At 34.1% G+C, this 144,179-nt stretch overlaps 5 protein-coding genes, 1 long non-coding RNA gene and 1 pseudogene across 7 annotated transcripts; all 7 read right to left on the reverse strand.

Annotated features, from left to right (window-relative positions):
- Nucleotides 1-32,003: 32,003 nt before the first annotated feature.
- On the reverse strand, nucleotides 32,004-51,516 carry LOC120154569 (pentatricopeptide repeat-containing protein At5g42450, mitochondrial-like). Its single transcript, XM_039166276.1, has 3 exons — nucleotides 50,849-51,516; nucleotides 32,267-32,677; nucleotides 32,004-32,142 (listed from the first exon to the last, which is right to left on the reverse strand). The coding sequence occupies exons 1-3, from the start codon at nucleotides 51,506-51,508 to the stop codon at nucleotides 32,050-32,052; spliced, it is 1,164 nt and encodes a 387-aa protein (XP_039022207.1). The 5' UTR covers nucleotides 51,509-51,516; the 3' UTR covers nucleotides 32,004-32,049.
- Nucleotides 51,517-64,420: 12,904 nt separating this feature from the next.
- On the reverse strand, nucleotides 64,421-64,993 carry LOC120154167. Its single transcript, XM_039165982.1, has one exon. The coding sequence runs from the start codon at nucleotides 64,991-64,993 to the stop codon at nucleotides 64,421-64,423; it is 573 nt and encodes a 190-aa protein (XP_039021913.1).
- A 3,440-nt stretch (nucleotides 64,994-68,433) lies between these two features.
- On the reverse strand, nucleotides 68,434-71,059 carry LOC120154579 (ras-related protein RABE1c-like). 2 transcript variants are annotated; one of them, XM_039166288.1, is made up of 9 exons: nucleotides 70,942-71,059; nucleotides 70,705-70,832; nucleotides 70,137-70,209; nucleotides 69,939-70,039; nucleotides 69,422-69,487; nucleotides 69,100-69,197; nucleotides 68,974-69,036; nucleotides 68,789-68,881; nucleotides 68,434-68,706 (listed from the first exon to the last, which is right to left on the reverse strand). In XM_039166288.1, the coding sequence occupies exons 2-9, from the start codon at nucleotides 70,775-70,777 to the stop codon at nucleotides 68,623-68,625; spliced, it is 651 nt and encodes a 216-aa protein (XP_039022219.1). In that variant the 5' UTR covers nucleotides 70,778-70,832; nucleotides 70,942-71,059; the 3' UTR covers nucleotides 68,434-68,622. The 2 variants fall into 2 exon arrangements, with proteins under 2 accessions (XP_039022219.1, XP_039022213.1); XM_039166282.1 differs by lacking the exon at nucleotides 70,942-71,059 and having other exon boundaries at nucleotides 70,705-70,909.
- A 927-nt stretch (nucleotides 71,060-71,986) lies between these two features.
- LOC120153015 (histone H2A-like) lies at nucleotides 71,987-73,698 on the reverse strand. Its single transcript, XM_039165048.1, has 2 exons — nucleotides 73,414-73,698; nucleotides 71,987-72,410 (listed from the first exon to the last, which is right to left on the reverse strand). The coding sequence occupies exons 1-2, from the start codon at nucleotides 73,621-73,623 to the stop codon at nucleotides 72,168-72,170; spliced, it is 453 nt and encodes a 150-aa protein (XP_039020979.1). The 5' UTR covers nucleotides 73,624-73,698; the 3' UTR covers nucleotides 71,987-72,167.
- Nucleotides 73,699-76,490: 2,792 nt separating this feature from the next.
- On the reverse strand, nucleotides 76,491-93,122 carry LOC120154177 (annotated as a pseudogene).
- A 23,811-nt stretch (nucleotides 93,123-116,933) lies between these two features.
- Nucleotides 116,934-119,162, reverse strand: LOC120153025 (organelle RRM domain-containing protein 2, mitochondrial-like). Its single transcript, XM_039165057.1, has 3 exons — nucleotides 118,973-119,162; nucleotides 117,369-117,437; nucleotides 116,934-117,293 (listed from the first exon to the last, which is right to left on the reverse strand). Exons 1-3 carry the CDS (start codon nucleotides 119,085-119,087, stop codon nucleotides 117,052-117,054), a joined length of 426 nt encoding a protein of 141 aa, XP_039020988.1. The 5' UTR covers nucleotides 119,088-119,162; the 3' UTR covers nucleotides 116,934-117,051.
- Nucleotides 119,163-123,161: 3,999 nt separating this feature from the next.
- Nucleotides 123,162-123,756, reverse strand: LOC120154089. The gene is made up of 3 exons (XR_005518851.1): nucleotides 123,715-123,756; nucleotides 123,312-123,362; nucleotides 123,162-123,221 (listed from the first exon to the last, which is right to left on the reverse strand). It is a non-coding gene; the product is annotated as an uncharacterized LOC120154089 (long non-coding RNA).
- Between the last annotated feature and the right edge of the window lie 20,423 nt (nucleotides 123,757-144,179).

Below are 144,179 nucleotides of genomic sequence, written 5' to 3' on the forward strand. Positions count from 1 at the left end.
GATGGTGATGTTCTAACTTGTCTACCTTAAAAATAAGGAGCAGGTTTCATTCGACTAAAAGGGATAGACGCTGGAGTTGGATAGACAACGACTATAGTTCATGCTGAGAGGTATTGCTACAACAACAGTCTGACAAACCAAGGGTTGTAGTTAACGTTGAGTGGTATTCCATAGCAACCGTTTAAGAATACTTAGTAATCCTGTCGGGCAGCTTAAGCATGTCATAATAATTCATTCTGGACTTAGAATAATCGTTGTCAATGCAAAAGATTAGCATAAGTTCACTGTGATAAGTCTGAGTATGCAAGGTTGTTTGAATTATATTTGAATCAATGTATGTCCTTGTTTTATTTTATTTCGATAGTTTACAGATTTATTTTGTCTCGACCAAACTTTTCTGCAGTTATACTTTATAGTATTTTCTTGTTTTATTAATAATAGCATTTTAGTTTGACAAGATAGTAGGAATTTGCTTATGACAACTAGTTCTGGTTGTGGTAAAGCTTAAAAACGTTCTACTAATCCCTGAGGAGACGATACTCACTTACCGTATATTACTTGATTTGATTATGTATACTTGCACAGAATTGCTTGCTTGAGCATATACATTTACTAGCGATCACTAAACTTTTGGTACCCAGAAGAGCACAACCACGTTTCAAAGCACCCGAACTCTTTGCAAAACCAAAGTTCACGATCATGTCTTTCAAATGAGACAATGATCCGGACAAGTACATCGATTGCGAAAGAAAAGTTGATCTCATGTTCGCATACCATGACTTCCCCCAAGCTAAACAAGTTTCCCTCATCACCATGATATTTGAAGGATATGCTCACACTTGGTGGATGAAAATAAGGAAAAAGATCGAGAACTTCCAAATTCAAGAATCACTTCTTGGACCGACCTCAAACAAACCATGAGAAACTGATTCCTAACGACACATTATAAATGAGAAGTTAAACTACAACTACACTGACTTCGATAAGGTAGAACTTCAGTTGAAGACTACTATAAGGAGTGCAGTCCTTACTCAATAGGGCTAACAAACCGAAGAAGAAAAGGACACCGTGTCAAGATTCGTCATCGACTTAAATTCAAACATCACTGATCTTCTTGACCTCTATGGGTTCAAAAACCTTGAAGATACACTAAAGAAGGCAATAACAATCGAAGCACAAATCCAAAGGAGATTCCGATTTAGAGAACATTACCAAGGTATTTCATCATCTTACCAAGGTAATCCTTCAAATCCTTCCTCATCTTCTACTCCACCTTCTCAAAAAAAGCCGAGAGATGACAAACCGAAAAAGGAGCAACAATTACCAATAAAGAATAACACACTTCCAGCCCCTAAAGATCAAATGAGAATTTGTGAGGAGGTAGGGAAAGTAAAAAAAGAGAAAGTTGAGAATGAGGAAAAAGCAAAAAAAGGTCATTAGTTGAAAAAGCCAAAAGAATAATGACCCATGGGAGGTGAATGAACCTAATTGTGAGAAGAAAAGAGTGATTCAAAATCTATGTGTGAGCACAAAAGAATTAAGAGAGAAATATTCTTTACAAACAACCTTGCATCTTTGTTCGCTTTAGGGAATCAATTGTTTCGATTTCTAACATTAACAAGGATTTGCCTAGTGTGTTTTCATCTATTTTACTGGATTTTCGAGAAGTTTTAGGTGATCCACCTGAAGGATTACCACTAGAAAGAGGAAAACAATACCAAACCAATCTAATTCAAGGTTCCATCATACCTCATCAAACATACAATCTCGAAGAAACCAAAGAGTTAGATTTGTTACAAAAATGCTACATCCAGGAAAGCCTTAGTCATGATGCCATCTTAATGACAAAACATGATTTGAACAACTCCACATGCTTTATAGTTTGTGCACAGGGAATCCATGTAAATGATGAAAAAGTGAAAGCAACACGGGATTGTCCCACACCATCTTTCATCACCAAGAGTTATCAACGGTTCTAGGTGACCCTTCTGACAGATTACCACCTGAAAGCCCTAATCACTATGCTATATCAATGAAGAGTCACAATTTATGTGATTCCAAAGACTGAGTTGACATGATTTTTCATTACTCATTCTCGCCACACACGAGTCAAACCATGGAGAGAATATCTGAAGTAATCATAAAGAAAGCCAACAGTAGCCGGCGCCATGTTCAATTTCAACCTAAAGATCATATTACAAGACTTATATGAAAAAGAGGATTTCAAGACTACAAGAAATCATTTCCTACAAAGAATAAACCTTGGCTAAAACGCAAAAAAACACATCAGATTGATCCTGGTAAATGTTTCACAAAATTTCCTTTCAATGCATTTAATTCTCTTTCTCTTGGATTTTTAGATTCGATGACAAATCTTTTTGAGGTGTGGAGTAATAATACATGCAAAAAATTCCACAATACATGCTTCTTTGGACTAATGTTTCTACTCGATCCTATTAGAAGAACAAAGTCTCAAAGATTCAAAGCATATCTATTCGGTAAACATAATGTAAATGAATCATTAAACGGTTCTAATGGTGCTCCCTTTAATGTTTCAGATTCGAGGTTGAATCTTTTTGAAGAAAGGGAGGATGATACATGCATCACAAAGCTCACATCAAAGGAAAAAGTAATAACTCTTCCAAATGATCCACTCGTCCAAGCCTTGGAAAAGAATACCAGAATAGCAGCATATTTACGACGGCTTTTTGAATAGTATCCTGATCTTATTTGGTCAACATGTCTTTTGGATATACATCCGTCTATCTCTTATATTTCGAATGGTTCTTGAATCGCATCAATCCGATATCAGGAACTCAAGATACATTCATTTTAGTGAAGACAACACATGCAGAAATTCCTATACGGGACTAATACGTGATTTTGTAAATATTACGAATTTTCAATATTTATATTGATTATTTGTAATATAATTTAATATAGGATGATGCATTATATTTTAGGATTAGATTTATTATTTTATTCATTAGTTATTTAGGACCTTTAGAACTCATCCCCTATATAAAGGAGGCTTCATTCAATTTTGTAAAACGGATTTCTTTGATTAATAATACAAAAAGAGTTCATTTTTGCAAGTGTTGATTGCCTTGTGCCTTCGAAGCTTATTCTCTTGGAGTTCTTTCAAGTTCTTTTGAGGGAGATTAATCTTCACACTCCAATTTGCCTTTTCAATTGCGACTAGAAAGGTTGGTTAGAGCCATATTATCGAGTTTGCCTTTTCATTGCGACTATGAGGGTTTGATAGGACACTTAGAGCCACCATATTATCGAGTTTATCTTTTCATTGAAACTAGGAGGGTTTGATAGGACATTTATCCATCTATTTTCTACAAATTCATCCTCACCATCATCATCTTTACCGTTCACCTTCATAAGTGAGCCACCTTATACTATTCATCCCCATTTGTTCTTCATTGGGTCTAGAGATTTCTAGGTTTGATTCTTCAACAAGAGCAACTTTCATTAACATGTCACTGTTTCCCCTATCAAATATGAGGGAAAAAAAGAAAAAGGTTGGTGTTGCTTTCAAGTTTACAAAAGAATAGAGTGACTCAAATGAAGATGACGAAGATGATGAAATAGCAATATTTGCCAAAAGATTCAATAGCCTCATAAGGTCCAACAAAGGAATGAGATTCCAAAGGAAATGAGGCTTCAAAAATGAATCCAAGAAAAAGTATCATATTATTTTGCTATGAGTTCAGAAAGCTCAAGCATGTCAAGTTTAAATACCCACAATTGAAGAAGAAATGATCGCCCAAGAAGAAACACAAGGCACATGTAGCTACATGAAGTGATGATGAGTCCTCCAATGATAAAGAATAACAAGTAGCCAACTTGTGTCTCGTGCCAATTGAGGATGATTCTAAGGTAACCTCTAATTCATCTATTTCAAATGATTATTAATTTGATGAATTACAAGAGGCTTATGATGAATTAGCCTTAGAATTTGAGAACATGATTTCAAGGCATAAGAAAAATATTTCAAAATTAAAAGATGAAAATGTTCTCCTTTCTAAGACTAACCTTGAACTTGAAAGTCGAGTCAAAGATATGCAAGTCAAACTTGAAAAGTTTGAAAAGAAAAATCAAGACTTGCATAACTTACTTTCAAAAGTTCATAATGATCATCAAAAGAAGCTTGATGATCTTAAAGCTTATTTTAACCATGTTGGGATAAAAATATTTGAAAACGTGAAAATTCAAAACCCAACTATGTTAAAAATAACTTTAATTATTACAAGCATAGAGATCCCAAAGAACCTCATATAGAAAGGATATTAGAAGCATATGGGTCCCCACAAAGGACTCATTGCTACTAATGATAAGGACATCCTTGAAAAATGGATATCAAAGGGGGCAAGATTATTGGAAACTAATGTTAATAGACACAAAAGAATTTGGGTACCAAAAATAAAAACTTAATCTATATTTTGTAGGCGGAGCATTCCTACAAGGCACAAAGCAAAAGTTAAAATTCATGGTACCTTGATAGTGGATGTTTAAGACACATGACCAGTGATAAGAGCTGGTTCTTTGACCTTAAAGCTAAAAGTTTAGGAGTAATAACCTTTGGTGACAACTCAAAAGGTAACATTTAAGGGATTGGTTATATTGGTAACAACTCTTTCATACTTATTTAAAATGTTTTGTATGTTAATGGGTTAAAGCATAATCTACTTAGTATTAGTCAATTATGTGATAAGGGGACACAATGTCTTATTTGAGTCTAATGGTTACAAAATTATTAACATTAAATCTAATATGATTATGCTTGTTGGTCATAGAAAAATAAATGTCGACATGGTGTATCTAGATAATATTGATATTTCTAATATATGCTTGGTTTCTAAAGATGAGCATGATTGTTAGTTATGGTATAGAAAACTTGGACATGCTAGCATGAGTGTTTTACAAAAACTTGTTCAAGGATATCCAGTAAGAGGTTTGCCTAAGATAAAGTTTGATCTTGATAAGATTTTTGATGCATGTGCTAAGGGAAAACACAAAAGATCTTCTCTTAAACCAATTAATGATGTATAATCTAGTAGAGTATTACAAGTGATCCATATAGATCTTTTGGGGCCTATTAGAACTACTAGCTTGGGTGGAAAATAATATGAATTTGTCTTGGTAGATGACTATTCTAGATTTACTTGGGTTCTTTTCTTAAGTACAAAAGATGAAGCTTTGGAAAATTTCATCACTTTCTCTAAAATAAACCAAAATGAAAAAGGTTACTTGATTTCAAGTGTTAGGAGTGACCATGGAACCGAATTTGAAAATCTTGGTTTTGTTGAATTTTTAATTCTAATTGAATTAGCCATAATTTTTCAGCCCTTAGAACCTCTCAACCAAATGGAATTGTTGAGAGGAAAAATAGAACTTTAGAAGAAATGGATAGGACCATGCTTTGTGAAAACAATTTGCAAAAGTATTTTTGGGTGGAAGCCACAAATATCGTTTATTATATAACCAATAGAGTAATGATTATGCATATTTTAAATAAAACTCCATATGAACTTTTCAAAAATAGAAAGCCTAACATTAGCTATTTTCATCTTTTTGGATGCAAGTGTTTTGTTTTAAATCATGGAAAAGATAATCTTGGAAAATTTGATGCAAAAAGTGATGAAGGAATTTTTCTTGTTTATTCTTTAAATTCTAAAGTTTATCGAGTTTTTAATAAATAACTCTTGTGGTAGAAGAATAAAAACATGTTTTCGATGATAATCCCCTTTTGAGGAAGGATTCTTGTGTTGATGATGATGCATATTTCTTAAATCCAAATGAAGATGGTGAATCATAATTGAAAGAAATAAAGAATGAAGATACTCAAGATTCCCTCAATAATCTAACTCTTAGAGGAAAGTGAGGTCTCATATCTAAGGAAGTACAACTGTAACACCCCTGATTTCGGGTTAGGAGGTTTGGGCTAACCTGAGTTGGGCCTTAAATTTATTTCCTTAATTTATGAGGAGTTTAACCCAGATTGAGATAGCTTTGGGTGAGCCAAACTCAATGAAGATTAAAAATGGTGTTTTTAGTTTACATTCAAAATCAGAGGGACCAAGGAAGCAATTTCACCATTAAAGATTTCAAAAGATAAATAGTTTTTAATTGTGGGAGATCTCATGTTGTCCCCTTCTCCCTTTTTTCTCAACTTTTCCTTGTCTTCCTCCTTTCTCATTCATCCTCTTGTTCTCGCTTTGGAAGCTGAAGCAAAGGTGGAAACTTTAGCTTAATTCCAACACCTCTTAGCAAGCCAAGGTAATGTTTGAACTCAACATCTTCAGAGCTTTAGATCGAGCCCTCAACTTTACTATTCCACCATGGGAACCAAGAACGGGTTTTTTGTAAGGTTTAAGAGATTTCAAGATTTCATCCCAATTTTTGATGTCTTTAACTTTAGGAAGTCTCTTTAAACCCTCTTTAATTCTTAAAACCAGTTAGTGACCGATGTTTTTATTCTCTTGTAGTGAGAGAAGTTGGAGAAGGCTCTCAAGCAAGAGGGAAGGAAAAGCTCACCTTGGGTTGAGCTATTTACTCTCTCAGAAGTATATACGCTCTAGGTAACTCACTCTTGACTCATTTATACCATTTTTAGCTCATTTAGATGAGATTTTTAAGTTGTATAGGCTTGAAGCATGTTCGTGGTAGAATATATCACTTGTATTTTTCAGTATGTTTAAGACCACTTTATGTCCCTTAATATAAAATAAAACACTTAAAATCTATTGGGGACCTCAATGGGATGTTTAGGGCAGAAATATAGGATTTTTCATGTCAAAACAAATCACCCAACAATAATGGTATCGACACTGTATGAACAATATCGATATTGTTCTTCAGTCTAGCTTAAATTTAGGCATTTTAAAAGGGGATTATCAATACTCATTCATAGAGTTTCGATAACGGGGTCTAGTTTCAATACCAATCAGGCTGGTATCGAGAGCAACATTTCATAACACAATTTTGGTATCGATACAGATATAGAGCATCAATACCAAGGTAAGGGTATTGATACTCTTAGTAGGGTATTGATATTAGGTAATTTTTAAAACATTAAACCTAAATTTGGTATCGATACTCGATCAAGTATCGATACCCCAGTACTAGAGTATCGATACTCAACCTAGAGTATCAATATTTCTTTAACTCAATAGCCACGTCAGACATGGGGTATTGATACCAACAAGTGGGTATCGATACTAAGGGTTCAGAATCAATACTGAAGGATTAGTATCGGTACCCACGAGTATAATTTGTAAATAATCCAGGAGTTAAGGGATCAAACTCGAGGTGCCCCAATTACACTTGAATAACAGAAAATAAACCTTCAAGCGATAACAATAATTAATATCATAACAGTAGAAACAATAACAACTAGGTTCACATAAAACTAGCCTCTTTTGATGCTTGGGAAATAGTCAGGACACTCAAGGTACTCTTAGTAGAAATACGGCAATCAGTAGATCCAAGTCAGTGCCACAACACTTCAGCTGCCTACTGGGCGCCAGATGCCCCAAGACTCAACGAAGTGGTTGACAGGTGTAATTTTCGATGACAGAATTCTAGATTCCCACCCAGTAGGCTAGAAGGGTATGAGCTCCAAGATGACAGAATCCTTTCGCTACACCATAATGTCTACCACATTTTAGCATACTAGGTCTTTGTTTCTTATGTCTTCGCATTTTTCAGACCTGTGCCGCTAGTCAACTCTTTAAATGAATGCAATATAGTATAGAACAGTTATCAATGAGGCAATGATCCCGTAAGCTCAGCGTTCAAAATGTGTTTTCGTGCGCAGATTTTAGGTGCAGGTCGTGGGGAGTTATCGTTAGCAGATATTCCTGTGTAGTAGACTAGACCAGCAGTGACTATCAGAGTACGTCTTGAGTCTTATTTAGAGGGTATTTACTATTTATGGACCCTTTTTGTATATTCAATCATAATTTTGATTTGTATTGGTACTGTATTTATTTTGGATATATTTTGGGTGCTCCCTAATATTTGTAAACTCATATTATTACTACGTTTGTTTTAATTTCATGGATGAACTATTTCATCGAACTAAAAACAATTTTTAAATAAAACAATTTGGGTCACTATTTTGGTAGTCCCGTGTAACATTGTAATCTACCGATCTTCGGGTCAAACTGGATTAGGGTGTTACAACAACTATGCCAAACTTGGTGAAATTTTAGGTTATTCATCTAAAGGGTAACCACTAGATCTTGTCTTAATAATTTTTTATATAATTATGTTGCATTTATCTCAGGCATAGAGCCTAAGAATGTCAAAGAAACATCAAATGATGAACATTGGATTATGGCTATGCAAAAAGAATTAAATCAATTCGAGAGAAGTAAAAGTATGGACATTGCCCAAAAATTTAAAAGGTCAAGGGAGTTTTACTATTCCTTGTTCTATTGGCAATCAAAAGATAGGTAGAGCTTTATGTGACTTAGGCTCCAGCATTAACTTAATGCCTTTGTCTATTTTCATGAAACTTGGCATTGGTAAAGCACAACCTACAATAATTACACTTACAACTTGTTGATCGGTCTGTTGCACAACCCGAAGGCATGGTTGATAATGTGCTTGTACGAGTGGACAAATTTGTCTATCCAAAGGATTTCATTGTCTTGGACTGTGAAGCCGACAAAAAGGTGCCCATAATACTATAAAGACCATTCCTTGCTACTAGACGAACATTGACTGATGTTGAAAAGGGAGAACTCACATTGAGCCTCAATGACCAACAAATTACATTTAATGTGTTCGACCCACTACAATGTGATGATGATGAAGAATGCCATATTGTTGACATTGACGAAGCAATAATACAAGAGCAATTAGATGAATGTGGGAGCATTGATGAGCTATTTAATGTTGTTATGGTCACAAATGACTTAGACGAGCCAGATCATAAAGAGACCAAGAAAAATGAGGGGAACAAAAGCTTCCACATTGTTCCTGGCATCAGCTGGAGCTCTACACTTTCAATGCCAACTACAAAGTAACAACATGAACACCTGACCAAACCTGCAAATGCTACCATGGTGTAGAAAAAACACTGCAATAACCAAGCATCTCTATGGTTTCAATGAAGAAGTGCACTTTATGAATGATTCCATCAAGCAAGAGTTTTTCTTCAAACAATGTTTTGATCCAATATGCGCAAAGGACCTGAAGTTGGAAGATTATGTCACAACACCCATTGACAAGCAAAAAGGGATATCATTTTCTTGGGACACAGTAGAAGTTACCACAAAATTTAATTTCACTATGTAAAATACTTTTTCTACATGCTTTCAATAAGTCATTTATGACATTAGGATATGTTTTGTTTTTTTATTAGTTTTATTTACTTCTTTTATGTTGAGTTATTCTTTTCAGGTAATGCCCCCACATTCATCACCTCATCACCCTCAGCTTCATACTGTTAATGCAACATTTCCTTCACAACATCAGCTATAGTTCCAAATAATCAGTGCTGCCCAAAATCTTTTTGGATTCTAGACTGCCACTGCTGCACAGTATGCCCAACTCATCAGGGGAGTATTGTTGTCCCCATTATATTCTTCATTTAAGTTCATATTTTTATTTTTATCTTCATGCATTGAGGGAAATGCACATCTCAGGTTTGGGGTGTGTTATACGTTTTTGGTGTTCATTGTTAAGTGTATTTTTCATGTTCATATTTTTGGTTGTTCATTCGAGCTTTCCATGAAATTTAGCTTGCCAGGACATTTAGATAAGTAAACAATTACCGAGATTTTCCATTCACCTATGAAGATATATTCGCCGATAGCATTTTAATGCCAAGACTCTTAGAATTTATAGATAACTTGAGGTTACCTTAATGATTCTTGTGATGCTATAAATTTTTACCAAATGTCATGATTAATAGACTTGTGGGTATGTTGGAGAATATTTAGTTATCTTGCATGTTAAAAAAAAGAAAAAAAATTAAGTTCTGTGTGAATTGCTAGAGGTGCCCAACTGGCTCTAGCTGAATAAATTGTTCAAAATAATCTTTTAGCTCTATAAAAGTTTGTTGCTAAGGTAAGCTCGATATTCTTAGTGAATTCTAAGTAGGAAAGATAGTCTCGAATAGCATGAGTGAATGAAAGTCTTCACGGGATAACTTTACCTAAAAGGCTAGGGGTTCGTCGTTGACAACATCTTACTACTCAAGTACTGGCAGGTAGCTGTGATGAGATGGAGCTCTAGTTAAGCTAAATAGTAATTTTTTTGACATATTTTACTTATTAAATTACTTTGATAATTATTATATTATCTACAAATACCCATGGTGGTAAACCTTCTCGACTAAGAGTACACACGTACACAAGCACCATAAGTTGATTTGAGTTGATTTCTTGTTGTCTTAAGGTTTAAAGGTGTTTGGCAGAAAATTGTTATGGTTCTAAGGTGACAAGTGCAAAGAAAGTGTAAGAGTTATGTTGTCTAATTGTTGAGGTAAGGTTGCTGTCATGTATTGCTTGAGGATAAGAAAACGCTTACGTTTGGGGTGTGATAACTCTCCAAAAGATATATTATTTATATCCTTTTCTACTTAGGTTTGAGCTTTTATTTAGCATATTATGATCATATTTAGAGTGGTTTTAATTCATTTTGCATTACATGCATTGTTGGGAGTGAGTTGGTAATTTTTGAATTAATTATGATATTTTGATATGTTATTGTTACCATGATGCTATGACATTCTCTAATGCTACATATATTGATATGAGCTGGTGTGAGATATGATTATTAGGTTGGTACTGAAGCAATCAATGCATGGGAAGAAAGCTGTTGATAGCTGGACAAAATCTCGTTATGGAAAAGATTGAAAAGTAGAAATAAATCTTATTGGAAAAGGAGTCTCAATTTAATACGGGCTTAAATTTTACTTTTTAGGGTTTTTAATTATTTTATAAAGGAGGCGGCTGCACTTAATTAAAGGAGAGCTTTTTAGGGTTTATTTTATTCTTTCTTGTCTCCATAATTAGCCATGGTTGCTTAGGTATATTTTTGGGAAATAGTAGCACCTGGACATGAAGGCAAAGTCAACATTGAGAGGTGGTGGCTGGTGATGGACGAGATCATCAACGAAAACAACGATAATATAATTCTGAGATAGGGTTTTATTTTTGTTTAGTTGAAATTCTCTTTAATTTATTTGAGATTTTTTAAACCTTGGATGCTATATTTTTAAATATATTTTGATTTTCATGTTAATTAATTTTGTTTATTGATTCGATTGGGGTTTGCTTAGTTTATTAAGGTATTTAGTATAGAAATATATATTTGCTTGGTTTAATTAATTTTGACCATTGATTCGATTGCAAGAGCAACATTTCAGTGATAACAAGTGCAAAGAAAGTGTAAGAGTTATGTTGTCTAATTACTGAGGGAAGGTCGTTGTCATGTATTGCTTAAGGAAAAGTAAACACTTATGTTTGGGGGTGTGATAACTCTCCAAAAGAGTTATTATTTATAGTCTTTGTACTTAGGTTTGAGCTTTTACTTTAGCATATTAGGATCATATTTAGAGTGGTTTTAGTTAATTTTGCATTACATGCATTGTTGGGAGTGAGTTGGTAATTTTTGAATTAATTATGATATTTTGATGTGTTTTTATTACCCTAATGTTGTGACATTCTCTGATGATACATAAATTGATGTGCACTGGTGTGAGATAGGATTATTGGGTTGGTGATGTAGCAATCAATGCATGGGTAGAAAGTTGTTGATAGCTGGACATAATCTTGTTATAGAAAGGACTGAAAAGTAGAAATAAATCTTAATGGAAAGAAGTCTCAATTTAATGTAGGCTTAAATTTTACTTTTTAGGGTTTTTAATTATTTTATAAAGGAAGTGGTTGCACTTAATAAAAGGAGAGTTTTTTAGGGTTTGTTTTATTCTTTTCTTTTCTCCACAATTAGCCATTATCGCTTAGGTATATTTTGGGGAAATAGTAGCACCTGGACATGAAGGCAAAGTCAACATCGAGAAGTGGTGGCTGGTGATCGACGAGAGCATCAACGACAGCAACGATAAAATAATTCTGAGATAGGGTTTTATTTTTGTTTAGTCGAAATACTCTTTAATTTGTTTGAGATTTTTTAAGCCTTGGATGCTATAATTGTTAAATATATTTTGAGTTTCATGTTAATTAATTTTGTCCATTGATTTGATTGGTGTTTGCTTAGTTTTATTAAGGTATTTAGTATATAAATATATATTTGCTTGGTTTAATTAATTTTGTCCATTGATTCGATTGCAAGAGAAACGTTTCAATGGTGGCAAGTGCAAAGAAAGTGTAAGAGATATGTTGTCTAATTACTAAGGGAAGGTTGCTGTCATGTATTGCTTAAGGACAAGCAAAAACTTATGTTTTGGGGTGTGATAACTCTCCAAAAGAGTTATTATTTATAGCCTTTGTACTTAGGTTTGAGCTTGTACTTTAGCATATTATGATCATATTTAGAGTGGTTGTAGTTAATTTTGCATTACATACATTGTTGGGATTGAGATGGTAATTGTTGGATTAATTATGATATTTTGTTGTGATATTGTTACTCTGATGTTGTGACATTCTCTGATACTATAAATATTATTGTGCGCTGGTGCGAGACAGGATTATTGGGTCGGTGCTGTAACAATCAATGTGTGGGTCGAAAGCTATTGACAGCTGGACAGAATCTCATTATGGAAAGTATTGAAAAGTAGAAAAAAATTATAATGGAAAAGGAGTCTCAATTTAATGTGGGCTTAAATTCTACTTTTTAGTTTTTTTTAATTATTATATAAAAGATGCGGCTGTACTTAATTAAAATAGAGTTTTTTAGGGTTTATTTTATTCTTTTCTTTTCACTACCATTAATAATGGCCGCTTTGGCAAATTTTGGAGAAAGAGTAGCAGTTAGACATGAAGGCAAAGTTAGCATCAAGAGTAGCACTTAATCGGCGAGAGCATCAATGACAACAATGATAAAATAATTCTGAGATGGGGTTTTATTTTTGTTTAGTTGAAACACTCTTTAATTTTTTTGGGATTTGTTAAACCTTGGATGGTATATTTTTAAATATATTTTGAGTTTCATTTTAATTAATTTTTTCCATTGATTCGATTGATGTTTTCTTGGATTTATTAAGGCATTTAGTATAGAAATATATGTTTTCTTGGTTTAATTAATTTTTTCCATTGATTCGATTGCAAGAGCAACGTTTCAGTATAAAGAGATCTAGCTGACTGATTTTCATCGTATCCATAGTAAATTTGATCAGTGGGTATAGAGATATAGCACTGTTGTGAGTTTCTGGGTGGAGCCATCGAGAGATAAAAACCTGTTAAGTTAATGCTTGGCGCATCAATCGTATTGTTGTGGCATCGTTAATTTCATGATTGAGTTTAACGATACCATAATCTATAGCTTGAGTCGATCCACTACTTTTATTTCCATTGTTGTGATTCTCTTCATCCCTTCATATCTTTATTCGTATATTTATTTTTTAGTTATTATATTTTTATTGCTTTGTTTACAGCATCACCTACACAATTTTATTATTTTACTTACTTAATATTATAACAATTCTTTGAGTAATACTAGTCTCTGTGGATACGATACTCGATGCATTAATTTGCATCCAGTTTATTACTTGATATGATAGTGTATGCTTGCACTGATTGTTGTTACATTATTCAAAGCATCACCCTTGATCAAAGGAAACATGAGTATCTTCATAAAAATATATTCTCAGATCAATACTATATTCATTATCCAAATAATCATGTAGAATTATTAAAAATACTAAGTATTTTCGGGTTTTGCGTCAAAATTTGGCGTAATGGACCAACAATGGACTTAGGAAGTCGAAAAACATCAAGATGGACATTTTTGAAAAAAATCAATGTTGATCAACAGTCAAATTCAACATCGGTCAACAGCCTATGACAACGATCAACGGTTAAAAAGATCAATTTGGTGCTGCATGATGCAGCTTGACTCGGCTTGGCACGATATGAATCATCTCAGTTGGATCAATTTGATATTATTCGATTGGACCAATTCGGTCTATTTCATTCCAATTCGACTAAACCGATTTAGTTAGGCCGATTTGGGTTTTCGGCCATACAGGTTTGGGCTGGATGGGTCAGGCAGATTGAATATGGGTCAGGTTAACCTTCTTCTAAAAGCTCCACTAGGCGGTGGAGAAGCCCCTCACGTAGTGATCGCTCGTGAGGACACGTGTGGCAGCCCTAGTGGCCGAAAAAATTTGCAAAAATATTTTAATTCATAAATTGGGGGTTTGAGTCACTTACCAAGCTTGGTTCATGATGGTGAACGATGGAGAACTTGATTTTGAAACTTCAAAAATTTATTTTCCTTCACCCCCTCACATTCCAACAACGACAATGACAAGGTAAACATCAGAGGACTTGCTATAACGGTAGGAATTCAATAGTATGAGAGGTGTAGCAAACGGAGCTATTTTTTGGTAGCAAAATTGAGGTGGGAACTTTCTTGGAGAAAAATTCCCAAAAAAGAAAGAGAGGGAAAAAGAGAAGTGAACTTTCCCAAAATGTAATGTTTCCATATTTGGAGTTTTGAAGTTTGTAAAAAGGCACCCAAGATCCCCAAACTTTAAAAAAAACAATATGGCCCTCATCTTTTTTTTGGGATCAATGTGGCTCTCCAAAGCTAAAAAAAACTCAATGTGGCCCTTTGACCAATGTTTTTCATCGTTAACCAATGAAACCATTACTTTAATACCCCAAATTTTGGTTAATAACCAAAATGTAAGTTTAGAAAGTTTAGTGGCCAAAGTATAAAATTAGGAAAAGTTTAGGCACCTAAGTGGTAATTTTCCTAAAAAATTATTCCATAAATTGATAGTTTAGTTTTGAGAGTGAGGTTTTATTGAAATCAAATTCTTGATTCATAATTTATGTTGAAAACTAGAAATGGTTAAAGTCTGGTAAGAAATCAATAAATCCCATCGAATAGAAATTTCGGGAAAATTTGAAGGATGATAAATTAGGCTTAAAAATATTATTTCCAAATTTTAAAATGATAGAAAATAATATGGATCATTGGATTTGAAGATTTATTTCCATGTTTAATTTGGACCTTTGGATCAAAGTGGCAAGAATTCAATTTTTGGAAAGTTGATTGGTTAAATTGGAAAAGGGTAAAATATTTTGTTCATCTTTGACTTTTGAAAGATGATAAGGTTATGTGGCTTAGTATTATTGTAAATATCAAGTTTCATTAATGGCAAAATGGACATTTCTCATTAAATGAATATTTTATTCATTTAAGCTTAAATAAAGGTTAAATTAAAATGAAATTCATTAGAAATTTCATGAAAAACTTAGCTATTTTTAGCCCCTTGGTTGTGAAGCCCCTAACAAGGTAAGATAAAATTTCTTTCTCATTTTTGAGCAATTTCCTTTGGATTCTGGATCATGTTGTGAAATAGAAAATTGTTATATTCAAAAAAACACTATCATTTGGTACCATTATTGCTTGCTAATTTGGTTTGTGTTCAAAGATCCCAAATTCTAAGGTTTATATTCACATTAGGGTTTATGAAATTGATGAAGGATTTTGATTTTTTGAGGTTGTAGAATCAATTTCAAGCATGATTTATGATTAAAATCAATTATACATGCCTATATAAGCTATGGGTAATTTCGACCTAACCTTAATTTTGGAGGAAGTTTATGTTATGATGAAATTTGATTAGGTCGTTTATTGTAGAGATTATATACGGTTGAGTCAAGGTTGATTTCATGCTTGAATCAAATCAAAATTACGTAAAATCATGAAAACCCTAGTATTGGGTACATAAACCATTCGACCTTGAGGAAGATGACGGGGGAAATTTTTTGAAAACTTTCTTATGGCTTAGAAATGATATTAGAAAGGTTCTACAAGACTTAGAAAACATTTTGGGCCAATATCTGTAATTTTATGAAAGTTGGGGGACCAAATCAACAATTATGAAAAAGTTGTGGGTTTTATATAATTGTTCAATAATTGTTATACTATGCTGAAAAATTCTATATGGGGGATTAAATTGAATTTAGAATGTTAAATTTAACCATTTTGGAAAGTTGACAAAGTTTGAGTGTTAAATGGTAAACATTGAGTGTTAAATGGTAAACATTGAGAAAGTGAATGGATTAAATGGTAAATATGGCATTGTTGAGGTATTTGGGCTGAAAGTTTAATGCTGAAAATTATTGAGCTTATTTGGGCCTTGAATTGAAGAATTAATGATAAAGCCCAATATGAATAAAAAGGAAAAATTAAGATGAATTTTAGAAGAATTAAAAAATAATAGTACTTTTGGAGTATTATTATTAAGTATGAAATGTTAGTAAGAATACTAACATGTATTTTATATTTGTATATGCTTTGTATGGATGCTCGTGTAGATCGTGATCGAACTCGTGATCCGAGCAAAGCGAAAGGCAAGGAAAAAGTTCAAGAATAATCGGATTTCGATAGTAAGGCATACTAGGTGAGTGCAATTATTATGTACTTATATAATATGAGGACGACTTGTGATGAGTCAACCTCGAATGTTTTTATAAAAACATGTTTTATCGTATTTTGAAATACTTTCATAAGGTTTATGAAAATGGTTTATGGTGATTTTAGGGTATGAACTGCCCTAAAATAGATGGATGAACTTTTATATTATTTTAACAGCTATTGATGTTTCATAATAAATGTTTAATCTGCGAATTTGATTTAAAGACATATTGTATGTGCATTGAGAGTCATAGGTGCATTTTGACATACTTGGAGTATGATGGTTATCGATCGATTTTGTTTAATGCATATGTTGCATTTTCTATCAGTATTTTTATATAATTTCGGCACTATGTGTGCATGCATGATATTCATAATGAGTTTGTGAATTACCATTTTCGATATGTTAGTATAGTGTCGTTGTTATTACAGTACATATACTTTCGTTTAACACTTATGTCCAAATCATATACCTTGCATTCTCATCTATCATACATTGGCCTGAAAATGGATATTTTGGATTATATTGTATGTTAAATATGTTGGCCATATGAGATAACGCTTCACATATTAATTGAAGGAAACTTGGCTTACCAAGTCAGTTTTATGTGTATTTTATACGATTAAATGTGTATTTTGATCTTTTATGAAATACTTATATTTTGTTACGCCTCATTTATTTTATTATGTCTCACTAAGTGAAAACTTAGCGTGTGATGATTTTCACGCGTAGGTTTAGTTTACAAATCGGAGTGAGGAGTGCAGCTGATATCATCTGTCAAGGGTGTCTCATCAGTAACAATATGATATCTCTATATGTTTATTTTGATATTACTAGTTGGCATGTACTTAGATATATTGTGATGCTCTGATAAGAACTTGATATTTGGTTGTAGTATTATACTACGTTTGAACTTAAACTATTGTTTAATGGATTTTAAACGTTATTTTATATATACAAATGTATTTGAAGAGCGTTTTATAAACTATAGTATTAAATTGTTTTATTTAAAGAAACAAAATTTTACTGATTTTCAAGTACGGAAATATTTTAAATGTCATGTGATATCAACGACTCATGTACGGGGGCGTATATAGGAAATGAGTGTTACAATTACTTTATGCTGATGTGGCACTCCAAACAATCCAACTCTTCTGTTTAATGTTGTTTAAATTGGGTAAATTAAACCATTTATCACTCAATTATTTCCTCTTTTCCGTTTTGGCCACTTAACTCTAAAAAATTCAAAGAAGAAAAAAAAGGAAAGAGAAGGAAAGCCAAGCTTTCATTTCAAAAAATCCAGCGTCTTTGTTGACTCTCTCTTACTCCACTCCCCCTGTAATTTGTCAATTTACGAGTAGAAATTTAGGCTATATATTTGTAAATACTGTAGTTCAATAATCCTTCTCTTCAAAACCAGTTTCTTTCCTTCCAATTCTTTGTTTTTCTCTTTGCTGTTTGTGTGAATGTATGTATGATAGTATACATATACGTCTAGAATCAAAGGGGTTTCTTTCGCTTTTTTAGTTCTTACTCTTGAGATTCCAATTGGGTCTCGTTTAACAAATTCATTGGCTTCTGTTTGTAGGGGAAACCCTTAAATTGTTGGGGTTTTTTAGTAAAAAATTATTGGATCCTGAGAAAATTTGTTGTTTCTTTGGAGGAAAAAATCTGGGTTTTGGCATTTAATTCATTTTAAAACCATTTATTTTGGGGATTTATCTTGGTTGTTCGTAATCCATGGCAGTTTCGACAATTGCTCTTTACGCTAGTCCACCGAGGAGCACGCCGAGCACCGTGTGCTCCGCGCCTATTCAGATCAACATTAACTCTCGAGCTTCTTACAATTTTGATTTGAATTTAAGATCCTCGTCAACTTCTTCAACGAGCACCGTAAAATCTTTTTTTTTTCTCATTCATTCGACAGAAAGAGACAATGGAGGGTCTTAATTACCTTAGTAGATCGTGTATCTCACCTGAATCATAGGTCTCCACCGTTAGGGCTTTCTTCTCCGAGGGTGTGAGGCCTCCTTATCGGAGTTGAGGAGTCGTCTTTTCTGAGCCACCGGGGTCGGGAATGTGAGCATTCTGGGTTGGTTTTGAGGGATATAGAAGCTGTTTAGGTCTTGGTTTTGGAGTTTAGGTTTATTTAGTGTTCGTTTTGGTGTGGCAACCACCATGGACGGTGGTCGGAAGGAGGAAATGTCGGCCTACGGCGAGCCAACGCTTCAACCTATCGGGTTTAGGGAAGAAAACATATGAAAAATGGGTAAATTGTTATTTTATCCCTTAATTATTTTGAATTTATAAAAAATCCATGATTATTAATTTATCCTTGAAACAAAAGTGATTATTTGTGTAGTTTACCCTTAAAATGAAATGGGTTAACTATATCCTTAGTCCCTAAAGTCTCTAAAGTTTCTGAAATTAAAAAGTTATAGAGTTTAGTGACTAAAATAGAAGAGAAAAATTAATTGAGTGATTAATGATGTAATTTACCTAATTTATAACAACAGGAATTAATGGATCATTAATCAATGGCGGAAAACATTAGTCAAATAGTAACATTATATTCTTTTTTTCAAATTAGAGGGCACATTGATCGGAAAAAAAGGATGGGGTCATATTAGTTTTATTTTTTAAGTTCAAAGGCTTCTGATGCCTTTTTGCCTTTAAAGTTAGACATATGTACAAAATGGTAAAATTATTTAATAGGTCCTCTATTTTTTGTTACTTTTTGAATTTGATCCAAAATTAATTAAAAATTCACTTTAGTCTCCAACTTTAACTAAAAATTCAATTTAATCCCAAAATTAATTTTAAGAAAAATTTAACCCCTAAATTGTGGTGTGATGTTAATGAGAAAGAAAAAAAATGCTTTAATATGATTGAAACCATTAATGTTTGCTTCTAGATTTTTTTTATGGTTCTAACATGTTATTGTATGCACAACATTTCGTCCCTTTATAATATATAGTATATTAAACATATATTGTATATATTATATATTATATTATTGTTTTTTTACATTAGTAGGCTCAATAAACTATTACAAAACATATGACCCAACTGTGACCATCACATGTGGCCCAGCAGTAACTCAAAGTGCAGCCCGAGAACCCAACTGCCAAACAAGCCCGCGAACTGGGTCCAACCTGAATCGGTTAGGGTTCCAGAACCCTAACCCCATCCTTTATTCCAACATCTCAACAGCACCGCAAGGGGTTAACAACCCATGTTCGAGTTTCACGGTAGCACACCACCAGTCTCGAATCGCTCGGTGCAAGGGAAGCAAGAAAAGCCAACACACACAAAATTGCTAGTTTTAGTGTAAATAGGAGTCTAAAAATAGGATAACTTTTTTACTATAAATAAATCAACATATTCGACACAAAGACTATGAATATTGCACGAAAATCACACAAAACACAAGAGCGTTGTAAAGGCATTCGAAGCATTTTTCGAAAAGAAATAAAAAAGTAAAGAATTTCTACCTTGTTCGCTTCATCATTCTTGCATATTTTCTTTGTCGCTTCCGATTTGAAATACCCGATGGCCGATGAACACAAGGGGAAAAACGAGATCTTTCCTTTTAGATCTACGTTACCCCCAGGCCTATTTCGAAGAACCACCTTTGTCTTCGGGTAGAAGAGAAAAAAAAGCTTTATAAAAAAATAATTTTTTCGTGTTTCGTCGTAGATGACCGGTGGCCGGCGCCGATCAACAGCAACCGACGAGGTTGTTATGGTGGTCGGATTCTGGAATTTAGTCGTGTTCTTCATATATAAAGAACATGCGAGAGAGAAGTATAAAAGGGGGAGGGGAGTTTTGTTTCAAATGAATCAAATGAAATTTTAAAACAAAATGTTGGCTTAAATATGAAACCCATGGAACCCCATCCGACCCGACCCGTACACGCGTGACCCACGTGTTTTCAAGCAACAATGGGTAAATCACTCATTTGGTCCCTTGCGTTTTTAAACCTTTGATTTAACCCTTTTAATATTTTTTTATTTGATTATTATTTTTTTATTTTATTTTTATTATTTTTATTGTTTACACGTTAATATATATATATATATATATATATATATATATATATATATATATATATTATCAACTTTTGAATTATCATCCCCTAAGACCCCTTTTCCATTTTTTCTTCATCTGTGACCAAGCTTTTCTTTGTTTTCATTGAATTGATATTAGTGGGTATATTGGTTGCTTTTTTTATTTTTTTATTTTTTTAGTATTTTATATGTATATATTTACTATTCTTTCATTATTATTATTTTTAAACACTATATATATATATATATTATTTTTATTATTTTTCTTTTATTTTTTTATTTTGTTGTTTTATTTTTATTTCTGTTTCTTTTCTATTTTTTCTTTTTTTATTTTTATTCTTATTTTTTCTTATTCAAATATTTTTGCTTTAGTTTATTTTTATTTATTGTAACATTTTATTTGTTTTACTTATATTATTTATTTTATTATTCTTTTTATCTTTTTCTTGTTTTGTTTATTATTTTTATATTTAGAATTATATATTTTAATCCAATTCGGCTTTTTAAATCTAACATTTAAGTCTTTTTAAGGGTCTTCGTTCAGTCAATCAGAGGTAAGTAATTCGGATCAATTTTTACTTTTTTAATTTAACTTGCAACTTTCTTAACTAAAGACAACTGGAAATTACGTAGTACCGAAAGGGTAGTTCAATGGTACTAACCCTTCCTTGACTGTAACCGACTCCCGAATCCGACATATCTTTGGTAAGATGCAGATCAGGTAATAAATAAAGGTGTCCGATCAACCCGTTTTATTCTTAAAATAAATGATCGTTGGCGACTCCAATTCATTTAATCTAAGTCGAAGTCCAATTCCAGGCCCAACCGAAAGACGGTCGCGACAGCTTTGTGACTCCGCTGGGGATAGGTAAGTGAGTCAGGCTAAGGTAATTTCCAGTTGTCTTTTTAATAAAAAGGGTAAGTTTAAATTTTAAGGTAATTTTTTTATCCTTATTACTTACTTTTGATTATGTTTTTTTCAAATAAATATTTATACTGACAGTCTCTTTTCAGTGATTTCAGTCTTATTTAAGTGGGGTGAAAGCGATGCCTTCATGTGAATTTATTCATCGTGCGGGCCTAGCAAGTAGCCTTCGGGATTCATATACCTTACTTCTTTGTGTGAATTTATTCACCGTGCGGGCATAAGGGAATGTATCCTCTCGAGTTTAACTTAATCCACACAAGCTTTAATGAGCTTAGGACTAAGGGTTTGGCAAGCCCAAGGAGGCACCGGCAAGGAGAACCCGGGTACCTTTTTTTAGAACCTAAACCATGAGACTATGGAGATTTAGAGCCTACCCCGAAACCTTATTTCAATCCCTATGCTATTTTGAGTTCATTCCATTCCTTATTTTATGTTCAAAGCATGTGAACTAGAAAATTATGTGGTTAGGACTTGTTCGAAATCAACTTGCGGGATAGAGATCATGTCTGGGTAGGAATACTAAGCATATTGGGTAGATATCATGTGGGGTAGGATCTTTTATTTTCATGATTGTTTTGATTATTATCTTTACCTCACTAACTCTTTTTCATTTTTGTTCTCTTTTTCTATTTTCATCATTTGCATCATTCAAAAGAGGTGTTGATCCACCAAAAACATGTTTGTTAAACGTAAATAATCTGCATTAATGGACAAAGGGGTTATAATACAAGAGATGAAAAGCTCAGAAGTCTAGCTATGGTAAAAAAAAGACTCAAAATGGATCGGGATTACACCAAGCACGTCAAACGTCAACTTATCCAAAACAGGATGGCAAAAGTTGCAGGGGCAAGACAAGAAAAATGTTACTGACTCGGAGAGTCCTTTCGAAGACTATGAGAACAAGATGGAGAAACCATAGCTGAGCTGGATGCCATTGCTGACGAACTCAAGAAGCAAGCAGACAAACTTCGGATAGTTCCTATCGATGGAGGACTCCAATGGCGGTTTCGTTAGGAATAGGCTTAGCAGAGAATGAAAGTCAGAGATGCAGTCATTCGAGACATTTTGGAGCAAGCAGCTCATCACTTGCACAGTTTAGCCAGAGAAACCGGAACGGTTCAACAGGTTATTCAATCGGTGACAAAAAAGGCGGAAGATGAATCAACCTGTTAGAAGCTGTTCGGGGTCTATACTGTTCAAATGTCTTTTGTCTCCTATGACGTAACATTTTTGTCCCCAATAAAGATTATTTATAATACATACACATTTTTAGACCAATGCCTCGAACATTTCATGCATCATACATTCTTGTATATTTCACATCTTTTTTATTTCATTTATATTAAATAACAAGAGTTGGACACACCTCATCCACATAACACTCGTTTAAATAGAAAAGAGCGGGAATTTTATGATGAAAGCAAGAACACTCCCGAAGCAGAAATTTGTGCATCTTAGGGTACATAAAAAAGAGCCCTGACAAGTGAAAATGTTGAAAATGGGGAGCAAGTGAAGATGAAGTCCCTAATCCTTGATATTCTGGAAATAGTGGGGCATCCTATTGAGGCTTTATTCCATTTTGCAGCATCCTGTTTGGACTTGTTTGTTTTAACTTTCTCATATTTCTTTTTGTGAGGATGTTTCAATGAATTTATGTTGAGCATTGAATCAAATTTACAACTTGAAATTCTTTGAATATCAGCTGAATTAAAAAACTCTATAATTGATTCAGAGTTACAGATCTTTGAAAAAGTAACACGATTAAAAGCCGATAAAACACAGGACTTTGACCTTACCCAGAAGATATGCTCGAAAACCATACCCTTTTCTTGCAAAAACCAATAAACAAGAGGCTTGGTATTTAGTATGCATATGAGTGGACAACATGGGGAATCTCTTGCATATGACATTATTATACTTTTGTTGAAGACGTTCAGTGATGATAATGATCTTCACAGATGGAATAGTCGAGTAGGTGAATCAAGTTTAGGTCAGTTGCTTGGAAATTGAACTCTAAAGATGAGATTCCTTGACTTTTAACAACACCTAGACTATAACAGGTTCTTCTTGACAAACTTAAGAAATTGGATCCGTATACCCAAATCATAATATTATACATATACAATAAAGCTTGAGTTATCCCTCTAGGGCAATTGGTTAAACCCCCGGCTTTATGGATAATATTCAGCTAGCCTGATAAAGGTTATTATAATATACAATAAAGCTTGAGTTGTCCCTCTAGAGCAATTGGTTAAATGCCTCGGCTTTATGGATAATATTCAGCTAGCCTGATAAAGGTGATTATAATATCTATATAATGATATTGAGTTGTCCCTCTAGAGCAATTGGTTAAACGCCCCGGCTTTATGGATCCAACTAGCCATACAATGGCAAATTAAATAAGGAGTTTCGGTAAAGATTGACTAAGGGAATTAAGGAACATCTGTTATAGTCAATCTCACTCAAGCACTCAGGAATTTCATTTTTAGACCGATATTTTTGCACTACCTTTGTTAGAGGAGCCTACGGAGCTTGAACAAATGGAAGATTTCAGAGAACCGAAATAGAAAGTCTAGTAATTGATTATGCTTGTTGCATCATTTTGTCCGCATCCGGTTAAAATACCAAGCCAATATGGGCATGCTGCAGTGTCTAAAAGAACAGACGAAAAATGACATTTTGGTGGCTGAAACCTTAGAAAATAGAAAGTTAACCTAAAACCAACTCATCAATTTTGGACATTTGTCAAAGAGCTATAACTCTGAAAGCGGTAAAGAGCAATTGATTCTGTTGATATTCTTTGAACTCATGTTTATGATTTGATTCGATTTTAAGCCTAGATTGAGGGGAAATGTTTTACATAATATTTACATTTTTATCTTTTTTTCTCCTAAAATAAGAGAATGGAGAAAAACATTCTCAAATAGGACAGTCTCGAATGTGAAAAGTCCTGGAAGTTGTTAAGGCTCATTCTGCCTCTATTGAAGAAAGAACGAATAATGCCAAATTTCAAGCATTTCTCATTTCTGAAAACAATCAATCCGAGAGACCAGATAACACTTGTGACAATACCAACAACCTAAGAAGAAAATGGGGCATGGTCGATCCCAAGGACAAGACCAGCTGACAAAACTGAGGCTTCATCCAAGAGAAAACAGAATTAATTCATGTTGCATGCATCTTAGATATACTTAAGAGCATCATATTTATCATTTTTAGCATACATAATTTTTTACAGCTTTTTGATTCAAGTTTCAACTTCAAGATGAAGGATACTCGATTCAAAAACACATTCAAAAGTTGATGGTGGTTGCTCGACTTCACAGCGAATAAGCGTCTGTCAACAAAAAACTTTCTAGTTTCATTCAGAGTTAATTTCAACTTCACAGCGAAGGATATTGGACTCGAAATGACACAATATTGGATTTCAACTTCACAACGAAGGATATCCAATTCAAAGCTCAACTTCACAGTGAAGGATATTGAACTCGAAGCGACACAATTTATTTGAGATTCAATTTCAACTTCACAACGAAGGATATCCAACTTAAACTCAATTTGGTGAAACAATACTTGGATTTCAACTTCACGACGAATGATATCCAATTCAAGGCTCAACTTCAAAATGAAGGGGCCATCCACGATTTCAACTTCACGATGAAAGATATTGTGCCACAACCAACCATCGTAAGATTGAATTTCAACTTCACGACGAAAGATATCTAATTTAAGGCTCAACTTCACGACGAAGGGGCCATCCACAATTTCAACTTCACGACGAAGGTATCGTGCTCACAAGTAGTATTGGATTTCAACTTCACAACAAAGGATATCCAATTCAAAGATCAACTTCACAGCGAAGGGGCTTTCCAGTTTCATTCAGAACCAATTTCAACTTCACAACGAAGGATATTGGACTCGAAACAATGCTACTTACACAAGATCGGATTTCAACTTCACGACGAAGGATATCCAATTCGAGGCTCAACTTCACAACGAATGGGCCATCCACGATTTCAACTTCACGAAGAAGGATATCGTGCTCACCAACAACATTCATCTTTAGATTGGATTTCAACTTCACGACGAAGGATATCCAATTCAAGGCTCAACTTCACGACGAAGGGGTCATCCACGATTTCAACTTCACAACAAAGGATATCGTGGCGAGAAGGGTTGTCTGCCAACTAAAGACCTTCGAGTTCGATTACATTCAGCTCAAAGACGCATCATTTGCAGCATAGCTCAAGGTGAGAAGGGTTATCTGTCAACAAAATACCTTCGAGTTCGATTACACTCAGCTCAAAGGCACATCATTTGCAGCATATCTTAAGACGAGAAGGGCTATCTGCCAAAAAAATACCTTCGAGTTCGATTACACTCAGCTCAAAGGCTTATCATTTGCAGCATAGCTCAAGGCGAGAAGGGTTATCTGCCAACAAAAGACATCCGAGTTCAATTACACTCAGTTCAAAGGCATATCAAATTTACAGCATAGCTCAAGGTGATAAGGGTTATCTGTCAACAAAAGACCTTCGAGTTCGATTGCATTCAGCTCAGAGGCATATCAAATTTACAGCATAGCTCAAGGCAAGAAGGGTTATCTGTCAAAACTGACGAGTTCGATTACATTCAACTCGATGACGCATCAACCGCAGAGTAGCAGCAAGGAACTACTTTCTGGTCAAATTCTCACACCAAAGTCTTTAAGTCAAGAAGAAGACCAAGGTCAAGATTGTCAATAAGCCATTTTCCCATGTACCTACGATTTGAACTTCACAACAAAGGATATCGTACCCAAAAGATTAACCCAACTTCACGACGAATGAGTCATCTGTAACGCGGCAACACCAAAGTCTTCAAGTCAAGTTTAAGCCTCATGACGAAATATCTTGAGCTAGAAGGCAATCCAGGAGCTACATGTCAGAGCATTGAGTTCAGTTTCAACTCCGCAACGAAGGATATCGTGCTCAGAATTTTCCAGTTCAACGCAACCTCACGGCGAGGGAGTCATTTCGTGATTCAATCCAAATTGACAAAACCATTCTTAACATTGGATTTCAACTCTGCGAGAGAGGACATCCGATATGGACGAAATTTTTGCCTTTTAGTCTTTGCTCTATTTTCGTTACACGATAATGAAAAAAGAGGGGCAACTGTAGACACAACATTTCGTCCCTTTATAATATATAGTATATTAAACATATATTGTAGATATTATATTATTGTTTTTTTACATTTGTAGGCCCAATAAACATTTACAAAACATATGGCCTAACTGTGACCTTCACATGTGGCCCAGCAGTGACCCAAAGTGCAGCCCGAGAACCCAGCTGCCAAACAAGCCCGCGAATCAGGTCTAACCCGAACCGGTTAGGCTTTCTGGAACCCTAACCTCATCCTTTGTTCCAGTATCTCAACAGCGCTGTAGGGTGTCAACAACCCATGTCCGAGTTTCACGACAGCACGCCACCAGTCCCGAATCGCTCGGCGCAAGGGAAGCAAGCAAAGCCAACACACACAAAAATGAGAGTTTTAGTGCAAATATGAGTCTAAAAATATGATTACTTTTGTACTATAAATAAATCAACATATTCGACACAAAGACTACGAATATTGCACGAAAATCACACAAAACACAAGAGCATTGTAAAGGCATTCGAAGCATTTTTCGAAAAGAAATAAAAAGGTAAAGAATTTCTACCTTGTTCGCTCCATCATTCTTGCATATTTTCTTTGTCGCTTCCAATTTGAAATAACTGATGGACGATGAACACAAGGGGAAAAAATGAGATCTTTCCTTTTAGATCTACGTTATCCCGAGGCCTATTTCGAAGAACCACCTTTGTTTTTGGGTAAAAGAGAAAAAAAGCTTTTTAAAAAATAATTTTTTTCGTGTTTCGCCGCCGATCAACGGTGCCCGGCGAGGTGGCTATGGTGGCCGGATTCTGGAATTTGATCGTGTTCTTTATATATGAAGAACATGCGAGAGATAAGTATAAAGGGGGGAGGGGAGCTTTTGTTTCAAATGAATCAAATGAAATTTTAAAACAAAATGTTGGCTTAAATATGAAACCCGTGGAACCCCATTCGACCCGACTCGTACACACGTGACCCGCGTGTTTTCAAGCAACAATGGGTAAATCACCCATTTGGTCCCATGCGTTTTTAAACCTTTGATTTAACCCTTTTATTATTATTTTTTTATTATTAATTTTTTATTTTATTTCTATTATTTTTATTTACACGTTAATATATATATATATATATATATATATATATATATTACCAACTTTTGACATTATCATCCCCTAGGGTCCCCTCTCCTTTTTTTCTTCATGTTTGACCAAACTTTTCTTTGTTTTCGGTGAATTGATATTAGTGGGTAGATTGGTTGCTTTTTTTATATGTATATATTTACTATTCTTTCATTATTATTATTTTTAAACACTATATTATATGTATATATTATTTTTATTATTTTGCTTTTATTTTTTTATTTTGTTGTTTTATTTTTATTTCTTTTCTATTTTTTTTTATCTTTTTTATTTTTATTCTTATTCATTTTTTTTGCTTTATTTTTATTTATTTATTTTAACATTTTATTTGTTTTACTTATATTATTTATTTTATTATTCTTTTTATCTTTTTCTTGTTTTGTTTATTATTTTTTATATTTAGTATTTTATATTTTAATACAATTCGGATTTTCAAATCTAACATTTAAGTCTTTTTAAGGGTCTTCGTTCAGTCAATCAGATGTAAGTAATTCGGATCAATTTTTACTTTTTTTTTAATTTAACTTGCAACTTTCTTAACTAAAGACAACTGAAAATTACGTAGTACTGAAAGGGTAGTTCAAGGGTGCTAACCCTTCATTGACTGTAACCGGCTCCGAAATTCGACTTATCTTTGGTAAGATGTCGATCAAGTAAGAAATAAAGGTATCCAATCAACCCGTTTTATTCTTAAAATAAATGATCGATGACGACTCCAATTCGTTTAATCCAAGTCGAAGCCCAATTTCGGGTCCACCTAAAAGATGGTCGCCACAGTTATATAACATGATGTTGTTGTGATTGCATGCATCTATATTTTCTATTTCTTGTAATAAAAGCACAATTGAATTTCAAATTGGACGTCTTGTTTGTTTCCACGCGTAATTACCGATCGAGAACTTCAAGATAAGATCGAGAAAATTGCATCACCTAAAAAGTCACCACCCAAAATATATAGAGTAATACTCAGTTTATTTATGTTAGTGTTTTTAGTGGTATGTATAATCATCTCTTCTGATTTATCTTTTATACCCAAGTTGTGTTAAATTCAGTTGTGTTCATTTGAGTCTTGGCATGCTTGATATGATACGATTTGTAGATTATAACGTAAGATTCATGATGATGAATTAATGTAATATAACGTGTGATATTTTGCTTCCATGTTTAGTAATTGATAAGGTATGAAACTTAAAAAATTGAGTAAAAGTGATAGTTGAAGACTATATAAAATAATATCATATAATCGGATCCAATAAAAAAACTCATATTACACGTCAACATTAAAGTTGGATATTAAAAGTGAAGGAAAAGGTAGATTATCGTCATTTTTTTAATCCTCGGTTACAAAATAAATAGTTTAATTTGAAAGGAAAGAAAGAATATGAATAAATGCAGAATATATATTTTTTAAAACATAATTTTATTTACTCTCATTTTTTAGCTCTATCAATCAATAAATAGAATACAATTTTTATTTTCTAAAAAAATTTATGTTTAAAACTTTTTATCCTTATTATCAAATATACCAATAAAAATTTTTATATTTATATTTTTCCATCTTTTATTTTTTTCCCCATCATTTTAATTCACTTGCTCATCTCCATCAAACCAAAATGACAACACCATTTTCGTGTATTTTGAATAAGTGTGACATCCTTCAGCATCGACTCTGCAGCAAAGAAGGTGAAAATTGTTGGAGATGTGACACCATTACAAGTGTTGGCCAGTGTTTCCAAGGTTAAGACTGCACAATTTTGAACATCGACTGTTGTCTCAAGCAATCAAATGATGACAAATTAGCATTGTCAACTACTAGTTTGAACAATAAATATAAGCAAATTAGACTATTTTTTATTCTGAAAATGGTAATTTAGTTTGTACATGCAACTTGGTATTGTTACCTGAACTCGGATTTTCTTTTGAATATTTATTTAAAGTATTCATATTTTACAATTATATTAAAAGGATATAATGTCGCCCCTCAAGTTTTTCCCCGGCATCCATGCCTGGTTTCTTGTTTTTCATTTACCAGAGATTTGTGCAGGCTATCTTCGAGTTCTGTTATGTTCCACTTTGGGATAATTTTTCTTGCAGTTTTTATCCATGGGTGTTGGTGCATCAATTGCTGATATATTTCCAGTAGCTTTGAATTGACCCTGTCGAACATCAGCCTCATTTCGGTCCTTGACCAAGAGTTTAGATTATGATATTTTTTCTCAATTTCTTCAAATATTATCATATCACAGGACATTCTGGAGAATGCCATGTGGCTGAGAAGGTTTCAAGGTCAGCTCCATTGATTCCTTTTGGCCATTGCTATCCCTTTTGCCCTTGACGTACCGAACAGATACTTGATCACCATCATCACTGGAAAGCAGCATTGTTCCCTCTTCATATGCCTCAGTTTCTAGTTTTAATACTTGAAGTTACATTCAAAGGCCTAAAAATATAAACATAACTAAAAGATTAAACAGAACAGATAGAATCACAAGCAATGCGAAATAAAAAATGGAATGTTTCATGAAGCATTATTCGATGAACATTTTATAAGAGTCATACATTATAACATAGCTGTAAACAATAAAGATCTAGAAAATTTAAAACGACTGTATCTGTTCTAATCCAAATGGATGCTAAAAGATAAAAGTAATGAAGCTAAAACAACCAATAAATTATCATGGAGGTCAGCACTAATACTGTCGAAGCATTCAGAACCAGTTGATAAATCATCAGTGAAAGGAGCTCCTATAACTGAAATTGAACTTATGTTGATCTCCCTCCTTAGAGCCTACAATATATCCTAGTTTCGATACAGGGCAATGCTACGGGGCTTTCTGATGTGGATGCCTTTATTGGAAAGCAATATCAGAGGGGGAAGGCAATAAATATATAGAGGGCAGCAAATTAGAGTTTTATTTGTTTCCTCTATTACAATAGATTTTTATTTCCTTTATAACTTCAGTCTTGCTAGTCAAGATCCTATATGTTACGGATCCTTAATTTATGTCTATTATGACTATTTACTTTGTCACTAAAGGCATATTAAAGGCTGTCAATACTGAATAAAGAAGACAAGCAATTACTCTATTATAAACGTTATTTGTAGAGGGGTTCAATCAGGGACAAATCTACCTCTCTCTGACTAACCATAGGTCAAAGCAGAAAATCTTTCACGTCTAGACCTGTGACTAGATCCTACAGCAAGGTTCATAACAGTATGTTTGTAGCTAAGAACAAGCAAATGATGCTTAATTGAACAAGGGGGTGAATCAAATATTGAATGTTGGATCCACTAATATTAAGATGGACAGCATGGAAAAAACAAACCTCAAGCCAAACAATAAAAGCAGACTGTGGGGCAAAATGTATGTGTATACATATGTATGTATCTGTACATATATGTATGCTTGTAGTTGGGAACGAGAAAACAAAAGCTTAATTGAACAAGGCAGGTGAACTGAAGTATGAATACCGAATCCACTAACATAACATGCACTGACGTACAGCATGGAAATAGAAAAAGTTCCTTTTCCAAGTTGAGTTAATTTCATTGGATTTTTGCTGCACCTTTCCTTTCATAGCAAGATTTTCTTTACTGCTTGAAAACCCAAATGGAGAAGAGCCTCTTTAAACTAGTCCAAGTATCTTCATTTCTTTAAAACGGTTCTTCTGTCAGGTGTGCAGTAATATTTCTTCTTCAAGCCTGCTTGCAGGGATATCGAATTTGAAACAACCAAAGGTTCGAATAAATTGGTACATGGTCTCATATTCCGTTAAATCTCTTGAATCTAATTCACCCAATCGGTCATTCTCAATATATGTTCGTTTTCGAATGAAGATTCAGAGGAAAAGAAGCTGTTACCTGAATCAACAAGGGCAGAGCAGAAGTCCAGTGCCATTTTTTTCCTACCGACTAGATGTTAAACTCAATCAAAACTTTGGCAGCTTCACTGTCCAGTGAATGTTGGATGCAAACTCTCAAGGCTCTATAGATTTCATCTATTTGGCAGTGTTTGCAATCCTTATTCAGGAAAACATGAACTTTGTTTCTTATTTCGATCCAACTGCAGCCTGGAATTCTTTTCAGCTGTTTCTCTTTAATCTCTCTCCTCACTGTCAATACAATTTCCCATCTGCCAGCGGCAGCATATGCATTGGACAGCATTATATATGATGAAACATCCCCAGGGATCAATGCCTTGATTTTCCTTGCTGCAAATTCGCCGAGTTCCCTATTTGAGTGAATTTGGCAGCCTCCAAGCAGTGCTTTCCAAAAACCAATACCTGGTTCAAAAGGCAATTGGTGAATAAACTCTTCAGCTTCCTTGAACCGTCCAGACCGAGATAACATATCCACCATACAAGCATAATGCTCTGGTTTAAGCAAGTTGGATTCCTTAAGCCTTACCTTGTTGAAATATGAATAACCCTCAGTAACAAGACCAGCATGATTACAAGCCCATAATAAACCAAGAATTGTAACATCAGTAGGCCTAAAGCCACTTACTAGCATCCTTTCGAATAATTCAATGGCTTCCTTCCCCCTTCCGTTCTGTGCATAACCACATATCAAAGCATTCCAAGAAACAACATTTCTTCCATGAAGTTTATCGAAAACCAAGAGACTATCATCCAGACTTCCACATTTGGCATAGAAACTAATAAGAGCATTGCCTATAAACACATTAAGTTGATCTCCCAAAGACTTAAAAGCATAAGCATGAAAACTCTTTCCCTTCCCAAGAGCAGCTATATTAGCTGCTGCAATAATAACACAAGAGAAAGTGGGTTCAGTAGGCATCACCCCTTCTCTCAACATCTGTGAAGATACTAATTTTTTACCCACATTACTATTATTATTATTATTATTATTATTATTATTATTATTATTATTATTATCATTATTATTATTATTATTAAATATATATTAAATAAATATATATAAATAAATAATTACAGGCCAATTACAAATAGACCGGCCCAGTTACAAACAAACCAGAACCGGTCCAGAACAAACCAGAAACCCTAAACATTTGGGGGTTTCAGTTAGGGTTTCCTAACCCTAATCTAGCCGGCTGCCTCATCACAGCCGTTGGATCTAAGAGATCCAACGGTCCAGATTGCCCCAGATGGAAACCCTAGGGTCTGATACCCTAGGGACACGCGGCCGCCGCTGCTATCTCGCCGCCTCCGCCGCTGTCACGTCCCAACCGAAGGCTCCAGAAGCTCCAACGCCAGCCGTCCACGCCATGGCTACGGGGTGAGTCACCACTGGTAGTCCGGTGACTCACCGAGACCCCATCTTCGGACCGGTCCGATGGCCACACCGGTGTTGGCTATAAAAGCCACCACCCCAACCTGAAAAACCCAGAAACGGAGACAGAAAAAAAAACGGAGAGACAGAGAACACAGAGAGACGGAGAGAAAAAAAACAGAGAAAAAAAAAGATATACTAAAAAATATACCAACGATCTCAGTCAACATCAACGCAGCAAGAAAAAAAAGGAGAGAAGAGAGGAAAGAAGCTTACTCTATCATCGGAGAACCCCAACCGTCGCCGGATACAACGAAAACCGAAGGTATTTTTGTAGATCTGCTCCGATTGGGAGCTTTTTAAGGAAAAAGAACACCGGAAACGGTTTTAGATCGTCCCGATCTATATTTTGGTGGATTTTTGTAATTTCCGGCCACCATTAACGGTGGCCGGCAGCGGTGGTCGGAGCCCGGTAGCGGTGGCTGACCGGGACGGCTTCTCTCAGTTTAGAGAGAAGCCAGAGAACTCTTCTTTCTCTGTTTGAGAGAGAAAGAAAAAAAAAGAAATGAGATAGCTGGCCCGAAGGGCCAGCCGGTTTGGGCATTAAATAGCCCTTCCCAAACGACGCCGTTTCGGGAGGGCTATTTGTGTAATTTTATAAATGTTAAACCCTTTCCGTAATCCCTATGTTTTATATGTTTTACATTTTAGTCATTAAATTGAATTTATAATATTTTTAATTCAGTCTTCGAATTTTAATTTCTTTTATTTTAGTCCTTTATATTAAAATAATATATTTAGGATAAATAACAGATTTAATCCCTTAATTTTAATAGATAATATTTTAATCCCTAGTTTATATTTTTAATTTATTTTAATCTTATATTCGAATTTTAAATAAGTTTATTTTAATCACTAAATTATTAAATAAGAAAATAGCCTGATTAATCCCTGTAATTCTGATTAATTATGAATTAGGTTTGTAAATTTTAATTTCACTATATTTTAGTCATTTATTTTAAGTATTTTTTTATTGCTTTTAAATATATATTTAGAATTGTATTCTTTTACTTGTTTATATTTTTAAATGTTGTTATAAGTATATAATAAATAAATATTTATTTTAAATAAATCATTTTAATATTTAGTTTTCAATATCAAAGAACAGTACAGTCTTAATACAACTGGATGTCCTGTTCTGATATTTTAAAAATTAAACAATACATTTTAAATTAATATTTATCAATATCAAAGAAAAGAATTGTCTTAAGGCACCTAGAAGTTCTTTTCTGATATTTTTAAATAAATAAATATTTTTTATATAATTTTAAAATAATAGGATTATAAATATATTTTTGAATTTTTAAATTTTAATAATCGAGACAATTTATAATTAAAAAGTACCAATTTTGGGCGTTGTAGGGGTGCTAATCCTTCCCTAAACGTAACCGACCACGAATCCTTTTTATTAATAAAAAAAACGAATTTTTGGTTATAGAACGCAGATCAGTTCATTTTTTTAATTGATGTTTTCTTAAAACTCTTTTAAAGAAAATAATTTTTAGGTATTCGACCTACCTGATCCAAAAGGCCGATGGCGACTCACAAATTATTTTTCAAAATTATTTATTCACATCAATTTTCCAGCCAAATTTAATATTTCGTGCCCGGACGAAAACCGGTTACGACAGCTTGGCGACTCTGCTGGGGAACTGGTCAAACTTTTAAAAATCAATTATAAATTGTCTCTATTAATTAAAAATTAAAAATTCATATATTTAATTTTTAATTCTTTCTTTTCGAATTTTTTATTTATTTATTATTTTTTTATATGTTTTATTTTATTTGCAAGTATTTTATTTCATTATTTATTTTTCTGTCAAAGGTTTGAACATTTCTCCTCACACACAACACTTGCATTGCATAACATAAAGCTCTATAATTGAGTTGTCCCTTTTAAGTGGGAGTGAAAGCGACGTCTTCGTGAGAATTTATTCTCCGTGTCAGACCTAGCAAGTAACTTTCGGGGTTCATATGTTTTATGTCTTCGTGAGAATTTATTCTCCGTGTCAGGCATAGAGAAATATATCCCCTCGAATTGAACTCGATCCACTTTAGTCTGTAATGGACTAGGGTTGAGGGTTAGCAACCCAAGGGGGCACTAACAAGGACAATTCGGGTACCTTTATTCTTAGATCTGAAACCGTGCATATAAAAAACCCTAGAAACTCTTCCGATCTGAAGTCATGCCGAAATTTTGTCCAAAATAGGTGTACACACAGGAGAAATGAATTCTGACTTTCTTGTTAATTTATTAATTAAATTACATGTTTGTTTAAATTTTTTAAATTTAGAAAAGCATGTTTAAATAAAGAATATTTATGTAAATGTTATTATTAAATTTCTTTATTATGTAAACTAATTTATTTTCTTTTTTTGTGTTCTTTATTTTTCTGTTTGCATTGCATCATACAGGATAAAAGACATTGATCCTTGTGTTAATTGTCTCATTGGAAAGCCTTCATCTATGGATAAAAAGTGTTCAAATCAAGTAATTCTAAACTCAGAAGTAAGACAGTGGGCTGAGGACTTACAAAGACGAGAAGGAGACAGCCTGCAGGATGATTATGTATCTGACTTGGCCAGTTATGCTCCAGTTTCACTAAAAAGAAATGATATGCAAGATTTGCGAAGCATTTGGGAAAGTTGGGATTCAAACAAAAAATTGCAGTTTTATCAGACTTACGGAGACATCCCATATTTGCTCTATGTAGAAGTTGATGATGAATTACTCCGAGCCCTAATTCAATTCTGGAATCCAGGGTACAATTGCTTCACTCTCAATAAAGAAGACTTGGTCCCTACTATTGAAGAATACACAACTTTGCTACATATAGATGGGGTTTTGGAGAATCGAATCTATTCAAAGTCAATTAAAACTCAACCCTTTCGAGTTAAATTAGCAAAGATTGCTGGGGTACGAGAAGAATGGGTGGCATCCCGTACAAAACAAAAAGGCGAAAGCGAAGGCATTGCTTGGACCAACATTAGAGAACTTATTCAGAGCCATCCAGATATTAAAGTACGATTCGATTTATTTGCTCTGGGTATATATAGTATGGTCATCTTCCCAAAAGTATTGGGATATGTTGAAGCTGCAGTGGTAGATTTGTTTGAACAGCTACCGAAAAAGATTAATCCTGCTTCTGCAATCCTAGCAGAGACCTTCAGATCGTTAAATGCTTGTAGAAGGTTAGGAGGTGGACGATTCTCAGGCTGTACCCAGTTGTTATATGTTTGGATCCGTAGTTATTTCTGGAGGACAGAAAAGGTTTCATACCGACGCTTTAATACGGATTACTCACCATTAAAAGAATTTCTGGAACAGGAATGGCCGAAAGAAATTAAGAAAGATATGTGGATTAATGCCTTTCGAAATCTGCAAAGCAATGACATTGTTTGGCGAGCCCCATGGAAAATACAAAGGGAATTCATTTACAAATGTGGAAATTACAACTGGATAATGTTGCTCGGATTATGGGGAGGAATTGGATATGCACCACTTCTGGTCATAAAACAGTATGAAGGTCGTCAATTTGTACCTGTCACTGCTGGATTACAGTCATCTGAATTCACATTCCACAGCAAAAATTATAAAAGAAGTATTATGGAAGCCGTTACAGCTTGGAAAACAACTTTTTGTATCCGAGCTAAAGCAGCAAAAGAAATGTTAACTCCTGATTATGAAGAATGGAGATCTGTCAGAAAAAACGAAAATATTCCTTTACCAGATCAAAATGAGGATATCTCTATGGAAGATCGCATTAAGGTGGTTCCGTCAGAGATTGAAATCTTGAGAGCTGAGTTTGAAGCAGAAAGAGAAGGCTGGTCGAAAGAATTAGAGCAAATGAGACAAGATAAAACTATGTTGGGAGTTGACATTGAATTTCATTCATCACAATGTGCAATGTTGAGAAAAGATAAAGAAAAAGGTGAGGATGAGTACAGAGCCTTACAGAAAAATTACCAGGAGTTATATAAATCCCGGAAAGCATCAGGATCAAGCCAAGCAACAATACAGATGAATAAAGAGTTGAACATCGAGAAAAGACGAGTTGAAGATCTGAAAGGAAAGAATAGCCGTCTACTCAAAAGCCTTGAGAAAGGAAAACAAAAAATGGAAGATTTTGAGGTCGACAGAAGAGAGCGAATTATAAAACACAAGGCTGAGCATCGCGAGATCATGAATGAAATGCAAAGAGAAAGAGATCGAGTCAAAGATGTAGAAGAAATGAAGAATGACATCTTTAATAAATTTGAAGGTGAGAAAAATATCATGTTCAAGGGCTTTGAATCTGAAATGAACCAGTTGATTGCTGAACTTGAAGTCAGAGGCCAAAAGATGGAAGAATCCAATGTTGAAAAAGAAAAATGGGAGCTGGAAAGAAAAAATTTCAACACCAGACTTGAGGTAGAGCAGGAAGTGGCTAGAAATTGGATGCGAAGATGCAGAAACAAAGATGTTCAGATCCAGAAGCTTAATCAAAGAACGCAAGAAGCACGAACAAAACTTGAAGAAGATCTGGATCAGTCTAGAAATAAAAACTCAGAGTTTAATGCTTACATTTTGCAACTTGAGGAATCGTTGTTTCAAGAAAAGGTTCGTCTAGGGCCTAATGACCTCAAAGAAGGTAATGAGGAAAATGCTTCACTGCGAAGACGCATTAGAGATCTTGAAAAAATTCTGCACAATTGTCAAGTCAGAATCACTGAATTAGAGCAGACTCTTGAAGAAATAAATGAACAGTGGCAAAAGTCAACTGAGTTTTATGTGGAAAGAAGTGAAGAAAGAAGCAATATGGTGTTCGAGGCCATGGTTCAAATGAGCGAAGTTGCTAGATATGTTGGGGAACTAGCTGTTGAAGCCAAAATAATTGAGCATCAAGTTGATCCAGTTTCTAAGTACGGAAAGAAGGTGTCATGGTTAATGAAAGAAATTATAGAGCTTAATAGGAAAGCTATGCCTTATCTGTAGTTATGAACTATTATAAAGAAACTTTTGTATGCCGATGAAAGTTGTTCTATGACAGTTAACTTTTTGGGATCAATACCTTTTTGCATACATACATTTTGCATACATTCATCATTCATTTCATAATTTTCTTTATGAATAATTTTATTATTTTATTTTATTAAGATAAAATTCATTAATTAAAATTTGAAAAAAAATAATATTAAAAGATTTTGCAATCGCAGTTATTCTAGCCAAAAGAGAAATACAACATCACTACGGTACTAGACAAGCTACTAAGAGAATTATGGAGGATAAAATACAGCGTATTGAGGAACAACATCATAAAGAACAAGAAGAAATGAGAATGAAGCTGGAAAAAATTGAAGCCAGTATTGCAAATTCACAAGACAGTATGATGAAGAAAATAGAGGACTTGTTTAAAAGGCAGGTTATCAGTGGAAAAATGCATGAAAATCCTGTATCTTTCGATCAAGAACCTATGTATCCTCTAGGTGTTCCACCAGAACCAATTTATCACTCTGGTACTACACCTATACAAATCAATGCTCGTACATCTGCATTACAAGAAGCCAAACCACATGAAGATCAACAAGTGAATCCTGCATCTTCAAGCAAAAATCCGCTTATATCCGATGAGAAAATAGGGGATCTTAATACTGAGCATTTGATCCCGGATTTGAATGAGCTGAATGAGAAACAAAAAGTAAATGAAGAACTGACCAGACAGATCAAGAACTTAGAAGAACGAATGAAATCCGTGGAAATAACTGAATCATTCTATGGGTTTGATGCTAGTGAGTTAAGTTTGGTTCCAGACCTAATCCTCCCCATCAAGTTCAAAGCTCCCGAATTTGATAAATATGACGGTACTATATGCCCTTCATCCCACATTACTATGTTTTGTCGAAGAATGGCAGGATATGTGAAGGACGAGAAATTGTTAATTCACTGCTTTCAGGATAGTTTGACAGGACCGGCTTTAAAATGGTATACTCAATTGACCAAAGCCAATATTAGATCCTGGAAAGATTTGGCTAAAGCATTTTTAGAGCAGTATCGCCATGTAACAGACATGGTCCCTGATAGATGGACTCTCCAAAATTTGGAGAAAAAGAATAACGAAACATTCAGACAGTATGCCCAGAGATGGCGTGACACTGCGGCCCAAGTTCAACCACCTTTGTCAGAAAAAGAGGCCACAGTAATATTTGTTCATACCTTGAAGGCTCCTTATTTAAATCATCTAATGGGGAATGCAACCAGAAATTTTGCATATTTGGTCATTTCTGGAGAACTCATTGAAAATGTCTTGAAAAGTGGCAAGATTGAATCAAATGATGGGTCTAGTTCCAAAAGACCTACGTACCGGAAAAAGGAGAATGAAGTCAATAATGCAAATTCTTACAGCAAGGATTCATCGAAAAGTGTTACAATAACCCAGCCAAGGGTTAAGAAAGAGGAAACAAACACTAATCGAACAGAGTCCAGAGGATCTCGAAAAGAAAATGAAAGGTTGTCTTTTACACCATTACCAGTACCATATGCGGAGATCTATGATTCACTGTTAAAAGCAGATGTCATAAGACCTTATCCTTTGGTTCCCATGCAACCACCATTTCCTCCTTGGTATGATACAAAGGCACACTGTGTTTACCATGAAGGAATTACAGGTCATTCTATTGAAAACTGTTTAGCATTCAAAAGGGTGGTTCAAAATTTGATCAACACTGGGAAGTTGGAATTCAATACACCATCTGCATCAAATCATCCATTGCCAAATCATGGAGATAAAAACGTAAATGCAATTCAGGAAGAGAACAGAAAGAAAGCAAAAACTGACATTTCTGAAATTAAATCTCCGTTTATTTGGATATTCCAACAACTCTCTGTAGCCGGTATAATTCCACAACAATTCAGGCCAAAGCAGAATGAAGGCAAGAATTATTGTGAATATCATCAGGAGAAAGGGCATAAAATTCAACTATGTCCTGAGTTTAGGAATTTGGTGCAAAAATTGATGAACAACAGAGAAATAGAATTCTTTGAAGAAGAACCAAGAAAAAAAGAAGATGATGTTTGCTCATCAGAGGATTCTAAACCAAGTCAAAGAATAAATGATCCTGTGATTATTAATGTGAAATCATCTACGGTGATTCCTGCACCAATAAAGCCGAAAGTAGTTATCACCACTCCTCTACCATTTCCATACAAAGATACCCGCAGGGTACCTTGGAATTATACTACCAATGTTTCAATGGTAGGAGGATCTGTTTCTCTAGAAAAAACAGAAAAGAAAAAACAAAGTTTGAGTACAACATCGAAGTCTGAAGCAGTGAGCGAAGTCGGTTTCTTTACGAGAAGTGAGAGATGTTACTCTCCCGAAACATCCAATGCTTCAGAACAAGTGAAAGCCAAAGGAAAAGCCATAGCAATACCTCAGAAAGTATTTGAGGATGAATCCCTTCCAGCATTCAATGAGCCTGTGACAGAAAAACAAGCTCAAGAATTTTTGAAATTCTTAAAACATAGTGAGTATAGTGTGGTTGAACAACTACACAAACAACAAGCGAGAATTTCTATTCTTGATCTATTGATGAATTCAGAAGCACATAGAAATGCTTTGATGAAAATTCTCAATCAAACATTCATCCCTGAAGATATATCCCTCAATAAACTTGACCGAATTGTGGGACATATAGCCGCTGACAATTACATAACGTTCACAGATGATGAAATACCGGAAGGCGGAATGGGGTCAGTAAAAGCTTTGAACATCACGACACATTGTCATGGTCATGTGTTGCCGGGAGTATTGATTGACAATGGATCCGCTCTCAACTTGATGCCTCTAGTCACACTTCAAAGAATGCCTCTGGATCAATCACACATGAAGAGTTATCAGAATGTAGTACGAGCATTTGATGGTACTCAAAAAGAAGTGCTTGGGAAAATGGAAATATCGTTGTTAATCGGCCCAGTCGTGTACAATATTGACTTTGTGGTGATGGACATCCACCCCACATATAATTGTCTATTAGGGAGGCCATGGATTCATTCAGCAGGAGCCGTTCCTTCTTCATTACATCAGAAATTGAAATTTGTTGTTGATAGACAACTAATATGCGTTAGTGCTGAAGAAGAAATCATTGCGTCTGTAACAAGCGATGTTCCATATATCGACACCAATGATGAGGCTCTTGAATGCTCTTTTCGAGCTCTTGAATTTGTAAATGCAACCTTTATTGCAGAAGGAAGCAAAATTCCATATCCCATATTGACTGATTGCACCAAGATGACAGTACAACAAACTTTAGGCATCGGAGCTAAAGCTGGGAAAGGTCTAGGAAAGAATCTTCAAGGGATTTCAGTTCCTATCAGTATAAAGATGAAAAAAGACCGTTTTGGGCTAGGGTTTAAGCCCAATCTTCAGCAAAAGAACAAAGAGATGAAAAGAATATGTGAAGACAGAAAGGCAAAATTGAAAGGGGGAGAAATCCTTTGGAAATACATGTCTTTCCCACAATTGAAGACCACATTCAGATCAGGGGGAACAATTAATGTAGAACAACAGCTTGTTGAAGCCTTTAAAGAAGAAAAGTTGATGAAAGATCAAGACATAGTCGAAGAAGCTATGAATGGATTATTTATCAACATGATCATGAATGACAACAAAACTGGCAAATACTTGGATAGGATTCGACCATGTCTTCCTGGAGAAACACTCACCAATTGGACTACTGAAGATCTTCCTATAGTTTTTAATATTAACGCAGAGTAATATTCAGAACTAATCTTTATGTTTAGCTCAAAAATAATGAAAACTTTTTGTTATCTTGTAAAAGAAATTATGTTAAATATAAGAAATTTTCTTTAAAATTTTCAGACGGCAATCATTCTTTACATTTTCTTACATTTTTACATTTATTTATTTCATAAATTTACTATATTCTTTCGGAAATATGTCCGACTTAAATTTGCAGGTGTCACCGTGTTAATAGCATGTGTATTCCTAAATTTAATCCATTGATAAATTTAGAGCAGCCTATATGTCCGGAAGAAATCAATGGTTGTGAGGATGAACTGGAATGTGATGTTCCTACTGAACTATTAAGATTGGTAGAAAAAGAAGACAAACAAATTCTACCCCACAAAGAAGAGATTGAGATTGTGAATTTGGGAACAGATGAATAAATAAAAGAGGTGAAAATTGGTACTACTCTGACAATCCAGATAAAACAAGAATTGATAAATCTCCTTCAAGAGTTCAAAGATATCTTTGCCTGGTCTTATCAAGATATGCCTGGTTTAAGCACAGATATAGTGATACATAAGCTTCCAATCAATCCAGAATATAAACCGGTCCAACAAAAGCTCAGAAGAATGAGGCCAGAAATGTTGTTGCAAATCAAAGAAGAAGTAATGAAACAGATCAATGCAGGTTTCCTACAGGCATCTAAATATCCAGAATGGGTAGCCAACATTGTGCCTGTACCAAAGAAGAATGGGAAGGTTTGAATGTGTGTGGATTACAGAGATCTCAATAAAGCTAGTCCAAAAGATAGTTTTCCATTACCCCACATAGACACATTGGTGGACAATACTGCCGGACACGCATGGTTTTCATTTATGGATGGATTTTCAGGATATAATCAGATAAAAATGAATCCTGAAGACATGGAAAAAACAACATTTATAACCATGTGGGGCACATTCTGTTATAAAGTGATGCCATTTGGATTGAAAAATGCAGGGGCAACGTATCAAAGAGCCATGGTAACTTTGTTTCATGACATGATGCACAAAGAGATTGAAGTATACGTGGATGACATGATTGCCAAATCCCGAACTGAAGAAGAACATATTCAAAATCTGAGAAAGCTTTTCCAGAGATTGAGGAAGTATCAATTAAAGCTCAACCCCGCAAAATGCACTTTTGGGGTAATTTCCGGAAAACTTTTGGGATTTGTGGTCAGCAAAAAAGGAATCGAGATTGATCCAGATAAAGTAAAAGCAATTCAAGATCTTCCACCACCCAATACAAAAAAATAAGTTCGAGGCTTTTTGGGAAGATTAAATTATATATCTCGGTTCATTTCTCAATTAACTGACAAATGTGATCCAGTGTTCAAATTACTTCGAAAGAACAATCCTGAAGTCTGGAATGAAGAATGTCAAGAAACTTTGGATATTATTAAGAAATATTTATCCAATGCCCCAATTTTAGTATCACCAATGCCTGATAGACCATTAATTCTCTACTTGACGGTCTTCAAAAATTCGATGGGATGTGTACTAGGACAGCATGATGAATCTGGAAGAAAAGAAAAAGCTATTTATTATCTGAGCAAGAAATTTACCGATTGTGAAATTCGATATCCACCAATACAAAAATTATGTTGTGCTTTGGTGTGGACTACTCGAAGACTCAGACAATATATGTTATACCATACTACTTGGTTGATATCAAAACTTGATCCTTTGAAATTCTTAATGGAATCACCAGCTTTGACAGGCAGAATGGCTAGATGGCAGATGTTATTATCTGAGTTTGATATTGTATATGTCAACCAAAAAGCAATAAAAGGAAGTGTCATAGCTGATTTTCTGGCCAGTCGTGTATCAAATGATTATCAGCCTTTGAACTTCAATTTTCCCGATGAAGATCTGTTGTGCATATCCATGAATGAAGAAGTCAGAACAAATGATGAATTTGCAACTTGGAAGCTTTACTTTGACGGAGCATCTAATGCTTTGGGACGAGGAATCGGGGCAGTGTTAATTTCTCCAGAAAATATTTATTATCCCTTTACAAGTAGACTGGAATTCTTTTGCACCAATAACATGGCGGAATACGAAGCTTGTGTCATGGGGTTGAAAGCAGCTATAGAAAGAAAAATCAAATTTCTCAAGATATATGGAGATTCATCCTTGGTGGTGTATCAATTGAGAGAAGAATGGGAAACAAAAGATCCCAAATTGTTGGAATACCGAAATTTTACCCTCGAATTAGTGAAAGAATTTGAGAGAGTTACCTTCAATTATCTCCCTCGAGAAGAAAATCAAATGGCAGATGCTTTGGCTACATTAGCTGCTATGTTTCAAGCAACCAAGAAAGTTGATATGATGCCAATCAAAATGCAAGTATATGAAATTCCTGCACATTGTTATAGTGTGGAAGAAGAAGTAGATGGTAAACCATGGTATCATGATATTCTGCAATATATCAAAAATCAAAGTTATCCACCAAATGCATCAGAAATTGATAAAAGAACTTTGCGAAGAATAGCTGCTGGATATTTTCTTGATGGCGAGATTATGTATAGAAGAAGCAATGATCAAATGTTATTGAGATGTTTAAATACCAGCGAAGCTCGAAACGTCATTGAAGAAGTACACAGTGGAATATGTGGAACACATGCAAATAGTCTTTCCATGGCCAGAAAAATAATGAGATATGGATACTATTGGGCTACTATGTACACAGATTGCATTGATTATGCAAGGAAATGTCATAAATGCCAGATATATGCAGACAAGATTCATGTACCCCCATCTCCTTTACATGTAATGACAGCACCCTGGCCATTTTCTATGTGGGGAATAGATGTTATTGGGGCAATCACACCAAAAGCATCGAATGGACATTGTTTCATCCTTGTGGCAATTGATTATTTTACCAAATGGGTTGAAGCTGCTTCATATACCAATATTAAGAGGTCCACAGTCTGCAAATTCATAAAGAAAGAGATAGTTTGCCGGTATGGCTTACCAGAAAGGATCATTACAGACAATGCTCTGAACCTGAACAACAAAATGATGACCGAACTTTGTGCACAGTTTAAGATCAAACATGCAAACTCAGTGGCATATCGTCCAAAGATGAATGGGGCAGTTGAAGCAGCAAATAAGAACATCAAGAGAATCATTACAAAGACCACTGGAACTTACAAAGATTGGCACGAGAAGTTACCTTTTGCTCTATACGCATACCGAACTACTGTTCGAACATCTACTGGGCCAACGCCTTTTTCTTTAGTCTACGGAATGGAAGCAGTCTTACCAATTGAAGTTGAGATTCCATCGCTTCGAATATTGAGAGAAACAAAATTGGATGAATCTGAATGGATCCAAGCTAGAGTTGATCAATTGAATCTTGTTGAGGAGAAAAGATTGAAAGCTATTTGCCATGGACAGATGTATCAGAAACGGATGATGAAGTCTCATGACAAAAAAGTACATCCAAGAGAATTCCAAGAGGGTGATCTAGTACTAAAAATTTTTTTGCCTATACATAAGGATTTCCGTGGGAAATGGATGCCTAATTGGGAAGGGCCATACGTTGTGAAAAAGGCCTTTTCCGGAGGAGCGTTGATTTTGGCAGAAATGGATGGAAAAATTCTGAGAAATCCAATAAACTCAGATTCTGTCAAGAAATATTATGCTTGAAGAAAAAAAAAGAAAAAAAATAAAAAATAAAATAAAAAAAAAAATAGAAAAAAGAAAAAAGAGAAAAAGAAGAAAAAGAAAGGGGGTCAAGGTGAAAACCCGCAAAGGGCATCTTGTAACCAAAAGAAGGATTTGAGTTGAAAACCTGAAAAGGCGGCTCAAATGCAGGTTGATATTAGGCATCTGGCAATTGAACTCTCTTAAGATTTTGATAGTTTGGAAGAAACTTCACATCTACAAGCATTTCAACAACGTTTGAGATCTTCCAGACAAAAGCTTACATCATCTCTAAATTGTGTCAACTTGATTAATTTAGAAATACTTATGCTTATAATTTGTTGAGACATTTGAATTTTTATCATTCTTATGTTTGCCATAACTTTGAATACAATTCTATTTATTTCAAGTTCAATTTATTTGAGATTCAATTTATTTTTGGAAATTCAATTTATTCTTCTATGATTTAACATAATTTTGAAATAAATTAAAGATTTCTGAATATCACTTTATGTTAATACTTTTAAATACATGGAATACAAAGTAAGCAAATCATCACCATCTTGAACAAGGTCGAATTTGACAATTCTACTCATCAATTGCTCCAATCGATCACCATTTAGGTCTTGCACATCTGTTTTCAAAAATATACTAAGACAGTAGAAGGCAACCTTTGTAGCTTTGATTCCAGTAAAAAGAAACAAGACATTGATATCACTGGGAAACATATCTCTATACAGATTCTTGTGTATGGTTTTTAAGGAAACCTAGAAGTATTTCCACCTCATCAGGTTCAAGTGGAGCAACTTTATTCCTTCCAACCCATACTAGATTCCATTTTCAGCACTCATTAAGAACATACTTCTGGACACTTGAAGGTGGCTCATTGTCATAAGCTTCAAGAACCTTATAGATCCTTTCTGTCAATTTGAGACGTCCTGTACATGTTTATAAACAGTTCAACTTTGTTCTTGGATCACATGAAAGCCATCATTTCTTTGTCAATGGAAAAGCATCAGCACATGGAGGAAGCAAAATAAGAGAAAATCTGTTCTTAATTGGCAGAATTATGAATATAGCCCTTTTCAGTGTAGTAGCATGGAAATACTTCGAATCTACAAATTCTGGCTCTACATCAAATAAGTATTGTGATATCCTAGTCCAAACATTAACTGAAAGATGAATTTGCCAATAGCATCTTCTGGAAGTGTTCTTTGAGTTATCTGATCTGGTTTAGCAGAACCAATCATTGAATTTAGAAGATGAATTTGTTAATAGCATCTTCTGGAAGTGTTCTTTGAGTTATCTGACCTGGTTTAGCAGAACCAATCATTGAATTGGGAAGATGAATATGCTCATAGCATCTTCTGGAAGTGTTCTTTGAGTTATCTGATCTGGTTTGGCAGAACCAATCATTGAATTTGGAAGATGAATGTGCTCATAGCATCTTCTGGAAGTGTTCTTTGAGTTATCTGATCTGGTTTGGTAAGAACTACAGAACCAATCATTAGAATTAAAAGATGAACTGCATGATCGTCTTCATTAAGAAGTTTCTTTTCAAGCTTCTTTTGCTTATTCCTTTCCCAAAAATCATAGCACAAGTTTCGCCTTTGCTTGTAACTGGGATCATCACATAATGGCTTCCCATCTTTTACCGGAAGAAAGCTATTTGAAGTTTCAGCCTCTGAGAATCACATTTTTGTCAAGTATAACAGTTTATTCTCTTCATCAGAATCAGAAGTCAAGATTTCTCGGTATTAGAAGAACTATCGATATCTGTGAAATCATCTTGAAAGGTCACTTCATAATCAGATGAATTGTTATCAGAATCAACATGTTGCCTGAATACAAGCTTTTCAAGAGCCTATACTATTGAGTTTTATTCTCAAGAGGTTTTGTGACATTATATCTACATCTATATTTGTCAAAGATGATAGATTCTTTGTTTTGAAGAAGAAAGATCTATTGGGTTTTTACAATTGAAGAAATACTCAATTCACCAATCTGAAATCAAACAACTTAACATTCATGCATCATATTTAGGCATTTGCAAAAATAGATGCATTTTCATTCATTTTTATTCTTGTTGAATTTTTAACAGGAATTTCAAAGATTTTAGCAAAGATTCAAATCTATCATTTGATGGATTGACATTTCAAGAGAAGGTTCATAATGAGAAGAACTCATCTAAAGAAGGAAGAAGAAATTCATAATGAGAAGAATTTGTTCAACCTTCTGCCTAATTCTATCACTTGATGGATCAGCTTTTCCAGAGAAGGTTCATAATGAGAAGAACTCATCTGAAGAAGGAAGAAGAAATTCATAATGAGAAGAATTTGTTCAACCTGTTACCTGAATTCATCACTTGATGGATTATCTTTTCCAAGAGAAGGTTCATAATGAGAAGAACTCATCTGCAGAAGAAATTCATAATGAGAAGAATTTGTTCAACCTTCTGCCTAATTCTATCACTTGATGGATCAGCTTTTCCAGAAAAGGTTCATAATGAGAAGAACTCATCTGAAGAAGGAAGAAGAAGTTCATAATGAGAAGAATTTGTTCAACCTTTTTCCTGAATTCATCAAATTGATGGATTATCTTTTCCAGAGAAGGTTCATAATGAGAAGAACTCATCTGAAGAAGGAAGAAGAAGTTCATAATGAGAAGAATTTGTTCAACCTTTTTTCTGAATTTATCAAATTGATGGATTATCTTTTCCAGAGAAGGGTCATAATGAGAAGAACTCATCTGAAGAAGGAAGAAAAAGTTCATAATGAGAAGAACTTGTTCAATCTTTTGCTTGAATTCATCATTTGATGGATCAACATTGCCAGGTAGAGTTCATAATGAGAAGAACTCGTCATCTGAAGAAGGAAGAAGAAGTTCATAATGAGAAGAACTTGTTCAATCTTTTGCTTGAATTCATCATTTGATGGATCATCATCCCCAGCAGAAAGTTCATAATGAGAAGAACTCATCTGAAGAAAGAGAAGAATTTATTCAATATCTCCATTATAATCAAGTGAAGCCAAATGGATAAAAAATTTTATTATCTTTTCATCTTTGCCCTATTCTTGTTAACACAAGAATGAGCAAAGAGGGGCAGCTGAAGATACTAATTTTTTACCCACATTATTATTATTATTATTATTATTATTATTATTATTATTATTATTATTATTATTATTATTATTATTATTATTATTATTATTATCATTATTATTATTATTAAATATATATTAAATAAATATATATAAATAAATAATTACAGGCCAATTACAAATGGACCGGCCCAGTTACAAACAAACCAGAACCGGTCTAGAACAAACCAGAAACCCTAAACATTTGGGGGTTTCAGTTAGGGTTTCCTAACCCTAATCTAGCCGGCCGCCTCATCACAGCCGTTGGATCTAAGAGATCCAACGGTCCAGATTGCCCCAGATGGAAACCCTAGGGTCTGATACCCTAGGGACACGCGGCCGCCGCTGCTATCTCGCCGCCTCCGCCACTGCCACGTCCCAACCGAAGGCTCCAGAAGCTCCAACGCCAGCTGTCCACGCCATGGCTACGGGGTGAGTCACCACTGGTAGTCCGGTGACTCACCGAGACCCCATCTTCGGACCGGTCCGATGGCCACACCGGTGTTGGCTATAAAAGCCACCACCCCAACCTGAAAAACCCAGAAACGACAGAAAAAAAAACGGAGAGACAGAGAACACAGAGAGACGGAGAGAAAAAAAAACAGAGAAAAAAAAAGATATACTAAAAAATATACCAACGATCTCAGTCAACATCAACGCAGCAAGAAAAAAAAGGAGAGAAGAGAGGAAAGAAGCTTACTCTGTCATCGGAGAACCCCAACCGTCGCCGGATACAACGAAAACCGAAGGTATTTTTGTAGATCTGCTCCGATTGGGAGCTTTTTAAGGAAAAAGAACACCGGAAACGGTTTTAGACCGTCCCGATCTATATTTTGGTGGATTTTTGTAATTTCCGGCCACCATTAACGGTGGCCGGCAGCGGTGGTCGGAGCCCGGTAGCGGTGGCTGACCGGGACGGCTTCTCTCAGTTTAGAGAGAAGCCAGAGAACTCTTCTCTCTCTGTTTGAGAGAGAAAGAAAAAAAAAGAAATGAGATAGCTGGCCCGAAGGGCCAGCCGGTTTGGGCATTAAATAGCCCTTCCCAAACGACGCCGTTTTGGGGAGGGCTATTTTTGTAATTTTATAAATGTTAAACCCTTTCCGTAATCCCTATGTTTTATATGTTTTACATTTTAGTCATTAAATTGAATTTATAATATTTTTAATTCAGTCTTCGAATTTTAATTTCTTTTATTTTAGTCCTTTATATTAAAATAATATATTTAGGATAAATAACAGATTTAATCCCTTAATTTTAATAGATAATATTTTAATCCCTAGTTTATATTTTTAATTTATTTTAATCTTATATTCGAATTTTAAATAAGTTTATTTTAATCACTAAATTATTAAATAAGAAAATAGCCTGATTAATCCCTGTAATTCTGATTAATTATGAATTAGGTTTGTCAATTTTAATTTCACTATATTTTAGTCATTTATTTTAAGTATTTTTTTTATTGCTTTTAAATATATATTTAGAATTGTATTCTTTTACTTGTTTATATTTTTAAATGTTGTTATAAGTATATAATAAATAAATATTTATTTTAAATAAATCATTTTAATATTTAGTTTTCAATATCAAAGAACAATACAGTCTTAATACAACTGGATGTCCTGTTCTGATATTTTAAAAATTAAACAATATATTTTAAATTAATATTTATCAATATCAAAGAAAAGAATTGTCTTAAGGCACCTAGAAGTTCTTTTCTGATATTTTTAAATAAATAAATATTTTTTATATAATTTTAAAATAATAGGATTATAAATATATTTTTGAATTTTTAAATTTTAATAATCGAGACAATTTATAATTAAAAAGTACCAATTTTGGGCGTTGTAGGGGTGCTAATCCTTCCCTAAACGTAACCGACCACGAATCCTTTTTATTAATAAAAAAAACAAATTTTTGGTTATAGAACGCAGATCAGTTCATTTTTTTAATTGATGTTTTCTTAAAACTCTTTTAAAGAAAATAATTTTTAGGTATTCGACCTACCTGATCCAAAAGGCCGATGGCCACTCACAAATTATTTTTCAAAATTATTTATTCACATCAATTTTCCAACCAAATTTAATATTTCGTGCCCGGACGAAAACCGGTTACGACAATCTGAATGAAAAGATTTACAGCCTCTTCATTAAAACCAGTTTGGCTAAACCCAGAAATCATTGCATTCCAAGAAACAACATTTCTCTCAGGCATCACTTTAAACAGCCATAAAGCATCCTCAAACCTCTCATTCTTCAAGTATCCAGATATCAAAGTTGTGTAAGATACAACATTGGGTTGACGGGTATCTTCGAAAACCCTGTTTGCCTCCTCTATTGTACTCAACTTTGAATAAAGATCTAAACTTGCACTACCCACAAAAACATTGGAATTAAGGCCCATTTTGATTGTACAGGCATGGAGTTGCTTCCCGATATTGAGGTCCTTTAACAAAGAGGAAGAGTGCATCACAGTCCCAAACGTGAACTCAGTGGGTCTAATATTGTTAGAAAGCATCCTGGTAAACAAATATATGGCTTCTTTATGTTGCTGTTTCTTAGAGAAGGTTCCAATTATGGAAGTGGCTGAAACTACACCTAAGTCATACATTTCGTCGAACAACTTACAAGCATCCGAAAACGAGCTCGATGATTCGGTAGACGAAGGAATGTGAGCATTTGTAGCCTTTTGGATGTAAAATAAAGGATTATAAGCTTCTCTGCTGAACATGGTTGCGGCAGCTGTTAAAGGCAACCTACAATTTGGACTCAACCGAGGCATTAATGGTTGTTTCTATTCTATGGTTAAATAAAGGCCAATAGAAAGGAGAGTCGAAAAATGACAAGTTGAAAGTAAATCAATTCAAGGGAAGTTCTGTTGTCACGCGATTAAAAAATGGAGCGTGATTGATTAAATAAATGACTGATTAAAAATATCGATTTTTTAAGGTTGCTAATAATGTAAACGTTAAAAAAATATATGTTACATATTACATTAAAATACCTATAGGTTTTTTTAAAGGTTGCTAATAATGTAAACGGTATAAAAAAAATAGGCACTACATATTACATTAAACTACCTACCGGTTTTTTTTAAGGTTGCTAATAATGTAAACGGTAAAAAAAATAGGCACTACCTATTACAATAAATTACCTACCGGTTTTTTTTAAGGTTGCTAATTATGTAAATGGTAAAAAAAAAATAGGTGTTACATATAACATTAAAATACCTACCGATTTTTTTAAGGTTACTAATAATGCAAACGGTAAAAAAAATAGGCTCTACCTATTACATTAAATTATCTACCGTTTTTTTGAAGGTTGCTAATAATGTAAACAGTAAAAAAAATCGGCACTACCTATTACGTTAAAATACCTACCGGTTTCATTATAACAGTAATAACACTTATAAAGTATCGATACTTTATAAAAATATATCGATACATAACAATATAACAAGTAAAAATATGACAAAACTAGTTTCATTATGACAAAACCGGTAAAGCGCTACCGGATATGTTGAAAGTATCGATTCCATTTAAATAAGTATCGACACTTTTGGAATTTAAAAGAAAAGTGTTGAAAACATTTTGATATTTCGATATAACAAATTAAGTTAAATGAATTTTAAGATTGTGCAATAAAGTTTTCTAAGTATATTCGATATAATTATTCGAATATCAAAACAGTACTCTAAATCTTTCAAAAATCATTTTTAATCCTTACTCAAGTGTAAAATTAAGTTTTAATCTTAAAACAATTTTAAAATAATTTTACAAAGTATTTTGAACCATTTCAAAGCCAAAAACTCCAGATTGCTCAGAGGGAACCAATTCCCCCCAAGGGGGTACCGATTCCCCCCTGAATGGTTTGGCTCAGAGAATTCCAGTATGCTCGGAGGGAATCGATTCCCCCCAGGGGTACCGATTCCCCCTGTGTAACGGTCGAAATATTTGAACTTTACACTTAGGGAACCGATTCCCCCCACGCTCCAAGCTGTTTTATTAATTGTTTTCACACTAAAACGACTATATTATATTCTCTAATCATCCCAACGTTTAGAAGTGATTCAAGGTGTATTTAAGCAAGCTTAGAAGCCATTGATCAATAATAAGAAAACATCAAGCAACTAGAATCAAGAGAGAATCAAAGAGAAAGTATCAAACCTCAAGTTTGAGCATTTCAAGCCTATTTTTCATTCAATATTCATTTTGCTTTCAAGAACACTTATTGTGCTCAATTGTATTCATTTTTTAGTGTTCTTTTCTTTGTTCTAGAATTGTGCAATAATCTACCTTGTGAGGATTTCCTTGTAAGTTTGCAAATTTGTATTGTTCTCTTTGGGAGAGAGTGTTCACAAGAATTTGAGGTATAATTCTTGAGGGTTTGTAAGGTTACTCTTTGTCCTCAAAAGAAAGACAAATTAGTGAATTTGTGGAAAATCCTTAGTGTGGATAGCTAAGGTAGTGGACGTAGACTTTGGTTGAGAAAGTCGAACCACTCTAAATCGCTGTGCAATTTCTTTCAATTTTCTACAAAAGCTCCCACCAAAATTTTTATTGCCAATTCACCCCCCTCTTGGCCAATTCTGTCAATCGATTAACTCAACAATTGGCATCAGAGCCTAACTCATTTGAAGGTTTAATCACCTCTTGAGTCGATTCGGGAAGAGTTATATCGATAATCAAAGTCATCAATGACATCTACTTCAAACTTCGACTCTGGTCTCGATTCGATGCCCGTCAACAAGCCTCCTTTCTTCAATGGGGATAACTATGCCTATTAGAAGAATAGAATGATGTACTTCATTCAAGCAAGTGACATGGGAGCATGGAATGTCGTAGAAGAAGGATACTTCAAGCCTCTCACTCATCCAAGATTATGGAGTGAAGGAGAGACAAAAATGTTCCAGCTCAACTCCAAAGCCATCCATATCATATTTTGTGCTCTTGGACCAGATGAATACGGAAGAGTTTCATCTTGTATAGCCGCCAAAGAAATATGGGACAAACTTCAAGTCACTCATGAAGGTACCGATGAGGTAAAGAAATCTAAAATTAGTATTCTAACGCATAGCTATGAAAATTTCAGGATGAAACCAAATGAAGATATTAAAGCTATGACGGATAGATTTTCAACGATTGTCAATGGTCTCAAATCATATGGAGAGATCATTTCAAATGAAAAGCTTGTGAGGAAGTTAGTCTACTCCCTCCCAAAATCGTGGCAATCAAAGAAGACGACAATCATCGAGTCTAAGGATCTAACATCCTTAACTCTTGAAGAGCTAATCGGTTCACTCCTCACTCATGAAATGATGCTTGAAGATGAGGTGGACCTTGATAAGATTGAAGAGACACCAAAGGAGAAAGAGAAGAAGAAAAACATTGGAGTTGCTCTCAAATCCACAAAAAATGAGAGTGATTCGGATGAAGATGACGATGACGAGGAAATGGCATTGTTTTCCAAACGGTTCAGAAAAATGATGAGACCTTACCGAGGAAGAAAATTCAAACGAAATGAAGGCCTTAAAAATGAACCAAAAGAAAAGGACTCGATTATTTGCTATGAATGCAAAAAGCCAAGGCATGTCAAATATGATTGCCCACAATTAAAGAGAAACGGTCAATCAAAGAATAAGCACAAGGCTCATGTGGCTACATGGAGCGATGAAGAAGGTTCCGATGAAGAGGAACAAGAAGTAGCAAACTTGTGCTTGATGGCATTCGGGAAAGATTCTAAGGTAACCTCTAACTCATCTGATTTTGATGATTTATCCTATGATGAGCTATTAGAGGAATATAATGTGTTGGCGTCGGATTATGAGAAATTGTTTTTAAAATATAAAAATGATGTTTCAAAATTGAAAAATGAAAATAAACTCATATCCAAAACCAACAACGATCTTGAAAGTAAAATCAAAGATTTGCAAATCAAACTAGAAGAGTTTGAAAAGAAAAATTTAGATTTACAAAATTTACTTTCAAAGGTCAATGATGATCATCAAAAGAAAATTGATGATCTTAAAGCTTCTTTTGATAAAGTTGGAACAAAACGTTTTGAAAGTGGAGAAAATTCAAAATCCAACTTTGTTAGAAAAAGTTTTAAAAACTACAATCATAGAGGTCTCCAAAGAACCTCTAATGGAAAAAACGTTAGAAGTATATGGGTTCCTAAGGAGCTCATTACTACTAAAGATAAGGATATCCTACACAAATGGATACCTAAGGGGACTAGGATTTTGGAAACTAATGAATATGGACCCAAAAGAATTTGGGTACCAAAAATTAGAAATTAATCTATGTTTGTAGGAAAATGAGCATTGCTACAAGGCACGGGAAACAAATTCAAACTCATGGTACCTTGATAGTGGATGCTCAAGACACATGACCGGAGACAAAAGCCGGTTCATTAAGCTTAACGCCAAAAATGGAGGAGAAGTGACTTTTGGTGATGATTCAAAAGGTCACATTGAAGGTATTGGTACTATCGGTAATACCTCTTCCATACAAATTAAGAATGTTTTATATGTGAATGGATTAAAGCATAATCTATTGAGTATTAGTCAATTTTGTGATAAAGGATTGAATGTCATGTTTGATATTAATGGTTGTAAAGTCATTGACATTGCATCTAATCAGATTATGCTTGTTGGTCATAGAATAGGAAACATATACATGGTGCATTTAGATTCTATTGATATGACTAATTTGTGCCTAGTGGCTAAGGATGAACATGATAGTTGGTTATGGCATAGGAGACTAGGACATGCTAGTATGAGTGTTTTGCAACGGCTAATTCAAGGTGATTTAGTTCGAGGGTTGCCTAAGCTTAAATTTGATAATGATAAAATATGTGATGCTTGTGTTAAAGGAAAACAAAAGCGAGTTTCTTTTAAATCCATTAATGACGTATCAACTAGTAGAGTATTACAATTGATCCATATAGATCTTTTTGGGACTATTCTAGATATACTCGGGTTCTATTTTTAAGTACTAAAGATGAAGCATTAGAACATTTCATCACATTTTCAAAAATAATCCAAAATGAAAAAGGATACTCTATAACTAGTGTTAGGAGTGATCATGGCACTGAATTTGAAAATCTTGGATTTATTGAGTTTTGTAATTCTAATGGTATTAGCCATAATTTATCAGCACCTAGAACCCCTCAACAAAATGGAGTTGTTAAGAGGAAAAATCGAACTTTAGAAGAAATGGCTAGAACCATGCTTTGTGAAAATAATTTGCCAAAATATTTTTGGGCGGAAGCCACAAATACCGCTTGTTATGTTATAAATCGAGTAATGATTAGGCCAATTTTAAAGAAAACTTCATATGAAATTTTCAAAAATTAAAAGCCTAACATTAGCTATTTTCATCCTTTTGGATGTAAATGTTTTGTTTTAAACAACGGTAAAGAGAACCTTGGCAAGTTTGATGCTAAAAGTGATGAAGGAATTTTTCTGGGTTATTCCTTAAATTCTAAAGCTTATCGAGTATTTAATAAAAGAACTTTAGTTGTAGAAGAATCTATACATGTTGTTTTCGATGATAATCCCCTTCCGAGGAAGGATTCTTGTGTGAATGATGATATAGGTGTTATAAATACAAATGACGTTAGACATGAAGTTGGAGAACCATCATCAAAGGAAGAAATGAAAAATGAGGAAACTCATGATCCTCTTGAGAATCCAACCATTGAAGAAAGGGAAGTATCTTATCCAAGAGAGTACAACTATGTCAAGGATGGTGAAATTATAGGTGATCCATCCAAAGGGGTAACAACTCGATCTTCTCTTAGAAATATTTGTAATTATGTTGCATTTATTTCATGCATAGAGCCTAAGAATATTAAAGAAGCATTAAAAGATGAACATTGGATTATGGCTATGCAAGAAGAATTAAATCAATTTGAGAGAAGTAAAGTATGGACATTAGTTGAAAGGACTAGTAATAAATCTACTGTAGGTACTAGATGGGTATTTAGGAATAAGCTTGATGAGAGTGGTAATATAGTGAGAAACAAGGCTAGACTTGTTGCTCAACGGTATACTCAAGAAGAGGGCATAGACTATGATGAAGCATACGCTCCCGTAGCTAGGATGGAAGCAATTAGAATGTTACTAGCATTTGCATGTTTTCATGAATTTAAATTATATCAAATGGATGTTAAAAGTGCATTCTTAAATGGTTTTATAAAAGAAGAAGTGTATGTGGAACAACCTCCAGGTTTTGAAGATTCAAAATTTCTGGATCATGTTCTTAAATTGACAAAAGCACTTTATGGTTTAAAATAAGCTCCAAGAGCTTGGTATGAAAGATTGTCAAATTTTTTAATTGAAAAAGGTTTTTCAAAAGGGAAGGTCGACACTACATTGTTTTTAAAGCATAAAGGTAAAGATTTATTAGTAGTTCAAATTTATGTTGATGATATAATATTTGGTTCTACTAATGATGTTCTTTGCCAAGAATTTTCCAAGCTAATGCAAAGTGAATTCGAAATGAGCATGATGGGGGAGCTCTCATTTTTCTTGGGACTCCAAATCAAGCAAAGAAAAGATGGCATCTTCATCAATCAAGCTAAGTACATCAAAGATATGCTCAAGAAGTTTGGACTGGAAAATGGAAAACCTCGTGACACTCCAATGAGCTCTTCAACAAAGCTTGACTTAGATGAAGGAGGTAAATGTGTAGATGTTAAATTATATAGGTCAATGATTGGATCTCTACTTCATCTAACTGCAAGTAGACCGGAAATTATGTTTAGTGTTTGCTTATGTGCTAGATTTCAATCATGCTCTAAGGAATCACATTTACTAGCTATTAAGAGAATCTTTAGATACCTTAAGGACACTCCTAGTTTAGGACTTTGGTATCCTAGAGACTCTAGCTTTAGCTTGCATGCTTTTTCTGATGTGGATTATGGAGGATGCAAATTAGATAGGAAAAGCACCCCCGGTACTTGCCAATTCCTTGGAAATATGTTGATTTCTTGGTTTTCAAAGAAACAAAATTGTGTTGCATTATCTACCACTGAAGCCGAATACATTTCAGCCGGTAGTTGTTGTGCACAAGTTTTATGGATGAAACAACAACTTTTTGATTATGGAATTGAAGTTGGTACCATTCCTATCAAGTGTGACAATACTAGTGCTATTTTTCTCACTAAAAATCCCATCCAACACTCTAGAACTAAGCACATTGAAATAAGACATCACTTAATTAGAGACCATGTCACTAAGGAAGATGTAGTTCTAGAATTTGTTGATACTTTGCACCAATTAGCGGATATCTTTACAAAACCTTTAGACAAAGAAAGATTTTGGACACTTAGGAGAGAATTAGGTTTGACCAACCTATCTTCACTTAGTGTTTAAATTAATTCTAGCACTTTTAAGACTAAAAATGTTAATTTTTTATTGCATTCATTGCTATTAGTTAGGGGGAGTTTATGATTCTTGATGAAAAATTAATTTTATGTTCAAATATCGTTTAAAGAATAATTTGATTGTTTGAACATGATTAATTTTCAATATATGAGTTGCCAATACCACTAGAGAAAATTAATTTAGCATTTTGTGTGTTTAAAATCGGATTTTAGCATTTTGGTGCAGAGGGAATCGATACCCCTATGAGGGAACTGATTCGTCCTTTGAAGGGGAACCGATTCCCCCTACAGGGGAATCGATACCCCCTGGGGTTCTGGATTTTATCACGGGCAAAACCCTTAAATCCTCAAAACCTTCTCTTCTTCTTCCTTCCGCCGTTTCTCCTCTCTAACCTCTCAAATCTCCATTTTTGCCTCAAATCATCGGTTTTAATCGGAATTCACTTCAAATATCATATTCTAAACTTGCTATCATCATTAAAATCGTGCAAACAACATCAAAATCCACTCAATCTCATCCTTCAAGGTAAAATTTTCTAAACTCTCTATTTCATCAATTTATAACATAGAACTAGTTTTAATTAGTTCTAGGTTGAACTTTAGATCGGGCATTGATTGTTTAGTGATTAGAAACTAGATATTACAACTAATTTCATCAAAAACACAAGAATTTTCCAAAATATTTAAAATTTTCGAAATAAAAAAAATTGTTTTTCAAATTATTGTGTTTTGATTGAATTATGTTGTTGTTATGAAAACTATACATCTATTGTTTCTCAAAATCATATTTTTCAAAAGCTTTCAAAAACATTGCCCATTAGGATTGATTTAGAGAACCTTGAAATATTGAGGACTCAATTGAGTTTTGGGATTGATTGAATTGCATACATGTGTTTTCTAAATTGCAGGTTATCCATTCTATTCCGATTTCCTAAAACCATGTCCAATCCTAAACATGCTAGGTCATCATCTAGTCGCTCACACTGTCAACCAAATCCACCTCCAAATCCTCATCCTATTCCTGAAAATCCAATTCCTAATCCTAATCCCATTGATCCTAATTTGACATTCCAAAATTCATGCTTCAATCATCCTGGTCCTAGAAATCATCATTTTTGGTATTATCAATATTTCGACTCTTACAAAATTAGAGAAGAACGTATTCCTTCTCGTCAAGCTATGTTAGATATTAAGTTTAAATATCTTTCTCTTTTACAAGAGTGGAAATTTGACAAACTTTTTGATCTTGAACCCATTGTCTACCATCAACTTGTTCGTATTTTCTATTCTAATGCCGTTTGTGTTAAAAACCGAAATGAAACCGAAACCATAGGAATTCTTTCCTACCTCCTAAGACAATTCTTATATATTGACTCGACTTACATAGCCAATGCATTCAGATTAGATAATGATGGTATTTCAAATGAAAAACAAATCTTAGGATCTCGTTATAAAAGAAGGGATAGTGCAAGTGTCTTAGACCTTCATGAACGTTTTCTTCATCTAATGATTTCTTGGTGGTTTCGACCATCCGGAGGTCGTTATTCTACTCTTAGAGCCTTGGATCTTTGGTGGTTACATTGTTTTGAAAACAGTATTAAAATAAATCTACCTCAGATCATTTTTACTGAAATTGTTGAAATCGTAAACCTTGTTCCTAACAAAAAACTCTGTTCATCTCTAGTTTACGATTGCATTTTGAGTAACCTATTTTCTAAAGTCGGGCTTAGAGTTGGTCTAGATGCCTCATTTCCTCTAAAAAAACAAATTAATCTTCTTTCCTTAACGAGAGCGGGATGGATTAAGGATAAGGAAACTGGTGAATGGATTCGATTGTCTGAAAGTACTCCGGGAGCAAGTTCTTCATGAGCACAACCAGAAGCTGACGACGATCCCGAGCTTCAACAATTAATGCGAGACATCGATGAAGCCGAAGATGAGCCTGAGCAGCCCGAGGAGCAAGCACAACAAACACATCAAATGCCTCCATATTTTCAATCTTTTATGGAGACATTCGATTTTCGATATGCTACCATGGATTCACGCTTTACTTCTATAGAGTCTCATTTATCCACAATGGGAGCTCAACAATTAGAAATCCTCCAAGAGATACGCACAAACAACGCTTTGATGAATGAACGTATTGATGCACTCTCACACGAGATGGCCGCTATGCGAGCTCGTTTTCCTCCTCCCGATCCGGATGTTTGATTCTATGCTTAGTTTTTTTTAAAAAAAACTTTGAACTAAAAGATTATTGTTTTAACATTTTGAATTTTTTGGAATGTTTGAATTTGTGGATTGATTGATTTTGAATTTGTTTCGATTTATGAGAACTTATATATTTGGTGTGGTTAAATTTATTCATTACTGCATCATTTACATCATTTTAGCAATATGACCAATTTTGCCATTTCACATTAATTATGAATATTGATTATGAAACTAATGGCTAACGTTTCTCTTGATTGTGATCTTAGCAGCTTAATCTATATACTCAATTGGCTAAATGATTTCAAAACCTTGTTTAAATTCTTTACAAATGTCTTTTTGATTTAACAAAAAGGGGGAGAAGTGTTAAATGTGTTAAATGTTTTAAAAGATGAGTAAGTGTTAAAGTAAGGGGGGTAATTTTTAAAAAACGTCGGTTTTTGATTTCAAAATCTTAAAATTACTAAAATGTTTTGTTATATCAAAAAGGGGGATATTGTTGAAAACATTTTGATATTTCGATATAACAAATTAAGTTAAATGAATTTTAAGATTGTGCAATAAGGTTTTCTAAGTATATTCAATATAATTATTCGAATATCAAAACATTACTCTAAATCTTTCAAAAATCATTTTTAATCCTTACTCAAGTGTAAAATTAAGTTTTAATCTTAAAACAATTTCAAAATAATTTTACAAAGTATTTCGAACCATTTCAAAGCCAAAAATTCCAGATTGCTCAGAGGGAACCGATTTCCCCCCAAGGGGGTACCGATTCCCCTTGAATGGTTTGGCTCCGAGAATTCCAGTATGCTCGGAGGGAACCGATTCCCCCCTGTGTAACGGTCGAAATATTTGAATTTTACACTTAGGGAACCGATTCCCCATAGGGGGTACCGATTCCCCCACGCTCCAAACTGTTTTATTAATTATTTTCACACTAAAACGGCTATATTATCTTCTCTAATCATCCCCAACGTTTAGAAGTGATTCAAGGTGTATTTAAGCAAGCTTAGAAGCCATTGATCAATAATAAGAAAACATCAAGCAACTAGAATCAAGAGAGAATCAAAGAGAAAGCATCAAACCTTCAAGTTTGAGCATTTCAAACCTATTTTTCATTCAATATTCATTTTTCTTTCAAGAACACTTATTGTGCTAATTGTATTCATTTTTTAGTGTTTTTTCTTTGTTCTAGAATTGTGCAAACAATCTACCTTGTGAGGATTTCCTTGTAAGTTTGCAAATTTGTATTGTTCTCTTTGGGAGAGAGTGTTCTCAAGAATTTGGGGTATAATTCTTGAGGGTTTGTAAGGTTACTCTTTGTCCTCAAAAGAAAGACAAATTAGTGAATTTGTGGAAAATCCTTAGTGTGGATAGCTAAGGTAGTGGACGTAGACTTTGGTTGAGAAAGTCGAACCACTCTAAATCGCTTTGCAATTTCTTTCAATTTTCTGCAAAAGCTTCCACCAAAATTTTTATTGCCAATTCACCCCCCTCTTGGCCAATTTTGTCAATCGATTAACTCAACAAAAAACAGTAATAGCGCCTATAAAGTATCGATATTTTATAAAAATGTATCGATACATAACAATATAACAAGCAAAAATATGACAAAATCGGTTTTATTATAACAAATTCGGTAAAACGCTACCGGATATGTTGAAAGTATCGATTCCATTCAAATAACTATCGATACTTTTGGAATTTAAAAGAAAAACAATAATAGCACCTATAAAGTATTACATAATAATATAACTGGACGATATTTCTATAAATATCCATATTTTTAAAGTAAGTATGAATACATAAGTTATGCAATTTATGTTTCAATTTTTTTTAATAGTTCTTCATGTTTTTCACCTACAATATTAATTTAATAATTTCATTTACACAAAAATTATTTGATTGTTTAGATATTTTATAAAATATTATTTAGAATTTAAATTTAATAATTTTAACCAAAGATAATAATAAATATGTAATATCTATGTTTATTTTTTTAATTTAATAATAATATATACCGTAACATAAAAATAAATCATTGGACACATATAATTACTAAATTAATATCTTAAAACTCACTCAAAAGATAACCCTAAATTAATATTTTTCACAGTGAAATAAGTACGGACACTTATATATATGTATCGATACCTACCGGTTACCAAAGTTTACCGGTTACCAAATTTTTTAATAGATTTTCATGTTTTCTACCTACAACATTATGAGTCTGACAACATAATAAGTAGCGATTTACTTAATTTATTAATTATCTTATTAAATTTCCGGTCACTGTTTTTTAACCGTATATTAGTCCTTTTTTGAGACAACCCATCAAGTCAAACTAAAATCAGATTAAGAAATTTAGCCCTCGTTTTAAAGGTAGGGGAGGGGAGTCACTAAATAATAAAAATGTGATTATATTAAAAAATATTAAAAAACTCAATCAAACAACTCGAAAAATAAAAATACGAATAAATATCAACATTGATGATAAAAGGTATATACAATCAACATTAACATAAAAATACATATAATGATAATGACATATTAACAATTGATCTTATCACAAATCAATACGAGAGAATCAATCGAGATCCAAATCAATGATAGATCATCACAATGAACGTTTAAATCATCTATCAATAATAAATAAATAAATTTAAATAATGAACAATATATTTTTGAATAATTTGGAGTGATTAAAATGTAGTATTTAGGGGTGAGTGTTCGATTGAGTCTAGTTGAGTAAAAAAAAATATGAGTTATTCAAGTTGACAAGTTCTATTTTATAACACAAACTTGATTTAAAAAATTTTCGAGTCGAGTTTATAAAATTTGAGTTGATTCTAATGTTCGAGTTTTTGTTTAAATTTAATTGTAAATATTTATAATATTATGATACTATTTGATTCACATTTAAATATTTTTATAACCATATACGATACATATATATTTGTTCATATTTTTTTATATGTGATATACATATATCATACAAGGTCGAGAAACTTGACTCAAACTTGAAAACCAATCTACTAATTACTAAAAATCGAGTTATTCGAATTGTATTTTATAACTCGACTTGAACCTGAAATTTTTTCGAGTCAAGTTTATGAAATTACTAAGGGTGTTTAAACGGTTAATTCGGTCACCGACCAAACCGAATTAACCTGACTTTTTTCTTTAACCGTTAACTGAACCGAATAAAGTTCAGTTATTTCGGTTGGTTAACAGCATTAAACGATTTTATTTTATAATTTTTTTATAATTAGATTAATTTAAATATAATATATGTATATTTTTTTTATTTGAATTAAAAATTAGTTAGTTATTGATAATTTAATGAGTCTAGTGTGATTAAAAAATAATGGATATTATTTTTAATAGATTTGAGATTAAAATATGTTTATAATATATATATATATATATATATATATATAAGATTTAATAATTTCGGTTAATTCAGTTAATTAATCGATTTCGAACCGAATTAACCGTTAACAAGATATTGAAAAACGTGTTAACCATTCTCCGACCGAACTAATTCGTTGGCCGACCGAATAAACCGAACTAATTCGTTTTGGTCTGTTAATTAAGTTAAAATCGAATAATGAACACCTTAAAAATTACAACTCGAAGTCAATTCAAGTCGAATTTTTTTAAGTCAAGCAAAAAAAAATCAAGTTTTCGAGCCGAGTCTAGTTGTACTCACCCATAATACTAATATTTCTCAACCATTGATAACGCACACACACTTGTAAATGCAACTGCTGAAACTGATATATTGTACAAATAAATATGTTTATTTGATGAACCGAACATACATTGTCCTCAAACTATAAAATAATAGTAATATTAATAATTATATTTAAAAACCAACCTATTGTTAATTATATAACAATCAAACAACGAATAAATGATGAAACGAGATGTAAATGATTCAAATAAATATGTTCATTTGATGAACTGAACAGACGTTGTCCTCAAACTATTCCTTCACTAAAGGAATGTTAAAACCTTATTCAAATTCGTCTATTTAATTCGATAAATAATTATATGAACATTATAAACCAAACCATTCACAGGTTGTTCACCTAAAGCTACAATCATTTAGACCCCTGCACTTCATATTGTTCGATGTTTGAAAACCTGGGATTTCACTGCCGACAAGATTGAACGGCAATGGCGGAGGGTTTCGCCAATTGGGAAGCTGTCCCGTTATCATAAGTGTCTCCAACAATGGTGCTGTATCAACAACAGCATCCAGCAATCTCCCTTTCTCCGGTAAGGGCTTCTCTTTAATCAGAGTGTCGATTATTTTTCCTATCGAAGTACATTCTTCGACGAATGAAGTTCTCGACATTTTCGAACGGATACCGATACCGCCGGCGGTCGATGGAACGTTGTGGGAGGGGTCGGTTTGAGGTGGAATATTGGATGATGGTAAGAGCTTGTTTAGGAGTTTCTTCAATTCGAAGACTTCGGCCATTGATTTCTTCAATTGTTCTTTAGCTTCATCTCTTTCACGGCATGACTCGGACAATAGCCGATATAACACATTCGTGGTCTGTTGTTGCATAACAATTTCGCTTAACAGATCCTCTCTCTTTGATTCTACTTGACTGTTGTAGCACATTCGCCTCGATCTCAGTTCAACCAGCATCTAAAAGATTTGGAAATTATATCAGTAATGACATAACATTAGGCTCAAATTATGAAAACAGATACGTAATGAAATACATTTGGTAACGCATACACATCTTGCAGATGCATATATTTAAACCTGAAATGTTTGAAGAAAACAACATTCTTTTTTACTACCGAGATTACTCAATAGATTATTTATTTGCATAAGATTTTTTTATGAGTGGAACATTATGTGATATCAAAGGTTTGATTTAGAATCAAAATCAAGTTAGGAATGATGCTCTCTTAATTGATCAATAATATTAATGATCAATAAATCATTCAGTTGAAAAGGGGTTACTTGAGCACTTCAGCTTAATTAAGAAAATATAAATTAGAATTAAAAATATTAAAGATTTCTTCGTGATTTATCTTTTTTGTTTTTCAGCAAAGAAAACGAATATCACCTCTTAAAAACATTGTACAAAAAACGACTCTTATAATATCATTTGTTTGTTAAAGCCATTTGCAATGACAAAAAGAAAACTTGCTCTTGTCGATCCCTAAACCAACATCTCAGGGATGGAGGAAATTACCAAAATCAAAACTAAAAAAAAAAGATGACTAACCTTGTTTTTATTCAACGATGTAGACATGACTCGTCTGTCTCTGGGTTTATTATTGCCCTACCTATGACGGCACAAAAAGAAGATTAACAACAAGTGTAGAAGAAGAACAAATTTATATTAAAAGAAAAAATAAACATTATGGTAATAATTTAATGGGGTAAGTCTTCTTATAAAAGATAGACTTGGAATAAATAAATCAAGTAGAAAAGGAGGCCCTTATAATTTTTTTTTTATAATTATGTCGATTATATAGAATGTCCGAATTAAATGGGATTTGTATTCTTGTTTTGCTGTCATAATCCATATATTTGTATTAACATGAATCATATCATTAATTACATTTTCGTGTCGCCATAAAAGGAAATGGAAATTTTAGATTTTCTTAAATCGTCAATAAGAGATTCTCCTTCGTCCTCCTTTTCCCTTAAGATTCCTTATAATTTTTGGCTCGCTTTTTTAAATGTTTACAGGTAAATTTGTTTCTCATAATTATTAGATAACTTATCCCAACTTTTTCCCATTCATACATAGGTGGCAATGACAGCAAATCAAGTCTTAACTTGTATGTTTCCCGCAGTTAACAAACCCTTATAATTACAATTACAATTACAATTTCAAATCAAATTCAATAGAATATGACATATGGGATGATAATATATGTTTAAAATACTCTCTAGAATTTTAGGGATAACAATCATCCCTTAATCGTTGAGGCCGCTGAATTCGTGTAAAAAATGTTATAATATTAATAATGATGTTAACATTACATTTTTAATTACTTTTCAATCATGACATGGCGTTGTTTTATGATGATATGTCAATGCCACCCCTATTTTTTTTAAAGACGAATGACCAAAACAGAACCAAAATGTAACATTAAGAGTGATTTAAAATAAATAATAGTTGAGTGAGCAAAACATAAATTAAACAATAAATGTGTGACTGAATAAGTAATTTGCCCTTTTTGAGTATTTTTGTTAGGTGGGTAGACCTGGCAAACTTGACCCGAACCCTATTACCCGAACCGATTTACTCGACCCAATACTCGAAATTAACCCGAACATGATAATCAAATTTGATCATATACCCGACCCATACCTGACCCGAACTATACCCGATCCAAAATTTAGCGAAACCGAAATAAACCAGAACTAAAATTAACCCGAACCGAAACCGTAATTAACCCCACCCAAAAGCAACCCGAACATATTGACATTAATAAAAGTTATTAAACGATAAAAGTTATTTTCAATAATAAATTAATTTAAATAAAATTGATAATTTATTTAAAATATAAGATTTATAATAAAATAATAGAAAGTTTAAGAGAATATAAAAGTAAGAATCTAATTGTAAAGATTGGAAAAATAAAAAATAAAGTTTACTTATCTTACTTGTTATAAAAATATTAGATTTATAATAACAATAACAGAAAATAATTAAAACAAAGAAAATAATATTAGATTTATAATAAAAAATAATATAAAATTTACTTATGTTAAGACTAAAACTTAACAAATATAGTTATGTATTATTTTTTAAAATTTAATAAAAATATTAAATTTATAATTGGAAATAAAATTTTTAATAAAAAATATTTTTTTATCAAATAATTCTCATTATAAACTTTTCATATGAGATCAATATAAAATTTTGATAACAAATTCTAACACGTATTATAAGATCATATTTGTGTCAAATTATGGATTTATTATCTTTAAATAATGGTTTAATTCAAAATATTAAACGATTAAGAATTGAAATTAAGCTTAAATGATAAAAGTAACAAATAATAAGACATATTTTACAAGTATATATTAATTATTCTATATATACTTGATTTTGATTAGACTTATAACCAATTCAATTCGCATTGACATGATCTAAAAGTTGACATAAACCGAAAATCAACCGATCCGTTGTTGACTTAACCCGGAATCTAACCGATCCGATATTAACTCAACCCGATATTGACCCAATCCAAAAATCAACCAATCCGGTATTAATCCAACTCGATATTGACCCGATCCAAAAATCAACTGATCTGACATTGATCCAAACTGAAAAACAAATGATCCAATAATCACCGACCCGAAAATTGACCCGACCCGATTTGATTCACCATACACCCAAAACTAGATCCAAACAAAATTAAAACAAATTTAATCTAGATCCGAAATGACTGGAACCCAATCACCCGTCTGCCACTTATAATGGGTGGGTGGTGGACATGGCCTAGCCTAGATATGCCCCTGCTCATCACATGATTAAATGTGCAAAAAAATCAACTGCACAAGTATCAAGATGTGAATGCCAAACCATTATATATCAACGAACTGATACATGGTTTAGAAAAATAAGGCAGCAAATGATAAAATTATAATGGAGGAACTAAATCTACCAAAAACACAAAGTACATGTGCCCTTGACCACAATTGGAAATCAACCTGTTCGTATTTAAAAAAAAAGGGGGGGGGGGAAAGAAATCATGCTGTTCGTTTTTAATCACTGGATTGAATTTCATTTTATAATTTTGAAAGTGTTCATATTTCAGCAAAACCGGATGAAAAGTCAGAAAGAGCTGGCCTGGCCTTGAACGAAAGCTTCTCGCCATTTCCACTTGTTTCCACTTAAACTGAGATGTAGTAGATTGACTTGAATTTGATTCCACCGGAGAATGACTTGCAAGTTTTATTATGGAACATAATGCTCCCAGCAGACTTTTAATGCATCAAATAGACAAATACGAATCTTCCACAGATGCACAGTCCCAAAAACGTACTACTGGTTTCGAATATATCAAAATGGTAGATAAATTGGCTATCCAACACATGTTATTTAGGGAAAATTAATCTAATATAATCGAACATTTCACACCAAAGAGTTAGCAGATGTAAAAATAATGATATGCAGTGAAGAAAATACAAACACAAACAATATAAGTTGTAACAAAATTAGTTTGTTTTTTCAGACCAAAACAGCAACTACAGTAGTAGTGAATGTGTACCCTTCAGATCTCATTCTCAACATAGTTTGCTCAAGAACCGCAGCAAGCTGATTTTTGAGTGGCCGCAGCACCCCCTGCAGCCTGGTCGGTTTGATTAATTTTGATTGCTTGTGGCTGCAGATTAAAAGAAAAATACAATTGGAAAAGGTAAATGGATTTGCACAAATATAGTATGTTGAAGTTAAAGAAACCATACGTCAGGCCTGGAGTCAGTATCCGCAAGTCTTTTCTTAATGTCCCTGGCTATCGAAAAGAAAACCTCCTCAACGTTTAGGTTTGTTTTTGCACTCTGCAGCATGATACAGTGTCACTTGAGCATGTAGGAAACATTTATTAATCATATCAAAAGTAACTACGACATCTTAAGTACAATTTACATACAGTTTCAAAGAACTGGATGCCATATTCATCAGCAAGAGCTTGGCCCTTTGAGGTAGGGACGGCCTGAAAAAATAAGTTCTTAAAGCTCTATATGTGCATATAGAAGAGAGATGAAGAGAAACATACCCTTTTGCTTTCATCCATGTCAGCCTTATTACCAACCAGAATCTTGTTGACATTATCCGAAGCATGCTGTTCAATATTACGGATCCAATTTCTAATGTCTAAGCAGAAAAGGGCAATAACTCAGTAACTATAACAGAGAAAGAATGAAATTTCAGATAATTGGATAAGAAGTACGTTTCAAGTTTCCACATTGCAAGAAAGTGAAACGATCCAAAAACGAGGAATTATTAAGAGGAATACTAAAACAGTAAAAAGGATGCAAAGGTGGATAAGTTCAAACAGCGTACGTATGACAATTGAAATGAAAGTGTACAGCACTTACTATTGAAAGATGACTCATCAGTCACGTCATAGACGAGCAAAATACCCATGGCTCCGCGATAGTAAGCTGCAAAAAATAGAATACGTTACTAGATCCACCCAACAAGTATACAAGACCATAGAAGACAATAAAAAGGAATCAAATAATTTCAACTCCTGTTATTAATTTTGTTACCAAGTCCTTTCAAACTGGGGAGTACAACAATAAGTGGGTTTGAAACATTAGAGATGCAAGCCATGGAAGCATACAAATTCCTAACTTCCAAACGGACTAAAAAACAACAAAGAAAGAGAATGGAGAGCAACAAAAAAAAAATTGAATTAGAGATTTTATTAAATTGAACATATTAGAGTGAGAGCAATGGTATCTCCCATCATGCAATGAAACTTGCAAATTACAAGCTCAGGCAGAAGAATACTAACTCATGCTCTCAAATATATTATAAATCAGATCAGATTATAATTATGATTAGATAATTCAATTCGAATCAATAACAAATTCAAAGTCATAAGCTAACCCGTTGTAATTGTTCGAAACCGCTCTTGCCCAGCAGTATCCCAAATTTGCAGTTTGATTCTTTTTCCATCGAGTTCTATAGTCCTTATCTTAAAGTCAATTCTGCCAAAGAAGACACATTACTATCAACCCACATCCATTTTGTAACAAAATTCTTAATAAAAAAAGACCACTGAACTTTGATTAGAAGAACACCTACCCAATGGTCGTAATAAAACTTGTAGTAAATGAGCCATCCGAGAAACGCAAGAGGAGGCAACTCTTACCCACACCTGCCCAACCACACAATATTCATAACTAAAATTCAAAAGGAAGCGCAGATATCAAGACAAAGCTCTTGTAAATTAATGAAACAGCAACTATTAATCCCTAACTACAGGCAAATACAACTATTTGTAGCAGGCCATCCAACGAACTAAGAAACACCACCTCATGCAAATGTACATTCCGACTCCAGGATATTCATCATCCGTAAAACTAATCGAGACAGAAAATATTCACATGACAATTAGCTATCAAGACAGATCCAACCTAAAATGTCAAAAGCATAGATTTAACCACTTATAAGTTAATACATACCATAAACCTAAAATGAAGCTTAATCTAAGGTATGATCTTCAAAAACAAAGAATGGTCTCACATCTAGGTTCTCTTTATTAAAAAACAAAAATCAAAGGCTTTTTGAATAAATCGATGTAACTTTAGGACTAGATCGCATTTCAAATCAATATTCATATATACAGAGAAAATTGAAAAAAAAAAATTACCGCTATCGCCGATCAAAAGGAGCTTTATAAGATAGTCGTAATCGGCTCGAGCTCTAGCAGGTGGAGCAGCCATAGAAATTGAAGAAATTTATCGAACAATCAAAAAACTAAGAAAGAAAAAATAAACCCTAGAAGTAGAAAAAAAAGTTTCGTCGTTAATAATCAATGTAAAGGAAAAAATAATATAAAAATAATTGAAATTTATTTTGGTAAATCGAAAGGAAAGGAAAGGAATACAGGGGAAGGAAGAGTGAGATCTGGTGGAACGAGATCAGAAGCGTCTCTGGTACGCCACCAACGGTCAGCCGTTGTGACTCATGTGAGAGAAAGAGGAAAAGAAAATTTTGAGATAGAGTATTGTTTGAGGAAATGAGTTTTTGGTATCGAATCCTAACCGTCGGATTAATAATCTTTGGCGTTAAGATATGTGTGGACGGTAACGGTTTTTCTTTTCCTTTAATTCATTCGTCAACGGAAGCAAAATGACGACAAGGCTTTCATGCAATAGAACGGCAGCGTTTAGGTCACGGGTTGGGTTTTGTTATCCAGAAAACGACGATGCAGCCAGCTGAACTTTAAAAATTATTTTACAATGTAATGCAGATAATTGAAATTAATTTTTTATAGGATAAAATTACAAAAAATATATATATTATAAGATTTTTATTAATCTTTTGATTATAAAAACTATAAAACTGATAATTTTTTTTTTAAAAATAATTAAAGAATGAAATGATATTTAATATAATTGATATGTTAATAAATTTAATCATCAAATATAATCTAGGTGATCAACTTTGTTAGATCAGTTAATGATTTTCAAAAAGAAAATTAATTCGATTAAATGTTAAAATAAGAAAGATAGGTTATTTCGATTTTGGGGAATTTGGTTCGATTGATGGCCAAACCAATCGTTTGAACTCCTAATTAAAGGTCTAATAATTTTTTTTTCTAACAATTTTTACTCTTTCTTGAAAACTAACAAGCCTAAAATTTTCAAGCTCGACTCGAAATCATGAATTGCAATTCGAAAAAGCTCGAAATGAAAAAAAAATCTTAATATATTATATTTTTGAGCTGCTCACGAGCTTTCTGAGTCGAGTATCAAGTAACTCGTTTCATCTCGTTAAAAACTCGAATCAAGTATTTATCGAACTTTGATGGAGTCAATCTCGAGTAGCCCGCAATCTATCTCGTCCCGTCTCATTTACAGACTTAGTCTGAAAATACTTGTATATAGCTAACATAACAAATACAACTAATACCATTTAAACATCTAAAATGATTCGAATCCAAGTCATTCATTTCAAATAAAAGCTGGTCTAAACAACACAAGAATTAGAACTAGAGTACAGTCGGCGTAATTGCCTACCAGTACCAGCATAAACATTTTTCTACAACCAAAAGTACACAAAGGAAGCTAAGTACACAAGAAATAAATACAGCAGCAACTAAGACTTACACTAAGCCTTCTTAGGTGACTTAGCCTTGGATGGTGACTTAGGCTCCTTGGCTGCCTGCGCCTTCTCATTTTTCTTCGGCAGAAGAACCGGGTTAATGTTGGGTAGAACTCCACCATGAGCAATAGTCACACCAGCCAATAATTTCCCAAGTTCCTCATCGTTCCTCACCGCCAAAAGAACATGCCTCGGAATTATCCTATTCTTCTTGTTGTCCCTTGCAGCATTACCAGCCAACTCAAGAACCTTCAATACCACAAAAGAAACCCCCCTTCAAATTTTAACAACATGCTTAATATATGAAGTATGTAAACCTTTAGATTCACCCAACCAAGAAAACAAACCTCAAAAGATAACCGCAAAAGGCTAACCCCAGATAGCTTTTTTCGTAGTAAAAATAGTTTGCAATATGAGGAATTACCACAAATGATATGATTCAGTAAGGGCTAACTCCTTAGGATGACTATGAATCAATTAAACTTGAACCCTAGCTCAAATGTTCAATGCAATCTCTTAGGAAAGACTGCAAATGCTATGATTCAAATCCTAGACATGTTAAACACTAACTCTTATGACTACGAGTAAATTCAGTCACGCTAGCTTTTGGTTTCATCAATCTATATCGGATCAAATTCAGTTTTAAACTTTTCAAAGCATATTGATTTTGAGTCAATTTCAAGTTCAAATTATAACAACTTCAGGTTGTTTTGGGCTTTGATCACTCATGCCCGGGGCTTGCTATTATTTTAATTATTACTTATTCAAGTCATTTTAAGTTCAAGTCAATTTAAATTCAGGTCCATTCAAGTTCAAATTGAATAGGTTCACATCAAATCAAATTCAAGTTCGGGTTAATCCAATCAGTTTTTTCAGGTTTGGGTCAATTAACAAGTCTACTTGGATTATTCAAAAAAAAATAGTCTACCTAGGAGTTACTAGATGCATCAAGACAGCAAAACTCATGTTAAATTCAGATTTCTTATTGAACCAACAGTAAATTCATACTTTCTACACTAATTACTTTTCTCTAGTTCAGTTTACTATTTGAAGCATACAGTTTCCATATTTTAAGACCAAATGTAGATGGAAAGAACTTTAAAACTACGTAATCACGCGAATTAACTTATTTTCCGTTTTAGCTTCAATAATAAACTTCCCTAATTTTACTTTTCCTCTTTTCTCGCTAACCAAACAAACCTTAAGTTGTAAGATAATAAAGTGAAAACAAAAAAGGGGAAAATGAAATAACCTCAGCAGCAAGGTATTCAAGAACAGCAGCGAGGTAAACGGGAGCACCGGTTCCTACACGCTGAGAATAACGACCTTTCTTCAAGTAACGACCAATTCGACCAACCGGAAACTGTAACCCGGCTTTCACCGACCGAGAAACAGGTTTCCTCTTTGGACCGCCACCTTTCCTTCCTCCGGCCCCTTTTTTCACCTTTGATCCGATATCCATCACTTGAGAAAAAAATAGAGAAATTGGAAATGAACTTCACAGTATTTTTTTTCTCGAGAAAATACTTTTGTAGGAGGAATGAGTTTTAATTTATAGAGTAAACGCTTCATACTAAAATGAGTGCCGAAACTATAATATTTTTGCCGAATAAGTGAATAAAGTATTTTTTTGTCTTAATCTAGTGCTTAAAGTTACAAACGTTGTCATTTTAAGTGTGTGGATTGTTAACGGTATTAATTTCTCTCACACATTTCATAATATGATAATTTTAAAAATTATATTTAAAATTAAAAAAAATTAAAAGTATATATTTTTTAAAAAAGAAAACACAAATTTTTTGAAATAACTCAAAAACTTTGAAAATCTTCATTTCAACCCCTAAATCCACGTCAATCACCACCCTTTGCCATCGACGAAGCCCCACTTAACCTCACCTCCCTCCGGTGACCAAACCCCTATGAAATCGGAATCAATTGACGACCGATCGACGACGAATCGATGTTTTATACTCACGAACTCTAGGATGAAAATCGTGATCCCACGCTACTCTAACGGCCAATCGGCGACAACTACAACAGTGTATGACTAGGAGGATGGCAAGGACTACGTCGACGGTGGTGGTCGTGGTCGAAAAGGGTGGCGTCGATGGGTCCTGGTCGAAAAGGGTCACTTAACAAAAAAAAATTAATGTCGTTGACGGCCTGGGCACCTAAAATGGTAACATTATAACGTTAGGCACCTGGATGAGTTAAAAAATACTTTAGGCACTTATTCGGAAAAAGCGGTATAATTTGGACACTTATTTTGATATTAAAGCCTAGAGTAAATTATCTATCTGTTACATAGCTTTTGTTTTAGTTGTTCAATTATTATTTTATTTGAAACTATATATAATATTATGTTTATTTATTATAAAAAATTAAAAGTTATATTGATGTGTCATTATAAGATAATATTATTTCAGTATTAAAAAATAAAAAAAAATATCACTGTTAATTTTTTAATTGCATGTAACTAAAATTAAATTAAAACATAATGTTAGATATAAATTTTAAAAAAAATAATACTTAAATGATTAAAACATAAATTAAATAATAAGTGGATGACCAAATAAGTAGTTTACGCTAATTTGAATGACCAAACGTAACCGTTGGATTGAATTTAATTAACAGCGAAGAATCAACTTAGCTGCCAAACCTCGTTTTCAAAACCAATCGATGAAACATTGTTTTGAACTTATCGGGATTTGAGAAAATAAAGAAATTCAGAAAACAGTGAAACTTAGAGATGATAGAGATAGCAGAAGAGAATACATTCATTCAAAATTTTCATATAATATTTTATATTTAGTACATTGTTTTATTTACCCACATTGTACCATTCCAGCTATATTATCCAACTGGCAGTACTGCAATAACTAATTCCAACGTATAACTCGCAAAGGCGTGACTTTATCTGGATTAGTTGGGTCACTTTTGCCTTCAGATATGATCTCCTGCTCTATTGTTGTATCATATGAGCTCCTCACGTACAGTCAATATTTTCCTCCTTTTTGCATTATCCTCATTTTCTTCAATTGAAATCTGTAGACATTTTTTTTCCATTTCTTAAAAATCCCCAACTCATCCCTGAATTTTCCCTGGATTAGTTGTGCTTCTTCATCCAACATTTTTCGAACGTCATAGCCGGGTTAACATTCAATTGTCCCTTAGGTCCAACCTCGGAAAGATCCAGTGCGGTAATATTTTGATTTTCAAATTTTTCTTCAACAAGCTGATATGAAATATTAGGTGCAACCTCAAGGACCCATGCAATTTCAATTTGTACACTACTGAACACATGTGTTGTATTATTGTGTAGGACTCGTAGAACCTGACAATTAGCCACTTTAAATTCTCTCGAAAAGCAAACGAAGTCTGATGGTAAGGCTGTAGCTTAAGGTAGATTTTGTCACCAACTTATAGTTCTTTGTCTATCCTATTTTTATCTGCATAAAAATAAATTATGTTTTATGTCTATTGAAGTTGTTTCAAACACTTAATACAGACTTTCTTTGCACTCAAGCATTTCTTGTACTGAATGCATTATAGATTGATTACCTTTTTACACAAATGGTTGCCTTTAGGCTCCACAACCCTTATCATGCTATAAGCAACCATTTCTAAACTATAACTTTCATGTGTCATTAGTTGGAATTGTATCAAATAATTTAATCTCTACGTACTCTTTGACTCTTGCTTGACTTTTTTACCTCTAGTGTCCTCTTCCTATATTAATATGACATTTCCCCCCTTCAGTTGGTTCTTGTCTCCAAGAATCAAATAATAAGGATAATAATAGAATTATCCTTAAAGAGTGTGTGTTGTTCATGACCTTGTAAGCGATTTGATGCCAACCTGAAGCAAATAACATAAAATTACAGCTAAATCTTGTGTTGGTTATGATATTATCTCTCATATATGCACCAACAATTACCAGTGTCACTTTCTTTAAATGCTACGTAGAGTTTAACAATTAGTAGCTCATTTTGAAATGTATCATCCTTAGTGAGGTTAGAGGCCTTTGTGTGTTTCACTACTCGCTCATTGTCCTCATTTTCAAACATCCTTTCCCAATAAATTGTCACCACCGTGTGGTATAGATTTGTATTAACCGGCAAAACAATGTAGCCTTTCAAGCAATAAGGCGTTTTAGGTCTTATAATTTTGTCAAATACACTTCTTCTGAAAAACCCAAACTGTCAATTCTCATCTTCCCAAAACTATAGGCAGCAATATACATATATCCACCTAAATCAATTACCCTAATATGTCCATCCCTAACAAAAACACAGAGAACAAGAAAACATGTTCTCTTAAATGTTTGAATCACGCATGGATAGAATTTAGTTTGTTGTTTCTCATGGTCAAAGCAAAGGTCAGAACTATAACCAAAGGGTAAACTACTTCATTGTCAATTACAGCTAAAGCATAACTTGAGCTAACATTAATATGAATTATAGAGCTAACTTTCTTGAGCAGTTCCACCACTTTGGCTCTATCTTTGCGAATGGGCGTGTAAACAAATTCAGTATTTCTTCCCACATCATCAAGAGCTAAATCGAATAATTCATCACTACTAACTTTCTCCTTGATCCCATTGATTTTCAGTCTTCACCACGCATGAAAACCGTCTACACCAAAACATAGATCACAAAGTACAACCACAGAGTCATAAAATAATATCAAGAGATCATTGAAACTGCTTCATATACCGAACTTCAATTGAATAGAAATCATAATGTGCAACCTTTTATTCACATTCAAATTCCTAGCCAAATAAACCATACCCGTTCCTATCAACAAAAGCCTAAATATATAATGATCAAGGATCGAGATATGTTCATTGACATTCATAAAAATTCTGAAATAAATTTCTCTAAACATTGATTGAACTAGAGAATTCAAGTTATTTGAGTTATAAGATTTTTGACGCTATAAAAATTGATTCACATTTAACATTGAAGGAGAACCAACTAATTGTTTTTGTGGCATTAGAACTATTTCAATCGTGTCATTAAAGAGTCTAAATGAATTAATGGTGAATGGCCGAAAGGTAGCAACTTGAACCAACATAGGAAAATCTTTATTTTTCCCACGAAATCAATTTGGTAGATCCAAACAGACAGACGTTCTGCTGCAGTCATGAATTAGCTTGCATGGTACTGGTGATGGATGGAAATACAACATCAACTAAACTTGTTGACATTTTATTGAACACTTGAGATGTTGGTAATGCTCAATTTGTAACCGTCTTTTAAAGGATTTTAATTCTATGTTTAATAGAATTAAAATGTTATTTGGAAGTGACTATTTTACCCTCACTATTTAGCCTATAAATAGTGGGCAAATTCATTCACTTTTAGATATCCCAAGCAAACATTTTCTTTGAAACACTTTTCCTCTTTAGAGTGTTCGTTTGAGTTGAGAGAAGAGCAGTATCATCTAAGTTCACTCTAGTTTTCGGGTGTACAAATTCTTGGAGAGCCATGTTAACTTCAGGGGGTTGTTCGTCCATTGTAGTTATTACACACATCGGGGCGAATTTGCTTCTAAGGCAGTGGATTACCAAGACACAGTTATCATTCTGATTGAATAATTTATTTAATATTTTCCAGTCAGTGCTAACGTCTCGTTTTACAGCATTATATTTTTCCAACAATTTAGAAGCAAATTCGAACTGTTGCATGATATTTGTAAAAGGAACGATGAAACCACATGTTGGATTCAAGTTTGTGTGTAAGTGTGATTTCAAATGTCGGTTCAACCTTGCATCAAATTGGTATGTAATATTTTGATACAGATTATTATTATCGCGATTCGATGCAGCCTGATGCTAGTGACGATGTCATGAATTTTAGTGGTTTCAATGTTTTGAATGCTTGAATTATTAATATTTATGTTCTTTCAATGTTTTAAAGATTAGCTGTTATTTGATGTAACGGCATGCATCATGATTTTAAGATGGATATGTGTTAGGCACATTTGAAAGCAATTATAAATATTTTAGCTACAATCAACGTCCTATAATAAATGCTTTATGAAGTCTAAATGATAACAATTTTATTATTAAATGGTAATTTTAATATTGTGTTATAAGCATTTGTGCATGATAATATGTTATCATGATTAATCTGGAATGTTGGTGTTTAATAGTATGGATTAGTAGTATTTTTTAATTGATAATTCATTTCAATTTTAAATGTATTAATGTTTGAATAAAAAATTAAAAAATATTCATGTGAGTTGTGAATAGATATTTATTAGAAATTATAGCACTTTAAATGCTATTGTGAAGAATGAATGGACATAAGTTATAAAATTTATAATGGTCACTTATGTGAATAGATTTTTTGACGTTTGCATTAATAAATGCATAATAATATATTAATCATGTGATTTGAGAGCTTAATATTAAATTAATACATCATCAAATTATGATAATCTTTAAATAATATTTACATGATCTATCGTGTATTAGTTAAGTGAATAATGATGATTGATTCATGTGAAGATATGTAATTATTTATTTATGTATTGAGGAAATTAGTATTACACTTGAAAATCAAGGTGAAAATAATTATAAATTATTTTATCATACTAATAATTTCATTTGAGAAATTTATAAAGACACCATGATGGTTGTAATTTTGGAGAATCACGAAGATGATGATGTTGAACGAGAAGATTCTTCAAACCGAATAGTTATTAAATTCGGGTTTGATTCCATAATTTCTTGAAAATAAGGAACCCAAATCCTAAAGATAAGGATCTTGTCACTATCAATAAATTATTTTAACTTTTGTTAGTAAATGAATTTCGTGACTAACCATGTATATTCTTCATTTGACTTCAGAAGATACAAAAGAGATGTTGGTTCAGATGAAGTAATTGTCACGATGGATTTTGGGGTCATGCTGATTAAAAATGATAATGCAAAGAATGAAGTTGTATGCATGGTGAGAATGAACAAGTCTATTTGGAATTGTAATTCTACTCGCAAGGTCAGATTATTTAGACTTGTTGTCTGTTAATTCATGCATTTCAAATACATGAATTAGATTGCATGAGCCTTCAAGCTAGTCTTTAAAACTAAGTAGATACTATGAAATGAGATAAAACTACTAGTAAAGACTAAGGTAGTACTACTAAGGCTAAGGTGGTAGTGTTAGCCCAAAAAATATATATGCTTAATAAGAAACTATTGTAAGTAAAAGTATCAAGCATAACTCTTTAAAGAGGCCTTAATTAAATAAAGAGAAAATATATAAATGATTTATTGAAAAGTAGTGTGATGAGTATAAAAGTGCATGTCTAGGAATGGTTCTATTAAAGACCTGGTACTTAAGCGTGCCTAGTGCACCACCTCTCTTTCATTGAAACCTACCTGGTGCACAGTTCATTACTATGCTCACTATTTCAATTTAAATAAAAAAATTACTATGACGAGATAAAAACTCTTAAAACTTAGTGTAGAAGTTAAAAGAGTATAGAATAATTTGCTTGAGTGGAATACCAAACTTAGTCATAGTAAATAAAATATGTGATGGTCTCTTTAAGGCTAATATGTTGAATATCATGAATGAAAATATGATAGACACTATTGCTACTAAAAGTATGTTGTAGCTATTAAAATCTCGTTGAGTGATTTTCCTAAGTAGAGGAAAGAAAATAGATAATCTATTTCAGAATTTGTGTTTAAATCTCTAGTTTTAAACCTGAGATCATTTTTCCTATTGTTAGGAAAAGTTGAAAACTCACAATAAACTTTGTCATAATATTCATAATTTCCTAAACACTTCTTATGATGAGTTAGGAAAAATCGAAATTCATTTTGAATGAAAAAATGTTGTGGAGGACTAAATCAGATATAAGGAATTTCATGATCATTGGAGAATAAAATACTGTATAAACAAGATTTGAGTTTGTTAAAACATAGTTTTATTGTGAAAACTAATAATAAACTTTACTCAAGTATTAATGAGTAAGAGAGTTGTTCAAGACACTTAAGGATTTTTTTTTCTATCCTAAATATATTAGAAATGTGGGGTGTCTTAAATGATGATCAAAGTGAGAGAGGAACCTAGTTGATCCGTTTACTAAAGGTTAAAGTCAAAAATTGGTTCTTGATTCGTCGAGGGGGATGGGTTTAAAGCCCATTGGTTGAGGAATTCAAGGTAGATACCCAACTTAGTTATCTAAGTTCAATATGGTAAAATAAAACCATGAAAAGACTCATAGTGTACATTTCTACCTACTATCCCTATGACGACTAATGTACATGCACAAGATGAGCTTAATTGCTCTTAATAAATTCATAGCCCAGGTAGTGGGTGGACCTAGTGAGAAAGACTTGATGAATTTACTGATTTTGGTTAAATATCTATTCTTAATAAGTTCATAACCCAGAGTTGAGTGGGTAGTTCTAATCGCGAAGGACTAGATGAATTTACCGCTTGAGAGGATGAGTTTTATTAAACTCTTAATGAATTCAAACCCAAGTGTTTAGGAGTTCCTAGTGAGAAAGACATATTCAATAGGAGTTTATAGTGAGAATGACATATTGAATGAGAGTTCCTAGTGAGAATGACATATTGAATTCACCGAATAATGAGGTTGAATATTTATTCTTAATGGTTTCTTATCCCAGAGTTTGGGTGGTTAATTTAAAAATAAACTTGAAGAAATTCACCTTACCTATTGTGAGGTTGAGTTGTTGTAAAAGATATTAATTATTTCATAGTTCATTTTGAGTGGTTTATGTTGAGATAGACTTGATGAAATAACTTACGTAAGTGAGAAGGATTAACCACATTCTATGAAAAAATGTTGGGTCATTTTTCTAGTACACTTATTAGAATCCTGAGGAAAGAGGGCTAAACATATATATTTGCCTGCTGGTTCTAAGTACTATATATGGGTGCGGAAATATGTGCAAGTATACACAATCGAACAAGTAATACAATGATGAGTGAGTATCGTCTCCACAAGGATTGGAGGAAATATATAAGTTCAATCAAAGGGCTTTACTATGTCACCTAAGTAAAGTTAGTGATGTTATGTACAAATGATAATGTTGTGGCAAAATGAAATGAATGTTGTGGAAGTGGAATGATGGTAATATGGTAGCAAATGGATATGTTGTGGCAAATTGGATATAAATGTCTTGGCAAATTAAATTGTGTTGAGTGTAAACAAATGAAAATGTCAAGGCAAAATAAAATGTAAATATAGGATTTGATTACTAGGACTTTAACTTCCTCACACGACAAGCTACTATGGGAATGAGTGATAGGAGTCACTTAGGGTGCATTTGGTTCACAGAATGTAAGATTACCAGTGGGAATAAAAGATTACCAGGGAATAGGATTAATGGAATGTTACATTACTGTGTTTGGTTGGTTTGGTAGGAATGTAAGATTATAATTTTTGGTTGAATGAATAAAAGATTACTGGAATGTATATTTTACCAAATTGTCATTGTTCTATATTTTTTAACAAGTTAAATTCTAAATATTAAATAAAAATTATTTATATAAAAATTCTATTTGTTGATAATATATTACTTGAGTATTTAAATATATCATGTATTATTTTAATTTTAATTAATATTAAATTTTATATAATTTATGTAAAAAGATATTAAAATTTTACATCAACATTTAACTAAATGTTTACATTGTGAAAATTCTTCATAATAATAAAAAGATGTAAATTATTTTTGTTATCTAAAATATAATATTTATTATATTTTCTATATATAATTTATTTATTTATCTTTTATATTTATATTTAATTCTGCATACTTTATCATTATTATTTATCTCATGAATTTATATTACAAAAACATAATTCAAATAAGTAAGAAAAATATAATACTAAAAATCATATTGTCTATAATTTTATATTTCACCATCATTTATCATTATATTTGCTAATATTTTAATAAAATTATTAATTCTCGGTTCTAATCTGTTTTGTACTTAACTCTTGATTACGAAAAGCAAGCAACCCAATAATTCATGTTTCCCAACCTGTAATTTCTCTCCGAACATATAAAAACCGACAGAGGTCAAACTTTGAACATACTAGACCGTTAATTTCTTTCAGATCATACACAAAGGACAAGTGAAATAGCTTACCTGTATATAAAGAGATACAAAGTAAAGCAAGGAACAATGGGAAGCTTTAAACAAAATTAAAATTATACTAATATGAAAAGCAAGTTGATGCTTAACAAAAATCCAACACTTGAGAAAAAACAATTAAATGAAGGTTCAACAAATAACATGACAACTTTCTTGAAATTGTCTCATCTAGCTTGCTATTTGAGATCCTAGCTCGTCGTCAGTTAAGATCGACTTGAAGAAAGAAGAGAAAACATACAGTGGATGAAAACTTCAAAACCCAAAATCCATCATTGGTTTAAATAAATTAGAGAACCAATGGAATAGTTTCTCTGAACTAAAATCATAAAATAGGAGCTCTAATAAAATTTACCTCATGACTAGCAAACTCAGTGCCATTGCATCGAACTGCACTAGTATTTTTGAAAGACCAAAAATTTTGCTTTAACAACCATGATATTACGTAACTCCGTCATGATATTAAACAAGAACTATTCAAAATTAACTTTATTAGATGCAAAGTCAATCATGATGAAATGCCCTAGTTATTTACACTGGACTAGCCTAAATCTAAGCAATTTCTTAGTTATAGAGTCAAATTTTATAATTTAGGAAATATACCTTCACATACAACAATGTATACACATATGAAAGTGATAATTGTTAACTATCAAAGACAGTTTTTACTACATAATAAAAACTATCAAAAGTAATTAACATATTCAAAAACTAGCACATTACTTGCAAGTCATATACTACATAACAAAAAGAAGTATAACATTAACCATCAAAAGTTTATACAATGTTTCAGGGTTTTTGGTTAGAACATAATCATTAAGCTTCTTGAGCACTGATTCCATCTCCTCAAAGCACTCCCCCAGATCTCCACCACTTGTAATAACCAGTTCATGGAAAGCAACTGACTCTTTCGATAGATCATTGATTGTCCTCAGCTGCAACTTATCTAAAAGTCTTTTGAGAATTGTAGGGTCGAGATCCTTTTTTTTCTGTGCTACTGCTAAAGCATGTTCCATTTGCAAATCAGGTGAGTTCGGTCTTCTTTTTGCTCGTCTGAATTGTGCATGAACAAGTTCAATCTGATACGAAAGAGAACTAGTAAGAACATGTCACTTGAATCTAGCTGTTTGTTTTTGTGAAGCTATAATTTCGATTGCCCTAAATGTGCATGGAACAAAACAAAGAATCAACATAACAGATATAATTTTGGCAAAATTTTCGTGGTAAAGTACATGTTTCTGGACTTCCTCCGATATATCAAGTTCATCATATGGAATCTCATTCAAAGCTGCCTCAATGGCTTCAGTCATTTGCTGGAACTTATACGCTATCTGGTCATTTTGCAAGGCCTGCAGAAAGTAATGCATACTCATCTCAATAAATAATTACTATATAAATATAAAGGAATTTGTGAAAGATAACAAGGTTAATTAGTAGCAAAAAAGGTAGTTTAAAAGAACGAAAAGATCAAGCCTAGTTCTACAAATTTACCTACCGAGTAAAATTATGCGCTGAAAAGGATGGAAAGGACGATTTTCATTTTATTCGACTCTGGCCTAAACAGATTACTATATTTTGTAATTGATCACTTAAGTTATCTATTAATTGGGTGATTGAAGGAATAATTACTATATTATGTGCATCTTTGCTTGAATTCATGATTGCTTTATAAGGTTTAGGTGATGAACCCGATAAAGCTTCTACTGGTTTTCTTCCTTCTATGCAACCTATGTATACAACATAATTATATACTGATCATTCAACAAACATTTGTAATGATATATTAATAATCATCATCTTTTTTTTTCACTCCTTCAATCTCTCTTCTGTTATTTCTGTAGGTACATGTTTCCAACTCAGACTAAAAACTCATCACTCTCTTGGCTTATACAAGGTTACCTTTATCTAAGCCCCGCGTTCTACTGCAACTTCTTATAACTAAAGTTTGGTTTCAGCTGTATAATGTTTTTGTGCTTTTATAAGCTATGTTATTGATATACTTTTCAATAGACTATTTCTAACTAGTTTTTTTAAAAATTACCAGCTACTAATGATTCTCATCAGTCTCTTCAATTTCAAAATCTAAATGAGAAGTGTTACAACAAATTCTGGAAGAATTGATCCAAGCAAAACAACAACTATAACTATATTTCCAATCAAAAATGGGTTTGACCAAATAATACTAGATTATGAAAAAATGGCAGAATGAATCCAAGCAAAACAATAACTATAAGGAAACTATCGATTGAGGTTAACTTAAATCGACTACACTAATTTCCAATCAAAAAGCAACTAAAACCTTAAGAACCCTAACCCAAAAGTATTTTTCTAAAAAAAATGGGTTCAACCAAAAAATACTAGATTAAGCTAAACTCTTACCCGAAACCAGTTTTCTGAAAAAATTAAACAAGTCAAAAATTGTAAAGAAAGGGATAGGAGAAGAAATCTTACCAGGAGAATGATGATTTTTTCGCAGAGGCAAGCTAAAGGGGAGAAGAAGATACATTGAGGCAAACTCAAGGGGGGAGAATATACGCAGAGGCAAAGGGGAAAAGAAGGGTATTTTAGCCCTTAGCACGGGAATAAAAGAATACCTAACATGTGTGTGGGAATAACATTCACAGGATTAAGCACACGATATTTACTGTTGGGAAATAAATATTACCCCCACTTGGGAATGTTACCCAACCAAACATGGGTATCTTTAACTAGAAAAAAAATATACCTACCAGGAATCATGAAATCCTTAATCCAAACGGGACCTTAGGAAAATCTAAGTCTATTTCTCACAATGGTCTTATTTTTATACCTTATATGCCCGACAGAGTCTAAGGGACTCGACATATTTAAGATGCCTTGGCAAAATCGGTTGGCGTTAGCCCCTACAGTGATCCTATTGGTCCAAATAACATGATATGTCTCGACAATACCTTTTTGCGGAAGCATTAACATCTAACCTATCGTTCATGCACAACTCCTTTTAGTCAAATGAAATCCTAGCCTTATCTCTAAGGTGGATTAGGCCTAGTTACTATCTAGAACCCCTTGCGTATGTGGTTCATCCCTAGTTTGTCTCAAGCACTAAGGTTGTGTTACCTAGACATTCTCTCGAACACTAAGTAATCTCTTAAGGAATGACTACTCTCATAACTCCTACAACCTTAAGGCACTAAGCTTCATAAACAGAACAAATAATAACATAGTAAAACAACCATTCATTAAAGAAAATCTTAAATATCCAAAATGAACTCCCACCAAATAGGATTTATTCATGGTGGGGTTCAAAATAAGCAAGCACAAAGCAAGTTAATATGTTCCTTACAACCCACACTACTAGAAAACCCCTTTAATGACGCGCATTGCGCGTCATCTATGGGTGCAGATGACACATAAATGCCTATCATTGAAGCCACCGACATAAATTTTTGATGACGTGCAATTGTGTGTCATAAATCTATGACACGCATTTATGACACACAATTATGACGCGCATTTATGATGCTCATTGCGCGTCATTGAAGCCCCCGTCATAAATGAAGATGACACACATTTGTGTGTCATAAATTTATGACACGCATGTATGACTTACATTGAATGTCATTGAAGCCCCCGTCATAAATGAAGATGACACACATTTGTATTACTTACATTCGTGTGTCGTGATTGTATTTCGTAAATTATATATATATATATATTGTGATTGACAAATAATCAAACTAAATCACATTTAATGCCTCATAATACTAAATATATATATATCATATTATATATAAGCAATCTATTTGTATATAATATATTCACACTAGAAACAGTTTACAATAAACGATTAGTCAAGGAAAACAAAGAAAATATGACATTGAGAAAGAACATATAACAATTATTATAAGTTAATAAACAAACACTGAAAGTTACAAATCTCCTTAAATGAATTTAACAATTGTCCTAGTTCACATAAAATTAGTTACTCTTCCCTACTCGGATTAGCCATGAGCTTTACTATCTATGCTGCACAAAGAAGAATTGAAACCAAAGCCTATGACTCTCCACCAAATGAATCTAATGTCTAGGTAAGTAGCACCGACTTTACCTTGCAGCAGATGCATCACCATCACTCAACTGTCCTAGCTGGTGGCCCTCCTCATCACCCCTTATAGTTCGTAGCACAAATTGTTTGGCTTTGCGCCATTGATTGTTGAAAAGGCCCCTAACAGAAGTGACAAATCCATCACCGACGTCATCAGCTGAACGCTTAGGAAAGGCTATTTTCTGATCAGAAGCTTGGTCATTGTCAAGGAGATGGAATTCACCATCAGAAGCAGCAGTTGTAGTTCGCTGTTGACTGTGTCCCTTGTCTTTGAATTTCTTAACCTACCAAAATGTAAAATAATTAAAAGGAAGGTCAGAAGATCTGCATTCCAAACTTTATGGTATAAACTAAGCTCAAACATGTTTGCAAATAATATGTTACTTGAGATCAGTGCGAGTGCTAGAAATGAATATAAATTCAACACGGGTATATTCAATTTTTTTTATAAGTTTCTTCATATAATCCCACAGACATCTAATATGTGATGGTAGTGGATGCTTTAAGAAATTGAAGAAACCGAACAACTATTATCATAGTTTATTGTAAAATTAAGCGTTAGAAATTTCCATGTCCTAATCCAACAAATAGGAGGGAGACAAGACTGTTACGTTCTAAGTAAGAGAAGATTCAAAGTATAGAGGTTTTAAGGTCGGTTTACAGGAGTATCATTAAGATCCCTTACATGCATTCCATTTACAGACTTCAGGACTCCCCATATAACATGCTTCTTAACTCGAGAGATCAGTCTCCTCCATGTTCCGGTGAACTCGACTCGGTGAAATGTATCCATCAGTAACTTGAGATCACTTACAACAAATATGGACCCTTCGTACGTTATTGACAGCTCAACCTAATGCAGAACAACAGAAATATAAGACAATAGAAACCAAATAATGGCAATACAAAACATGAGACAACCAATTAAATTAGTTGAACCACCTGACTTATCTATATTCAATCAGTTTCGGAGGCCCAAGCTTTTTCTCTTCAATGGGTTGACCAGCTTTAGCAGATCGTGTGTCTTCAAGTAGGTCCATTTTCGAAGATTGAGCTTGCATGAGAAGTTCGATAGCTATGGACTCTGCAACAGCGTCTTCCATTTTTTCGAAAGAAGATGTTCTCCTCAAGTGGGTTCCAAGTTTTTGGTCTGGCAATTTTGATGCTTACAAATGGGTTCCAGAAAGAGCTTATGCATTAGAAATATAAAGATCCAAAGCCTCTATAGAACGTAGTGGCTTAAACAAATCAATAAGTTTTAGTGTTAATATAAGTTACCAAAACATAAGGATGCTTATTTTGTTAGAATCAGTTGGCAGATCAGTAATGGACGGTCTTGATTTGTGTGATCCCTCAGATTCTAGAGTATGCAATATCAAACAGAAAGGCTGTTGATGTACCATAAAGTTGGCTAAAGATCTACTGAAACATTCTAGAGTATGCCCTTTTCTCCTGGTCTCGTCTATTGGTATCCTGCAGCAGTGTTTCAAACTCAATTACCTTCACAGGTGAAATCAACTGGAAGTGCGAGGTGGAAAGCATTAAATATTTATTCAGAGAAAGAATAGATTGATGTCAACCTTCTTCCTTACAGCTGCAAGCTCTTTCTTTATTCCACCTGAGTAGAAGAAAACCTGATATAAGATGAAGGTCATCCCAAATCTACTCAAAAATATATAATTGAAGGACATTGATGAAGTAGAGGTAAGAATTATAGCAGAAACTAATTAAGTGATATAACATCAAGTTTTGTACTTAGGTTACAATCGTATGCAACTTTACCAGGTGACACAACATGGCACTCCATTAATCAAAAATGAAAACTTAGCAAGTCATTCCAAACCTCAAAACAGTAAAACAGAGGAAGAAAATGGAAGAGGGAAGGAGGGAGCATGGTAGGAGTTTCACAACTGTTTTACTTGAGATAAGATTTTACAGACCATCATTAGGCTTTAATTCCGATGCCTTTTTAAAGCTCTCGACTGCAACATCAATTTCATTTAGTGCCATGTGTGCCTGACATCAGTTAAATACAAAAGCAATTGAAGTAAAAAAAAATCCCGGATAAAAGTAAAACTAGTCATTTAATAGTTTAAACAATATGCATTCCAGTTAAAACAAGAGCATGCAATTTATTTTGTTATAAACACACAAGGTTTTTCCCTCAAATCAATTAGCAAAATAAGAAACGACAATATTAGTTATGCTTGAAAAATCACCGACAGTAGTCAGTAAAAAAAGCAAAGGTACAAACTAAATTAGAAACATGACCAGCGAAAAGAAATGGAAAAGAGAACAGACCAGACAAAGTACGAGGTGCCAAGGAAGTAATAAACATGGTTTTGAATGTGTACAAATACTAAGCACTGACCTGACCTTGGCGAAAGAAAGCTTTCACATTATATTCTCCATCACGAATTGCAAAGTCAGTATCCAGCAATGCTCTTTTTAGATCACACAGTTTCAACTTGCAGGCCAAAAGAAGACAACACAGACAATAATCATATGAAAAGAAACAAACATCAATAACCGAAAAAGGAATATAAGTGATTACAGATACTAACATAGAGGAACTCCCTATCATAACATGCTTTACTCAATGAATGAAGAACTAAAAATGAGAGAAAGACTGGAATGATCTTGCCATGCTAGATGCCTAAACCTTTTACTTATTGATGATCTAATAATTTTAAATAAAAAATCTTATAGAACTATTTGTAAATATCTAAGACTTGGTCTTCTATAAAGATGAGCTCTTCTCTGTGTGATGACAAATTAGAAAGGCAGCAAAAAGGTCAGCAGAATAACTAGAGGATTAATGGCAATAAAATCATGATCATCAAACAACTAAATTATGCACCTTGATCAATGGCCTCCAGGTCCCAACAGACATCCAAATAGAGCAAAACCTTCTGATATTTCCTAAGAGCAATCTTATAGTCTTGTTTCTGTAAGAAGGAATAACTAGGAATATTTACTAACACTGTATCAGTAAATCAAATTCCAAAGAAAAGTACTAAAGCTATCGGTACTCAGCAGTCTAATGTATGGTAGAAAATGTGCCATCATTATGCAGCCATAACACAGAGAGTACAAGGCAAACTCATTCATAATAATGTAAAATGTGTAATATACAAAAAAGGGAAATTAAACAAATTATATGAAATACCTTGTATTGCTCATTTCCAAAAGCTTTGATAGAGTCAACTGCCATTATCCACCAAGTAATGTCATTCATTTTTTTGTCAAGGTCAGCTGGCCAGTCGAGATAAATATCATCATCCTTAAAAAAATTAGATACTCCGTCATCTACCCACTCAGGAATTTCTCCACAATCTTCAATTATAACATCTTGAGTGGGGTAATCACCATCCTCAGTAGCAACATGCCCGATAGATCGAACAACACCCATTCCTTTTAAAACCTTCCCAAAAACCACATGTTTCCCATCGAGATGAGATGTTCGAGTAGTTGTAATGAAGAATTGAGACCCATTGGTGTTAGGCCCCAAATTAGCTATGGATAACATTCCTTTTCTTTCATGTTTTAACACAAAGTTTTCATCTTCAAATTTTAGGCCATAAATAGATTCTCCCCCTGTTCCGTCACCAGCTGAAATATCCCCACCTTGTATCATAAAACCTCAGATAATGCGATGAAAGCGCACACCATGTAAATAATGCGAGATGTGAAATCGAGAAAGTGAAGAAGTAATTAGGGTTTTAGCCGCTGAAGCTGAATGCCAAAGCAAAATAAAAAAAATGCATTTGTGCGTGAATGGCAAACGAGAAAGGGTTTAATTCGTGTGAGATCACTAGAAACACACATTTTTTCTCCCGTTGCAACAGAGAAAGAGTTTAACATACAATTTCGTAAAACCAGAAACCCAAATTGAATGGTGGAATAGAGAACGAGGAATACCTGTGGAAACCCTTGAATTTTGACTGATCCTGCGTTGTAATCAAAGATAAAATTATGGGGGGAAATTAAAAGACGAATTTTAGAAGCAGGAAAGTATGCGTACGTGATGAAAATTATGGAGAAATTAAAAGACGACTTTGAGAGATGACACACAATGAAAAGTATCCTCCATGTGTTTGTTAAATTTTTTGGATTATGACTATTAAATATAACACACATTATTGTAAGTCATAAATCATTTAGATTTTAAAGACCATGACATTTGTTTATGACACTCATGTTTTGCAAGTCATAAATTAGCGCGTGTCATCGTCCGTGTGTCATTAAAGGTATATTTTCTTGTAGTGCCAAATGATAAATAATGAAATCAAAGAGCAAAGGGAATGAGGAAAAGCCTTCGACGTGCAATGCCAGAGCTTCTCTCGGCCACCACGAACTGTCACAATGAACTAGCTCCTCTCGGACACCTAGAACGCCACTCCCTCTAGCTTGTAAATGGAGGAATACCATGGAAAATAGGATTGACAGAAAAATGAGAGACCTTTTTCTCTTTGAAAATAAGCTCAAGCCGGCATGTGTAAAGTCTCTTCACTATTGTGGCTTCATCCTATATTTATAGGGGGAGATTTAACCTACGAATTTGTGTTGAAATTCCTATGATACCCCAAATCATGCTTCATTCACGTGAGGGTTGGACAGAGCTGGCAGTAGTCCCCCTGGGCAGCTGGTAATGGTCCAACCTGGGTGGCTGGCTGAGTACTCGATAGGATCATGCTGCAGCAGGTAGAGGACCGACAGGATCAGTAGCAACAAGACGTGTCCAGCAGGATCAGCAGCAACAGGGCGTGGTCCCCTCCAGGCAAGTGTCTCCTCACGCGTAGAGATCACGTGAAGATAGGGACAGTTGGCTCTAAAAATATCTTCTTTCATTTTGATCACTCTCGAAATACCAACTGGTTCGGTATTTGCATTCTGCTCAATAATCTCCTTATGTCACGACATTTCCCTTTTTCTTTTCCTTGCTCCCAAATCCAGCACATCACCAAACAAACACCTTTCTCATAAAGCAACACTGATTATAAAATAAAATGCCGCAGTAAACAGAATTCCACCACATGTAACTATATGCTCATAAATGCATCTATATGATCCTAAATGGGCTCTTAGACAGTCAATAGCTTAAGTGAAAATGTCTCAAATATGACATTTTTACAGAGCTATCACACCCCCAAACTTAAGCTTTTGCTTGTCCTCAAGCAATGTATAATATTAAGCAAAATAAAAATATCATGGCAAGTTTAAAAGCAGAATAGTTATATGGGATAAAATTTCAGCCCTCAGCATTTGGCTTCAACATGCTAGACTAGTTTGAGAAATCAAGTATTGTCCCCTAGGGCAAGATTCTTTGTGTGGATGTGTGTGTGTTTTTATCCAGTCCATGCTTAACAAAACTAAAAATTTTCTAAGCAAGCTTTCTTGTTTTGCCACAACATTTACAAATTTTACTCCCACATTGTTTTCTTTTCTTTCATTAATTCTGCTACGAGGGGAGTCAGCCCATCACACCTATCATCCCACACTCTAGGTGAAATAGAGCATACCTTCCACCCCCGAGCTAGTCAGATAGAGTCATCCCGTGACTACTTTCATTCACTCATATGCTATAGTTGCCATTTATTTATATGTAGTTTCTAGGCAATACCATGGCATAGCGGAGTGTCCCTCTACAGATATGCCGAAGCATTTATTCACAACTTTTTTTTATTGTGGGGTTTTCACCATTCTTTAACAAAGTTTTATGCCACGACATTCAAGAATTCTTTTATAAAAAATTTCTAAGTTCTTTAAGAATATAAAACATATAATCGTGTATTCAAATGTTTCAAAGAAGCAAGTCCTAAAGTTGGTTCTATCATCCTCAACAGTCATGTACGTTCAATCCTAGCCATCAAGAATTCATCATCATCGGGCATCCTTAATTTATTCCAGAAAACTAATTCTACACTTACTAATGCCATGGCAAATTCATTATACTAATACTATCAAGCAATGATTTGAGAACCCTACCTCCCCAAACTTGAGAGAAGCATTGTCCTTAATGCTAAAAACTAAATAAAATCTAAATTACATGCTATAAAATGCAATGCAATGCAAAGTACCTTGACTTTATGCTAGTGGTGGTGCGACGGTCGTGCGACGGGTGCGCTTTCTTAGTTATGTGGGGCTGGAGTGTTCAGATTCTGATGCTGGCGTAGTAGGGGGAGTACTTGGTTCTTCTGGGATTGTGGAAAGTTGGGGCTCCTTACGCCTAGACACCTTCTTCCGTCGACATCTACTCTTTTACCAAGGAACTTGTTGCAGCATCTCGGATTGTTCCTCATCCATTGGCTCAACAGGCTACAGGGGTTCTAGTATAGTTACAAGCTCTTCTTCTCGATGCTCAGTTGGCGACACAGTATGGAATGGATCAGGATCAGTTGGCTCTTCCTCATCAGCTGGCTGGTGAACCTCTTCATTGGTGGGCAGCTAAGCATCTTCATTGGTAGGCTAGTGAAAAGTAAAAGCAAAAGCAAAAAAATAAACCCTAAAGTAAAAGTTAAAAAGGTGAACAAGTGAAAATGTTTTCTCTCCTCTTTTTGTCTTGTTTCCACCCAAATCCCTTTTACTTCCACCGTACAATCATCACGTACCGGCTGTGTGGACCTAATTGTGCAACAAAAATAAATTAAACACTTAAAAGAAAATGCAATAAAACAATAGAAAAATAAAGAATTATTTATGTACATAAGTAAATCTAAAATGTAACGGCATCTTCAAGATGCTTGACAAGTCTCAATATCGTGCAAGAGAAGTATTGATTTGTCATGCATGGGTGGAACTCCTTGATAGGCCTTCAGACGCTGGGCATTGACTTTGAAAATGGATCTGTCATTAACATTCTTGATATCCAGAGTGTCATAAGGATAAACATGGTGTACTTCAAATGGTCCCGACCATCGTGACTTCAGTTTGTCATGGAAGAGCTTAAGGCTTGAGTTTAACAAGAGCACTTGTTAGGCAATATGAAAATGTCACGACAAAAGCATTCGATCATCCCACTTCTTGGTTTTTTCTTTGTAAATCTTGGCATTTTCATGTGCTTGTGCTCGATACTCTTCTGTTTCATTTAGATCAAGTAACATTTGCTCCAAAGCTAATTGTGCATCGAAGTTCAGCTTCTTGATCACCTAGTATGCCTTATGTTCTAATTCCACTTGTAGGTGACATGCTTTCCCATATATCATCTTGAAATGTGACATTCCAGAGGTGTTTTGAATGTCGTTTGATAAGCCCAGAGTACATCGTCAAGTTTCAGGGATCAGTTATTCCTTCTAGGGTTCACCACCTTCTCTAGGATTTGTTTGATTTCATAGTTGGACACTTCAGCTCACCCATTGGTTTGTGGGTGATATGTCGTGGCAATCTTATGTCGCACTCCATATTTTTGCAATGCCTTAGCAATTAGCTTGTTGTCAAAATGATTGCCCTCGTCACTGATGATAGCTCATAGTACTCCAAATTGAGTAAAGATGTTCTTATGAAAGAATTTGAGGACCGTCTTAGAGTCATTCCTCGGTGTGGCAATCGTTTCAACCCACTTGGATACATAGTCCACAACAAGCAAAATATACAAGTCTCTAATGAAATCAATGCCCCAAACGTCAAAGAGCTCTATCTCCAAAATATTTTACAATGGAATTTTGTGTCGTCTAGAAATGTTCCCAGTGCGCTGGAATCTATCACATTCTTTGCAAAATTCGTGAGCATCCTTAAATAGTGAAGGCCAATAAAAGCTTGATTGGAGGACCTTAGTAGCAGTCCTCGAACCTCCATAATGCCCTCCACAGGATATTGTGTGGCAATGGTGTAAAATGTCTCGTTTATCCTCTTCAGGGACACATCGTTGAATCATTTGATCGGCGCATTGTTTAAACAAATATGACTCGTCCCAAAAATAGAAATTGGCATTATGCTAAAACTTCTTCTTACCCTAACTATTCAATTAATAAGGAAAAACACCACTAACAAGAAAATTAAAAGGCCAGCATACCATGGAATTGCCGTGGCATATAAAAATTTCTCATCAGGGAATTCCTCTTTAATATAAAAAATGTCATCGCATTCTGAAATGTTCTCTAGCCTAGATAAATGATATGCAACATGATTCTCAGTATCTTTCCTATCGATTACTTCTAATTCAAATTCATGCAGTAGTAATATCCACCTAGTAAGTCTAGACTTGACATCTTTCTTGTTCATTAAGTATTTTATAGCTAAGTGATCAGTGTGAACAATGACTTTAGTGCCTATCAAGTATGACCTAAACTTATCAAATGCAAATACCATGACAAGCAATAATTTCTCAGTGGTAATATAGTTCAATTGTGCCTCATTCAAGGTACGACTAGCATAATATATAACATGGAAAATTTTACCTCTACGTTGCCCAAGCACAGCTCCCACGGAAAAATCACTTGCATCACACATTAACTCGAACGGTAGGTGCGGAGATAAGTCTTCGTTTTAGCTCATTGAGTGCGTCATGGCAATTTTGATCGAACACGAATGTCTGATTTTGTTGAAGTAGGGTACATAAGGGCTTGGATATACTGGAGAAGTCCTTGATGAATCATCTATAAAACCCAACATGTCCAAGGAAACTCTTAATGCCCTTGACAGAAGTTGGCAGGGGTAGCTTTTTGATCACCTCGATCTTGGCTTTGTCCACTTCAATTCCCTTTTTAGAGATCTTATGTCCTAGAACAATGCCTTCAGTCACCATAAAGTGACACTTTTCCCAGTTCAGCACGAGATCAACATCCTCACATCGTTTGAGTATCTTTACCAGATCGACGAGGCATTTTTCAAAATCATCTCCAGACACAGAGAAGTCATTCATAAAAATTTCTAGAAAATCCTCAACCATGTCAGAAAATATGGCTTGCATGCAGCGCTGAAAATTTACCGGGGCATTACAGAGTCCAAAAAGCATTCTTCGAAAAGCATAAGTTCCATAAGGACACATGAACGTTTATTTCTCTTGGTCCTCTGGTGCGATGTCAATTTGATTATACACCGAGTATCCATCCAAGAAATAGTAATATATCTTACCAGCTAGTCGATCCAACATTTGATTGATGAACAACAAAGGGAAGTGATCCTTCTTGGTGGACTTGTTGAGTTTACGGTAGTCCATGCATATTTCCAGTGCGTGTAGGTAGTAACTCATTGCCTTCACTTGTCACTACGGTCGTGCCTCCCTTCTTTGGTACGCATTAGACGGGACTCACCCAAGAACTATCAGAGATGGGGTAAATCACTCCAGCGTCAAGCTACTTGAGATTTTCTTTCATCACAACTTGCTTCATGATTGGGTTTAACCTTCGTTGCGGTTCTATGGATTTGCCATGGCATTCTTCCAGCATGATTTTGTGCATGCAAATGGTTGGACTTATTCCCTTTAGATCCGCTATCGTCCTTCCTAACGCTCTCTTGTGCTATGACAAAACACTTAACAAACTATATTCTTGGTTAGGAATAAGGGCAGAGGAAATTTTTTAGCTCTAGGGTAGGAGCATACTGTAATGAAGGCTTAAGAGGAACAAACTTTTCAAAATTCAAAGGTTCAAAATGCATACATGGGCTAGCTATGAGGAAGCTAGCCTGATGCTCTTCGACAGAAAAACCATTAGGCTCTTCGGCCTTTAAGTATTCAAATAGCCTCTCATCAGTTTTGAGCTGAATGAAAATGTCATGGTAAACTTGATTTACTTCTCTTGCTATAAATTAATCAACTTCTAAAATGCTCTGGCATTCTTCAGAATCATCCATGTATTTGAGAGATCAAAAGACATTTTATAGTGACATATTGGTCGTCTAGTCTCATGGTCAGCTCACCCTTCTCGCAGTCGATAAGAATGCGACCAGTAGCTAGAAAGGGTCTCCCCAGAATAATGGGTGTTGTGGCATTGACCTCACAGTCTAGAATCAAAAAGTCAATTGGAAATAAAAACTTGTCAACCCGTACAATGACATCTTCGATTCACCCTTCGAGATAAACATGTGAATGATCAACTAATTGCAAGATGATAGAGGTAGGTCTCACATTTCCTATTCCAAGCTTTATAAAAATTGACTTAGGCATCAAGTTCACGCTTGAGCCAAGGTCACATAATGCCTTTCCAACATATTTGTCTCCTATCGAACATGGAATGATAAAACGGCATGGATCATGCCTTTACGAACATGTTCCTATCGTACTGCTCAGCCTTTCTCTTCTTGGTAACAATCTCCTTGAGGAATTTAGAATATATCGACATTTTCTCCATAGTTTCCAGAAAAAGAACATTGATATGAAGTTGACTTATAATGTCAATAAACCTTTTGAATTGAATATCCTCGTTATGATTCTTCAGTCTTTTCGAGAAAGGAGGTGGGGGTCTGACTTCTTGTACTGACGGAGTGAGAATAGTATTTGCCTTGGTATTTTTGTTTGCTCCCTCAGTCTCTTTACTTGATGAAACCTCATCCTTATCCTCTTCCACTAGTGCTTCTTCCAATAATTCTTGCTCAGCTTGCACGATTACAGGGGGTGAATCATTCTTCGATCTTCTTCCAAACTTGTCTTCGATAATGCTTTGGGTACCATTCCGTAGAGTTAGCACACTGCATTATTCTTTTCCATGAGGTTTTGTGACTTCAGTGTCACTCGAAAGATGTCCTGGTCGACGTTCTTCTAATGCCGCGATAATTTGACCAACCTGACCATCCAATGCCCTCAGAGATGAATTATGGCTCTGAAGTAGAGCTCCTTGGTTTTTGATGGAGGTTGCGTGGTCTTGCAGTATGGTCTTCATAGTTGCTATGAAATCTTGCATTGTGGCCTCCAAAGAACTTGTGTTAGATGAAGATGGCCCTCCCTTGTGAGAATTATGCCATGGCATATTCGTTTTAAAACTTTGGGAGTCATTGAAATTCTGCTGCCGAACTGGTTGATTAGCATTACTGGTTTCTTAATTTTCCCATGAAAAGTTTGGATGTTGACGCCATTCAGGATTATATGTGTTAGAATAGGGGTTGTTGTTGCCTCGATTATATTTTCCCACATAATTGATGGATTTTTTTGGTCGGGCACTCACTCTCATGGTGATTGTCGTGGCATAATAAACATGCTGAATTGGCTGCCTTTACTTCTCTCATCTCACTTGGTCTTTGCAAATTCTTCAACATATTGGTGATAGAAGAAAGTTGGGCAGACACCGTATCCTTAGTGTCTAGCTCGAATGCTCCATGTGATTTTTGCCTAAGTCGAAGCCTTGTAGATGGAAATTGATAATTATTGATGGAAATCCTATCCAGAATGTCAAATGCCACTTCAGGTGATTTGTCCAGTAATGTCCCATTTCATCTAGCATCATCCTCGTGGGCACATTAACTCCATTATAGAACATCACCACTTGCGTCCAATCTTGAAAATCATGATTCAAACATTTACGAAGCAATCCTTTATACCGATCCCGGTATTCATACATTGATTCATCATCAGCTTGATGAAAAGAGACGATGTCATTCTTCAGTTGGGTGTTCATGTTCAGAGGATTATACCGTAGCAAATTGTTTTTTGCACAGATCAGTCCAGGACTCCATTGAACCTGCTGGAACGCCACTCAACCAAGCCCTTGCTCGGTCACGTAGAGAATATGGAAATAACTTTAACTTTAATACATCTTCTTTCACTCCTTGTTGACAAAAAGAATCACACACCTCCAAAACGTTACGGATATGTTGTCTGGCATCTTCATTTGGCATGCCCCCAAATTGCCCTATGAAATTCAACATATTGAACATGACAGGTTTGAGCTCGAAGTGGGCTGCCTGAATTTATGGTGCCATAATTCCAGGATTTAAGTCATCCAAGATTAGGTTTAAGTGATCTCGAATGGCACGAGGTCTGGTTGTATTCCCAGAATTTGGAGTTGCCTCGACATTCTGATCTTCCTTATGACCAATGCCTTGATTTCTAATTTGATACATATTTTCCCGTTGAGCATATAATCTTTGCCTAAAAAGCCTCTCGATCTAAGGTTCTACTGGTTCTAATGGCTCATTCGTATGTCTTCTGGTCATACACCGAGAAAAACCTGAAAAAGATAAGGAAAATAAAAAGTAAAATTATATAAAAAAATAAAAAAGTAAAATACAAATGCTATGATAAAACAAATTAACTTTCAGTTGCCAATCTCTGACAACGGGGCCAAAAACTTACCCGCTGGTTGTGAGTACTATATATGTGTGCGGAAATATATGCAAGTATACACAATCGAACAAGTAATATAGTGATGAGTGAGTATCGTCTCCACAGGGATTGGAGGAAATTGATAAGTTCAATCAAAGGGCTTTACTATGTCACCTAAGTAAAGTTAGTGATGTTATGTACAAATGATAATGTTGTGGCAAAATGAAATGGATGTTGTGGAAGTGGAATGATGGTAATATGGTAGAAAATGGATATGTTGTGGCAAATTGGATGGAAATTTCTTGGCAAATTAAATTGTGTTGAGTGCAAACAAATGGAAATGTAAAGGCAAAATAAAATGTAAATATAGGATTTGATTACTAGGACTTTAACTTCCTCACACGACAAACTACTATGGGAATGAATGATTGGAGTCACTTAAGAAAATCTAAGTCTACTTCTCAAAATGGTCTTACTTCTATGCCTTATCTGCCCGACAGAGTCTACTAAGGGTGCTCTATGCTATCTCTAGTTGAGGGACTCGACAGATTTAAGATGCCTTGGCAAAACCGGTTGGCGTTAGCCCCTGCAGTGATCCTATTAGTCCAGATAACAGGATATGTCTCGGCAATACCTTTTTGCGACAACATTAAAATCTTGCCTATCGTTCATACACAACTCCTTTTAGTCGAATGAAATCCTAGCCTTATCTCTAAAGTGGATTAGGCCTAGTTACTATCTAGAACCCCTTGCTTATATGGTTCCTCCCCAGTTTTTCTCGAACACTAAGGATGTGCTACCTAGACACTATCTCAAACACTAAGTAATCTCCTAAGGAATGGTTACACTCATAGCTCCTACAAGCTTAAGGCACTAAGCTTCATAAACAAAACAGATAATAACATAGAAAAACAACCATTCATTAAAGCAAATCTTAAATATCCAAAATAAACTCCCATCAAATAGGATTAGTTCATGGTGGGTTCGAAATAAGTAAGCACAAAGCAAGTTAATCCCTTCCTTACAACCCAAATGATAAATAATGAAAGCAAAGAGAAAAGGAAATGAGGAAAAGCCTTCGACGTGCACTTCCAGAGCTTCCCTCGGCCACCACGGACTGTCACAGCGAACTAGCTCCTCTCGGACGCCTAGAATGCCACTCCCTCTAGCTTGTCAACGGAGAAATTCCACGGCAAATAGGATTGACAGAAAAATGAAAGACCTTTTTCTCTTTGAAAATAAGATCAAGCCAACGTGTGTAAAGTCTCTACACCATTGTGGCTTCATCCATTTTTTATAGGGGGTTTAACCTATGAATTTATGTTGAAATTCCTAGGATACCCCAAATCATGCTTCATTCACGTGAAGGTTGGGCAGAGCTGGCAGTGGTCCCTTGGGTAGCTGGTAATGGTCCAACTTGGGTGGGTGACTAAGTACTTGATAAGATCATGCTATAGCGAGTAGAGGCACGACAAGATCAACAGCAGCAGAGCATGATCCCCTCGAGGCATGTGTCTCCTCATGCGTAGAGATCACGTGAAGATAGGGACAATTGGCTTTAAAAATATCTTTTTTCATTTTGATCACTCTCGAAATTCCAACTGATTCGACATTTGCATTCTACTCAGCAGTCTCCTTATGTCACGACATTTCCCTTTTTCTCTTCCTTGCTCCCAAATCCTGCATATCACTAAACAAACACCTTTCTCATAAAGCAGTATTGATTACAAAATAAAATGCCGCGACAAACAGAATTCCACCACATGCAACTATATGTTTCTAAATGCATCTATATGATCCTAAATGTACTCTTAGATAGTCAATAACTTAAGTGAAAAGGCCCCAAATATGACCTTTTTACAGAGTTATCAATATGCTTTTGTATATACTCTTTGTAGAGACATCGAGGACTTTAATGGATGAAAGGGTTAGTTGTGTGCTATGGGTTTACCGTTATCTAGAAAGTTCAAGACTAGTTTCACTTATCTAAGAAAAGGATTGTTCATCATCACTATGTACTAGTTCAAGATATGTTCACTAGTTCTTAAGCAACTAATCTCACTATTGCTCATCTTGTGTTTTAACTTCATTGCTCTCATCTTTACGAAAAAATTCTTTTACATTAGCGGGGGAATGTTGGTAATGCTCAATTTGTAACTATCTTTTAAAGGATGTTAATTCTATGGTTAATATAACTAAATTGTGATTTGGAAGTGACTATTTTTCCCTCACTATTTAACCTATAAATAATGGATCATTCACTTTTAGATATCGTAAGCCAACATTTACTTTGAAACACTCTTCATCTTTAGTGTGTTCGTTTGAGTTGAGAGAAGGGCAGTACCATCTAAGTTCACTTCAGTTTTCGGGTGTACGAATTATTGGAGAGCCGTGTTAACCTCAGGGGTTGTTCATCCATTGTAGCGATTACATACACTAAGGTGAATTTGATCCTAAGGCAGTGGATTACCATGACATGATTATCATTCTGATTGAATATTTTTATTTAATATTTTCCAATCAGTGCTAACGCCTCATTTTGCAGTAGTATATTTTTCCAACATGAGAAACACCATATATGCATTTTATTGACGTAGGAAACACCATTTTAGGTTTTTATGCTTTTGGTGGGGTTTTCTTGTTGGTTTCAATTATCCATTAAATAATGCTTTGATGAGGGAAAGGTAGTTTCTTGGTGGTGATTTGTGTAGGTTTACAAGGAAGGACTTGAAGTGGTAGATTGTCGTGGCATTTGCATGGGCAATCAGGGAGCGAATTGCTGATAGCATTTTTTGGGAGCTAAAAGAAGAAAGAGAAACATTTTTATTTAGCACTTGTGGTTCTCTACTAAATGTATTCCTTACACGTGAAAGAAATATTTCCCTATGGCACAGCAAATAAGTGATTACACAAAACCCTAGGAAACCCCACTGTATAAAGAAAATGAAAGGCATGCTGAGATTTAATGAGATAAGATAGATAAAAATGCAACTATTTTTTCTCTTCTTTGTGGGACAACCTCTATTGTTGAATGCTTGAAGGGATATCACGTAGTCTTTTAGAGAAACTAGCAAGGCTCAGCTCAACTCATGGAAACAAAAGAGTTCTATTTACCATTGTTTATTCTCTTTTGTTATTTACCATTTCTTTTAGGATATTTATTGAATGTTTAACTATGTATGTTTCTTGTCCAACAATGATTTGATTTAGATTGATGTGAGTTTATTATGATTTTGCTTAAATGATGTCTTAAAATTTTCTGTTAATACATGTTTTATTCATTATTTTACTTGCTTAGGTTAGTAAGAGCCTACAAGAGATGACTATAACCTAATAAGGTGCTTAATATCAAGAGAGTTAAATTAGATATACATGAATAATGGGGTTGAGTTGAGAAGCCTAATCCTAACTCACCTTAGAGATAAAATAAGGTTTCAATGACTAAAAAGAGTAGGGATTCATAGATATAAACTTGCTAGGGTTCAAACAGAGATATATTTCTTTAGTATTTTATTGTTAATTTCTTGCAAGAGATAATGGAGAGACAACTTTGTAAACTCTGTCTAGCAGTGTATTAATGGTAGGTTGCTAGGCTTCTCTTAGGGCAAAGCATAGTAATCCATAGTAAACTCAACCTTTTATTCTTCTTAAGTATTCAACACGTGTGAGGTTTTGTTGGTTTATCTTGTGAATCCCAGTTCTAATAATTTTTCCTACATCATTTGTAACACTTGTTCATATCACTTTAATCACAATACTTTTGTTACATTTTGACTACATTCACTTATATTAATTTCCCTCCAATCCATCACTATTATTACTTAATTTTAACTGCATTATGCATTACATTTACATACACAACAAGTTTTTGGCATCATTGTTAGGGATTGGCAATTGGTGATTTTAAGTTTATGCTTTACACTATTTATTTTCTTTTTATTGTAGATATTTATTTGTTTTTGTTTATATTATCCAAGTGTCTTGCTGTTGTATGACCCAAGGAAGACTTGGAGAACCATTATTACCTATTAAACCTGATATTGAAATATTATTTTATCAAATATGTCATGCTCAAAGAACCATGCATAGAGAAGGTCAAAATCAAGTTGATGATTCTGAAGATCCTAATGCTATAGCAATTCACAATGATGGAGTTGTAATTCAAGCACGACCCATTAGAGATCACCTTAACCTTATTTTGGATAATCTCAACCCAACCATTATAGCTCTAGAGATCCAGACAGCCCACTTCGAGCTCAATCTCATGATGTTCAATGTCGAATTCGATTTGACAGTTTGGTAGTGCGCCTCATGAGGATGCTAGGTATCATATTTAGGGATGGTAAAAAAATCTGAACCCCGACAGGGAAAACTGAAAATCGAATTAAATGGGGACGGGGAAAAACTGTTTATGCTAAACGGGGATGGGAAAAACCTGTTTATGTTAAACGGGGATGGGGACGAGTTTAGTAATCCCCGCCCCGATTACCCGGCCCGATACCCGACCCGATACTCAACCCGATAAATATTAAAAATAATTATATATATATATATATATAATATTAATAAATTTAATTTAAATTAAAAAATATATATAATATTTATATATTTAATTTAAATATATATACCCGACCAGATACCCATTTAAATAACTGTTTATGCTAAACAGGGATACCCGTTTCCCTGAGGTTTTCCCCGATTACCCGATGGGGATCCCCGTTTAAATCCCCATTGTTTTTAAGCGGGGACGGGTACGGGTTTTTTAAACGGGGACGGGGGGACCAATACCCAGCCCGAACCCAGCCCGTTGCCATCCCTAATCATATTTGTGCATTCTTAGAAATGTGTAACTCTTTTAGACAACAAGGTGTGCATAAGTATGTGATAAAGTTAAAGTTATTTCCTTACTCTTTGCGAGACCGAGCAAGAGCATGGTTGAGTGGAGTACCTTCTGGCTTGATGGAATCATGGATTGAATTATGCTAGAGCTTTTTTATGTGGTATAATCCACTCAATATGAATATCCATCTTAGGAATGATATTTCTTCCTTTCTTCAAGATGATAACGAGTCTATGTATGAGAGTTGAGAAATGTACAAAGGTCTTTTATGTAAGTGCATGAACCATGGATTCTATGACTTGACGTAAGTCATCATGTTTTAAAATGGTGTATATGTCGAAATAGTCATTAAGGTTTTTAGGCTATGAGGGAATCAAACCTACTTAATTAAAACTTAGGATTAGAAAACAAATTTGGAGTTGTCATCGACCTTTGGGTTAGGTAGGTCGAATACCTAAAGAAATTACCTTTTAAAATAAATTTAGAAAAAATAAATTAAAAGATAAAAAATGAAACCAGTCTTTGTTGAACCATAAATTCATTTCCCCAAAAAAAGAAGGTTTAAGAGTCGATTACACGTGGGGAAGGATTAGCACCCAATGGCGCCCTAAATCAGTACCTAGTTAATTAATTAGTTGTTCTTGCAATAAAACTTATAAATTCGAATGTAGTTTAATTTGGGACCCCTTTTTTAAACACATACAAAGTAAGATAAAACTTAAATGCATACATCAAACGAATACAATTAATTAACTATTTTACAAACCTTTATTGAGAATAAGAATATTCAATTATTTAAAGACATCGAGGTCAAACCTTAGATCCAATCTAACAATCTTTTCTCGGTGAATTTAATTATAAGAACATAATATTTTTCTCAGTCCCAAATTTTAAATGAAATTAATTTTATGATTGTTTCAAGTGACTTTATTACCCTTTTATTTTAAGACTAATGAAATTTACTTTCTTATTCCTCAAGACAATCATTTCTCTCAATCTCAAAATAAATGGATATTACCCTTAGTCAAATTATTTTAATGAGATTCGAGTAATGCACGTGAGGGTAAGATACATGTCAATTTAAAATAAACCCAAGAGCAATATGTACAAACAAAATATATTTACATACATATTATTTGAAAGTATATAAAAATCACATAATTAATATCAACAAACGAAATAATATTTATTATATTATATTATACTTAACATACAAAGGTTAATAATATAACACATATATACAATTACTTCCATGAAACGACATACAAAATATATTTACTACATACACATGCATTTAGACATTAATTTAAAAAAAAAGTAAATTAACAAGGAAATAAAGAGTTGCCATAGAAAAAATGAATGTAGGTCATGGGTGAAAAGCAAATATATGTGTATTTAAGGCACAAAGGTGGGCTCCTCACGTAATACACATAAAAACATTTAATATAATATACCATATATGGTTTTGGTAAGTGGGAAACATGCACGATATATGTATATATAAATGCCTATAAAAATGTATACCATAAAATCCGCCAATCATAATAGCTTAAAATATTAAATTATTATCTACCACTATAGCAAATATTTAAACATATAACATTTCCACGTATTCACATACAAATTAAAGTGTGAATATACAAATGGAGAGATTAAAAGAATGCATATCATGGTTAATGAATTACAGCAGAAAGTAAATAAGGCAAATAAATATCATAGTAAAAATACACATTAAGCCAAATAAATCAATGCCTAAATTAAATAAACAACAAATTAAAAGGGAACAAAATCATGCGTATATGAATACATCGATATAATATGTAAAATAATGTATAATATTATAAACAAATAATATTTAAAATTTAGTATTTAGTATAATATCAATTTATACATGAAAGTGTTTCGTAAACTATACACAAATATCAAGAAGCGTAGATCTACATGAAACCTTTCATATTTCATTTCAACTAAGGGTTGTCGAATGACGAAACAAACATATGGAAGGGGTTTCTTTCGAAGAAAACCCTTGATTCCTCTATAGGGAGACATATATATATATATATATATATTACATATTCCACATAATTTTCTTTTTATTTTTCTCCTTTTTTTTGTTGAAAAAGAAGTTGCTCTATTTGCTCTTATTTTCGGTTTCTCTCTTGATCTCCTCGTCTCAATCTCCTCATTTTATTCTCTCCTTTCTTTTTAATACTACTACCTCCTTGTTTGGTTGTGGGTTGGTCATAGTAATGATGGCTATGGGGATTTGGTTGATAGGAGAATGCGTCACGGTTGGGATCCCGGATTTTTCGGGTATGGCTCTCAGATTTTCTAGAGATTGGTTGTTGTTATTATATTTTTTAATGGGTTTATTGGTTAAATTTGATTTGGATTGATTTCTCATTGTTTTTCTTGTTTTTTTTTTGGTTTGGGTAACATTAGAGGCGATGCAGATGTTATTAGTGGCGATAAGCTCCGTCGACGACGGGATTAACTCTGGCGACGGTGTTGGGAGCTGGAAAACCTAGGGTTAGCGTTAGATTAGGTTAGGAATTTGGGTTGGTTAGTTTTGGTGCTTATTGGGCTTGATATATTTTGGCTTGGGCCAACAAAAAGAAAAGATAAATAATAATAATAATAATAATAATAGTTAAAACTCAGACAAAATGGGTGTCTACAACATAAATGCTCCAACAAAGTTGATGATGAATGTCTTAGCAAATGGCACGTTGTTGGATAAGTCATCTGAAGAAACATTTGATATCTTTGACAAGATTACGAACAACAATTACCAATTTCCTTCTTCATTATTATGAACAATGAGGAAGACTTAAGAAGGGTTTTGTCTCAACTCAATTATCAGTCATTACCAATATTTTGAATAATCTTCATTGTCCTAGTGAAGTTAATGAAGTGAAAGTTGTAAGTTCCTCTTGTGTTTTTTGCAATAAAACTCATCATTTTAGTGAATGCTCTAAAAACTACGAGTCTAGCAACTCCATGAGGAACTACATTAGGAGCAGCAACAACCGCTATTCGAAACACTTATAACCTATGATGGCGTCAGTATCCTAATTTTTTCATGGGAAAATCAAGGAAACAACAATACTAGAAACTCTAATCGACAACTCAATATGACTAAACCCTCATATTTTCAAAAAAAATTACAATAAAAAACAACAATGGTTCAACATGTTCATCAAATTATAACTCTTTGGAAGCCACTTTCCAAGACTTCATGACAACCATAAAACCTATTTTTCAAGATCATGTTGTAATTATAAAAAGTTAAGGAGCACCACTACAAAGTCATTGTTCTTCTTTAAATGCTTTGGAAACCCAAATGGGGAAAACCTCCCAAGCTTTGCATGTTCGAAAAACAATCTATATAGTGATATTGAAGTCACTGAAGCTCAAGGCAAGGAACAGGGTGAAACTCGATGATACGACTCCTGAGATTGTGTATAAAGAATCTTTGTTGTAAGGGGATTTATCTCCTATGAAGAACAAGGATGAGGGTTCAAAAATGAAGCTAATGATGGAACCCAAGATATTATCACAATAAAAGATAAACCCCAACTAAAGAAATTAGACCCCCACTATCCTTCCCCCAAAGATTAATAAAACAAAATCAAGACCTTCAATTCAAGAAATTTGTAGAAATTTTGAATCAACTGTACATAAATGACCCATTTCTAGAGGCCATATCATATTCCTACACATGCTAAATTTCTCAAGGATATACTTACCAAGAATAGTAAGGTGAGGGAGTTTAAAACTATCACCATAGCAACAGAGTGTTTGGTTGTGCTTAACAGTTTGCTATCTAAGTTAAAAGACCCTAGTAGCTTCATAATCCCATGCTCAATAGGCAATAATTATGTGGAAATAGCTATCTGTGATCTTGGAGCTAGTGTAAACCTTATGCTCAAATCGATGTTTATTAAGATGGATATGAGATATGCAAAGTCTATCATGGTATTTTTGTAATTGGTAGACTGATCCTAAATTTTTCCTAAAAGAAGGATGAAAAATGTAGTTATAACCCTTTCAAAAAAAAGATGTAGTTGTAAAAATGGATCAATTTATTTTCCCAGTTAAATTTCTTATTCTCAATTGTGAAGATCATAAAAATACACCTATCATTTTGGGATACCATTTCTAGCTATTGGACGAATTTTAATTGATTTCAAAGAAGGAGAATTCACCATGAGAGTGGCTAACCAGAGGGTAACAATTAATGCTTTAACACCCTTAAATATGTTGATGATTTTGAGGAGTGTCAGTTCCTTAATGATGTGGAATCTATTATGGAATAAAAAGCTATAGACTTATGTTGCAGCAATTTATTGCAACTTGATGATGAAGATAACGAGGAGCACAAGGAATATCCAAAGTGCGACAACCTATCTTACTCATAGTTAGACCATGCACATTATTTGACCCCTTGGATTTTCCTGAATTTACTCCCTCTAAACCTTCACTCAAGTACCCACCCACATTAGAGTCAACACTTGTATCTTCACACCTTGAATATACATATTTGGATTCTAATGAAACTTTTCCTTTGATTATTGCTACTAGTTTTAAGCATGAACAAGAAATTTGTCTAATATATATTTTAGCTCAACATAAAATGGCTTTAGGTTGGACTATTATTGATTTGATGGGAATAAGCCATATAATTTGTATACATAAAATTTTGCTTGATGAGTGCCACGTCAATTCCATTGAACCATAAATAATGCTTAATCTAGCCATGAAAAAGGTGATGCTGAAGGAGATACTTAAGGGGTTGGACACTGAAATTATTTATCCCATATTAGATAGATCATAGGTTAGCCTTGTACAGTGCGTACCCAAGAAATGAGGTGTTGCCATAATAAACAATGAGGATAATGAGCTTTTACCCATCAACATAGTAACGGGATAGAAGATCTAAATGGACTATATGAATCTTAACAAGGCTACCAAGAAAGACCATTTTCCTCTCTTATTCATCAATTAAATGCTAGATCGGTTGACAAGCAAACCATTTTTATTGTTTCATTGATATATACTCAAGGAACAACTAAATTTTTATAACATCAGAGGACCAAAAAAAAGCTACCGTCACATGTCTTTATGGAACCTATGCCTTTCGAATGATGCCCTTTGGACTTAGAAACACTCTAGCTACTTTCCAAATATGTATGTTAGTTATATTCTCAAAAATGGTAAAAGAATTTTTTGAGATCTTCATAGATGATTTTTTAGATTTTGGAGATGACTTCTACTCATGTCTTGGTAATTTGGCTAAAGTGCTGAAGAGATGTGAAGAAGTTGACATGGTGTTGAACTGGGAGAAGTGTCACTTCATTGTGGTATAAAGGATTGTTCTAAGGTATAAAATCTCGCAGTAAGAAATTGATGTAGATAGAGCGAAGCTTGGGGTGATTAAGAATTGATAACTCTCTAAATGAGCTATTATTTAGAGCCTTTTTACTTAGGACACACTTACACTTTAGCATTTTAGGATCGTATTTAGATTTATTTTACATAATTTGCATATTGAAAGTGAGTTGGTATTTATCAGACAAATTATGATGATTTTTCTATGAATTTACTATTCTGATGTTGTAACATTGTCTGATGCTATAGGCATTACTGTGAGCTATGCGAGACAAAATTGTAGAGCCATTTCTACAGTAATTGATGACTCACCAACCAATTATTTAATTTTTTGGAATAGGATAATTATTTATTACAATTTAAAATGGCTGGAAAATAAAAGAAAAATCATATTTTTCCTATTGGAGGATACTGTAACCTTCAGGGCTTATAAATAGGGCTAACTTTCACATTTTTTACACCATCTCTTCTTTTCCATTAATTTTCCCATTCTACTTTTTATCTTCTTTCTTTTCTCCACTAGCCATAGAGTCTTGAATCTATCAGGGAGAGAAACGTTTGAACGTGGAACAGTTATTCCCATGAGAGTGATAGTCGATGATCGATTTGGGCTTCATCTTAGCAACTTGGAATAGAACTTGAGAAGGAAGATTTTATTTTTTAAAGATGAAATACTTTTATTTTATTTTGGGATATTAAGCTAGGATATTATATTTGAATATATTTGATAAATTTCATGTTTATTCACTTTGAATTAGTAGCATTAATTGGTGTTACTTGAGCTTTATTTATTTGGCTTGTTTGTAGAAATATTAATTGCCCATTAATATGTCAAGAGTTAAGTTACATTATGAGTATCATCAGCGTCTATAAGAGCACCATTTAGCATAAAATAGATTTTACTTACTATTTTGTTGTACCATTGTTAGTAAGTTTGTTTGGATTAATATAGAGATATATTTTGTCTTTGTAAGTTTAGTGAATACCTTTAAAAGAGGAATAACTTGCAAAGTTAATGCTAGACACATTAATCATGTTGCTACAACATTGTTAATTGCATGTTATTGTTTGACGTTTCATAATATTTTGCCTAACATATCCATGATTCCATTTACGTACGTTGTAATCCTTATCAAGTTTATTTTGTTTATAATTACATTATCACGACATTGTTTACCTCATCAATTTTCTACATTTCTAAGTTTTATTGTACAACAATTATGTAAAGTAATCACTAGTCCATGTGGATATGATACTGAATGCATTAATTGCATCCATTTTTACTACTTAGTAAATGATAGTGTATGTTTTCATTGAATGTTGTTACATTATTCAAAGCATCAAGTTTTTGGCGTAGTATCCGGAGTTTAGTGTCATTACTCTAAGAATTGTCTTTTTACTAACATAATATTATTTTTTGTATGTAACATTTAATAGAATGTTATCGCTGCATGACTTAAAGCAATAGTCGATAAAGGTAGATCAACAAGAGCAATTAGAACATAATGAAGTGATGATTCCTCTTTTGCAAAATATTTTGATGCGACCAGATTATAATTACATGATGATCGTAATAGGCCCATCATATAGCATGTTGTGCCTTTCTGGATGATCTAAATCCTAACATTGTGTGACTTGCTATCTATGTTGTCTATTTGGATGTTAAAGCTTATGATGTTCCAATTGTCACAATAGATGAGGCAACATAGTGGGATGAATACTGAGGATCCATGAGCAAACCTACGAGCATTCATAGAAGTACGTGATTCTTTTGTTCAGTAAGGAATGCACAGTAATACTTTGATATTTAAGTTACATTATGAGTAGCATCAACGTCTATGAGAGCAATATTTAGCATAAAAAAGATTTTTGCTTATTGTTTTGTTGTAGCATTCTTAGTAAGCTTGTTTGCTTTGTTATAGAGATATTTTTTTCTTTCTAAATTGTTTGGTAAATACCTTTAAAAGAAGAATAACCTGCTAGATTAATGCTAGACACATCAATCATGTTGCTACAACATTATTAATTGCATGTTGCTATTTGACATTTCATAATCTTTTGCCCAATAAATCCATTATTTCATTTAACTATGTTAAAATCCCCATAATCTTTATTTTTTTAATTAAATTGTCACGATATTGTTCACCGTATCAGTTATCTATGTTTATATGTTTTGATGCACAATAATTCTTTAAAGTAATGTCCCTGTGGATATGATACTCGATGCACTAGTTGCACCCATTTTTACTACTTGATAAACAATTGTGTATGCTTACATTGAATGCTATAATATTATTCGAAGCATCAAATCATTGGCATTGTTTTTGGAGTCTATTGTCATAACTTTGAGAACAGTCTTTTACTAATATACTGTCATTTTTTGTAGGTAACTTTTAATTGAACTTTGTCGTTACATGACTCAAAGCAATAGCCGATGGAGGGAGATCAACTAGAGCAATTAAAACAAAATGAAATTAATGATGATTCCTCTTTTGTAAAATGTTTTGATGCTACTAGATTATCATTACATCGATGACCACAATAGGCCCATCATAGAGCATGTTGTGCATACTATGGATGATTGAGATCCTAACATTGTTCAACTTGCTATCTACACTGCCCAATTCGAGTTAAAGTTAGTAATATTCCAAACACTTCAGTTAATGACGAAGTACAATGGGATGCATACTGAGAATCCACGAGCACACCTACGAGTATCCATAGAAGTATGCAATTACTTTGTTTAGTAAGAAGTGCCAAAGGAAGCTTTGAAGCTAAAATTGTTTCCTTACTCTCTTCACGACAAAGTCAAGGTGTGGGTTAACTCATTATCATATGGAGCTATAACATCATGGAATCAGGTTGCGCAAAAAAAATTCTACTATTCAACCTTTCCAACATAAATACTAAATTGAGGAATGATCTCACATCTTTTAAGAAAATATAGGATAGGAACATTTATGAAGCATGAGAGTGATATACAGATTTGATGCGTAAATACTTGATGCATGGTTTCTAACATTGGACATAATTAGAGATGTTCTACAATGGTCTTAACATGCAAACAATGATAGTTGTAGATGATTTTGTCAATGGAGAATTATTGGAAAAGTCTTACAATGAAGCTTATAACATCTTGGAAATGATCTCTACGAATGACTACCAATATCTTAGCACAATGATCATGTCGTGGAAGCACGTTGCTACCATAATGGACATTGATGCTTTGAATGCATTGATTACTCAGTTGACAGAATTGACTAAGATGATAAAAATGCAACAACCTAGATGCATATATGAAGTTAAATATAATCCACTATTACTTGTGTTTATTGTGGAGACAATCATAATTTTGAGGAATGTCCATAAAATCTCGATTCAGTGTATTCTATATGAAACTATAATTTGGATGACAATGCTAGCACCTACAATTCGAACTTCGACAATCATTTTAATATATCATGGGAAAGTCAGAATGTAGCCAACCATAGTGCAACATTAAATTTTTGGAGTACATAGTCATTATATCATTCTCAACAATAGTACGAACAACATAAACCGATTTTTCCATATTCACAATTGCAACATTAGCTAATTCAGCCACAATAATACAACATCCACAAAATATATCAAGGGCAGACTTTCAACCAAGCTTCTACATTCTCCTGACTTGAGTCTATACTGAAGGAGTATATCTCAAGAAATAAAGAAACGAGGAAAAAAAAATGAAGTGTTGATCCAAATTCAATCAGCATCATTGCGTGTATTAGTGAACAAGGTTAAACGATTAGATAATGAATTGAGCAACAGACAACAAAGAGCATTCCTAGGTGACACTAAAGTCAATGAAAAAATATATTGAAACCAGTACTGCAAAGCTATCACAATGGGAAGAAAACTCCAATCTGGGAAGAATAATGAGCACAAAAAGAAAGAGAACAAGAGCCTAATCTGCAACCTAAAGGTAAAGAAATGAGAAAAGTGATTGAGTCACTTAGCATTGATGTGCCAAAAACGATTTTGGAAAGAGCAGTAATTTTGAGTCATTATCACCTGTAGTGCCATGAGCATTGCCACTACTAAAGTTGCCACAATTACCTCTACAACTGAAATCAAGACCTCCACCTTCATTCCATCAACGATTCTAAACACCAATGAGGACTAATAATTCAAGAAGTCCGTTGATGTTCTAAGGAAACTAAGGATCAACATATCATTCATTGATGCATTGGAACAAATGTCAAACTACACCAAATTCATGAAAAATGATTCCCAAGAAACGTAGCATTGGCGAGTTTGAAACCGTTGCATTCATTGAAGGCTGTAGTGCCATGGTCACGAGTAGATTACCACCAAAGTTAAAGGATCTAGGGAGATTTACTATTCCTTGCATTATTGTCAATTATTACATTTCTAGAACATTGTGTTATTTTGGTTTTAGCATTAACCTAATGTCTTTGTCTATTTTTAGGAAATTTGAGGTTGGTGAAGCAATACTCACAATTGTTACATTACAATTTGATGATTAATCTATTGTTATCCTGAAGGAAAAATAGACAATATGCTAGTACAAGTGGATAAATTCATCTTTTCATTAGACTTCATTGTCTTGGACTGTGTAGCTGACAAGGATATATCGATAATATTGGGTAAACATTTTCTTGCTACAACACGTACACTAATTAAGGTTGAAAAGGGAGATCTTACAATGCATCTAAATGACCAGCATATTACATTCAATATTTTAAATCCATTGCAATGCGATGAAAATGTTGAATGTTATTTTATTGACATTATTGAGGTAACAAGACGATTAACACTTGGGTGAATGTTGGAGCATGTTTAATGGGAAAATGATGAAACACTATGGTGGTAATATACCACAAAGCATTGATTTGATTTGGTTCTATGAACTCAAACGTGACTAGTTCATTATTTTATTTTATTTTATTTTATTTTTTATTTTTCATTATTTTATTATTTTTATTTAACAATTTTTTCTTAAGATTTTCTTTTCTTTTATTTTCAAGTCATGTTTATACATTATCATCGCACCATCATCCATCACATGATGTATTTGATTCACAACATCATTTAGAGTTACAAACAACCATTGATGTCAAGCATCACCTGTCAGCAAGAAAAAAAGTTGAGCACGAAGGAGAAAACCACAGCAAAGCGAGACCGTCCAACTTCTACAAGCCCAAGAAAATCTTGTTAGGGAGTATTCTATATTCCTTCTAAATTTTCATTTTAGTTTTTAGTTTTTATTTTATTATTTGTATGCATTAGGGACAATGCACCTCTTAGGTTTGAGAGTGTGTTATTCGATTGTGTTCTTCATTTACTTTGTGCATTTGTTCTTATTGTTCTGAGGACTGAAAATTTTCCATGACATGTCTTGAGATGACTGTTTCCATAGCAATTTTTTATTTAGTTGTCATTGTTTGAGGACAATCAATACCTAAGTTTAGGGATGTGTTAACCCCATAAAAATGGTATATTTCATGTCTTTTTACTTGGATTATTGTTTGGTTTCAAGCTCATTTAGTTGCATATAGTTGCATTAATCATACATTAGTGGAGTTTTCATGTGAGTTTTAATTATCCATTAAATAATACGTTGATGAGGGAAAGGTAGTTGTTTGGCAGTGATTTGTTCAGTTTTACAAGGAAAATGTGAAATTGTATATTGTCATGGCATTTTCATAGGCAATGAGCGAGCAAATTGTTGATAACATATTTGGGAGCTAAAAGACAAAAGAGAAATATTTTGAGTTTGCACATGTTCTCCTTTGCCAATTGTATTCCTTACACATGAAGGAAATATTTCCCTAGGACACAACAAAAAAGTGAGGGCACAAAATCCTAAGATCCCCAACTATATAAAGAAAAGGAATCCACATTAAAGGCAAGCTGAAATTTAATGAGATAAACTAGAGAACTCTTTTTTCTCTCCTTCTTTGTGGGACGGCTCCCATTATTGAATATTTAAAGGGATGTCAAGTTGTCTTTAAGAGATGCTTGCTAGGCTCAACTCAACTCTAGCCAGCACAAGAATTTTCTTTATCTTTGTTTATTCTCTTATGTTATTTACCATTTCTTTGGGATGTTTCTTGAATATTTAACTATGGATGTTTCTTGCCCAACCATGAACTAATTTAGCTTGGCTTGGGTTTATTATGGATAATGATGATTTAACCATGAACTGATTTAGCTTGGCTTGGGTTTATTATGGATGATGATGATTTTGCTTAAATGAATGTCTTGTCATTTTTTTTGTTAATACATGTTTTGTTCATTGTTTTACTAGTTTAGGTTTGTAAGAGTTTTCGAGAGATGTCCAAAACCTAGTTAGATGCTTAATACTCGATAAAGTTAGATCTACGTGAACAATAAGATTGAGCTGTGAAGCTTAACCCATTCACCTTAGAGATAAGGTAAAGTTTCAACAACTAAAATGAGTAGGGCTTTTTAGATAGTAAGTTTCTAGTGTTCACGAATAAATGTATTGTTTTATCATTTTATTTGTAGTTTCTTACAAGAGATAGTGGAAAAACAACTTTGTAAACTTTGTTGAGCGTCGTATTAATGGTAGGTTACCAGACATCTCTTAGGGCAAAGCATAGGAATCTATAGAAAACTCAGCCTTTTTTTCTTCTTGAGTATTCAACACGTGTGAGATTTTGTTGGTTTATCTTGTGAATATCAGTTCTCATCATTTTTGCTACAGCATTTGTTACACTGTTCATATCACTTTAATCACAATACTTTTGTTTACAGTTTGAGTGCATTTACTTATCTTACCTTCTCTTTAATCCATGTGAAAACGATCTCACTCATCCACTATTATTACTTGATCGATGTGTATACTTGCACAGTTTACGCATCACATTTACACACAAGTTTTTGCTGGAGCATTAACTCATGTTAGTAAACTAACGAGATTCCATATATGAGCTTCAATTTACTTCTTTTAAAATGTTCTCAAAGGAAAATAGCTTACTCGGTTGAGTTGAGCTGCGTTTTGTGTCTATTGTTAAAAAGCGTTGAAATGTGAAGTAATAGTTGAACAATCGCATGGTTTTGTTTTGTTTTATTTTTTTATTTTTTTTGGCACATTAAAGTTTAGGTAAGGGTGGCTCCCCAGTTTAGGGTCAAAACATACCAAGACCCAATTATGACTTACATAGGAATTTATAGATTGTCTACCAAGAGTAAAGGTGGTAGGATTCAAATTTGGCCTTACAAGCTCAAATTTTTGAATCTCAACCATTTGTACCAACAAATCATTGGTGAACAATTGCAAGGTTTAATTATATAGGATACCAATTCTAGTGCCTATGTTTTGTTTGTGGTTTAGCCAATATACAAGTTGGTTAATTTCGTAGGTGGAGTTTGTATTTGATTAGTGGACAGATCATAGATACTCAACTTTTGTAAGTTAATAACTTATCGTCGTAATCTTTCTGTGAGAAGATAACATTTAAAAGACTACAGGAGGATGCATAAAGAGGGATTGCATTAAAAGGCCTCAGGTATAGTCTGTTGCAAAGAAAGATGGTTTTAGCCTACCTGTTTTTGTGCTCTCGGACTTGCGTATGGGTGAGGAATTTGTCTACAAAGCGGCACGACCAAGATGTTCTTGCTGGTAATGTAGCAGAGACCAATAATAACTTCGTTTTGACCGTCTCTCTCTTCAAGTAAAGCTTTGAATGTCTTTTCTGTACCCGAAAACCATGATTTCTTTTCTGTAATTATCAGCAATATGAATATAATTGAAATGTATTTGCATATTTGCAATAACATTTTTTATGATATTTAGAAAATACTCATCAATTCAAAATGGTACATCAAAATAAAACCAATATTAAAGTGTAACACAACGAGAACTAATATGACAGCCAAACTAACAAAAAATATACCAACACACAAAGGAAAAACACAAATAAAAATCAGATTAAAAAACTCAAGGCAGAGCAAAAGCATATATTATTGCATTTAAAACTATGAAAAGAATGCAAAGGTGTAAATATTGAGCTTTAATACTACAATAAAAGGTCCACTAAGACAAATAAATTGAGTTTTAAGGAACATAAGTTAACAGGTTTAACCATGAAGAATAATCATAGATTCAACACCTTCTATCTTCTGCAAAAATTATAGGTAGCATATGAAAAACTTGTAGCTTTTTCAAATAAACCCAACAATGGCTCCATTTATTTTAAGCTGAATTAATTATATCCGCACCATCCGACGGTTTTGTTTGTTCTGAAACCAATTTCAGAAGGCCCGGATTCTGATCTCGGTGGAGCTCTGTATTCCCTTGGTTTGGCAGGGTCTACGAAAATAACCCATCCATGCAAGAACTTGGCATTCATTTCTTCTCGAGCCTTCTCAGCCTCTTCAATGGACACATATGTAACAAAACCGAACCCTTTTGACCTTCCGATGGCTCTATCTCTTATGACTTTGGCTGAAACATAATTTGAATGTAACATAAAAACTTAACTCTAAAGACGAAAGAAAAACAATAATAGTTAAATTAAACCTTCGACGATATGGCCAAATGGGTTAAATGCCTCTTGGAATTGTTCATCTGTTGTTTCTCTTGAGAGACCTGTTAGACATGCCAAGAAAAGGGGTGGTTATGATTCAGAAAGTTTCAGCAAACTATGATTAACAGGAAATGTTAAAAGTTATTACAAATATCCATCAGCAAAAACACAATGTTCTTCTCATTTGCAATATTACCGACTCAAATGGCAACAGGAGTTCCCCCAAACACTTCAGTAAATGGCAAAGAGATTCTGAAACTCTAGAAATAAACTGAAGTGCCTGGGGGAACTCTAGTGGGCACCTAGCATACACTCTCTTAGTTCTTGTTTTGTAATAGCAAATGCCCTCTTTATTATTTATACTGTATTCTACACTTCTACTTTATAAAACAAGGGGCACCCAAGTTCTCAAAGAAAAAGATAGGTTGAACCTAGATACGATCCCGGGTTAAGTGAAAAAGGAAAAAATGTGAGGACAAAAGGACCTTTATGCTTAATAATGCAACCTTTCATTTTCAACTACTTATGTGAGAATATGTATCTTATCACATGCGTATCTTTCTGCCACACCATTACCAATGCTATTCATCCATTCTTCATCTAACCCAAAATTTTGACTAGGTTCAACATAATACATACTTAATATCTTTTTCCTTCGTAACTTGAGCATAATGTAAAACAATAAAACAAAAAGACAGCTCACGGAACGAAAGAAAGCTATTCTAAGCTAGTCACAATCCTACAACTATTAGAAAGCTATTCTAAGCCAGTAACAATCCTACAGCTATTAATGTAGAATTTGGCACAAAGTCCTTTCCATTCGTCCGAAAAATTCTCATTTTAATGCCAATCAATCATAGGATAATAGCATTGAACTTCATGGTACCTCAAGTTGTTTGCCACGCATCCACGAGATGCTGCCTTAACCCAACTAATCCAATCCATATTAGCTCAAAATGTAATGACATTATGGCAATACACTTGGGCACACCAAAGATTTTAGACTAGGTTTCACTAGAATCTAGATATGAACTCAATCCAACTGATCCTAACACGGATGCTATATTCTCAGTTTGGAATAAAGATACTAAACCCGCTATGTAAGGTTCTGAAAATAGGGAAATACTAAATTTTTCATGGCATAACTAAGTAGCTAAGAAGGAAAAAAGGGCACTTGGGTTTTGAATAATAAAGTTTATGACTTTAAAGCTCGATTAGCCCCATAAATTCGGGTTGACACCCAATCAATACATTTTCATGGATTCTTTCCAATAAATCCATCATCATTTTAACGTGCAACACTACTGATGACTGATTGAAGTCATACTAGTAAATGGCAAATCCTATAAATGTATGCTTTATGTTTAATTTAATAGAAAAAAGGAAGAAATTTCTCCAAGTTTTGAATCTTATTAATGCATTACATTTATTTAGGATAAGTAAATCAATTTCCCCCAAATTTTATCTAAATTTCTAGCTTTATTCAAGACCCAATTGACAAATGATTCTGAATTAAAAAAATTAAGAAATGGAAATGAAATTAATCACTTCTATGGAAAAACCTTAGAAAAGAAAGGTAAAGGAAATGAGAGAATACCGCTAATGAAAAGCTTGGGGGAAGTGAGAGTCGAATTCAGACGAATCGAAGAGAACTGAGAGCAGATAGAAGAGGTTCCGGTTAAGACGCGGCGGAACCGGGAAATTAAAGCCATCGGAATGGAGGCAAATAAGAGGTGGAGCAGACGATGGTTAGAAAGATAAGCAACGGACCTATATTAGGGTTAAGAGTTTTAGATGTTGAAACGAACAACTTTTTTTTTTTTGATAAAGTATTATTATTATTATTATGCTCTTGATTTGAACAGAACATTGCGTATTAAATAGTAATCCAATATAAATATGGGAGTGTAACTTAATATTTATTAGATTTTATTTATTGAATATTTAATTTTAATGTAGTATATTTTTTTCTGTATAAAAAGTAATGGAAAATAGTATTTGCATATAAAAAATTTATATTAAAAATCCAATTAAAGACTTTTTTAAGAGGAGTCAAAGATTTATAAAGTGTAATAAAGTATTTATCAAAATTTAATTAATTATAGTATAATATAAATATAATAATAGCGTAAGTTTTTATGATATGTAATTGAAGACAAATATAAAGTAATAAAATATTTAAAAATTATCAATAATTATAAAATATTTAAAAATTATCAATAATTATAAAATATTCATCTTGTAATAAATAAATATGATGACATCAAAATAACATCAACGAAAGAGTAAGCTACAAAAGTAACTCTAATAATCATCATGTAGTTGATAGATACAAGAACATCATTAGCATTAGTCTTACGAACTAAAAGGGTCATCAATGTTCTAATGAATGCCTTGAGAGGTGTCCTACGTAAGTAGGGAGGCTAATAGAGTTGCTCACACGTTAGTACATTATGCTTTATCAAATCACAATCTAATTTAATTTTTTTTTTGATGAACCTGATTATATTAAATAACTTATCATTGATGATGCTATTGGAATATAAGTTATTCTTCCTTAAAAAAAAATAATGCCTTCAGAGAGAAATATGAGCCCTTCGTGTCCGCAGGTCCATGCCAACGTACATTGCTTGTTTAACGAAGTGTTGTATTAAAGGATTGGAAGTCTCATAATCCCATGTCGCCTGTCCTTTTCCGATGATCACCCTTCAAGGGTAATTATTAGAACATTTTTTCACGAATTAAAAAAACAAGTGTCACATTAATGTCAAACAAAAGAGAACCCATTAATTATTCAATTTCATTAATGTCACAGTCTTCTTTCGGTTGAGATCGGAATTGAGTTTCGACTTAAAATAAAGTGTGTTAGAGTCACCACCGATCATTTAAAAACTATATTTAAGTAGATCGGACACCATTTTACATGATCTGCGTTCTACCAGAAATGTGTCGGGTTCGAGAGTCGGTTACACCCAAAGAAGGATTAACACCCTTGTATTGCCCTTTCGATATCACTTAATTTTTCGATTGTCTTTAATTATGAAAATTAACAATTTAAATTGAAATTTAAAACATTCGATTTGAATTGCTTACATTTAATCTATTTGAATTACTACTGAAAAAATATGTTAGAAAAAAATAAAATAAAAATAAATATGAAAAAAGAAAGGAAAAACGTTAATATAATAATAACAATAAAAATAAAAATAGATAAATAAAGATAAATAAATTTAGTAAAAAGAAAAAAATAAAATAAACAAATAAAGAAAATTTATAAAATAATAAAGTAAAAAATATAAAAAGAAAAAAATATAAAAGACGTTAAAAGAGGAAAGAAAAAATGAAATTAAAGTGAGGAAGAAAATAAATAATAAAATAATAAATAAATAAATAAAAATTATAATAAAATGAAATAAGCAAGAACATGGAGGACTTAAACAATAATTAACCCCTAGCTAAAAAAGCACATATTCCTGATACCTTGAAGACTCCACGTGTGTAATTCATTAAAAAAACAAAGTTTTAAGGGTTAGTTTGATATTAAAGAAATATGAAAAATAAAAATAAAAGGTATGGATTGGACACGTGAAATGCATATGGGTGTTCTTTTTCTTCTTCTTCCATTATCACAACCACTGTTTTTTCAATCCCCAGCTTCTACTCCTCTGCTCCGGGCTTCGCGATAACCAAACAAAAAAACTCGAACCGATACAAACTGAAATCTAATGCCTTCTTCAAATCTTTGTTTTAGCAATCAACTTAATTTCTTGGTTTGCAAATTGCATGGTTGACAATCTGTGAAGTGGAAAGGGGAAAGCTTTCGGCGAACAGAGTTTCCTTTTTGGGCGTTCGAAACCTTTGACTTAAGATGAAGTTTTGGAGATGTGGGGAATATGATGAGCTGCTTCATTTGGTAATGTCGGATTCAATGGCGTCAAATAATTTGTGGTGGTTCGCATTGAGCTCTTTCACCCACCCGTTGGAACCATTTTCTCCTCTTCCTTGGTATGGTGAGGGGTTTAAATAGCGTCATGCGAGGGAAGAATCCGATGGAAACCAAACACTGGATTTCTGGAGATTTAGAGGAGGTTGAGTTGTAGTAGAACCTGATTTTGTGGGAAGGGTGGTTTTTTCTAGTTATTTTTTTAAAGATATAGTAGTGATAGAGTCCTCCTAGTAGAAGAGGGACTCTTTCAGTAACAGCATGGTAGTAATTATTGTTGGGTAGTGTTTGAGTGAGTGAGAAATAATCAATGGAAATATGAGTTAAAAAACCTGCAAAAATAATAATAAAGATAATAATAATAATAATAATAAATAAATAAATCAATAATAATATTTTTTAAACCTAGATAAAAACGGGTGTCTACAGCTGTATCTCTTTACACATTTTTGTGTTAACAAGAATAAGGCAAATATGAAAAATACAACAAGTTTTTGTTCGGTTCTCTTTGATCTGAGACTTGATAGTGTTTGTTGTGACACTAAGTCGATTAATTGGGCACGATATCCTTATTCGTGAAGTTGAAATCGTGGGTGACTCATTCGTTGTGAAGTTGAGTTGAACTCAAAGTATTGGGAAGTAGCTCCTGGATTGTCTTCTAGCCAAATATACTTTGTTGTGAAGTTGAAATTTGACCTGAATGAAACAGATTTTTCATTGTTGTGTCACAGATGACTTATTCGTCGTAAAGTTTAGTCAGTCTTGGATACGATATCCTTCGTTGTGAAGTCGAAATCGTAGGTAAATCAAAAAGTGTCTCTTTGTTACCAATCTTGGTCGACCTTGGTCTTCTTCTCGATTTAAAGACATGTGTGTGAAAATTTGACCGGAAAATAATTTCTTTCTTATGCAATGCGATTGATATGACCGCATGTTCATCTGCACAATTTGCACAATTTGCACAATGCCATTCACCTTCAGGAAGGTGCTCCAGGTTCAAACAAGCTGCAAAAAAAAAAAAAAATCAATAGTATTAATGATGAAAGAAAACTTTACACCAAAAAGAAAATCCAGTAAAAATAACAGTACCAAATGTATTTTACAGCTAAAATGATGCAAAATGTAACATGTGAAGAGATTCACATCAGCCATTTATCTTATGAAAATAATTTGTACAAAGACAGTCATGATCATCATTGGCATGAAAGCATAAACGTAACTAGAGTTCCAAACGCTGAACCACATGCTACATCTAGTTAATGAATTGGTCACATGAAGATCATTTGATGCTGGCCACTCAATTGAATTTTTGCCACACCAACAATAAATAAAGGCCCTATCTAAACAAAAAAATAAACGAAACACCTAAAAATAAAATAAATTACTGACTTGGATGGAAAGCCTGAGGGCATTCAGAACAGAGAAGCAGATCTCCAGCATCTCCACACACTGCACATGTATCATCACTGGAACCAGTTGTAACACACTGCCCATTTGCTAATGACAAAGCTATATCATGAAGCGTCAATCCATTAGATGTATATATGTGCCGATACCTGTGTAAAGAAAGAAACTTGATAAAGGACTCACGCCAAATAAATAAATAAATAACAAAAATCATTGATGAGAGAGGTAGTCTAGCATAACATTGTTGATGAATTAGAAATGCACCTCTCTCTCACAACAGCAACATGCTATACCATTTCCCTGCTTGTAGCCCTTCAGTAACTTCTGAAAAACACATTTAGAGGTCTGGTTAGCACCACTACTAGGAATAAATTGATGCTAATCAACCATATTGTATCCAATAAAATATTGCACCTGTCCTTAGATAAAGTAGGTTAATTTTGCTCCATCTGGAAGCCCATTTGGCATAAAAAGTAACCGGTGTAAATCATTATCCCTGCCAACAATTTGAAGAAGTTCCAGTTTAAATCAGGCAGATCTAAGATTTGCAAAGAGAGGGAGAACAATATGATATGCCATAGAATACCTTTTCTTCATGCCACCATCAGTTTTCTTTCGCATCATGACTGAGTTCGGCCTACTAAAGGTAGAACATCAGTGATGTGTGAGTTTGAGTACAAAGAGAACAGTGCTAGTAATAGCCCTCTTTTGGAATAAGTCGTCATCATGCAATCTTGTAAATTAGTCTAATAAATTTCCCTCCAACAACTCCTATGAGAACTAAAGCTAAAAGGTATACATGACATCCAAATGCTAGATTCAACTCCACTAAGCACCCAGATAAAACCATCAGGGCAGAATCCTTATCCAAATTGAAAGCCCAGATAGTTCAACAAAACCATCCATCGGACAAGGACACTATAGAAAAATTAACAGTTGAAACAATCAAAAGATTATAGAAATGGAAATCAACAAAACTTCATATTTACCTTATCGAATTAGGCAAACTAGGAGGTTTCATGTTATATATCCTCTCACCTTGAACATTTAAGTTACTTTACTGAAGACTAGGTGCGGAATATAACAGCATGTTTGTCGCAACCGTCTTTCGGGTGGGCTCGAAATTGATATTCGACTTGAATAAAAAAAGTTGGAGCCGCCACCGATCATTTATTTATTTTTTGTAAAAAATTTGGATGATTGGATACCATCTTACCTAATCTGAGTTTTACCAGAAATGTGTCGGATTCGGGAGTCGGTTACAATCAATGAAAGATTATCACCCTTGAACTGCCCTTTCGGTACCGTTTTAATTTCTCAGTTGTTTTAACTACGAAAATTAAAATTAAAAAACTCGATTCGAATTACTTACCTTTGATCGATTAAAATCATTCCTAAACAACGTTAAAAGAGTTAAAGGATAGAATAAAATAAGATAAAATAAAAAGGTTAGTATTAGAGTTGAAATAAAATATTAAAGAGAAAAAAATAAAGTAAAATTAAATAAAATTGAATAAATAAAAGAAGTGAAAGAAAATTTAAATTAAAAGGGTTTAAAACAAAAAATATGAAGGACCAAATTCAATTAATCGAAATATGCAAAGAGAAAAGTCAAAGTCAGAGGATTAAATTACAAAGATTATGAAAAATAAATAAGGACTAAATTGAATTAATTTAAAATTTCAAGGCCAATTTATAGCAGGTGACCAAACTGGAATACGCATCAAAACAAGGGGCACGGCGGAAAGGATTTAAAAATCCTTTAATTACACAAAGGTCCCTGGTATATAAAGGCTTACTCCCCCCAATTCCCATATCATTTTCTCATTTCCCTCAAAATTACTCTCCCTTCCTTTCTCAAAATTCTCTCCAACACTCTCCCTACCAATTGAATATCGACCAACCTCCGATGAAACCATCTGTCGCCGACCGCCGCTAATCACCCCCCGGCCGCCGCCTCTGGTGGCAGGAAAATTTAAAATCACCCCCAAAAAATTCCTCTCGACATATCAAGACCAAAATCAAACCCCAAATCGCCTAAAAACCACCACAACAACGTAGATCTAAAAGTAAAACTCTCGAGTTTTACCTTTTTCGGCAAAACTTTTCTTTTTTTTGGCGACCATTCTTCTTCCGACGCCAGATCGACAATAACTTTGAGTTCCTTTTTGATTTGCTTGCAATTTTGCGAGTGGTTTGTGTTGTTGTTTCAATTTTTTTTGCTAGTTATGGTGTTTGATTGGGTTTTGTTGGTTATGGTTGCTTGATGCTCCGGTGATGCTCGATTTTTTCGTTGTATTTCTGTTGCTTAGCTGCCTCTTGTTGTTGTTTTTTTGACAGATTTGGTGGGGTATTTATACCCCACCACCGGTGCTTTGTTTCCGCCTTCAACGGGATGTTCCCATTATTTTTGGGATGTTCAATCGTTCGTGCGACCGATCATCTCAGGATGGTTCAGTCCCGGGAATTTCGGTCGACTAATTCTTCTTTGATTGGGACTTTGGTTGCCTGACCGTTGGATTGGGTCATATCCAACGGTCCAGATCTGATGGCGCAGCCATGCATCTCTTTAGGGTTTTGTTACCCTCGATTTATTTTAATCTCGACCATTAGTTCGTGCTTTGATCCTACGATTCCTGTCTGTGCGGCGCTGTAGCTAAATGTAACAAAACCCTAATCTGTTGGGCCTCTGGGTTTGCTTGCGAGGTCAGGCTAACTTACCCGATTGGGCTTCCTCACACCCTTGTTGGACTTAGACCTAAATAAAAATAAATAATAAACAAACAAACAAATGAATAAAAAAGTATATAAAATATATTTCGAAAAACATTTTCGAAGCCTTTACATATGATATATTTTCAAAAACGTTTTAAAATTATATATTTTATATATTTTCAAAATGTTTTCAAAAACTATATATTATATATAAAAACTATATATAATATATATATTTTCAAAATGTTTAAATATATATATATATATATATTAAATAACACCCCGGGCGAAAATGAGTGACTACAACTGCCCCTCTTTGCCTATTATCGTGTAACAAAAATAGGGCAAAGACAAAAAAGGCACAAATTTTCTTTCGGTGCCTATGAGCAGTTTGCTTCTGTAAGAATGGTTGACTTTTGAGCTTGAAATTCAACTTAAGGTTGTCGTTGTATTCTTATCAACTGCCCTCCACTGTGGAATCGAAAATGAGGGGATGTCTTTCTGTTGTTGAGTCATATTGTGGATGACCCAGGAGTTGTCTTTGAACAATGATATCCTTCATTGTGAAGTTGAAATCGTAATTTGAAATTTGAATCGGAATATGGCTTCTTATTGCCAATCTTAGTCAACCTTGGTCTTCTTCTCGGTTTAAAGACCTTGGTATGGAAATTTGACCAGAAAATAGTTCTTTTCTGCTACCTTGTGGTAAATACGTCCTCGAGCTGAATGGAATCATACTCGAAAGTTCTCGTTGATGGATAACTCTTCTCGCTTTGAGTTATGTTGTACTAGGCTGGGAAATAACCCTTGTTGTTGCAGATGACTCATTTGTTGTGACACTAAGTCAATCCATTGGGCACGATATCCTTCTTCGTGAAGTTGAAATCATGGATGGTTCATTCCCTGTGAAGTTAAGCTTTGAACTGGATGTCCTTCATTGTGAAGTTGAAATCCAATCTTGTAAATTGCATCGCTTCGAGTTCAATATATTTCGCTGTGAAGTTGAAATTATAGATGACTCATTCACTGTGAAGTTGAGCTTTGAATTGGATGTTCTTAATTGTGAAGTAGAAATCCAATATTGTAAATTGCATCGCTTCGAGTTCAATATCTTTCGCTGTGAAGTTGAAATTTACTCTAACAAGAATCTGCAAAATTACTCATATATGTGATGCTATGGATGCAATGTTGTTATAAGTGCCTATAATGCATATGTGAAATATGTTATTTTAGGATTTAGAGAGAACTCTCAATCTCTGGTTGTCAGTCTTAATGACTCTTGATTCTAGAATCTTGAATTTATGATTCTTGATCTTTGATTCTTCAACATGCTTAAATCCGATGTACAAAATTTCATTTATAGTCTTGGTTTGGGCAATGCCTTTCAGTTATCTCAAGTATGGTGCATAAGCCTTGATCGGCTTCTGAATATCTCTACTTTTTAAAAAAATCTTTGTACAGTAACACGCAATTATCTTCTGAATAAATCATTTAAATTCAATTCAAGATGCTCCTCTAAACTGATACACCGTTAGATGACTTTTAAGTACAACTTTTATTAAAGGGACTTCGAAAATGTGACAATGTCCCGAAGAGTGCAAAGTTCTTTCGAATTGCTGAGTCTACGAAAGACTTGGATGTCGTGATGCTTTTTACTGCTTGGACCCGAGACCTTTCCTGAATTATTATCTAAATTTCCCTTTCGAGTTTTTAATTCGGATTCATCATTGGTTTCAAGTCGCCCTTTTTGATTTTTCGTCTTGGACCCACCTTATTTTCTTATTTTTTTCCTTGTTTTATAATTTAGGGTACCCTTTCGGGTTTCACTCTAAGCGAAATATTTTTTGACTATATCCGAATTAACGTGATTTGGTAGTTCTAGCCCATCCATTTTAGTCTAAATCAGTGCTCCTCCGGAGAAAGCCTTCTTAACTGCATAAGGTCCTTCCCAATTTGGCATCCATTTTCCTCTGTAGTCTTTTTGTATTGGCCAGACCTTTTTCAGTACAAGATCTCCTTCTTGGAATACCCATGGGGGCACTTTCTTGTTGTAAGCTTGGATCATTCGTTTTTGGTAGAGCTGTCCATGATAAATGGCTTTCAACCTCTTTTCTTCTATTAAGTTCATTTGATCATATCGGGATTGCATCCATTCTGCATTATCTAGTTTGACTTATGACAAAACTCAAAGTGACGGGATCTCTGCCTCAATTGATAATACTTCCTCTATCCTATATGCCAATGCAAATGGGGTTGCCCCAGTCGAACTCTGTACCAAGGTTCGGTAAGCAAACAAAGCGAAAGGAAATTTCTCGTGCTAATCTTTGTATGTCTAGTTATTTTCTCCACTATTTTCTTGATGTTTTTGTTTGCTGCTTCTATTGTTCCATTCATCTTTGGTTTATAAGCATTACAATTATGATACTTTATGTTGAATTGTTCACAAGCAGCGTCCACCATCTTATTGTTCAAGTTTGTAGCATTATCAGTAATGATTCTTTCGGGTAAACTATGCCGACATATGATTTCTTTTTTCAAGAACTTGCAAATAGTGGCCCCAGTGACATTGGCATATGATGTAGCTTCCACTCATTTTGTGAAATATTCGATTGTCACGAGAATGAACCAATGACCATTGAAGCCTTTAGATGAATTTGCCCTATAACATCCATGCCCCAGATAGAGAAAGACCATGGCACTGTCATTACATGAAGAGGTTGAGGTGGAACATTAATTTTATCCCCATAGATTTGACATTTATGACATCTTCTAGTATAATTGATGCAGTTGCCTTCCAATATGGACTAGAAATATTAGCATTTCATAAATTGCCTTGACATCTTATGCCCATTCGCATGCGTTCCGCAAACTCCATCATGTACCTCTTCCAATATCATCTTTGCCTCTTCAGCATCAACACATCTCAGTAGTATTTGATCACGACTTTTCTTGTATAGGACTCCCCCATCAAGAATAGATCCAGCCGCCATTCTTCTAATAGTTCTTTTGTCAGTTTCAGTGGCTTCCTCTGGATAACTTCGGTTTTTGATGTATTGCATAATATCGTGGTACTAGGGCTTATTGCCTTTTATTTCTTCGATTTGGTAACAATGAGGAAGGTACTCATACGACTGCATGTGATGCAATCATGCCAAGTACCAAACTTCTTCAACACATGATCACTTCATAGACGTTCTGCCTTGTTGATTCTAAGGGAGTCTTACCTTATTTTATTATTTATTTACTCATTTATGCATTACATGTCACGTGAATATGTTTATCTTATTCTTAATTTTTGCTTGAATATTATATGATGTCATTTATATGTATAATATATGATATTCATGCATGACTTATTAATTCACATCTTTATATAACTCATTCAATGCATATGCATTCATAGTTAGCTCATTTGCATTATTAACATATGTGGAAGCATGCATTAATAATTATCATAGCTCAATTCCTATCTAATTATTTGTTTACATATTTTGTCTAGGGTCATTGGATGCTAAGAAGACTAAAGGCAATTGAAGAGTTGGTTGGACAGTTCACATCAGTCAGATTGATTTACATTTTTGAACATGTTCCAAGCATATTTGGGTGATGAAGTCTTCTTAACATTTAATCCCCTATCTCTTATATTTCCAACGCATTTTGAATCACATCAATTTGATATTGGGAGGTTGATCTATGCCCAGATTACTGAAGACAGTGCAAGCTGGAAATTAATACGGGATTTGCAACCATTCATCTCCTTCAAAAGACTTATGCGTGTGAGGAATTAATGAAGACATGCATGGACGAGAAAAGAATATTAAAATGAATCAGAACATTTGTGAGGAGGTGCAAGGATTCATTCAAAGGCTTTTAAATTCATCCATTCATGCAAGAAGCCAAATAGTCATGTTCACACTAGGGGGGAAGAATTTCAGCCAAGATACATTCATGAACATTCATCCATAGAATACAAATCAACAAGTTCACACAAGGTGGGATGAATTCGGCCAAAGGATGTATTCCATTAAAAGATGAATATCCATTCATCAAAATTCATTCACCTAAGCCATGCTTTGTATCTACTTAAAGTATGAACACTCATCCATGAAGGTTCACTCATTAAATGTTTTGTATTCACACCATGCACTCTTAGGCCTATAAATAGCTTTCCATTCACTTGTAAAAGGGGCTAATTCACTTTGTTTAATCAAATATTTCTGAGAGTTTCTCTGTTTAGTTCTTAAGTGAACTTTATCGACTTATCAAGCTTATGCTTGTGGCGTCACCCCTATCTATGTCACCCTGATACTTCTGGTTCCTATCTCTTTATAGATAGTGGGTCAAAGTCCTTGTTTACCATCCCTTAAAGAAGCAATATAAAGTCTGGGTCTTTGTTCTTTAACATTGGTTCTTCTTTGAGTCTTCTTTGAGATACTACTTTTCATATTCATCTCCATCACCTTCATTCTACTTCCATTCCCATACTTCATCATTTCCTTTAAACATATCACCAACTTATCTATATTTTCCGCTGCCATATTTATCTTTCCATTTCATTACTTTCATTTAACCATTTTTTTAGCTTTCTTGTTTGTTCAGGATACTTGTTGCTTTCCTAGATTGAAACAATCAAAGGTACAACCTTGACTTCACCATCCATCCAAGTGAGGCTAGGTTGAACTGTATTATATGCATGTCAATTGGCAACATGTCAGACTCCCCACCAGCCTTGAATGCAGCTGCCAACGTAGCTAAAGCATCAGCCATTTGATTCTTTTCTCTATGCACGTAATAAAAAGTGACTTCATCAAATTATTTGAGTAGATCCAATATTAGCTTTTGGTACTCCACTAGCTTTACGTCCTTCATCTCCCATTCTCCGCGGAGCTGATAGATAACTAAGGTCGAATCTTCATATACCCACAAGGTTTTTATATTTTGTCCCATAGCAGCTCGAATTCCAAAACACAAGCCTTATACTCTTTCATCTTGTTGGTGCAATCAAAATTCAGTTTGCTAGTGAATGGGTAATGATTTCCTTCAGGGGAGACCAATATAGCCCCAATGCCGTGTCCTAATGCATTTGATGCACCATCAAAATACATTTTCCAAGAATCACACATGGAAGTACTTGTTTCTTCTAAGGATATGGCCATCAAGTCTTCATATGGGAAGTCGAAGTCCAGTGGCTCGTAATTTTCAGTAGTTCTACTTGTCAGGAAATCTGATATGACACTTCCCTTTATAACTTTTTGGCTCACGTACTCAATGTTAAATTCGGCTAACAACATCTACCATCAGTCTAACCTTCTAGACAGAGCAGGTACACTCATCATATACTTTAATGGGTCTAACTTGGAAATCAACCAAGTGGTGTGGTACAACATGTATTATCTGAGTCTACGTATAGCCCAGACTAAAACACATCAAACCTTTTCGATGGGAGGATATCTGACCTTGCAATCATTGAACTTTTTGCTCAGGTAGTAAATGGCTCTTCCTTCCTCCCGTATTCATCATGTTGACCCAGGACACACCCTATTGAATTCTTGAATATGGATAAATATAAGCATAGAGGTTTGCTCGAGATGGGGGACATTAAGATAGGAGTGCGGGATAAGTACTCTTTTATTTTCTCGAATGCAATCTGGCAATCCTCATCCCATGTTCCAGAGTTGTTTTTTTGAAGAAGGCAAAAAATTGGGTCACACTTGTCGATTAGTTAAGATATGAACTGCGCTATGTAATTTAACCTGCCTAGAAAACCTCGTACCTCTTTCTGTTTTTATGAGGGAAGTAAATTCTAGATGAATTTGACTTTATCTGGATCAATTTTCTAAGATTCTTGACATGTTCATTTTTGGTTTGTGCCTTGATAATCATGTCGTCAACATAAACTTCGATTTCTTTGTGTATCATGTCATGAAACAAGGTCACCCTGACTCTTTGATATGTTGCCCCAACATTCTTTAATCTGAATTGCATCACCTTGTAGTATAAAGTTCCTCACATTGTGATGAATATGGTCTTTTCCATGTCCTCATGATGCACCTTAATCTGGTTATATCCTGAGAATCCATCCATGAATGAGAAGAAAACATTTATTGTTGTATTTTCCACCAAAGTGTCTATGTGTGGTAGAGAAAAGTTATCTTTAGGACTTGCCTTGTTAAGGTCTCGGTAGTCAACACATACGTGTACTTTCCCGTATTTCTTTAGAAATGGTACTATGTTAGCCACCCACTCCGAATACTTGGCCACTTGAAGGAAATTCGCATCAAACTACTTCTTGACCTCATCTACGATTTTAAAGAGCATTCAGGTCTCATTCTCCTTAGCTTTTGTTGTACTGTTTTGTATTCTGGCTTGATAGGAACTTTTTGGACTAACATATTTGTAATTAGTCCAGGCATATCCTGATACGACCATGTAAACACATCATTGAATTCTCGAAGTAAGTCTATGAAGTTTTGTCTTGCTTCCGCCAAAAGAGTTGTGCGGATTTTGACCTCTTTTCACTCCTCTTCGGTACCTATATTCAAGACTTCTATTTATCTTCATGTGGTAATATTTGTTTGTCTTCTCTTTCTACCATGCTCAATAATTTGGAAGGTAAATTGAACTCTTCTTCATTGTCACATTCATAAATTTCCCCAAAATAATCGAATTGTTCAAAATCCACTTCTGGGTCAGGTCATCAGTGCCTGCATTATCATTATCTTGGGATGTGAAGGAGAAATGAAATGTGTATATGTGAGAAGAAAATATCCCATATGAAATGACCGATAACTAAATTCCAAAGAGAATGAAATGAAGTACTGAATGAAAGAAAATTAAATTAAAAGGAAATGAAATAAGAAAAAATGTTTGTGAAAGAAATTACATATTTTATTGAATTTAAAAATATTTATTCACCCTTACAAAAGATCACCTATTGCCCCGGGTATAGGCAAATAGGGATAGTTTGAGTATTACTCTGAAAGAAATTTGAAAACCATAGGTAATTCTTCAGTCGTCCAGTTCTAAGCACTGACTCAGGTGGCAAAGGGCAGATTCCTAACTTATCCGTATGTTTGGTATCATATGTGGTTATAGTGTTAATACTCCAATCTTTCAAAGTAACCTCCAAATCTGGTAAGGTGGTCTCAAACTCATAACCACCAGACTTAAATGTTTCATAAAGATGTGGAAAAACCAGGGGTTCCCATCTGAAATCATTCATGTTCAATCTGACCAACCTTCTGTCTTGGCCCTTCTGGATTTCCTTCCTCTTCTGCTGTTGATTGGGCTGAAAACCAAGCCTGAACTAGTCTAGCTATGTTATAGGAAAGATGGGATTGATCATTCCCTGCAACATATTCTCAAATCATCTTGCTACCTTGGCACATCTTCCCAAGGTCTGCTTGATCTCCATTTTAGTGCACTCATAGAGTCAGGGTTTGGAAATCTTTCCTCTTTCAGCCAAAAATATGGCATTCATAAACTCTAGAGAGCCGAACGAACATTCTACCGCTTCATCATTCACTTCTATGTAAGGGGCTTCAGTGGTCACGCTTGCCACAATATCTTTTTCAACATTAATTATTACAAGAGCCCCATCAATAACAAACTTGACTTTCTAGTGCAGTGTAGATGGTACTGCTCCAGCTTGATGGATCTAAGGCCTTCCCAAAAGGCAGTTGTAAAAAGGCATGATATCCATCACCAAAAATTCAATATTGTAAGTAGCAGGTCCAATGGTTAAAAACACCTTAATCTTGCCGATTACCTCCCTCTTGGTCCCGTCAAATGCTCGGACCACACTCTGGCATATTATCATGTGGGAAGTATCTATTGGCAGCCTTTTCAATGTAACAAAGGGCATCACATTAAGGGCGGAACTGTTATCGATTAAGACACTAGGTAAGGCGTGTCCCTTACAATGAGTGGTGATGTGTAATGCTTTGGTTCGACCTCTTCCATAAGATGAAATCTCATCATCAGAGAACGAGATGAGATTATCAACTTGAATTTTGTTAACCATTTGATCCATCTTGCTGACTGGTATGTCTTATGGTACATATGTCTATTTAAGACTTTCAGGAGTGCCTCCATGTGTGACTCTGAACTTAGCAGCAGTGCTAATATTGAAATATATGTCGACAAGCTATGTAATTGTTACACGATGTTGTATTCATTGTGTTTTAGGAATTTAAGAAACTCAACAGCTTCTTCCTCCTTTATGGGCTCATTTATCGCCAGCACGTCCGCTTTGAAGGGTTCAAGTGGTCTCTGGGGGGAATTAGTCTCTTGGGAGTAGTGTTTCCCCATGACATACCCATCTTTATTGTCTTCTTCCTTCAGAGTGCTTATTGGCATTCATACTTCCAAGGCACTTGCTTGTTGTCTTTGTATAGAAAAGGTCTAGGTACAATGATCACCACCTTTGCTGGTGTCTTCTCTAATGATTGTACCTTAGGGGTGATTAACAACAGACGACTCCTGCTGCATCCTCTATCACTAACTTCCCAGTAGCACAAACATCTACTTTTGGAGAGTCTTCGACTTTTGTATAAAACTCCAGCACATTCCTATCCATCATGAGCTGGATCAAAGATTTAAACTCTGAGCAATCCTGGACATCATGCCCTTCTGCATTGTGGTAAAAGCAGTGGCTACCATCTTCACACCTTGATGCATCAGAATCTGGTGCAAGAAATCCTGCTTTCACCATCTGTTTCCATACCCAGGTTAGGGGAGACGTAACTTAGGCAACACTTGTCTTGACTTTCTTGTTCCTTGCTTCAATAATTGGATTAACCCCATCTTCTTGGTGGTTAGGCAAATGATTCTGTGCAACATTCGGTGCCTCGAAGTTATTGAAGTGGATCCAATTCTTATTTCGTATTCTCTGCACGATCCTTTTGAATGCGAGAAAGTTTTCGATGGTGCGCCCCGGGACACCACTATGATATTCACAATGTGCGTTCTCATCGTACCACCTGTGGTATGAGGGCTTCATAGGTTCCACCGGGTATGGTGACACTACATGAGTTTCAAAGAGTTGTTGATAAAGTTCTTTGTAGGTCATGGGAATAGGATCGAAATGTTCCTTTTCCCTTTTCTTCCTAGGTTCTCTTGAATCTTGTCTAGAAGTACCCGACGACACAATAGCAGTTAACTTTAGATTGGAGATTGGAACATCTTTTTTGTTGTAGGCATTGATGTTGTTGACCTCTCCCTCCCTCTTCTTCATAGGAGGTTTCTTACTAACCTCCCTCCTTCGATCTTACCTTGCTTTATGGCTATTTCTATAATCTCTCCGGCCATAACCAAGTCAGCAAAATTTCCAGATATGATTACAACCAAGGGACGCATCCATTTGGCCATGCACTCTCCACCACTCAATTAGGTACCAAGTATGAAGAGACACAACACCATTCGACCAAGTGCTTCTAGACCACTCATTTTGAATCCATCTTAACCGAACTATCATCACTATTCGGTCTAAAGAATAAGCAAGCCAATCGATTTATCACCATCACTCATCATCATCAAATATTATATTTTTTTATTAAAATAATTATTATTGTTCATGGAAATGTCTTAGTCGAACTATTACATGTTTATTCGGCCTAACCCTTTCACTTCCTATAAATTGCCAATGCCTTGGGATTTGTAAGGCATCTCTGTTTGCATTATCAATATACATGTGAGGTTATCCTCTTTGTTTTTTAAGAACTTTTATCGACTTATCAAGTACTTAGGTGCTTGTGGAATCAACTCTCGTTCACTTCCATTGATATTTGCATTTCCTAGTTGTTTTATAACTAGTGGGGCCAAGTCCTTTGTTACACCCTTTAGACAATTTAAAAAGTTTGGTGTTAGGCTCTTTTATTATCTAGTTTCTTCCTTAATTGTCTAAGATATTATCCACTCTTTATTCATCATTATTTCAGCCCACCATATTCACATTCTATCAACCATAAAACCATTCTATTTGTGTCTAACTTCTCGAAGGTGCTTTCTCATTCACTATATCCACAATCAAGGGTATGAGTGTCTTACATCAAAATCACTAAAAATAAAATAAAAAATTACTTATATTTATTCAATTCTTGACAGTTCCAAGGAGTGGTCCAATAATAATGGCGTGGAGCTCGTTGATTTCTTTATGGTTGTCTACCTTAATCGTCTTTAACTTCATTTGCTTCTTCTTCAATAAGAGGTGTGTTAAACATCACTCTACTTTGATTTCCACCTTTGAAATACAATGATGGAGTATTTAATGAATTTTACACCATCATTGATGTCATTGACTCAAATTTCTCACCAAAATTAACCATATAAAATATTATCTCATTCACTTGTAAGTTATGTCGAAGATGATTGAGCGCTTTGCATTATATCCCATGAACCTCCAAGTCAATTCAACTGCCTCTCTATTGAAGCATGATATGGAAGATGAAAAATATTTTGCAGAAGCAGAACCTAAAGAAGAAGATGCTAATGATGATAATTTCTTGCCCTATGCATATTTGGCCTTCATTTCTTCCCATTCAGTCCTATCTCCCGTTGTTGTTAAATATGGTTTCCCATTTGACTAATAATTTTAGAGGTAGAAGATATTTTGAATTCAAGATCAACAAATGTAATCTCGAAATGCATAGGCAAATATAGATGCCCTCATTCCATTGTTGAATGTATATAACATGCTTCCTCGACCAATTCTCTCTATGTTTCCCACGTGTATCAATTCTATGTAACTCTTCCATCTCAAATATTTGCATAGGAATTGGATGATGGGACACAAATTGTTACAATATTCTATTTGTGACATGCATCTCAACAATCACAAAATAATGCAAAGGCATTACGACACACCACAACTTCGAGCCTTAAAAAATTCCAATAGCAATAACCGGTAGATCTCTGGCTCACAATATAGGATCCAAAAAACTGTAAACATTAATTAAATTATAAAAATTAGTAATAAATAAATAAATTTAACTAATTTACTAAAATAATATTTATCATTTTTCGACCGACGATATCGATCCTCATTCGTAGATCTATTTTGTTGTACCCTATAACTTTGTCTCGGTAATTTTATGCCTTAATCTAAACAGTATAATAAATAAAAATTTAAAATTAAGGATAAAAATAAATTTAAAATTTTAGTAAAAAATAAAGTTAAAAATCACCTTTCAACTAGAGGAAATTCAATCGGGGTTGATATAATTGGAATAAAAAAGAGAAATGATACCACACCCAAGACTATAGCAAGACTAGAGAGTCCACTACATCGACTTTTTGACCCCTTTTAATGATTGTAACCTTGAAAAGTTTCTAGTATAAAAATTCCAAAAATCACTAGGCCACAACTAGTGTTACAACACTAAGTGAAATTATTCAATATCGGAAGATACTGAGTGTGCGTCGAATTCTTGAATTTATCCAGTAACAATGTCCCTCCAATCGATTAGAGAATATACTATCGGTTTCCAAATTTGACCTCATCCTAGGTAGAGTATTGATCCACTTGAAATTCGAACTCTAACAAAGTCATTTGTATCAGCATCCCGTTTAAGACATCTGGTAGTGGCCTCTTTCTCAAACCTTCCTCAATAATATTGAATCAACTGTAAGTGTTGTGCCTCACCAGTGCTGCACCATTTATCAGAACACCAAGTTGGTAAGCGATAATGTAATCATTGTTTCACCACTCAGAAAATAAAAAGTATGCATTTTGAGCCTCCAAGGTTCAATCAACGTCAAAATCAATGTAGGGTTCACCTTAAAACAACAAAGAAACGTGATTGGATACATCCTGGATTGTTGTATATATATATAATAATCCATTCATATGGATCTTTAAGTGTCATTCCTCTCTGACAAATACCTCTTTCTTATTCCTACAATATCAATTTCAATCAATTAATCAAATTTTCAAATCAACAAAATTAATAATTTAAACTATAAAAAATATAAGAACAAAATCTTACCAAAGTGAGTTCAATCAAGGAAATATAAAAAATATCAAAGTTTAGCATTTCATCTCAGGTAGACATTTTAACAGGAATTCTTCAACAACAAAAAATTTCTCAAGAGTATTTTTTTCTTCTTAACATAAATAAAACACTAAACCCTAAACCTCTATTTATAAGCCTAAATCTAATGGCAATAAATGGATAGGAGTTTCAAAAATCTCATGGAACTCGTCACGTTGAGGTGACGAGTTCCAAAGTGACCATTCTTTCTGCCCATTTCCCAACGACTAGTTAATTTTAAATTCCAAAGGAATTTGTCACTGATAACTCCGTAAAAAAGCCATATTTAGGGCCTTTTCACTTAAGTTATTGATTGTCTAAGAGCACATATAGGATTGTATATATGCATTTAGGAACATATAGTTGCATGTGGTAGAAATATATTTTGTCGTGGCATTTGATTTTATGAACAATGATGCATTAGGGAATCTGTTTTGTTTGATGATGTGCATGATTTGGGAGCAAGGATAAGCAAGGAGAATTGCCGTGACATGCTGTGAATGTTGAGTAGAATGCAAATGCCAACTAGGATGGCATTTCGGAAGCGCAAAAGACAAAAAAGACATTTTCAAGAGCCAACTATCCTTGTCTTCATATGCATTCAGCTGCCAAACACCTAGGAGGAAACATCTGCCACCTGGGTTGGCTGATCCTGTTGGCACGTACGTGCAGCTGCTAGCTACCTAGGAGCAGACCACTGCTGCATCCACCTCACCCCTCACGTGAAAGAAATTAGCTTAGGCATCTTAGGAATTTTAACACAAATTCATATGTTTATTCCCCACTATAAACGGAAGATGAAGCCACCAAATTCAAGGACTCTTTTTCCACGACATTTTGAGCTTAGTTTAAAAAGAGAAAATGTCTCTCTTTTTTCTCGTCAATCATTTTTGCCATGGAATTCCTCCATTAACAAGTTAGAGGGAGTGGCGAGCTAGGCGTTTGAGAGGAGCTAGCGAGCTGGGGTAGTTCGTGGTGGCCAATGGGAGCTCTGGTATTGCATGTTGTAGCCTTTTTCTCTATCCCTTATCTATTTGATTTCATTTATCTTTTTTGGGTTGTATGGAATGGATTAATTTCATGCCTTGTTGCTTGGAATATTCGAACCCCACCATGAAGTAGTCTTATTTAGTAGGTGTTCCTTATGGATATTTAAGTTTTATTTTAATAGATGGTTGTTTTTGTATGTTGTTATTTGTTTTTTTTCTTATGATGCTTAATGCCTTAAGGTTGTAAGAGTTGTGAGAGTAGTTATTCCTTAGGAGAATGCTTAGTGTTCGAGAGAATGGCTAATTTGCATATCTTTAGTGTTCAAACGAAACTAGAGAGGATCCACATGAGCAAGGGGTTCTAGATAGTAACTAGGCCTAATCCAACCTTAGACATAAGACTAGGATTTCAATCGACTAAAAGAAGTAGTGCTTGGTCGAGAGGTTAGATGCCAGTGCTGACGTTGAGTGGTATTGCCGTGACATAATTTGTTGATCTGAACCAATAAGATTCTGTACTTGCTAACACCGAGAGGTATTTCCAAGGCATCTTCAACCTGGCGAGTCCTTTAACTAGAGATAGCATAGGGCGCCTTTAGTAAACTCTGTCGGGAAAGTAAGGCATATAAGTAATACCATCTTGAGAAATTAGACTTAAGTTTCATAAGTGACTCATATCATTCATTCCCATAGTAGCTTATTGTGTGAGGATTCTAGAGTTATTTTAATCAAATCATGTGTTTACATTTCGTTTTGCCTTTACATTTTCAATTGATTTTACTACATTGAATTTACTTTTGCCAATACATTTCTATCCATTTTGCCAAAACATCTCCATTCGCTGCCACATTACATTACACCATCATTCCATTCCCACCAACATCCATTTCATTTTGCCACATCATTGTTGTACATATGATCATTAATTATACTTAGGTAAAATATATAATTGCTTTGATTGAACTTATAAAATTCCTCCAATCCCTGTGGATACGATACTTACTCATCACTGTATTACTTGTTCAGTTGTGTATACTTGCAAATATTTCACGACCATATATAGTAGTCATAATCTGCGGATAATTTTTTTGTGCCCTTGACGGGGATTGGCAATTTGAAGTTAATTAGTTTTGTCGTAGCATTTTTATTTTACTTTTCATTTTTTATATAGTTTCACTTGTTATTTTCCTTGTTTTTTTAGGTTTTTCTTGGTGTATGACCAGAAGACACTCTAACGAGCCATTAGAACCAATTAAACTTGAGATTGAGAGGTTATTTAGGCAAAGAAGACGTGCTTAACATGCAAACAGGTATCAAATTGGAAATCAAGGTATTGGTCACGAGGAAGATTAGAATGCTAAGGCAATTTCGAATATTGGGAATGCAGACAGGCCTCGTACCATTCGTGATCACTTAAAACCTATCTTGGACGACTTAAATCAAAGAATTGTGACACCCGAGATTCAAGCAGCCCATTTTGAGCTCAACCCTGTCATGTTTAATATGCTAAATTCCATACAGAAATTTGGAGGCATGCCAAATGAAGATGTCAGATAACATATTCGTAACTTCTTGGAGGTGTGCGATTCTTTTTTTATAACAAGGAGTGCACGAGGATGTATTAAAGTTAAATTTATTTCCATATTTTTTGCATGACCAAGCAAGGGCTTGGTTGAGTGGTGTTCTAGCGGGTTCGATGGAGTCTTGGACTGATATGTGCAAAAACATTTTGCGGCGGTATAATCCACCAAACATGAACACCCAACTGAGGAACGACATCGCTTCTTTTCATCAAGCTGATGATGAATCAATGTATGAATGTTCCGATCAGTATAAAGGATTGCTTTGCAAATGCTCAAATCATGGTTTTCAAGATTGGACTCAGGTGGCAATGTTCTATAACTGAGTAAATCCGCCCATGATAACTCCGCAAAAAGATTATGTTTTTCGTCGTTTTACTTAAGTTATTATTTGTCTAAACATTGTTGTCATAGCATATTAGTTACATTTAGGTCATATTTGCATGTGGTGGATAAGTTTTACCTAGGCAAGATTTATTTGGATTAACAAATGCTGCTAAGGAGAAAAGGCTTTTGTGGGTTGTGTGTATGTAGGAAATGACTTAGGAAGAACATTTCAGCCCTGACAAAACATTTCGTTGGGGCCAGTGGAACACAGAAGATGAAGACAGTGAGGAAACAATTTTTCTTGCCAAGGCAAGATTTATCTTGCAAGTCTGACGCAGATCTGACGAACTGCTGACATCAACTGTCAGTTGTTTGATTGGCCTCACGTGCAATCACGCCATTCAAGAGATTGACCACCTCCATCCGACTTTCTATCTATAGCATGGGCAAGTCAACACGGTTATTTAGATAATATTCAGTGACATAAAACCCTAGGAATTCCCATTATAAATACCCCATTATAGCCGCCTAGAAGAGGAGGCAATGAGAGGATTTACCTTAGGCGTGGAGTAAGCAGCTGCAGTACCTTATCTTCCACCATTCCCCACTCGACTGTCCTTGGTTCCCTCCATAGCCAAACTATAGCGGAGCAACAGTCAGGCCTCGAGAAAGGCTGGCCGCCAGAGTAGGTGTAATGTTGGTCTGAGCTATCATGCCAGAACCCCTATTTGGGAGTCGTTCTTCCTTTGTTCTTAATTTCTTTAATTTGTTTTGGGCGTGTACTTAAGGATGATATTTTTGGATGATACTCTTGCCACAACATGATTTGCTTTACTTGGTATTGGTTTTTGTTTTGATGAGACAATTACTTGATGTTTAATGAATAATGCATTGTGATTTTTCCTAGTCTGTTTTATTCATTGTTTTAATATTTTGCCTTGATAATGTAGGAGATTTCGAGAGATTTCCTAGTGCTTAGGCGAAACATCTCTAAACCTTGTAAGATCTTTCGAGAGATTGTCATTTTTCTAGAAATTGATTCTTAGATTTGAGAGAATTAAGATAGATCTACGTGAAAAATGGAATAAATCTGGGATGGTGATGTTCTGACCCGCCTTAGAGATAAGGAGAGGGTTTCAATCGACTAAATGGGATAAATGCTTGATTAGGATAGACAACAACTATAGTTCACGCTGAAGGGTTTTTCGCAACAACAGTCTGACAAACCAAGGGTTGTAGCTCATGCCGAGTAGTATTGCCATAGCAATCGTCCTAGAATACTCTAGTAATCCTGTTGAGCAGCCTAAGCATATCATAATAAATCCTTCCAGACTTATAATAGTTTCTCACCATAGCAAAACCAACCTAAGTGCTCTGTGAAAAGTCTAAATATATGAGGTTATTTTGAATATATTTAAATCAACGTTTTTATTTGCCTTAGCTATTTTTATTTGTTGCTCTTGCATATTTTCTTTGCCTTGACCAAACTTTTCTGAAACCACATTTCACAATATTTTCTTGCCTTAACAATACTTTGCCACCTGTTCATATAACCCTTTACTAATTGTTTTTTTATTTTGAAAAGAATTCAGGGACTAGCTCATGACATCTAGTTCCAGTTGTGGCGAAACATCAAAAATCCCTATCAATCCCTTAGAAGACAATAACTCACTTACCCTTTATTACTTGATTAGACTGTGTACACGTGCACAAAGTTGATTGCCTTAGCATATACATTTACAAGCGATCAGCCCACGAGGACGATGCTAGATGCCTCAGCAAATTGGACATTGCTCGATAAATCACCTGTAGAGGTATTTGGCATTCTGGACTGGATTGCCAATAACGATTATCAATTCTCATCTACAAGTCTTGGAATTGGGCGAAAATCACATAAAGCATTCAAGCTAGATACTAAGAATTATGTGTCCACCCAACTTGCTGCTATCACCAATATGTTGAAAAATTTGCAAATACCAAGTGAGGTGAAAGAAATGAAGGCAACGAATTTAGCATGTTTATTATGCCATGGCTATCACCATGAGAGTGAGTGCTTGACCAATCAGAAATCCATCAACTATGTAGGAAATTAGAATCGAGGCAACACTAACCCTTATTCTAACATATATAATCCTAGATGGTGTCAACATCCAAACTTCTCGTGGGGAAATCAAGGAACCAACAATATTAATCAGCCCGTTAGGCTATAGAATTTCAATGACTCCATAGGTTTTCAAACGATTATGTCATGGCATAATTCTAACAAATGAGTGGCATCTTCATTCAAAACAAGTTATTTGGAGGCCACAATGCAATATTTTATAACAACCACGAAGACCATGCTGCAAGACAATACAACCTCTATAAAAAAACCAAGGAGCTTTGATTCAAAGCCACAACTCATCTCAGAGGGCGTTTGAGAGTTTGGTTGGTCAAATTGTCACGACATTACAAGAATGTCAACCAGGTCATCTGCTGAGTGACACTGAATTCATTAAACCTCGTGGAAAGGAGCAATGCAGTGTACTCACTCTACGAAGTGGCACATGCATCAATGTGTAAGACAAGTTTGGGGAAAGATAGACTAATGATTTACTCCCCATCACTATGCCAGCCGAGAATGAAGTGTTAGAAGAGATGCAAGTTGAAGAGGATAAGGATGAGGGTTCATCCAGTAAAGCAACTAAGGGAGTAAACACAAATGCCAAGGCAAATGATGTTCTCATCCCTTCATTAGAGGAAGTCAGACCCCCACCTCATTTCCCACAAAGACTAAATAAGCATAATTATGACATTCAATTCAAGAAGTTTGTTGACATTCTGGACCAATTCCACATTAGTGTTCCTTTTCTTGAAGTTATAGAACAAATGTCGATATATGCTAAATTCCTCAAAGAGATAGTTACCAAGAAAAGAAAAGCTGAGAAGTACGAGATAGTTGCCACGAAAAAAGCATAATGCTCTGTCTTAAGCAAACTGTCGCCAAAGTGACAAGATCCAGTCAGCTTTATCATTTTATGTTTGATAGCAGAAAATTATGTTGGGAAGGCACTATGTGACCTTGGCTTTATCCAGTCGAGGATGTCATTGTAAAGGTGGAAAAGTTTTTGTTTCCAGTAGACTTCCTTCTATTGGATTACGAGGTTGATACCACAACACTCATAATCTTGGGGAGACCCTTCCTAGCTTTCGAGCATATTCTTATCAATTGTGAGAATGGTGAGCGCACCATGAGAGTGGCCGACCAATGTGTCACCGTTAATGTTTTTCGAACTGTCAAGTACATGGATGAATTTGAAGAATACCAGAGCATTTTCGAAGTGGATTCATTGATAGCAAGAGAAGCTGATCAATTTTACCATGACAATTTCATTCGGTTGGAAAATTATGAGAGGCTTATTGAAGAAGAAAGTGATGGGGAGCTAAATTACTTTTCTTTTAAGGTGCATTATGATAGCTTTCTCATAGATAACCTAGGTACACACTTTGAACCTCTTGATTTCGATGTGTTTGTTCCTCCTAAGTCTTCATTACAACATGCAGCTACAGAGTTAAAGAATTTACTACAACATCTTAAATATGTTTATCTGGGTAATAATGAAAATTTACATGTTATTATTTCCTCTGCCCTTACTCATAACCAATAATGTAGTTTGTTAAATGTTTTGTCACAGTACAAGAAATCATTAGGATGGACTATGATGGATCTGAAGGGGATAAGTACCACTATTTGCATGCACAAAATCTTGTTAGAATAATGCCATGGCAAATCCATAGAACCACAAAGAAGATTAAACCCAATTATAAAGAAAGT

Source organism: Hibiscus syriacus, unplaced genomic scaffold, assembly GCF_006381635.1.
Source record: "Hibiscus syriacus cultivar Baekdansim isolate YM2019G1 unplaced genomic scaffold, ASM638163v2 tig00002840_pilon, whole genome shotgun sequence".
Classification (NCBI taxonomy): domain Eukaryota; kingdom Viridiplantae; phylum Streptophyta; class Magnoliopsida; order Malvales; family Malvaceae; genus Hibiscus; species Hibiscus syriacus.

What these genes read in the sequence shown, in the direction of transcription:
- LOC120154569 (XM_039166276.1), bottom strand. Translation starts at nt 51,508, where the DNA reads ATGCCTCGGTTGAGTCCAAATTGTAGGTTGCCTTTAACAGCTGCCGCA. An exon ending in CTGTAAATCTTTTCATTCAG is followed by an intron (nt 32,678 to 50,848) that starts ATTGTCGTAACC and finishes GTATCTTCACAG; the next exon opens with ATGTTGAGAGAAGGGGTGAT. An exon ending in GTTATTCATATTTCAACAAG is followed by an intron (nt 32,143 to 32,266) that starts GTAAGGCTTAAG and finishes CTTTTGAACCAG; the next exon opens with GTATTGGTTTTTGGAAAGCA.
- LOC120154167 (XM_039165982.1), bottom strand. Translation starts at nt 64,993, where the DNA reads ATGCTGGTTGAACTGAGATCGAGGCGAATGTGCTACAACAGTCAAGTA.
- LOC120154579 (XM_039166288.1), bottom strand. Translation starts at nt 70,777, where the DNA reads ATGGCTGCTCCACCTGCTAGAGCTCGAGCCGATTACGACTATCTTATA. An exon ending in CCTTTTGATCGGCGATAGCG is followed by an intron (nt 70,210 to 70,704) that starts GTAATTTTTTTT and finishes GTGGTTGGGCAG; the next exon opens with GTGTGGGTAAGAGTTGCCTC. An exon ending in GTTTCGAACAATTACAACGG is followed by an intron (nt 69,488 to 69,938) that starts GTTAGCTTATGA and finishes TATTTTTTGCAG; the next exon opens with CTTACTATCGCGGAGCCATG.
- LOC120153015 (XM_039165048.1), bottom strand. Translation starts at nt 73,623, where the DNA reads ATGGATATCGGATCAAAGGTGAAAAAAGGGGCCGGAGGAAGGAAAGGT. An exon ending in TTGAATACCTTGCTGCTGAG is followed by an intron (nt 72,411 to 73,413) that starts GTTATTTCATTT and finishes GTGGTATTGAAG; the next exon opens with GTTCTTGAGTTGGCTGGTAA.
- LOC120153025 (XM_039165057.1), bottom strand. Translation starts at nt 119,087, where the DNA reads ATGGCTTTAATTTCCCGGTTCCGCCGCGTCTTAACCGGAACCTCTTCT. An exon ending in CCCCAAGCTTTTCATTAGCG is followed by an intron (nt 117,438 to 118,972) that starts GTATTCTCTCAT and finishes CATGTCTAACAG; the next exon opens with GTCTCTCAAGAGAAACAACA. An exon ending in ATTTGGCCATATCGTCGAAG is followed by an intron (nt 117,294 to 117,368) that starts GTTTAATTTAAC and finishes ATTATGTTTCAG; the next exon opens with CCAAAGTCATAAGAGATAGA.